Here is a 109,216-nt window from a genome sequence, read left to right as displayed (position 1 = left end):
GAATAGACCTCATCAGCGAGGGCCAGAGATCAAATCCTCACATTACTCGAAGCACAGTCACCTCTACGACCCCGCCAATATCGCACGCCTAACGCAATTATTTGCAATCAGCAAATGTGTGATTCATTATAAAAGATTTCTTACCCTGATATAATTTGCTATTGTTCACAGGGGGAAAAAGCCACACAAAGGGCCTTTTTAAGTGTTATTGTAGAGAGCAGAGCCCTTTGTTTAAGACACTTTCATATTGCGGCAGTTAAAGTCTGATTAAAGTCTGAAATGGAGAGATGAAAATGAGCTCGTGTAATGTAGCGAGTCTTGCTGGGAAGGAAATGGCTGGTGTTCTCTATTGAACTGATTTGTAAATAGACTTTTTGACAAAAATCCTACAATTTCTGTGTCACTTTTCCTGCCGGTATATTTTTCTCCTGATTGTAGGTGAGAGAACTGCTGGGATATAATCAGACGCCGTGTTTACCGGAAAGTTTGTCTCTCTAAACTGTGTCGGAGAGACTTGGGATATGCTGGATTATATTTAAGAACAGAAATATCAAACTCTCAGACTGTTGTTTCCAAACCTGTAATATTAAGTTTCCTTTATCAGCACATTTTCAGGGGAGTCACATGTCATTCATCCATTGCATTTACTTTGGCATTTGAAATCAGTACAGAGTAACAAAGGGTTCAAAGAAACACAAAGGTCCTGCGTGACTGAATGTGTAAATTTAATGATGCACGGACAGATTAATGGTGGTCTCGGATGTGTAAGATGAGCAGAGGTTAAACATATCTGTTGCTGTGCGTTTGAAACTCTGTCGTTCTGATTTTGCTTGTGTGGCTCATTAACGACGAACAAATATCTTCCCATTTGCATATTTCTCAACCTCTATCCATACGGTTTCTTTCTTTTTTCTTTTTTTTTTTTTTTTTTAAAAAACTGCAAAGACTATCTTCTGCATATCTCTACCTTCCAGACTTAATGCAATTATGCACACTTTTCAAGAAACTGCTTAATGCGATGCAATTAAGCCTGTTTAAAAAAAAAAATGAAAACCTGTTCATTTCAGGTTTTTAAGGGAACTGCTTATTTAACAGTCCCTATCATACATGGTTATCATTTGATGGAAAGTTAAATTTAACGCTCTGCTTTTCTATAAAAGAAGGAATTGCTTCTTACTTTTGATTTATTGCAATATAATCAGTGCAAAAAATGTGCCTTTACTTACATTTCTGCAAAACTCCAGAAATGTACCTGAATGCATACAGCTCACTTCAGTTTCCAGCTGAAATGCACACTAGTGGCAGTAAAACAAAGTTTTTCTTTGCATAATACTATGTTATGACCTCAAAACACATTTAAGATTATTTGTAAATGAATACATTTTGATGTTTTCTTCACATAATCAGCTGTGTGTTGCTTTTCTGATGTAGTAAACTTGCTCAGTAGCTCACCTGGTACAGCTTTGCACTTGCACTCGAGTACGAGTCCCATGAACAATTCATGATACTCAAAAACTCAAAGCAAGCAAACTGGAATAGTTGCTTCAGCAAATTAATTTGTATCTCACATTTGTTTTGTTAACACTATTGGTTGGGCTTATTTTCAAATGCGATTAACCTTGTAGTGCCATTTGCTGGACATTTAATTTCTGAACTACTATAATACAAACAACAACCAACAACTGTAATAAAGAGTTGCCACATTCATGTTCATCTGTGCATGCTTGTACCATCACATAATTTTAAACGTGCTGCAAAATATGAATAAGCAGTGTAATATCAATGTAATGAAATTTTACAGAAATGTCGCCTGGGTTCCAATGAGCCTGGATTGTTTAGCATTTAAATATGCTAAATTTACCTCTAATATTTTTTATTTTTTAGCATTTATTCTCATTGTTGTCATGTTTACAATACAGTTAATTAGAGATTTTTTAAAGAAATTAATAGTTTTATTCAGCAGTGATACATTAAATTGACCAAAAGTAACAGTAAAGACATGTATATTGTTACAAAATATCTTTTGAAAATTTATTTTGAACATTCTATTCATCAAAGAATCCTGAAAAAGCATAACTAAAGCATAAGAGACTTTTTTCAAAATCATTTTAAATCATTCACTGACCGCAGACCTTTATTTTCTTTCAAGATCTTAAACTGATTTTAGGAACATCTCATCATTTGGATCTTTAGGCAGCATTTTGATTTTAATCCAAAATAAAATGCTTTTTACACACACTCAGATGTACTCTGTGTAACTCTGAGATCTTGGTTTGGTAGATGTTAGTGGTGTCAACAATAATCAGTCACACTAAATAGCTCACAACAGTGGCGATGACTCTAATTAGCATGCTGTTCATGGCTCTGAATGAGTGTGTGTGGGAGAGAGAGAGAGGAAGGAAGCTGTCATCCGTCAGGAAGAAGAATTCACAGTCTTTGATAAACATGTGTGTATAGTAAACTAACTTCACCAACTTCTCTGTAACTCTGGCACTCAATCACATCTTCAGTTATAACAATATGAATTTGTTGCTGAAAACCAGGAAAGAAGTTTCCAGAAAGAAAATCACAACTGAATGTTTATCCAAGATAGCAATGAAATAAAATAGACAACCAACTGAGACTTTATCTCAAGTATTCCCTCCTCAGGTTTCTGTTAGTAAAAGTAATCTCATATGTATCTGCTCTGTTATTTCAAGAGATCTCAACAATGTTTTGAACTGTTCTCTGATTTACCAAGATACCAAAGGCTGCAATATTTTTTTTAAATTTTGAATATGGTTATTTTTCTTACAAAAACGCATAGATTCACTACAGGAGGCCTTTGTTCACCCCCTGGAGCCGTGTGAGACACTTTTTATTATGGATGGATGCGCTTTATTTCACTTCTTTTGGACTGATGCACTGCAACACCCGCTCAAAAATCAAAATTAAGAGATCAAAAGATCTTTAATCAAAGAGATCAAAATCACATCAAAATTAGTGTTATGTAAATGTAAAGTTTACTTTAAATTTACTTTAAAATAAAAAATTTAATTTTAAACTACAAAGTGCACCTTTTAAACGTGTACTTAAGTGTGTTAAGAAACAGTCATGAAAGTGAACATTCTTTAAATACACTTACACTTTGATTTCATTAAAAAAAATTTTTTCAAGTATTTTAAAAGATTTGAAGTACACTACAAATGCACATTCAATACAATAAAGCATGGTGCTAGCAATGCCATTGTTGATTGATAAAGTTATAGCATTGCTTTTGATAAAAGCGTCTGCCAAATGCATGACTAAGAACACCATTAAAGGAATAATTGACCCAAAAATGAACATTCAGTCATCATTTATTCATCCTCATGTTATTCCAAACCTGTATGAGTTTTTCTCTTCTGTTGAACACAAAAGAAGATATTTGGAAGAATGCTGGGAAACAAACAGTTGCCACTGACTATCCCACTGAAGTCAATGGCTACCGTCAACTGTTATCTTCTTTTGTGTTGTGCAGAATAAAGAAACTCAAACAGGTTTGAACAACATGACAGTGATTAAATGATGACTTTTTATGGAGTTCTTAGCCATGCATTTCGCAATGAAGTTTTCTTTTATCATATTATTATTACTTTTAATATGTCTGTTTGCATGACGTGATGGTAAATTCATGCAGCGCTTGGAAATGATGGTGTCATGTTGCTACCTGAAGGTAAAATGGCTGTGTGTGTGTTTAAGAGCAAGACAAAGAAGACGAGTGTGTTTTTGTGTGTGTGTGTGTGTGTGTCAGGGCCACAGTTTTGCGGGGATGTGTGTGGGAGGGGACCGCCTGTCAAGAGAGCTCACGGAAAGATAACAATAAATGTCTAATAATGACAGTTAATGAGCTTGATTAAGTTGATTTGTTATGGAAAAAAATGTGAGGGCAGAGGAGAGGCATGTAGGCACCGTAATAAGAGATTCATTTTAATAGATACAAATTCAGTGGGGTTTTGAAACACAATGGAGCTGCATGGAAAATTAGCTGGAAGTACAAAGGGACACTAGATTAATTCTGTCACAGACATATTTCTCATAATTGCACCAGCCATCTCATGTCTGAGTTCACCTGCCGCTTATGACTGTAAGATTTATATTATTTTATCCGCTTTTCCGAGAGACTGACATCAGGGGGCCAGAAACATCACGTCAAGTTTATACGTTTGTCTTTTATCTTTTATGCCATCCTCGAGCGAAGTTGTAGTTCGGTGACATTTGAAGCAATGTCACATCCAGCAGTGTAATTATGTTTTTTTCTCATGCACAGGGACTATTGTATACCTGTTCTTTTATACACTTTACCTGCCTGCCTTCCAACCAGATGAATGAAACCTGCACAAGACCGCCACAATGTCTTTGTAAACAGCTTTCTATCATTCTGCTCCCCGCGATTTCCTGAAACTTTCACTGAATGTGTTTGAATTTGATATTTTCCCAATCTGCGTGAGAGTGCATCACCTTTTGGGAGGTTTAATTAGGAGAAACCTGTTGAGAGAAATTTCCAATGAGGGTTTAAGATGGAGTGTATTGAGAGCATTCAGATCCTCATCATATTCCCCCATAGCAGCGTGTGAGTGTGTGTGTGTGTGTGTGCTCTTGTCTCCAGAGGGACTGGTTTAATTGAATACATTAAAGGGCAGGAGAGCTGCAGGCCGTATTTATTTGCTCGCTGTCTCAGGCTTGTTTAAATGAGACCCACTGCTGCTTGGGCTCTGAGCTCTGCTCCTCTGGGTGATGCTCTCTGGGTAAACACTCACTGTTTAGCTGCCATCAGTGTCGTGTTCCTGTTATCCAAAATGTTATTTATAAATATTGCACCCTTGAGTGGGAAAGACTCTCTGTCAGCCAGTAAAACAATCAAAGCCTAACCGATTGGAGATGTGCACTGCTTTATAGCAGTGATAGTCAGAATGAGAATGAAGAGTTTCATTCATATTCAAGACAAAAAATATGTTCTAATTTTACGAAATTAATTTATTTACTGACTGTAATGTTATCTCCTATCTTTATGGTTAAATATAAATGAATCCTGACAATCTGGATGTCTTTGAATGTACACAAGTGCGAATTTGAGAGATGCAAATGTTGGGCTTTTCCTCACACAAATATATCGTATGGCTTCAGGAGGCACATGAGCTGCTTTATGATGCTTTCGTGGCATTGTTTTGTCATTTTGGAGCTTGACAGCCCCAGTCACTGTACACTTTCATTGTATGGAAAAGAGCAGCTTGAACATTCCTCTGACATTTCCTTTTGTATTTCAATAACATTTCAATAATCACATGAGGGTCTGTAAATCTCTTGTGAAAAGACATACTTGAGCATACTTTTAAAAACTGTAATTACTACAGAAATAAAATGCTTTTATAAAAACAACATACACAATCGAAATAATATATAAAAATATTAAATATAAATAATACTTAAAAACTGAAAATGTAATGTTTTAGCACAATTAATTGCATGTTAATTGATTATATAATTAATTGAAAATGTATTATAGTTCTATAAGTCCTTACTGTAAGTGCATCTTTAAATGTTATTTTATAATTCTATTGTTTTATAAATGTGTAGTGTACTAAAATATGCTGTAATACATAACATATAATACATAATATATTTGTTATTACACATTGTTCATAATGAAGTTGCAATTTAAAATATATTAACTTTAAACATCATATGAAATATCACACTACAGTTAAAAAATAAGCAAGTGCTTTACATGTGCTATAGTATGTTAGTCAACACATCAAAATAAGTGTACTTCTTTAAAACATGTCCAAAGATTATTCAAACATAACGATTAAAAAAAATGCAGTTTAAAGTAAAATTTGTATTTTTTACATCATTACAAAGTGTACTTAAGTGTGCTGAAAAACAGTCATAAAATGTACTCTCTTTATGTACACTTAAATGGCTTATTTAATTAACATTATATTAGCTGCAAGTAAAGTTTTTAAAAATACTTTTAAGATTTTGAGCACACTACAAAGGCACGTTCAATACAATTAAGCGCACTTTTAAACAGTTTGTAAAGTGTTCTCTTTTTTTTCTAGCCAGTTAAGTGTCAGTGATTACTGATTTATCTGTTTATTCAATTATTGAAGATGACACAAATATAGTCTTCAAGAGCTAATTAAAAGTGCAAAATTGTAAAGTTTGCAGGAAAGTGTTGTGGTGTGGACTGGCTGATTTGTGTTTTATCATGAGGTCATAATTCACTGCTGTCCTCCTGGAGCCTGTCGCATTTATCACCCCTCAACACAAAACATATCCCCCACACGCATGCATATAAACACCCCAGCCACAATCTATCTTACCACAGCAAATTAATGCACATCGCAGCATGCTATGCCTCATTTTTGTCATTTTCTAGTCCACTGAATGTTTTGTACTTTTGTGAAACTCGCAGTCTCTTTGACAGGTAATCCACACACTGGATTCTAAGGGTTTGTGTGGGCTGCTGAAATGAAGCTAATCATGTCTTTATTTCTAGAGAAGGGGAGTGAGGACAGGGCTCTTCTCAGCCGTTCTTTACCTTGCAGACAGTGCATCCCAAATATCAACACAGAGCTCTAATCACAGACATAATATTGCATTTACCATAATAAAGTCACGTATTCAAGAGTGAATAATTTAAATGTAAAGCAGGACTTGATTTGATCCATCATGAGTAGTGAAATGTGGGCGTTCCATACCATAAAACCTTTGGGTTCCTGTGGCTTTTGCAGCTGATTGTGGAGTGGGAAATGTGTCCCAGGTGTCTCATCATATTCCTATGGTAATGCTATTTTTTTTTTTCAGTGTCTTTTATTATTTTTATGGTAGTTGTATTTTTTTTTTTGATTTTTATTTCTTCAAATCTCAAAAATAGTTTTTTAAAAAACTGTACTCTGATAATATAAATGTTTCTTAACATGCTTAAATACACTTTCAAAAAAGTGCACTTTGTAATAATGTCAAATTAAAAGTTTTACTTTTACAGTTCACTTTAAATTATTGTTTTAATAATCTTTTGTCATGCTTTAAAGTACACTTATTTTGATGTACTGACTAACAAACTAAAGCTCATGTGATTATTTTAACTGTAGTGTGTTATTCGATATTACATTTAAATGCAATATATTTTAAACTTCATCATTACTAATGTGTTATTACAAAAATGACATTTTAATTATAATAGTTTATTTATATTACAGTATATTTTAGTTTACCAGTAGGCGTTATATTTAAACATATACAACAGAATTATGAAATTAGATGTAAGGATGTACTTAAGCCCTACTGAAATGGGTTAAAAAAGAATCTAACTGGATTTAATCTATAATACATTTCAATATATTGTAAAGCACACACAATTTAGTGTCCAAAACATTACATTCAATTTGAATACTTAAGTATAAGTATATTCTTTTGATTTATTTTTTTCTGTATATATTGTTTATTATTTCTATGCAAAGTACTTTTTTCAGAAGTATGCTGGTAAACCTTTATTTAGCAAGAGTTAGTCTGGTAACTTTTTAGCAAGGCTGCATTATTTAGTTTTAAGCAGGCTAAAAACAATGCTAAAAAAAATAAATATTCAGAAACATTCAGTGACATTCAAAGACATTTCAGTGGTTAACCCTGAAGTGGTTAACCTTTTAATTTTATTTTATTTTATTTACTTATTTATTTATTCATTTCCATAAATAACAGTTAGTCTGAAACTACAGTTTTATTTTTTTCTGAAATCAATCTTGATTTTCTTACGTTTATATTTATGCATTTGGCAGATGCTTTTATCCAAAGAGACGTACATTTCATTCAAGGTACACATTTTATCAGTTCATATATTCTCTGGGTATCGTGCCCATGACCTTGCCATTTTCAACACCATGATTAACTGTTTAAGCTACTAACTTTTCCCAACATTCATAAGAAGTAAATTATAGTTTTAATTACCCTTGTGAAATAAGAGCGATACCTCACACATGGTCATGTTTACCATAACACTTAATGAAAACTCAAGATTCTTCCTGTTAAGACTAATTCAGAGTTTCCTTTCAGATGTGCAGGGGTTTATTCTGAGCTTGACTAAAAGTGTGATGGTGTGACAAACCTGCCTTATCTTCCCCATGAGAGGCCTTTAAACATCTACGCTAGTGTCCACACTTCCTGTGTGTGTGTGTGTGTGTATGTGTGTGTGTGTGTGTGTGTGTGTGTGTGTGTGTGTGTGTGTGTGTGTGTGAGTGTGTGTGTTTGTGTGTGTGTGTGTGTGTGTGTGTGTGTGTGTGTGTGTGTGTGTGTGTGTGTGTGTGTGTGTGTGTGTGTGTGTGTGTGTAAAGTAGCACAGTTTAAAGATCACATCCTTTCCAGTGTGGAAACAGTGGGCAGTTTCAGAATGAACTTGGTGATTAGGAGGAAAAGTGTGATGCATTTATACTGCGAGTGTGTTTGATAATGAATAAAGATTCGAGCTTTAGACCAGAATTTGAATTTTTTGTGCCGACTGTGGCTAATGTAGGCAGCGTTTAATCACCCTCAGTGACAGCAGCGAGTGCCTTCATTTAACCTTGAGTGAAGATCATGAATTCTAACGCTTTTAATTGGATACATCATTTAACTGAAGGAATGGAGCAAATTTTGTGCAATTCAAAGCGCTGTGATTGACAGGCAGGGGCAGTAAGGCCTGCCACAATTACAGAATATCTGTACGCACTGCCCTTGTCACCACACACACGTGATAGCGCTCTGTTTGATCATCCAAACACTGCAACACTACCAACCTCACCTTGTTTTGAAAGGTGCTGAGAGCTGAATGAGAACACAGGTGAAGGAGGGAACACACACACACACACACACACACACACTTGACATCTAAAAAGTACACAATAGAAGTCATAGACCACTGGTTTTGCTTCAATACCAAGATTTTACATTGACATTGTGTGTCAACCCAAAAAATACCAAGAGTGCTTGTCTTTAAGTAAACAAAAAATATCCTTAATATTAAAGATTGATATATATATATATATATATATATATTACCAAGAACTGCATAGGAATGGAAGTCTATTTTCACTTCAGTATAAAAATAAAATAAAAAAACATTTGAAACTTTATCCCGCACATTTGCAAAATTTATCATGATGCAAGCAACAAATATTGATCAAAAAGTGACTTAATGTCCCAGGGCTGCAGCTTTATATCTAACAATGTGAAAATATATCTTGAATTTGATTTTTCTTTTTTTCTTTGAATTTGTGAACTGCGTAGGAATGGAAGCCTGTTTCTGCCTCTTTATATCTCGCAATTGCAAAACTTATCATAACTGCAATGATAAACATCAATGTTGCAATGACCCACAAATGTGATTTTGTTTCTCATGATTTTGGCTTTATATATCAAAATGTGACTTTCTCGCATTTGCAGTTTTATTTATTTTCCACAATTTCTGAACTGTATAGGGATGGGTGCCTGTTTCTGCCTCAATCAATCAATCAAAATAAATAAATAAGGATTTGTAACTTTATATCTCATCATTGTAAAATTCATTGTAATGATAAATATCGATCTATTCCGTTTTTCTTTCTCGTAATGCAGCTATTTTTTTTCCCCACAGTCTGCAAAATGCATAGGAATGGAAGCCTGTTTCGGCATCTTTTTGCTGCAATTGCAAAATTTATTGTAATATCAACAATAAATATTAATCTTGCACTTAAAATCCCACAAATGTGATTTTGTTTATCATAATTACAGCTTTAGTTATATATCGCAATGTGACTACATATCTTGCATATGAAGCTATTTCTTTTTCTACAGTTTAGGAACTACAAAGGAATATATACAACCAACTAACTAACTAAATAAATAAGATTTGTAACTTTATCTCACAACTGTAAATTTTATTGTAATTTCAATGATAAATGTTGATCTTGTATTGTGATTTCATATCTCGCAATTTAAAATCTTGCAATTTTGCTTGCATTTTTTTTTTTTTTTTTTGTATAGTTTTGTTAATGGTTTTTGTTAATTTGGTATAGTTTTGTTAATCTCAATGGTTTTTGTTTATTTGTACAGTGTCTCACAAGTGACAAATGAATTTTTGTCTGGAGATTGTCTGGATTGGACACATGGTCTTTGATGTCAAATGTAAAATACACGGGAAGCATTTTCTCCTTCCTTCGAAAATTAAGTTCAATTATTTGGCTGTCCTAACAGTGAATGATTATGTGGTTTATTTGCATTGTTTCCCCTGCTGTCAGCGCAGACCTGGGTCACGATCCACAGCTTAAAAATCACAGCTTTAGACTATTAAGCATCACCCCTAATTGAAATGTTTTTAAATCGTGAGCTTTTCCTAGAAACCTGACTGTAATGACTTTGTCTCTCGCCCTTCCGCAGACAGTTGCCCCTGTGATAAGTCCAAAACTGTGTCAAGTGGCTGATGGTGAAATGCGTTTCCAGACACCTAATTGTTTTCTTGCCTCTGAGAGAGGAGAAATTAATGTGTGCGTGGCAGCCTGGTCCTCTGTGACAGAACCTAACCAGCCAGAGCATGTTTGGTTAAAGAATCAAGCTCCAGGGTGTAATTTGATATTTTGCAATTACATTTTTTTCCTGTGACAATTTTTTAATGTATTATTTAAATTATTTTAGCTCTGGGATATATTAGGGGTTTTTAAACAATGCATTACTTCTGGGATTTTGGGAGAATTCAGTCAACACGCTGCGGCCCTGTTTTGCAGAAACCAACTTGTGTTCTCAAAGCAGAAGCATTCGTTACATTCAGTTAGAATCATTATTATATCAAACGTACATAAAACATATATATATAGAGAGATGCTATTTAACATCACTGAACCAATCAGTTTACACCAACAAAGCTACTTTTTATATAAACCAGGCAGAAATAACTCTTTAAGGTAACAATTGCAGGTTTTTACACATAGATAGATCAATAGATGGATGGATGGATCCTGCAGAAACTCTTTCAGGCAAATGTCTGTAAATTAAGGAAAGCTGATATAACGAGCACATAAGCTTCACTTCAATAGTTCAGACTGAATCAAACAGAGAATATTGAAGGACAATGAAATCATTCAATTAATTGCCGAACATTCATTCCTTCATTTTAATGTCTCTGCATGAGTGTTTTAATGGGCTTGATTCATATGTAAGAACAGAAAAAAAGGTTTCCAACCTTCAAAAGACAACTCATAATAAATGAGAAATAATATTGGGATTCATGTGTCTGCTAAACACAGTTAGTGTTGTTATATTGTGTGTCACAGGTGTTTGGACACCACCTCCTTGCTGTATTACACACACACACACACACACACACACACACACACACACACACACACACACACACACACACACACACACACATATATATATATATATGCACTTACTTTCTTACAGATGCACACACCCATAATACCTAACAGTACTTTCCCTAAAAGAATTAAAAGAACCATTAATGCAGTTTTACTTGGTAATAAAATCAGGGTATGGAAAGATAATTTTATTGGATTGGTTTAAAAAAAAAAAAAAAAGAGCTATGAATGAGGCTGAAGAAAAAGAAAGGGGGAAAATAGTTTTTAAAGACAATTAATAAATAACATTTGTGAAATTTGGGGAAAAGATTTATTTGTGTATTATTCTGTCTGGGTATGTGATACAAAGAGAATAAAAAGGCATTAAGTGACTAGTTTGGCTAAATAAATTAATCAATATGTAATAATAAAATAAATTTAATATTTAATTGAATAAATGAACACAATGTTCAGTCAGAGGCTAATATATAGGCCTATATATACACACACACACACACACACACACACACACACATATAACAAAACTTTGTAATTTATAATTTATCTTATTTTAATATGGTTTTTGAGAGTGCATTAGAATATTGCCTAAAGCTTCATATCATTATTAGATCAATTTTGAATTATTTAATTATTTTACATTTTTAGGATAATTATTTTTAATTTTTAATTATTAAAATTTTACAAAATATCATTAAATACTCATAACAATTGAATTGAATAAAAATTAAATGAATTAAATTGACTTGTTTGTTTTCCAACAATCCTTATCAAATATATGTTTATATGAATCAAGTATATTTTTATATGAATGAAAGCCGTGTGGTGTAATGGACTGAGGTGAATTGTGTGTTACAGATTATGAGAGAGCAGATTAATGAAGTGCCTCACATCACAGCTGAGAGAGTAACGGATGAGCTCAATAAAACCTCTCTTACACTCCTGTATAACTCCACACACCTCCACACTGCTGTCCAGTCTCCGACACTCATGCACGGATCAAACACAAGACATTTCACTTATCATTTGCAAGAATCTTTCAGCCTTGCAGTTTGTTTTTTAGTTCGTTGTTGTTCAGAAGGTTAACTATTTTACTCTTGTTTAACCTCATTCACAATCTAAAAACTTCTTTGGCTTATAACATAGATCTGCAGTAGCACATCAGATTGATTAAAAATAATCATCTTCATTTCTGATGAATATTTTTTAATAATCGATTAATTAATGTGAAACCGATGATGATATTTAATGTAATTGAGCATCTGATATTCACAACTCCATAAGTATGTTTTGTCTTATATTTTTCATATAATGTATATTACATTTTTGCAAACCAAATAATTTAAATAATCACATTTTAGTGCATTAAAATACTTTGATTTCTTATTTATAAAATATATTATGTCCTTCCTTTTTAAGACAAAGTAAAGAAAATTTAAGATAACAATTTTCAATTAATCTCCAATTAATTCTTTCAATAAATAAATAAATAAATTGCCTAAAGCTTAATACGTCTGTTCCCAGCCAACAGAATATAGAAATAACCATAACTTTTACTGTACATGCAAAAAGTGATGTTCTTAAATGCTATATTTTTAACTTATATATTGTCTTGTATTACATAAAAGGTTTACCACTGTGGGTTTTCATTGACCAGCGAGCTGTCTAACCTAAAATATAATTTCCCCTTTAGTGGCCGAAACCCTCCTGGTTGATGATACAATTTTAGACCACAAATATGAAGCTTATATGCACTCAACACAATTCAGGCCCTGCTGGAAGAGCTGAAGTGTGCAGCTCTGTGTGACAGGTGTGAAGACTGGGTTCAGAAAGTGTGCTGTATCAGAGCTCCCCCTCCAGGAGCAACCCTGCACTGCACCTCCTCAGACTGGAATGAATCCACCTCATGATGCTCTCTCCGTATATTTATTTCTGTTTATGTAGAACTTGTAGTCAGTAATGTTTTAGCACTATATGATTGAGTATTGCTCCGTATATAATTGTGTTTAACATTTTAGATTCTGTTTTATTTTTCTGATTTTATTTCTAAATCTATACATCCTTCTGTGATTTCATTCAATATGTGAGGCACTTTTTCAAATCAGCCTTAATGTCACAGTAGAGAGGAGGGTGGGGGGGATGGGGGATGGGGGGTCCTATACATCCTTCTGTGATTTCATTCAATATGTGAGGCACTTTTTCGCACTGGGAGTGCACTTGTGCTTTGTTTAGTTAGGGTGAGTTAGCAATTTCCTGTGAGATGGGACCACTGCAGTCGGGCGTCTCTCTCTGATAACGTCTCTGACATGAGTTGCTGTTAGCGTCAGCACGCAGAGCTGGACTAGCACTGATGGGGACTTGTCATACTATCCCAGAAACCCCGGACGATCAGCGTGCAGTGCAGTCCAGAGAGCTGTGACCTGCTCGGCTCTCACTGCAGTCTCCATCATGCACACTGTGCATGCAGATAATATGTCAAGGGACTTAATGCACTGGCTAAAATGTGCAGAGAGCACACGTCATGGAACAGTGTATCCCACAATGCATCTGACCTTCCATTTCCAGTGTGACAAATGAACCTGAAGTAATATCAGTCATGATTTTTAACTTCATTTTCTTGACCCAGAGTAGACTAATACTTCAGAATGATCTACTTGCTTGCTGTTACTGGATACAGTAGCTACATGCTGCTTGTTATTTCAAATAATAATAATAATAAAAACCACCACCAACAATAACAGTAATAACAATAATCAATAATATCAAGTGAAACAATGTGCATTATTAAAATACAGGTTAAAATTGTGACTCTAAGTACTTTTTTTCATAATCACACTGCAAACGGAAAGTTGAGTTCATTGCATTATGGGATAGGTTTTATTTTTTTTTTATTTTTTTTTTTTTTTTTAAAGCACTTTTATGCATCCATACAGAAAATTAGCAAAATGTGCACAGTAAACACACTATATAGCCTACTGCATGAATACTAATAATATTAGGCTTGCTATTCCAAATAAATTTTGACATTTATCAGTGAAAGCAATCACATTATTATTATTTTTTATATTTTTTATGATGATGATTATTATTAACATGCACTTTTTACTTGTACCTTTGTACTTTATAAGAGGCAGTGCTCTTTGAATATAAGGCAGTATGTGTTCACTGTCAGTGCATCCTAATATATGTTAGTGCATTACGATTATTTAACTTCCTTATTAAAGTGAAATATATATCTTATTATACTCTGTGTTCTCGTGTAAACTAGCTAGAAATCTAATTTCAGCCCTTCTCTTTCAATCAGTGTTTAACCGCGTGAGATTCTTCTCAACAGAAGCACACATCTGAGCCACGCGCTCGTATTAAATACTCAATATTCCAAATATAATTATTAATCACGGATACAAGCACAGTCACGAGCGCTCCTGCCTCTGCTGGTCCGTGCTGCAGAGTTTGTGGGGCCATCACACATAATCACGCGCAGAGCTCCGTGATGCCCGCTGACCCCGCAGCGCGGGAAACAGGTAAGAAAAGCGCGCGCTCCCGTCTCTCCCGCGCTCATTTAGCGCTACGCTGCTTTTCATAATTAGCGCCGCGAGGCCTCATTAAGTTCGCTCTAATGAATAAATATTGTATTTCATAGCCTGATTACCAGATCAGCTCGACGCTCGAGCGTCGTAAACAATTATTTCCCTAAATATTCATCACCCTAAAGTGGATGATCATTGGTATTTAATACCAGTATTTTCGAGTGCATCTTTATTATGCAAATAAATACTTTTGAAGCGTTTGATTCCCGCAGATCCGAAAAGATTCACTCTCAGAATTAAAACCGTCGCATTCTGGGGACAAAAGAGACCCTGACATCAAATACCATAGTTATACAGCTGCTATTGTACTGTAACTTTGTTGCCTTGGTGAAAGACTTCCACTAGGATCAGAAAAAAATATAATAAAATAAAAATAAAGTAAACTTTGTAGCATCTACCATGGCTCCGGATGACCTGAGAAACTCTATTAGAATCTGGGTTGCCAGGTTTTCACAACAAAACCCGCCCAACTGTAACTAGCCCAAACGTTTTCGTGGGGGATTCACCGATACAAATCGCGTTCCGGGGGGTAAAATACATTTTTTTTGGCGGGGTTTCCTTGCTAAATGTCACGTTATTGCGGTCGCTTCATCCCGCGGACATAAAAGCATAAAATATAACATAAAAGCGACAACAGTTTTAAAGTAGTCCAATTCCGCGAGAAAACCACGGACCTGGCAACACCACTGAGGCTATTTCAGCAGGTTTCCCAAACATTCTGAATCGATTCTCACTGATTCATTGAATCATTCATCAATCATTCCTCTCAGTCATTGATATAACAAACAGCGCTGGATGAAGTGGACACCGAAACAAAGCTCATGTTTTTAGGTAACGTCGAGAAAATTCAGTTAGGCCTGCTTTTGAGTCATGTGAACAAGCGGCCATGACCTTATGAACGTAACGTTACTATGGGTGTCTTTGTCCATTTCGTTTCTTGTGTTTTAAAACCTTTAAATCATGTGTAGAGACAGTCATTCTGCTTATGTGTGCTGATACCTCTCAGTGGTCTGAAGTCTTACAGAAGAGCAAGTTACACGATTGCTAAACATAACAGTCAATGAAATTGAGTTCTCGAGAGTTGAATTTGTAAAATGAGCTTCTGCTCAACTTTTTAGTGTTAGGTTTTTTTCTCCACCAGATGAAATCCTGCCTGAATCCATTCAGGAAACCACTGTTCAGGATCTCATGATGTACTGTGGATATTTTGGGTACGAAAGCATCTATGACTGTCCACAGCTTCATACAGCACTCTCAAACTTACACTGGTGGTACCATGCTATGAATCTGAAAGCTGTACTGAGGGTTTTATTTCTGAAAGTTAGCAAGTCCCTGGCAATCTCAATGAGAGGCCCGGAAAAAAGCAAGGAACAAGTGAGCTGAGGGTTGTGAAAGAGCTTTAACAGAGAAAAATGATTCACAGGTATAAGATTTCCCATTAGAGTCTGCTAATTATTTCCACACCATTAGTGGCAGCTCTTTAATGAGGGATACGAGCAGACTGCAGTATATCACAGCGCTCTGTTCTCCTCTGCAGGGCTCTGGTGGGGGGTAATAGCCCCCCATCCCCTCCTTATGCCCTCTTAACCCACAGGGGCAAGAGCTGAGGGCATGTTCAGATCACCACAATATCCCTTCACGATTGAATTTCTGCTGAAATAGATGTCGAGGCGGACTCACTGATGTGATATTAAATGTTTGTCAGGGCAGTTCTGATGGTAGATGCAAGAGGAGCTTCTCCATTAATTTGGTAAATATGGGAACTCTAACTCCTGACGGTCATTTCTGTCAGTCTATAAACACCTTTTAATATAACATGATTTCATGAAGTGAAAAAGATCTCAAAATCAAATTTAAAACGGGCTTCATTTTAAGATTTTTTTTGAAAAACTGTCAGTAAAATCAAGACCAAGTCAGCATAATTTAACCATCATGTTGAAAGCCATTTTCCTTAGAAAAGAATGAAGATTAGGATTTTACAGTTCATGTCCAATAAAATATTAGTGCTTGGCATGACTAATATATACACACACATATATATACAGTACAGGTCAAAAGTTTGGAAACATTACTATTTTTAATGTTTTTGAAAGAAGTCTCTTCTGCTCATCAAGCCTGCATTTATTTGATAAAAAATACAGAAAAAACAGTAATATTGTGAAATATCATTACAACTTAAAATAATAGTTTTCTATTTGAATATACTTTAAAAAAATAATTTATTCCTGTGATGCAAAGCTGAATTTTCAGCATCATTACTCCAGCCTTCAGTGTCACATGTAACATCCAGTCTATCACATGATCATTTAGAAATCATTCTAATATTCTGATTTATTATGAGTGTTGGAAACAGTTCTGCTGTCTAATATATTTGATGAATAAAAGGTTAAAAAGAACTGCATTTATTCAAAATAAAAAAAAAAATTCTAATAATATGTATTCTAATAATATATTTTCTTTACTATCACTTTTTATCAATTTAACACATCCTTGCTGAATAAAAGTATTGATTTTATTTAAAAAGAAAAAAAAAAATACTGACCAGTAGTGTATATTGTTATTACAAAATATTTATATTTTAAAAAACATAGCTTTTTTTACTTTTTATTCAAAGTATCCTAAAAAGTATCACATGTTCTGAAAAAAATATTAAGCAGCAGAACTGTTTCCAACTTTGATAATGAATCATCATATTAGAATGATTTCTAAAGGATCATGTGATAATGATCCTAAAAATTCAGCTTTACATCAAAGAAATAAATGATAATTTAAAGTATAATAAATTTAAAAACAATTATTTTAAATTTTTATAATATATTACAATATTACATTTTTTTTTCTTTATTTTTGATCAAATAAATGCAGGCTTGATGAGCAGAAGAAACTTCTTTCAAAAACATTAAAAATAGTAATGTTGCCAAACTTTTGACCTGTACTGTATATGTATATGTACACACATACACACACGTATATATATACACACACAGTAAAATGGCACTTCATTAAATAGCTCAGTTTAGATTGTACGTATCTTTAATAACATCTATTGAAGATGTGAGGGAAAACATTAACATCACATCAAAACTTGTTAAAAATGGTGTAAGATTTTCAAAGAACAAAACATGAACATTTACCCACAGAGACAACAGAACTTAGAAAGCACAGTTTTTATTCGAGTACGACAGCAGTACATAGCGCAGTTATAACAGCGTCTGAAGAACCCACAGAGTGAAACAAATCATGGTACAAAACAGCAAAGACAAGTATTGCAGCCAACAATTGTAAAATTTACCAATACAGTAGAGATAAAAACACTCCCTTTGAAAAACAAAAACACAAAAAGGAGATACATTTAAAACAATGCAAACTTAAGGATTTCATGTAGACAACTCACAACAAGTCTACTCAGATTGAACCTGCAGCAAGTTTAAAGCTCAGTGAATCACACGTCAACGATTAAGACGCTTGAGGACGATGTCAGTTATGGTTGGACTCCGCCGAACACGGCAACCCTCTTATTCACTTTCCTCCAGTTCCTTCTTTAAACTGTGGAGAAAGGTCAGAGGTCACGGTTACGCTTTCACAGATTCACCCAGAAGCCACCAAGTGACCGACGCAACCACCAATAAGTGTGTGGTCTACAGACACAGCAACTATGATGCTTTAAAGTGCTGTCTAGATTGGCAGCCCATACAATTTTTGGAACACGGCTCCATACCTTTTGAGATAAGCGTGGACATTGTCGTAGCCGTGGTATTTGGCCAGGTACACGAGCACACCTGTGGCACAGCGGCCCTCTCTGGCACGGCAGAAGCTGCAGTTACAGATGCCCCTGCACGGTGGGCAAAGCCACTCCTAGAAGCAGAAAACAACGTGATGCAATCGTTTAGAAAAACGCTAGCGGTTCTGATCATAACGACACATATGCTGGTGCTAATGCTTTCACACAATATGCATAAAGACTAACCGGGTTCAGGAGGGCATCACGGACGTCTTCTCCGTATCTGTTCTTGAGACAAGGCCCGCAGAACTGCCCTCGAACACCCACGCATTCTGGGTTGCGGCAGTTGGTTTTGGTGTCGGTTGTTTTTTGTCGACACTGATGGCAGGTGGATCCCTGATGGACAAAAGCACAGCCCACACGCTCATCAAGAGTCTGCAGCGCCTCAACCAAGCGGAGGAATGAAGGCTTGGGTACCGAGCAGGTGTTGTGATAGTAGAAGCATTAGATTGGGAAGGGGGACTTACAGTGGCCCGGTTGTAAATCTTCTCTCTGACGTTGACACAGATGTTGTCCAGTTCAGCCCGAGTGATTTCCTCCACGGGCCTCACCACGTGAGGGATCGTCAGAGTGCTGTTGTAACTGCGCCGACGTGGCTCCTTCTGCTCACACACAAGGGGGAAAATAAAATAAGAAACAATACAGAGGCACTCGCATTAAAGTCGTCATATGATGCGATTTCAATTTTTCCTTTCTCTTTGGAGCGTTACAAGCTCTTGGTGCATGAAGAAGATCTGTAAAGTTGCAAAGACTAAAGCCTCAAATCCAAAGAGATATTCTTTATCAAAGTTAAGACTCTGCCACGCCCCCCTGAAACGGCTTGTTCTAACATGCTACCACATCTCTACGTCATTATGTTGAAATATTTGCGTAATGTTCAAATGTCCACGCAAAGGCGGGGTGTTTTCAGTAACCACAGTTAGTGTTGAAGCAGCTGTGTCAGGGAGATGCTGTGTGTATCTAGGCGAAAGCAAAAGCACTTTATTTGGTCTTCCGAAAGTAGATGCATTTGTTCCTGTGGCTCAGTGTGGCTCATGTTCCTGTGGCTCAGTGGTAGAGCATTGGGTTACCGGCGAAAAAGTTTGTGGGTTCGATTCCCAGGGCACACGTTAGGTAAAAAAAATAAATAAATAAATAAAAAATGTTAGCCTGAATGCACTTTGGATAAAAGCATCTGCTAAATGCATAAAAGTCAAAAATCAGATGCCTTTAGGAATCTTTAAGATTACTTACAACAGAACAGCAACACATTTTATGGACGACCGTTTTATGAACCTTGGAGAGGAGGTAATTCTGACTTTGCTACGACAATCTGGCATTTCTGAATCAGCTACTGTAATATGTTTTGTTATTAGTTAAAGTACTTGCTATTGACTGTTCAAATGTGGAGTTTTGCATGTCGTGTGAGTGTGTGTGTGTGTGTGTGTGTGTGTGTGAGTGAGTGAGTGAGAGTCACACACTGGAGTCAATCTTAACCGTCCGTGGCTTGTGTACTGCAAACACAAGCTTCATCACTGTGTCTGTCACGCGACTCTGTTCCACTTTCGGGCTTGAACTGATGGTAAAACTAAGGATACTATTAACTGTCTTTACATTTACTTTGAAAGATGAAGCTCGCAATTATGGAAAGGGGCGTTACATTTCTGACGAGTGCTTGCTTTATTTGGCCAATCACAATGCACTGGGTCAGTTGACCAATCAGAGCACACTATGGAGGGACTTTGTAGCAAATTATGCTTTTGAGAGAGGCGCAGCATGGAGGACCTACAATAATGTACAGTATTTGAAAAATAATGTGTTTTTTGAACATTAAAGCATGTCAACATATATTGTTACACCAAATACACAAAATAATGATCTTTAAAAAAAAAAAGACTGCATGTGCACTACTGTTCAAAAGCTCAGGCTGGGGACAGCAAGATCGTTCCTTTTCAAAGAAATTAAAACTTGATCAATTTAATGCATTCTTGCTGAAAAATGACAGTAAAGACATTATAATGTTCCTAAAATAAGTCTCAAGCACAACACTGATAAAAAAAAAAAAAAAAAACTTTCTTGATTAGCAAATCATAATGATTTTTGGAGGATCATGTGACACTGAAGATAAAGTAATGCATTAGTATCGCGCATTACTCCATAAAAAGTAACTATTTGTTACTTAAACATCTCTTGATATTAAAGGCTGAAACGCACCTCCTCTTCATCATCATCATCATCGTCGTTTCTGTTTCTGCGAATCAGGCTGTATTTGTCCTCGTTTTCTTCCTCTGGAGGGGGGGAGGGTGGTCCATCTACTAGTGACCGTGAACGTGTGTGAGGACGTGACGTCCGCTCCGGGTTTCGCCGGCGAGTGCCACTGAGGTCCAGAGAGCGGCGTGGAGCACGGCGAGGCTGTGCAGGGAGAGAAGGGGGAAAAGAAATTAAATCAAATCAAGTTAAACAACAAGAACTAATAAGAATCTAAACTAGTAACATTGTATTGTTCGTAATATTAGTATTCATTTACTTGCATTAAGTTATTCACAGTAATTGTTGTAGTTAAAAAGTTTATTAGTGTCAGTTTATCATCAGTAGTAGTAGTAATATTTAGTCTTTTTTTTACAGCAGCACTATAAAGTCTTACCGTATTGCCTTGTGACAAAGCAGCCTTCCTGGGAATGAGTCCAGGAACCTTATCCAGCTCTGCCATTAGCTTAGCAAGCTACAAGGAAGAGTTAAAACAAGATTCATACTCAAACTAATCAAAACTCACTTAAAAATAGTGATTATTATCATGAGAATTACATTCTAACTTTAAAAGAAAGGCATACTGATATCTAGGGCTGACTAAATAAATAAATAAATGAATTTGAAGGCACAAGGTGCGCATGTAGAAGTCGAGTTCCTCACCATCGCTTTGTTCTCTTTGATGTTCAGCGCTCTCTTCAGCATGAAGTTCTCGCCTTCAGAGTCTTTTGGTTCTGGTTTAGGTTTAGGTTTGGACTCGGGCTTTGATGGACTGGCTCGTTTGTTGGGGAACTTCATGGCTACTCTGAGTGTGAACGATTTGCGAGTTTTTCTGGGAGGTGAACAGGCCTCAGAATCAGAGTCCATGTTCTACAGAAAAACAACAACACTTGGTTATTTGAACTTATTCATCATTTCAAAAGCCGTTATGTGGCCTGCGGTAACGAACCATGTGCGTCATGTCGTCGTTCAGGTCCTTCTCAAAGCCGCTGCACGCATCCTCTTCCTCCGTCACAGGTAAAACGTTAAACACTTTCTCAATCGGAGCCGAGCGTCTCGTCTGTCTCAGCGGCCTCTTCTATAAAAAGAGAAGCAAAACATTCTTATCAAATGACGTTGAGAGGGAGGTATTAGTCGAGTATGGTCTCGGATCATTTTATGTATGAGTAAGTCCAAGTCATACCGAGGTCCCAAAACCATCAGATCCAAAACTGTCACAGCTGTCGTCGGAGGAAGAGGAGGAGGTTTCCATGGGGACCACAGCGGTGCTCCTGTAACTGCGCAGGTTCATTCTGGTGGAGGTGGGGGGGCTCACCTGCTGCCTCTGTGCACAACAACAACATACAACACATTATAAACCCGTCCAGATCAGACCGGTTCTCATTGGAGATCAGCTTCAGACACGCACCCTGAGAACATTTTCCTCATAATCCTCTACAAAGCAAGTAATGGCAATTTAATGTAGGTAAACACTGGAAATCATATTTAGATAAGAATATAAAATAAAAGAGTGCAGATGGGTGAGAGGTAAAAGTGAAGCTGACTTTCTTTAAATGTCTGGAGGCAATATTAGGCTAAAACATTTAACCACTTAACAACTAGGTAATTTAATTAAATTATTTTCCACACCAAGTTATTTTTGCAAGAACAAGTTACTTGTATAACGTTTATTTAAACTTTAGTGGGTCGACACTGATTAACTATACTTTACAAATATTGATTACATGTTTATCTAAAGTTTTCTCGACCCCTGGCCCCCTAAACATAAGCATACTCTTTCACTAAACCAGCAATATTATCCATACGTCCGATGAATTTATGTAGCATAACATGATCAGTCCTTCGAAAGGTTGATTTCACTCTTTTATAATGTTGAAACAAACTTTACACGCGCCACGCGAGCATTATTCATTCAGAAAACACAAACCCACACTGTACTTTCAGGTCAAGAGAAAACAAAAGCTGATATATTTTTGACTGTACCTTGGAGCGCATTGTGTTGAGCTCGTTGTGAAGTGTACACTGCGTCCGAGTCCTCTGTGATTGTGTGTGTGTCTGTCCCTTGGCGCGGGGTCTAGTCTGGAAGTTGGCGGGTAATTCTTGAAGAGGCGTGACTCTATTCCGCGCCACACGCGAGTCCTGGAAGCTCCGTAAAACTAATAAAGTAACACAACCGAACAGGCTGAAGATTCAAGAGCTGCTTTATCCATTTCATCATGAGTCGAGTATATACGTGTTTATATAGTCGTGTTAGAAGTCCTGGGTTATTTGAATACAAGTGAATAAAATCATGTCTATTTGGCTTTACACGCGCTTACAGGATCTTTAGCTGTGGCGCCAAACCTCAGAGCTCAAAGGGACACATAAAACGCGCGAAATGCTGGCTGGATCAAACGAGCAGAGTAACTGTAAGGTTTGCATTTTATTAAAATCTTATGAATTGACAAAAGTTTGAAATTCCACCAATATAATAAATACATCTTTAATATCATAAAAATGAAATAAACTTCCATAATTATAACAATATAACAACGTTTGCCCTGCAGACAGAAACAGTTTAATAGAAAAAGCCCTCAGTTATGATCATCACTGAAGTATTTAGCATAGTATTAAACACTTTAAAAAAAGAAACAGAAGAAAATCAGTGAGCACGAGAGAGGCAAATTCAAGTTCAAACCTGGAAAGGTATTCCCAACAATGAAACAGCAGAGACAATTTTTTTTTTTTTTTTTAAATACATAATTTGACATTTAAGATCAGTACATTCATTTCATGGTGAACTTTTACCCTTCATCAGTGTCAATTTAGAAGATGCTTTTATTGAAGTGTACTTATAATCCCCTAAAAACAGCTGGGGTTATGTGCTTTGGTTATAAACCAGCTCTCCGTACAGTAGATCAAACGTGATTCATTAGCAACAGCCTAACGCGTTATAAACGCTCAACTTCGTCCACGCCCACCGCCTCTCCCTCCTCTGCGCGGCCGGCCTCTGCCCTGCCTCACTTCCTGATGCTTATGATCCTGTTTATTATATTTCTTTCTTTCTACTTTAATCCAGTCCCCATCACCAGACCCGGCCTCCTTCTGCTTCACCCCTTCACTGACAGCTGACATCCCCGGGATTGGGCGTGGTTGGTGGTTAGACGGTGTTACGTAAGAGTTGTAGTTTCGGGGCCGTCCTGCATGTTGGAAGCCTCTGAATCCTCTCTGTGACATCCGTCTGGCTTCCGCTTCACCTCTTCCCCCTCCAGTGATTTTAAAGGTGTGGTCATACCATGTTTTTCTGTGGTAGTTGAGTTTAGCTCCGGCACTAGGGGGCCGCTCTCGCTCCGAGGTGCTCTCAGATGTCGTGCTGGACGGGCTGCTGCCCTTTGACCCCAGATGGATATTGGAGAGTTTGACGGAAAGGGTGGGAGAGGAGCTCCGCGAGTCTGTCCATGGAGTGAGAGGGCTGCGATTGGGCGATCTCCTCACAGCGGCCGCATACGACGATTGGCTCCCGATGGTGGACAGGAACTGAGGGAGGGTCATCTTGCCTGTGGACTCCGGGGCAGCTTGCTCTCTCCACTGCTTCATTCTCAGACTGTGAATCCATTTGGGATCAACACCTGATCGAGGAACCGGATGACATATTTTCCATGAATATCTCGGAATATGTCTCGGAAGGCCAAACTAAATATCAGTATTGTATTACCTGAGTTGGACCTGCTTCTGTTGTAACCTTCCCTGATGTTTGCTGCCGTCTCGATGAGCAGCTCTACAGGTCTGATCACGTCCCTCCCGCTGTCCGGTCTCCACTGCACTCTGTGCTCATGCCTCGTGCACTTAGGAGATCTCACGTTACTCTGGCAAGAGACAAGCTACCAGCTGAAACATGTCCCTCTATAACCGTATTGGCACATTTGAAAAATGCTGCGTTCAATCAACTATAAAATATCACAAATAATTACACACTAGTATTTTCCAAGTTGCACATAAGGAGTTTTATGAAGCGGGATATGCTATTATTGTACTATATCACAATGACACACATCTTGTCAGTTTACCACCTGAACGTACAATAAAAAAAACAAAGAAAGATCAATTTAATATTTAAAATGAAATTAAAATCAAACATTTACTTTCCTAATATATGCATTCCTACACTTGTGAAAAGTGAGCATAATTGCACTGAATATTGTCTCATCTCACAATATTTTTTCTTATAAAATATGCAGTTTCACTATAAAAAAAGGCACATTTTGGAAGTTTTGGTTGCACTTTATTTTAAAGTATATGCACTGTACTTTGGTGTACTTCCCCAAGAAAGTTGTGAGTAACTACATGGGCTGAACATGGGTTAAGGTTTTAGGTTTTGTTCATGGTTGAGTTGAGGGTTAGTACCTTTACTAATTACTATAGTAAGTACATGCAGAACAAGGCTGTAAAATGAAGTGCTATTTTATGTTGATTGTATGTGGTTATAGTCTTTTGTCTAGTGCTTACCTCATAGTTCACTGTGCAGTCAACGGTTTGTGTGCCAGATATTCCGACGATCCATTTATCCATCACAAATGGAGGCTGGAGAGTCATTAAGATTTGAACACAAAGAGTAAAGCACATCAACCTAAGGCTGAAAGCCATGACAGCATCCTAACAAAGCTTCTTTCTACTCACAACACATTTAAAACTTGTGTTGGTGGCGTAAACATAGTTGTGAGGACACATCATCTCAGCTATACGACCTCTGCTGCGTTCCTCAAAGCACAGTGCAAACATAATGGAGACGTAATTTACAGTGACACATGACATTTCCCACCTTGGTCATCTTTAGTATATCTACATCTGGTCTGTTGGCATTAAAGGTCACGTCTTTGATATATGCGATTGCCACCTCGTCCCCATCAAGCTCCATGTACATTTTCCATTTGCAGTCCTGCGGGGGTCAGAAAGACAGAGATACGGATGGTAGAATGAGGTTAAAGTGTAGCATCATGTGTAGGTAAATGTGCCCATAAACACGATGAATGTTTTCAACAAACAGAAATGTAGACCTGTATGATTTTAGCTGTTTGAGGGTGATATAACCCAACAGCACAACCAAGAGGACGATAATGAGTATTAAGAACACACTTGAGCTTTATTGGCTCTTTTTGCAAAGCACAAAGCAGGGGGAATCTGCCCTGTACTCTTTCATCTAAATAGAGTTGCACAATTCCAGTCAAAACTTTAAAACCGAATTACTTAGAAAAAAGTAAGGTGTTCTGGGTGTTTTTTTTTTTAGTGCATTGCTATATGGTTTCTAGGGTGTTCTGGCTACTCTCAAGTCATCTCCATGATATTATGGTCTTCTTACTCGCTCTTTCAGTGTAAATATACAGGATATTTCCAAGAATTTCTAAAAAAAAAATAAAAATAAACCTTCTGCTAGGTAAAAATGGTTAACAATCACAAATAGCAAAACCTCCCCTCAAATCAAAGTTTCATGATTTGAGGTGTCATTCAAAGTGAGTGATGCTTGCCTCTGCACACCTCACGTATTCGTGAGTATTTGGCATGCTGCTTTACAGCTCCAAACTAATTCTGGGTGTTTCTGGGGTGGACTCCCTCTCTTTTAAAGGAGACATCAGATGCCAATTTTCTACAGGCTGCTATGATTCTTTAGGGTCTTCGTGTAATGTCTGTGACATAAATGGTAAACAAGCTCTTCTTGGTTTACATTTTGAATATCTGCAGTTCTACTTCTGGTTTCCTTTTGACTGACAGACACAGTTTACTGCCACCTGCTGGTATGGAGAGTTATGTGCTAGCTGGCCACTGACTGTAATATTTGCGGTGTGTTCAAGCACATCTTTTTCGGCCAAGACACAGGCGACAATAAAAAAACAGAAACAAAGTCAGCTTTTTGTTGCTGCTAATTGTTTTATGATGGTTCGGTGTCTTTGGGCTTTGAATACGTACAATAGGACAACCGATGAATGCTTATGAATTGACACATTTAACAGCTCCTCATCGAGTGTTACAGATAATGTTGAACTTTGCTCTGTTGTTAAGCCATTGCGGCATTGAGGTGTGGCGTGTAAATGCAAACATATCCCGGAGGGAGCCAAGAACGTTTGAATGTCAGCGGGAGAGTATTCATTCACACACACGTGCTTCTGAGACAGAATGATGTTAAGACTGAAGAGTGCAGAGAAGCGTCCGTGTTCGTTTCTCAGGCATAACAAGAGCGAGAGACCTTAACATCCATTCTCATTCACATTAGCAATGGAGATGAGGCCCCTTACCGAGAGGCCATGCTAGACACGGCTGAGCCGAGCGCGCTGGGCAGAGCGGTAATGATCCGTCCAATCTGCCAGCCCTGCGCCGAGGTCAAAGGTGACCGCTTAAAGCACGTGGCCGTTCACATTTCCACAACATCTCGACAGAGCACGAGCGCTCTTCTTGGTGTGAGAGGCGAGGAAGCGTGAAAAGGCAATCGTGAACGTGTGCCTGTTTGTTTTGGACGGGGCTTAAAGGCGTCCAGTAACACGTCGGCCGAGCGCTGACCAAGCGTTTGCCAAACGTTAGCCCTGCCTAATAGCAGCGGCAGAAACAATGTGCGGTAATGACGGCCAGCGTGGTAAGCGTCTAATGACACCTCATGCATAATTCAGCACCTTTCCGGCGACTAAGCCCTGATATCCTCATTAACAGAAACACTCTGTGCTGTCAGATGGGCAAGGCACAATCGCAGGGTCTCATTTAGGCTTTGAGAAGTGCAGCTGGTACCACGACACCGCCAGGAAAGAGAGAGAGAGAGAGAGAGAGAGAGAGAGAGAGGGAGAAGGAGCGAGTGAAAAAGGCAGAAAAAAAAAAACATGAGCAGAGCGGGTTTGTTTTATTTAGTGCAAAAAACCTTGCAGTTTGTAAAAACAAGGCTGACACGGAGGCTGACACCAGGCAGGGGAAAATAATTAGCTCTCATTTTCTCAGACTCCTGTTTCCTTCTTCCCGCTGAGCTTCCTCCCAACCAAACCACCACATGTCAGGAGAAATGGGAGGCAATTAGCGGCCCCAGCTTCAGCCCCGCCGCACGCCTTGAAAGGGGACTATTTATGATGGGACAATGAACAGCTGAAAGATTAAATAACATTTGCCTTTTAAAAAGAAAATGACTTCTGGCTAAATTTTTGATTAAATTCAAACGGCAAGTGAAGACGCAGTCGCTCTCCTGTGTCAGGGGCCCAAACAAAGGCTCGCCGGCAAGAGGGGGTGGATGCTGCGTGGTGTCTCAGATGAAAAATTATTTATCTCTCACCGCCTTTTTTAAGAGAACGAAAAAAGAGGAACAAAAACAAGAGGCTTGGGAACCGAAAATGCGTTTAGCGCGACAGTAAAAGTTGCCGATAACAGGCATCTTTTACTTGAGAAAGACAACTTCAAATGAAGGAGCACTGCAATTGCGACAAAACATCTCAGTTATGACAAGACATCACATCTCCAACAAAAGCCCCCTGTTAACACAGGAGATGATACACAGACCGTGATGCAAAAATAATGACAGCAAATAACGAAGAAATCTTAAGGTCTTACATACATTAAAGACAACCAGGAAAAATGCAATGACTCTTTTAAAGTGATCAGACAAGAGTCGAGTTGACAAGAGAAGTCTTTTCTTTTTTGGAAATGTAATTATCTTTGTACCATTTCCAATTTGAAATGTTTTGTAAACATCAGTTTTCTCGAATGCATGCGGCAGTCCACATCTCAATCATTAATTTCCAAAAAGTTTTTTAAAATGTATTTCAAGTTATTTATTTATTTATTTTTTACAAATATAATTATTTATTTTAAAATTCAGAAACATTTTTGGGGAGTTGCACCGCATGACATTTTACAACCTGAATTAATGCTCCATTGTCATAAAATGTTTTAAGAGACTCACTGTCCTTGACAAAATCATGAGGGTCTGCATGGGTCCTCTCTATGATATCATTTTCTTTTATTTTTTCTCCATAACTCTGCATGTTAGTTGGACCGCATGACAATGATTCGACTTTTGACAAATTAAAAAATTAGAATTTTGAAGTTTTTCGAATATTTATATTAAGCCATGAATCAGTTTTGATAAGTATAAAAAAAACTTACATTAAAATATAAAACATTATATATATATATATATTTTAAAAAAGATTATGTCTTAGTAGTTAAATAAGGTTTTCTTAATAAGCTTTTTTTCATCATTATGAAATCAGAGCAGTTTTATCACCCTAACATTTTTGATTGTATGCTCCAAAAAATCAAAATATATTTTAATGCAAAAATTAAACAGCATTTCTAATGGATTTTGAATAATTTAATAGATATGACAAAAACTAAGCATTACATCACTGGTCCACATATGATTTTCACCAAACAACAACCTCGACATCCAGCCAACCACATAACAACAGCCTAGCAACCACCTAGTAACTCCTTGGTAACCACCCACAAAACACTCAACTGCATAACAGCATCCCAGCATATTTTATGGATTGAGTTTTGTATCATAGATTATTCAGGAACTATGACACACATGATATGTGGTGGTGTGATTTACCATTTGGCCTGTGCCTGCTTTCCAGTGATATCCAAACACCAACTCCAGATTCACAGTCTTCCTCCACTCTTCCTCTGCTTCCTCAGTGGCCAAGCCATCCTAAGAGTGGATGCACATGTAAATACATTGCAGGGCTCCAGACTGCCACCATTTTTTCTGCCGGTGCAACTAAATGTAGTGAGCGGTCACACTAGTCTCATAATCGCTGCCATAAGAGAAACATCAAAGGGCAAACAAAACAAAAGCATAACGAAACCGCGCTCTCGTTTGAGCTGCACAGCGCAGACCGTTTATCAGCTCTGATCAGTTCTAGGTTGCTTTGAGATCTAGAGAGAAGCACTCCAACTCTGAAACAGATCAAACCTGAAGTAGTAGCGATAACTATAACCATGCATGGTGTTGTGGCAGAAATAGTCGAATGATATTACATTATTAATTTCAGGGTTTGTACAACCTTTTGAGAGAGAAATTCAAGCACTTTTCAATGACTTTCAAGTATTTCACAAATGAAATAAATAGTCACTTCAAAGCTTCTAAAGGTTATTTTTAATGGGATGACGAAAATATACTTTGTGGTAAACAAACAATTATTTAAAATTAAAAAAAGACATCAAATTAACATTATAACCAGTAGAAGGCAACAGAGGAGCACTTATTGACTTACTAGCCATTCATTTCCACTTTTTTGCTTTATATTTTGATATTATAAAATCACAATTATAAAATATCAAAAAGTTTGGCTCTTTTTTGTGTGTGAAATAAGTAAAGTCTCAAAGTGACTTTTATAATCATTGAAGTTTTCGGTATCAGTTCAGTATAATACTAAAGAATTAGAATACATACATTTTCCATATAAAAATTAGATTTTGCACACGTTACTCTTTAATAAAAGTAACAGACGGCGAAGAATTCAGCTAAAGCACCGTAGAGATTATTCAAATGCAAAATCCCCTCAGCTCTGATGTAAAAAGCAATAAAACCAAAAGACCACATGCCTTTATCAACGGCGGAAAGTGGAACAGGTTCAGGTAGTCGTGGGTAAGTTTCTCGATTTCGGTCTGAAAAAGAAAGATTGGACATAATGTTTAAAACATCATGAGATGGATTTATGCAGCGCACTGACAATCAGCCAGTGGCCAGCTGTGTGTGAATGTAACATAATTATCACCTGTTAATGGCCTTTCAGCAGCAAAACAACAATTAATACCATTGTGTATCACTTATGACTCTGGCATATGTCATATACATCTAGAGTAATTCATTCAACAGATCAGGCTCTCTATGGATGGAGCACGCAGACCAATGCCTCACAGCACCAGACGCGTGATGTCAGCTTCCCAGAGGAAGACTAATTATTTCTCAGAGGTTGCTCTTTCAAAGCTGAGCAATATGACATAATGGAGTTTAATTTAAATATTAACACTGTCAGAGAAATTTCTAAAATTCCTTGGCCAGAAATGAAAAGAATTCCAAGACTATAAAATGTAGTATCATGCTCCAAAAAGAACGTGGCTTTCCTCAAATCATTCAGTCTTCATATTGTTCATACTGAGACCCTCTGAGCACAGTTTAAGTATTGTTGAGAAACTAGAGGTTCTTTATAATTCTTTCGCACTTTAATCAGTTTGAAACATTTGTTTACTTTATACATTTCTGCGTATTGATTTATTGTATTTAAACGTTCAGTTGTTTTTGTTATAAGGTGATAATATTTATAATACCGTGATAAACCCTTACGAAAAAGAAGTTTATTCAAGTGTGCTATTAGTATACTTCTTTTAAACTAAAAATAGGAAAGTATGCTTTTAGTTTACTTTTTATGTACTTCTCAGAAATGGGCTTTAAGAAATATACATAAAATGACATTTAAGTATACTTGACTTATACTTACAAAAAGTCTAAATATACTTGAACTATACTTAAGTATACTTAATAAAATAAATTGAAGTATACTACTTTTTGGTAAGGGAAAGCTTCAGCAATTATCGCAAAATGGAAATTTGATGCTGTCACATGCCTAGTTTGAAATAATCATCAGTCCCAATGTAACAATTAGTTATTTCAAAATAATTCAGCAACTCTTCAGTGTGCTAATACATTTACATGTGTGCCAATGAGCTGTTTAGTGCACTGGCAGCAGTGTTCTGGAGGAAGCAGCCTGGTACCTTCAGATGTATGATGTGTCCTTTAGACGTCACACCCAGGTCTCTCATGTCCGTCTCGGACAGCAGCAGCAGCCTCTGTCCTGTGATGTGGTTCTGCTTGAAGATGTTAGCGTACTGCTGCAGCTCTCCATCACCTACACAGCACACGCACACACACACACACACACACACACACACACAAACACAGCACATATACACACACACAGCACATGCACACACACACACACACACACACAGCACACGCACACACGGCACATGAACACAAACACAGAACACAGAACACACACACACAGAAAATGCACACACAACCGCACATGCACACACACACACAGAACACACACGCGTACACACACACACGCACACACATACACATACACAGACACACACACACACACCCACACGCGTGCACACACACACACACACACACAGAGATACACATGCACACACACACAGAACACACAGACACACACACGCACACAGACACACACACAGACACACACACAGAGGCACATGCACACACACACCCACACGCATGCACACACACACACAGAGATACACATGCACACACACACAGAACACACAGACACACACACGCACACACAGACACACACACAGAGGCACATGCACACACACACACACACACACACAGACACACACACAGAGGCACATGCACACACACACCCACACGCGTGCACACACACACACACACACACACACACACACACACACACATACACACAGAACACACACACAGAACACACACACAGAACACACACACACACACACACAGAGACACATGCACACACACACACACACACACACAGAGGCACATGCACACACACACCCACACGCGTGCACACACACACACACACACACAAACACAGAGACACACATGCACACACACACACACACACACACACACACAGAACACACGTGCACACACACACACACAGAGACACACACACACACATGCACACACACAGAACACACGTGCGCACACACACACACACACGCACTTATGTTTCTATCATAGCAGGGACTCTTTCAGTAAACTGCATCAGTTTTATTGTTTTTATCCTGACCTAATGATATTTTCTGTTCTCTAACCCTACACCTAAAACACTATTACTATTACAAATAAATATCTGAATATATGTTAAAATGTAATTTATTCCTGTGATCAAAGTCTTCAGTGTCACATGATCCTTCAGAAATCATTCTGATTTGCTGCTCAAGAATCATTTCTGATTATTATCAATGTTGAAAAGAGTTGTGCTGCTTGATATTTTCAGGCTTCTTTGATCGATAAAAAGTTCAAAAGAACAGCATTTATTTCAAATAGAAATCTTTGTAACAGTGTGAAAGTCTTTGCGGTCACTTAGAATCAATTTAATATGTCCTCGCGGAATACAAGTATTCATTTCTTTTTAAAAATAATCTTACTGAACCAATTACTGAATTTTTGAACAGCAGTGTATATGATGAAAAATCTCACCTTGAAAAATCTGCTCCATCCAGAATTGCTGTAAAGACAAGTTATGTTAAAAAAAAGAACAAAAAAATCTAGATCAGATCATCTGTACTGAGAAATATTCTACCCACCACATGTTCTTCTGTCCAGGAGTGGATGGCCAGGTTTGGGAGGAGCTGTCAAACACAAAACAGACTCACATTTGTATCTGTGTCATCATCTTCACCTAATAAATGACATTCAGCTAAATGTTCAGCCAGTGTTAATATGGAGTAGATTTATCAGTATTAACAACAAGAACCACTGAATACCCACCATCACTTTATCAACTTCTGATTCGGTCATAAAACAGTATATGATGCTCACTTGTGATCCAAAAAAAAAGATATTGGTATAATCCCTCAGTTGCATATGCATAAAAAATAATTTTAACAATAACTCTTGTTAGATGCTGTGAGGATGCTATTTTTGACATTCTCAGCCTGTGTTTCCAACGTCTACTTTTTTTTTTTAAATCAGCAAAAGTTGAAGCTTTTACAAAATAAAAGTCTTTATTATTTTGTTTCTGAATTACATTACATAAACTATTAATAAAAGGGTGTGAAACTGTATCACAGGTTATGTGATGACATCATATTTTACCCTTTAAAGTAATGAATTATTCCATAAAATGTCAATTTTTCTTCTTAACAGAACAGACAGACAGATTGATGCACAATATATCTCAGTCAAGATTGATCGTGAATCACACAGCACAATACTTATGCATGTACTGAGTGCTGTCAGTAAATCAGATCTTTAGACATCAGTACAGGAAGATATTACAGTCTCAGACGTTACCTGAATTCATATTAGCGATAAATCTAGTGAACGGTGCTGTCTTTTCTTTCTGACAGGATTTCAGGTTTCCTAGTCAGAGGGAAGTCTGATTAGAGGAACAGATGTAATGCATTTCAGTTCCACTGGAAGAAATATTGAAATACTCTCTCTTGCCCATGTCTTTCATTCTCTCTCTCTCTCTTTCTTTCTTGATGGCGTGCGAGTTCCTCACAGTCTTCACACTGCTCAAATTGGCCAATCTTAATGTCAGTGAAATGTCAGTTGTTCGTAAGTGTGCGCTGTCCTCGCCACGCTGACATGCTGTTCTCTCTCGCTCTCCTCAGCATGTGGCTATACATCCACTTCATTTGCCATAAATAACATCCATAAGGACCCGGTGGGCGTCTAGCAGCCTCACCTAATACAGCCTTTACTGGGAATCAAGGGAAGTGACTGCTCTAACCTCCACAGCACACGACAGACCACTTACTTCCACTTAAAACTATTCTAAAAAACACGCATATTTTATCCAGCAAACAAATACTGTTCCTGATAGAACAAAAGATTAAGAAACACACTCAGTCTAAATCCTAATCAATCTTAATTTTGATAAGACCACTACCATTTAAATCTTTGGGCTGAGTCTATTTTAAGTTATTTTTAAGTTTCAAGACGTCTGCTTAAATGATCAAATTAGCAAATTAGCGACAAAAATAAACTGTGCGGTTCTTTACGAACACTAAAATGTTCTTTTATATAACTGAATGAATACAGGAAGCATAAAAGCAGTTTGTGTTTTGATTAATTTGCTTATGATTAGTAAAAAATTAGTAGGTGTGTCCAAAATGTATTAGTGTATATTTAATTTAATTTAATTTAATAGTGTATATTTTTTAGGTTTACCTGTTAGTGCCCATGGTACACTGCGTGTTTTAGGCTAATATTGTTTAGTTCTAAATAAAGAGCTATCCTTATTAAGACCAGAATTGCTCATTAATCATACTGAAATAATATCTGACAATAAAATACTGCGTGGAAATTAATTTGAACCACACTATCCATATTTTTCTTTTGACCCATGATGCTTTGCGCAAATAATGGTAGTAACTTCCGCTAAACTGTAAACAATCAGCAAAAGGTTTGCTCTATGAATGCAATTATAAACATTTTCAAACTGGGTACATTCCAGTAAACACAGCTAACAGGGAAGAAGTGAAAAGACAGAAGCATCTGTGTGAAAACAAACCTGCAAAGCGAGGTGAGGATTTGGGGAGATAAACAAGGGATAGTGCATTCCAGTTCATTATTCATGGGATATATCATAAACTAAATCAGGAGAGCAGACCACAGATGTACACTGTAAAAAATGATTGTGAATTTAACAGTAAAAAACTGTAAAAATGCTACAGTAAAAACATATTAAATGGTTAAAGGTAAGTTCCCCTACTTTATACGGTGAAAACTGTATTGGACATTACATGTAATTTTACGGTAGCACCGTTTTTGGAAGTGAAAAAGTATGTATAATTTACAGTGAATAACCGTAAATTGACATTCCCAGAATTCCCTGCATTACATTTCAAATTTGATGGTTTTTGTTGTTGTTGTTGTTGTTGGAATAGCTTTGTTTCTTCTTTGTTATTTCTTATCAGTTTTGTAAATTAGGGTTGCATGTTACATCTAATGTTGTTAAAATAATGTTTATTGCATTATTTCAGTTTCATGTGTGTTACCGTGATGGTGTTTAGTGTTTGTTTGAATGATACGGTGCACCTTCTACATATGTTATTATTTAAAAGCTGCTTGTGATGGGCTTTGGTCCATCATGTGACTTTCATCACCACCTGCTTTTGATGGTTATCAGTGTATTACAAAGGTACAAAACAGATTTCAGTACTTCAGTAGGTTGGTATATTAACAGTATATCAGTTAATGAAATTACGGTATTTAACTGTAAATTTAAGTTAAAGCAGTAAAACCTAAAATGTTGCTACCGTAATTTTTTTACAGTAGAATTCTGGCAACCACAGCTGCCGTTTTTTACCGTAAATTTTATGGAATTTGTTTTACAGTGTGTAGTATATGTTGTCTTTTGTTATATACTTACAGCGGAATACAAAGGAAAAATGAAAATAATCATATCACGCCACAGATATTTTTTTCATATCACGTCACATTAAAATACCATGTTTGTCGTTATTCTTCTGAGGTCTGAAAACGTAAAGTGCACAACTTAATCAGTCAAACTGACAGATAAGGATTATTTATAGTGCAACCTTATGATTTGAAATTATTTGTTTTGGTCAGTTTGACCGAAAAACAAACCGGAAGCGCCTCCCACTATCTAAAACGCAGTAGGCTCGCTAGGAAATAAAGTGGACAGGGTAGGCAAGATTAACGGACACCCCAAACCAGTATCTTGGGGTCCTAATCACTGTCATCAGATGAGTCAAACACAGCTAAGCTCAAAGGCATGGGGATCTTGTGTCCCTGTGTAAGCGAGTTCAGATTGACCGACGGGAACTCCAGAGGAAACATCTGATCAAACTCCCTCATGATGGCCTGCAGCTCTCCATCACACGACGCCTCTGAACTCAGTTCCTCCTCCACACTCGAGTCAACGAACAACTCTGAGCTTAACGCTGCCGCCACAGGAAGAAAGAACTGAGAGGACAGATGACAACAGAACACAGAAAGAGTCAAAAGGACAAAGACAGGGAAAGAAGAAATGAAGGAAAGGAAATCAGTAACGTGAGATGTGAACGGTGATTCAGAAGATAGTGATGAGGGCAAAAAGCGTACAGCTGAAGACACGCAAGCGATGAAAAGATTGCACTTCCTTTTTTGCAACACTTTAAATAGTCATGAAACAAGCTAATAATGTTTCTGCTTCATGTGTTTATTCATACATTGTTCCTGTAGCTCAAACAGTAAAGCACAGCACTCGCACGCCAAGGGTGTGGGTTTGATCCACATGGAATATGTGATCTGACAAAATATATGCCTTGAACGCGATATAAGTTGATTTGCATGAAAGCGAGCGACTGCACAAATGCATAGCTATAAAGGATCTGCGGAGGCTGTAGTCTGGTTTAGCTGTGCACTGAAACACTGCATCCCATGATGCTCAGGTGAGCCGCAGGTAACATACGTGAGTGGCTTGTTTTAATGTGTGTTAGAGACCTCTTAAAGGAACAGTTCACTCAAAATGTCACAATTAACTCACAGAACAACACAATTTGTACGGACTACTTTTTCCTTGTGTGCTTAATTGTTTTAAATGTGTACTTGTAGTGTACTTAAAAATCTTCTAGAAAAAAAAACTGGATTAGACTTTATTTTAAGGTGTCTTTGTTACAGTGTAATAATATATTTAAGTACTGAGTAATATTAATTAACTACATGTACTTACTATATGGTTAGGGTTTGGCTTAGGGTTACTTGCATGTAATTATGCATAATTAATTCTTATTATAATTGTAAGTACATGTAACAGTAGTAACAAGGACACCTTAAAATAAAGTGTTACCAAAAACTGTAATTGCAGATAATGTAATATGAATGTAAATGTCAAATGTTAATGTCAAATTAAATGATTTATTTTAAAGTACATTTTAAATCATTATGTTTTAATAACAAAATTTTAATATACACCTATTTTGTTGTGTTGACTAAGATACTAAAGCACATGTGTAGACTCACCGGTATGTTGGACTGCTCGATGAGCTTTCTCTCCCACATCTTTAACCGTCTCTCTCTTTCTTTCAGCACTTGTTCTTTGGTGCTCAGATCTCTCTCCAGCCGCTTCAGACGCTCTAGAGTCGCCTCGATCTCACACCTGCTCACACAGTACACTTCATATTCATCAGCACATGACCACTGTTCATTAACAGAGCAATCAGTGATTAGCTTGTTTGCCACTGACAACATACCTATTTTTACTTTTATTTTTTTGCATAATGTGGCATACATTGATGTACATAAAAAAAAAAAAATATGGAGATATACATATATTATATATTTAGGATTAGGTGACATTTTATTTTATTTTTTTTTACATTACATTTTTACAGTTTCTTATAATTATTTATTATTTTGTAACACTTTATGACAACACTCACACTTTTGGATTGCACTGACAATTTTAGCAATATAATTATAAATTTCGCTGGACTTTGAGGCCAGAGCAACTGAAAAAAAAAGAAAACACATAAAAAAAAATATATATATTAAGAAATTTGTGTTTAAATATGTTACAGTAACTGAAAAAATAAATAAATAAATACTTTTTGGGTCTAATAGTGCTCATAGTTTTTGTTAAACCTGTATACAAATGTCCCATTTTAGACACACATGGTGTCTGTACTGTTACTCACAGGTATGTATTTTGTATTAAAATATGTTTCCACATGCTCTAACAAATGGCTATATGGTGTTTTGAAGAAATTGATGTTTTTGTATGCTGATTTCATTGGGTTGGCCATCTGTCACAGCATACACAGCTCTGCAATTTGATGGAAGAATAATGGCTGAATGCTGTCTTTATTCTCTAGACAGCATAAATGCTGCTAAAGGTGAGACATTTTCTCAGCTGATCGGCAACATTTAGTGCAGAATCGTCCAGCGGTGTTTCTTTAATTATAGGTTTGCACAGTCAAGCCTGAGTCATTGTCCTTTTGTAATATTCTATGTAACCAGCAGATGGAGCTACACACTCTCTCCAGACAACAGTTATTTATAAATGAACAGCAACTAGAACTCAACTCCTCAAACTCCTCCCCTCTCGTTTAGCCCCGCCCCCTGCGTTCTCCCCTCCAACCCCAAACTTCCCGTGTGATTGATTTCCTTCTCAGTTTCTTTTCAAACAAACGCTGTTGAAATTTCTCATTCACATGCCCTCAGTTTGCTCTTTTTGGCCCATCACACTTCTTGTCTTCTCTCCCTGTTTCTGTGGCTCTGTGTGGCTGTAGGGAGGGACAGGAACCTCTTGTCCCTGTATTGTGGCCCACTTCCAGTCTTAATATAGCATCAAACACCCAGAACTTTCTAGACCAACAGTGCACGAAATGAGTGAAGAGACACACATGGTAGTGTGTTTATTATATTATATTATTACTTATTTAATTTTACTTAAAACTTTGCAGTATTTAAACTTTAGTTGAATTTTGTGTTGCATTTTTGTGTAATGTAGTAACGCAAAAAAACATCATCAACTGGCAGGAATATGATATTGATATTTGTGCAGGATGTGAGTCAGTGTACCTCCACTCTGCTTTATTGTGCAGGAAGGTGTTGCACTCCTCAGGTAAGTGACTGTCGCTCCACATGGACTCCAGCGTGGACAGGATGTGTTTGAACAGCGGCCTGTCCTACAACACCATCACAACATCTTCATTAAACCAGCAGCATTTCACTCAGAGACACGTCAAATCACCTTCTGAAATACTGAGCTCAAGACTCTGAACATTTATACACCAGTGGTTGGCGCAAAAAATTACCTGGCCAGTAAAAGCACACTCTAATCCTCATCTTATCAATAAGATGTACCTCTACGTCTCAGACTGGCTCCATCACTAGGTTATTTTTAATGAAAGTTGAAAGTGCATTTACTTGAATTAGCGTTTGGCACTGCAGACTAATTAGCAAGAGGCTTTTTTAATAACATTTGTTGTTGTTGGTCATTGTTTGTCAGAAAGTTAATACTGTGTAATTTCTATTTAGAGATTGTACAGCACATTGGTCAAAGTTACGTTGTTTTAACTGTGCTTTATAAATAAATAAAAGAAAGAAAGAATAAACAACACTACACCAAAATGCAGCCTAGTGAAAAAAAAGGTGAAAAAAAAAAAAGAGTACTTATTACGGTAATAATATACTTAAGTGCAAGCTGAATGTAATGTTTTTGGACACCATGATAGTTGCAATTAAATAAAAATGTATTATAGTTTAAATTTGTGTTGAATGCAATTAGCTGAATTAGCTGAAGTTGCAATTTAGTACTTTTAAAATATATTAACTTTAAATGTAATATCAAAAAGTACTTTACATGTACTTTAGAATTATTTAAAATGTAATTTAAAGTAAAACTTTTACTTAGACTTTATTACTTAAGTGCACTTTTTAAAAGTCTGCTTAAGTGTGTTAAGAAACATAGTCATAAACAGTGTTGGCCAGGTAATCCAAGTTACGTAATCAGATTACTTTTATCAAGTAACTAGTAAAGTAACACATTACTTTTAAATTTAAAGTAATATTTTTTAAATAAGTAACGTTTTACCATGTATTCACTTTCACCTCTCCTGTGTTGAGAGAAATCGGGAGTGAGGCCTTTACAGTAGCCAGAAATATAACTTCGGTTTTTTTTTGTTAAAAAAAAAATTAAAATAAATAAGCAAGCCCAGCTCTGGTGACAAAAAGTAACAATGCATTACCTTCCATAAAAAGTAACACAATTAGTTACTTTTTTATGGAGTAATGCATTATTTCTAAAACTTACTTTCCACAAAACTGGTCATAAAAGTGTGTCTCTCTAAGAATACTTAAGTAGCTCTTTATTTCATTAATATATAATATCTGAAAGTACTTTTTAAAGTGGAAGTACACGTTCAATACAACTTTGCACTTCTTTTTCACAAGGGCTTGTGAGGTTGAAGCGGTTCATAAAACAATTAGACTGTGACACGTTAACAGCATTTTCAATGAAACATGAAATCATGAAGCTCACTAGAAAGAGTGTGAGTGTTCAGAGGAGTGTGCCACCTGACAGACTGAAACTGAGAGGGGGAAAAAAGCCCTGACATGAACTTTGATTGGATGAATTAAAAATGTCAGGATAAGAGACAGTCATATATTAATAAAGACAGCGGTTATTAATCTCCTGACCAAACAGCATGTCTTATCTATTATTCATGCATTAATGCTTTTCACTTTAACGTGGAGTAAATACCAATCTACTTAAGCACTGCATAATTACTGTATTGGGTATACTGCAACATATTGCTACTGCTCTGCAATGCATGTAATTATCTAAAGTTTATTGTATGTTTGCATTCAATTTATACTGTATTTGCTAAATATGATCTCATCGGATAATCATACAGTAAAAGAGTTGATTCACTTGACGTTTGCACGAAGCCTAGATTTATGCTTTCGGTTTGAATGGAAATCTTATGCAGTTTTAGAGTTAATGCAGTATGTGAGCACATAGAGTAGGAGAGAAGCAAATAAATATAAAAGGCTGACACTAGATCTGGGCAGAATGTATGCGACTGTATGTAATTAGTGTATGACTTTATCTAGAGACATTTAGCAACTTTTCAAGCAGGCCTTATCTGCTTTCCACTGAATGAATTTGGAAGCAGTGGTTTATTCTGTGGTCATAATCTGTGACATGACCTCATTTACACATCAAGTTAAACATGTATTTGTTGTCTTACTTTCGGTTCCGTCACCCAGCAGCTTCTCATCAGACAGGCAAAACTGGCCGGGCAGCTACTGGGAATCGTCAGCCTCTGCAAAACACACATGAAACATGTCATAAATAATCAGAGTCTGAGCTGCTGAAGACACTTCCTCAGTCACACGGCCTTCACCTCGTTCTTCTCCACCACCAGCCAGGCCACCTGCAGCCCCTCCAGACCTTTGAAGGGAACTTCACGAGTCAGCATCTCCCACAGGACCTGAAAGAAACCCACTTAATATTCACAGCTGTATGATCAAGAGAGACTCAGTGCATCAAACAACTGACTACACAGTGCAGCCACACTGAAAAAAATTACAGTTTGGACCCAAAAAAATAAATAAATGTGAAGCTAAATTTATTAGTTTTTCTCAAATTATATTGATATTTTTTTATGTAATATTAATCCAAACATAATTTTTCTAAAAAAAAAAAAATTAAAAAAAACATTCTCAAAAAAAGGGTAATTTATTGTAAAGACCGTAAATCATATTTATAGCCATAAGCCTTTAATGTACAGTAGGACAATGTAATATTTTTTGCCTTTTTACACCTTTTACAACCATAAAAAGGCTAAATTATATATTATCACTTAAGATAAAACTAAAAACGTGTTGTTAGCCAATGTTTCATTTAGTTCATTAAATAAGCAAAGACAACTTTGAAAGTCCTTAATGTTTATCGAGATTTTATTCAAATATGCATCAGATTTTATGTAATATGGACTATCTAATAATAATATTAATGATAATAATAAAATTAAAAGGTCACATCAACACTGGTGTCAAGCAAAAATACTATTTAAACAACTACAACAATAAAAAACAGGTGTAAATGAAAAACCAAGAGCTTCACTTGAAATACAGTATATAAATGAGACGGTTGTTTCACGTTTTTGACGCTCGCGCACTCACCACTCCGTACGAGTACGTGTCACAGGTCTCAGACACAGGGAGGCTCTGGATGACTTCAGGGGCCATCCAGGGAAACGTGCCCACCAGAGACATGTGGGTGGTGTGGGAATGAAACTTGGACGCCCCGAAATCACAGATCTGAGGACATGGAGAGCACAATTAATGAGCAGATTGTGCAACAAGGGTTGATTTTTCATCTTTAACTAATAAAGCTTGGTTCTGTGTGTATGAACAGACAGTCATCATGTACCTTGGGTACTGCATCTGCCGTCAACACAACTGGAATGAAAACACACAGAGGTGGTCAGGACACAGAAAATATAGCAGCAAATATTTAGAGAGAACTGTTATACCATTTCGGGACTTGAGGTCTCTGTGAATGACCGTAAACGGGGCCTCGGCGTGCAGATAATGCATGCCTATGAGAGGAAACACAAACTGAGAGTTTGATTTTGAAATAGTGATTATTTTACTGAAGGAATGGAACATATGTTGCTTCTCCTGCTTCTCAGTTTTTAGAAACACACAGGAGATGTGTTTACAGTAGTGTGCTTACAGGCATGTTTAAACGCTGAAATGTCAAGCTTTTGTTCTTGTCAGTGTGCTTCTATAATGTCCTTTTCTAGGCAGACAAACATGTGGTTAAACATCATGCTTTCAGTTTTTGTCTGGTGTTGTTTGCTCCATGTAAACAGTGATTTATGTATACAGATTGAAAGCAAACGGGTCCCTTACTTGCAGATTTGAAAGATCAGATATAACTTTGCACAGACAAGATTGGTCACTGTTTATATCACACCAGTGTCATATTGCCGTGTGTAATTTTAACCCAAACAAGGCAACCTATTTCACTCGAGTATGTGAAGGCAAATGTCAGAGGTGGGGCACATCCCTAGTCCAGTATAAAACAGTATAAGCATTTCTGCTAGACTTCCAGTGCAAGTGTGTTTTGTTGTGCATTTAATCTCTTTTCCTTTTTATTATTTTTTTTCTCTTGATTTAAGTGTGTGAGAGTGTGTATAATACCTTTAGCGATGTCCATTGCCCAGGTCATAATCTGCTTCATACTGATGTCTTCACTCTCGGCACTGGACAGATAGTCGAACAGAGATCCACCGCTGGCGTACTCTACCATAACACAAACACACACATACACAGAATGTCAATTAAAATGCCACAGAATGTCACACCCCTGTTCTCATTATGTTGTGTTTTCCCTCCACATGTGTTCCATGTCCCTGTTAATTAGTTATTCCATGCACCTGTGTTTCCCCTATTATCCTGTCTTTATAAGCCCTAGTCCTTTCAGTTTGTGTTTGTCGGTTCTTCCATGTGCGTCTGCCATGTGCTCTGTGCTCCCCATTTGGATTATTAAAGACTCTCGTTTCGTGAATTCCTCGTCTCCTCGTTCCTGGCTTCCTTGACTCCTTGCATAGTGTGACAGAAGAACCGACTGAAACAGTTTATTGCATGTTTCCCCTCCATTCACCGCCTTTGTGGAGTGGACACTGGTGAGAAATGGATTTAATTGCCAGTGCCACTCCCGACCCAGAGCCCAGCCCGCTGTGTGGAGCTTAAGCCCGAGCCCACCGATGACAGGGAGCCAATTCCCGCCGCTATCTGCGAGCCAGCGTAATACTGAGCGACTGAGTGTAGGATCGCCCTGGACGGAGTGCCCAAGCTGTCAGACCAGGTGCGAGAGCCAGCTACAGAGCCCACCACAATGGAGAAAGCCGCGGACGGTGTAGAGCGGAGAGGAGCTCCACCCCCTGCATCACGGTTGAGAGTGAGCAGGGTATGGACCAGTGTTGGTGCCAAAACTGGGAGGGGATCTAAGAGGGAGATCAAACTGTCCCCTCTCCTCTCCGTCGTCTCCGCTGTTCCTGTCCAGCCCTCCTTTGTCCTTGGTTCCTCCGTCCAGCCCTAAGGGGGCTTCCGGTCCTCAAGTGCCTGCTCCTCAAAACTACCCGTCCTCCCATCCGCTTCAGCCTCCTCCACCGCTGTCGTCTGGCAGCCCCTCTGCTCGCCCTCAGCCCACCATCAGTGCGGTGCGAGCCCTGCGGGACTGCCATCCTCCAGCGTCACCGGGGTCGGAGTATCTCTCACCTCCGCCTCCAGCCTCTGAGGTCCGGACTCCGCCTCAGCCCATAGACCCAGCGGCTCCACCTCGGCTCCTAGCTCCCTCGCCTCCACCATCATCCGTCAATCCATCAGGCTCCCTCGTCTCTCCGGCTCCTCCTTGGTTGGGCATCGACCTGCCATTGCCTCTGGACCCCTCTCCTCTGGCTGCGCCTCATCACTCCGTCCTACCAGCTCCATTGGGCTCCTTCCTCCCGCCAGCTCCACCTTGGTCCTCAGTCACTCTGGCTCCACCGCGGATCTCCGCCCCCACCGCCAGAGCCCTTGGCTCCACCCTGGCCCCCCAGTTCCTCGCCGTCCCCCTGGCTTGTTGGCTCTCCGTCCCCGCCTCAGGCTCCTCCACCTACTCCGCTGCCGTTGGTCGGCCCCCTGGAGTCAGCGGCCATTCCTCCTTCATGGCTCCTCCCTCCCTTGGCTCCACCATGGGTCGACATCATAGCTGTGGCCTGGGTCCTGCTGGACTCCTCCTGCTCCAAGCTCTTCCTCCCCGGCTCCTCCCTCCATCATCTCCTCTCTGGACTTTGTCTGCTGGCCCGTCCTCTTGAGCCTCCTCCCTAGTTCCCACCCACTCCCCTCCCCATGTTGTTCCTACAGTGCGAGGACGCACCTTCTGGGAAGGGGTAGTAATGTCACGGCCCTGTTCTCATTATGTTGTGTTTTCCCTCCACATGTGTTCCATGTCCCTGTTAATTAGTTATTCCATGCACCTGTGTTTCCCCAATTATCCTGTCTTTATAAGCCCTAGTCCTTTCAGTTTGTGTTTGTCGGTTCTTGAACGTCTTCCATGTGCTGTGTTCCCCATTTAGATCATTAAAGACTCTCGTTTCGTGAATTCCTCATTCCTGGCTTCCTTGACTCTTTGCATAGTGACAATATATACACACATATATAAATTATAGCCCTGTTACAAATTGATTTATAACAAGTCTCTAATATTTATAAATTATTTATTTAATAAAATACTGTTTTATATTAAAAATTAAAGTAAAAGCATGTTACACTACACAACGTTTTCCCAAAAGAATGCAAACTACTCAAATATAGAGAAATACCACTAATGTATGACTTAGTATTAATAAGTTTAGCTTTGCTTTAGGTCACTATGAGCACACATCAGATAATATAATGGTCAGGTAATCAGGCTCAAACAGGGACACACACACACACACACACACACACACACACAGAGGGGAAATTAATAACCTCACGGACAAAGCTGAGCTGGTCATAAACAGCACCTTCATTTGCTCTTATTACATTTACTTTTCATAAAGAGAGACTCGACGCTCTCTCAGTACTGCAGACCAAAGACTCTTTACAAAGCACTTTATGATCTTTAACAATCACTGCAGCTTCACACTCGCTCAGCACAGCAGGATCTGGACCGAAAGGGAACTTTAACCGGCCTTAGATAAACTGAGAAATTTGCATTTCCTGAAGGAAGTCCCATTGCTTGCAAGTCGGCAAAAATAATTAGATAGAGACAGATATGACACTGACATGTAATATCAAGAATAGATATACAAAAGAATTTATTATGCAAATGACAACAATGACACAATTTTCCAACTTTAATCTTCATTTTCTTAAAGTAGAGTATTTAGAATAAAGACAAAAGAATGATTTTTATTAAAAAGACTGAAATTATCTAACAAACAAAGTCTGCATGGAGTCTGTATGTTAATCCTTCCAGCTGAATTAATTGCAGAAGATTGTTTGTGGAATATCACTACAGCCGTGCCCTGCAAACAGTGTAATAAATGCTGCGTTTCAGAGTGATGAGTCATGTTCGACTGACCTGTAACAATCCCATAGTTGGGCGCTTCCAGAATCGCTCCATAAAACTGGATGATGTTTCGATGACTGAGAACACTTAAAATCTCTGCCTGGAAATACAGCCAACACAAAGATTACAACAACATCAAAACGAGGAACTATTCAATATATCTTTGTTCTTTCCTAATTGAATGCAATAATGTTTCATTAAAAAAAAAATGGTATAGTCAGCATAACAATTAACCCTTTAAAGCCTACTGTGTCATGTTTGATACACACATTTCTAAATGATCACCATTATCAAAACTTTGTCGTACACAATTCACTACTTGCCTTCTGTCATCTGATTGATAGTTTATACTTTATTAACAAGTAAAAGAGTTTGCAATATAATTGTAGTGGTCCGCATGTCTTCTTGCTATGAAATCTTTATTGATTTTTTTATGAAGTATATGTAAGAATAACTTTTATATGGTTAGTAATGAACAACTACTGGACTGAAGCGACTTAGGTTTACTTGATTATCCATACACAATTTTTTCTTTTAGAAAAATCATGTTTGAATGTGACACAGCAGGCTTTTGAGAGGAATGTTTATTTGTTCATCTCTCATCATCATCGCACTGCATTAAATGTTTAGCCCCAAGAATAAAAACTACAGCGCTTTGATCATAAAACTAAGCATTTAGATATCATCTAAAGACATCTAAGACATATTACTGGAAAATATAGAATAACTACTGATATTTATATGCATTTTATGTAGCTAAGTAAACTGTTATAAAGACCATTGAGTTACATTACAAGCTGTCAGAATTTCATCTTACTTTTTATGTTTTTCTGCTCCTCCATATTCTCCTATAGCATACTATATGAACCATAAACACCTGATGTAATGTCAAATATGACCATATTAGATTTGAACAAATTTAGCAATCATTTTTGGAAGAGCTCCACTTATATGAAGTGAATCATACTTTTGTGTGATTTTACTAACTTTTTAGGCAGTATTTTAATCTAATTTTTTTTCGCCCAAATGCATCCAAAGTCATTATGCTCTAAAATCACCATGTGAAGAACAAAGACAACAATGAATCTAGCACTTAAAAGTAAATACACTTCACCCCAAAGACAAACACTGCACTCAGCTAAAACTAATATGACTTAATTATGTGACAATTTTCTCTTAAAGACATAGTCTATGAATTTCCCTTCACAAAAGCCGCAGTGAGAGTGCGCGACTCTCTGCGTAATCGCGCCGCTCGGACTGGAGTCGTCACACAGAGAGGCAATTAAAATGATTATCACACTGACAATTAAAGCATGTGAGCATAAAAGCTGGGGCGACTCTCACTCCCACCTCTTTTTCAATCTTCAGAAGCTTTTTCACCGCCACCTCTTTGTCCTGCGAGAGCCAGCGGGCGCGATACACGCTCCCGAAACTCCCGCCGCCGCAGTTCTCGTAGAAGAGGATGTCATCGAATCTGATTTGCACAAAGGAGGCGCCCAGAGATGCCATGGCATAATGGCACTTCGAAACACGCTTCTCCCTAAAGAATGAAGAAAAGAGGAGAGGATGAGAAGAGAACGAGCGACGAGGCTCCTCAGAGGACAGATGTTGTGATTTGATCTGCCACTGAGAGATCTGCTCACTTTTACTCCAGTGAACACACACACACACACACACACAAACACACACACACACAAACACACATGAGCAGATGTGTTCTGAAACACACACACACACACACACACGTGAGCTGTCAGACAGAATCCACTCACTTACTCTAACAAGTTTGCACAAGTGTCACAGGCTGGTGTGAACGTAATGTGTGAATGCGGTGTGTGTGTGTAGGCCTATGTGTTTTTGTGACAGCACGCATGCCTGTCCTGCTGGATAAGTTGAACACAGGTTATATTTAAAGGAATAGTTCATCCAAACATGAAAATGTCCTCACTCTCAGGCCATCCAAGATGTAGAGAGTTTGTTTCTTCGTCAGATTTGGAGAAATGTAGCACTGATTCACTTGCTCACCAACGGATGCTCTGCAGTGAATGGGTGCCGTCAGAATGAGAGTCCAAACAGCTGATAAAAACATCACGATAATCCACAAGTAATCCATAATGCAACATTTCTACCCCCATAAGTAATTAATATCAGAATTTTTATTTTTGGGTGAACTATCCATTTAATAATGGATTCTTTTATTATTATTATTATTTACAAACATACATCTGCTTCACAAGACATGAATTGCTGGACTCGACATGACCTGAAGTGTGAGTAGCCGAAATTTTTAGCAAATTTTCTTTTTTGTGTGAACTCTTGTTTAAATCAGCAGAACTCCTAACAACAAGGTTCAAGGTTTGGCGTATGATCAACAAACGGACAGTCCCTCCCTGCTGCCTGCCTCTCTGAAGATGTATGAGGCTGATATTTCTCTCGCTTGTCAATGTTTTAGAGGGAATTCCTCATATCTGCAATCAGAGCACATGACACGAGCTCATCCACACACTCATACTTATCTGAGATCAGCTGACAGCAGAGTACTACTACTAGCGTAGATCATATCAGCAGCCGGCACCTCTTGTGAAACCAAAGTTATAACACAAATTATAAATGCATTAAAGCAGACAACGAGGAGAGAAAGACAGAGCAAATTGCTGCTGGTGTATTGTTCGTTTTTTCAGTGCAGTAATTATGGATTCTGGAGGGCTGTGCTGGGCTGCTGGGGCGCGCAGCAGGTTTGAGCTCCACTCTCACAGAGGGACGCCGCGGCTCTTCCGGAGTTTGGGCCGATTTATGTTATATTTAGCAATGCAGGAAGCAGAACGACTCACTGGTGCCTTACATCCACACACACACTCACAGAAGAGAAAGAGACTCTAGTGGATATATAAACCTACAGAGTAACACTGCCACATCTTTATAAATACAGTGGCTCCAAAACTGTTTGGAATGTCATTGAATCAGGTACAAAATATTAATGCAAGCTGCAGGAGATTTCTCCCATAGCAAAAAAAGAAGTAGACTTTAGCATACTTTAAAAAAGAGCACCTATACTTCAAATGAATAATCTGAATTACATGATAGATACATTGTCTGATTGTGTCATCTTTCTTTCAAATAAATTACATTTGCTTTGATGTTTTTTATCTAATGCAATGACATGCATGCAGTTTTAAGTATGTCTTAAGCGTCCAGACACTTTCTTATATCATGCTCTCTGCACTCTCTTGTACAGTATTTCCTCACTGAATTATGAGCCAATAAGATGACAGCGGCTTTCCTCCAATCATATCTCAGCACATGGTCTCTGCACTGGAACAGAAAGTAAAAGTGGCAGAATAACTGGGATTTTTCTCATCACAAGTGAGTGAAGGCCTGTGTGTTCATACACAGACTAGCCCAGTGTTTCCCAACGTCAGGCGTGCCGTGAAAATTATCAAAGCTTTCTATCTCTATTATATTTCGTTATTATTATTATTATTATTTTAAAGCAATCCTAGTCATATTTATGTCTTTTTGTAGGTTTTTACAAATTTTTAACCGATGAACAGCATTCAGAAGATCTTTTGACGAAACCTATTAACGCCATCAGATCCTCAAACTGTCCGTGAAGCCTCATAACCTCATAAGATTCAGAGAGAAGTGCTGCTCAGTCTGGAGACAGATCTCTCTTGTTCACAGTGCAAGAGTAAATAAAGAACTGATAGAAAGAACTGAACTCTCTTTGCCCTATAGAAACACGGTCTATAAAGGCTAATGTTTTTGTGAGTTTAAAGAGCAGAGAAGAGTCTTAGCATCTGGAGTCTAGGTGTAGGCCTAGCTAATATATTGCAAAACACAGATCAAATATTAATATTATAATGGCACATGCAAGTGTCTGATCATATACAAAGCCACAATTCCAACTCAGACGACAGTGTTTAATTATAAAAAAGAAAAAAATAGCCTAAATGTTTTCCGTTCCCTGCTGAAACAAACAAACACACAAAAAAACAGCTTAGAACAGCCTGAGCTGATTGGCTGGTTATAGCTGTTTTTTTTTGTTGTTGTTTGTTTCAGCAGGGTTTCCTGAGAATGGTAGTGGTCTTGGACATACAAGGTTTCTGCACGATAGCGACGATATGTCAATTATCTATGACCTTGCTCAAGTTTCACATTATATGTGAGTACTAATTTTAATATATCATCCAGTTTAAATATGCTATTTGTTGCAACGTTTGTGCGATTTTGCTATATTTCAGTGCCTTGTGGTGTGCCTGGGATTTTTTTTTTTTTTTTTTTTTGATCAAAGCTGTGCCGTGGCTAAAAAAAGGTTGGGACGTCGACTAATCGCGGGTCCTATAGAGGGCGCAACAGGACAAGAAATCTTTGAACTCCATTTACGCTCAGTTTCCACACAGTTAAAATAACAAATAAATGCATGCTCCGAAAGCGCTCCACAAGACACATGTGATTATAGCCCCGGGATGCTGGAAACTGAACAGGAGAATGCACGATTCACCGCTGCATTGTAATTCAGTAGCACGGTCAACACTGTTCTGTGATTTCTCAGCTTAGAAACTGAAAGGTTCTTGCATATATTTCTTTGTAACTAAAACCCACAGCTTCACTGTAATGCATAAATCTTTACAGTGCTTCTTAATCTGGATCTGATTCAGAACGAGCACAAATCTGTGAGAAATATAACAAAGACAAGAGAACTGATAAATGAGCTGTTATGGGAGCAGTATCTGTGTTCAGGCTTGTTTGTTCATCAATGACGCCATCAGCGATTATAGACTTTCATCACATAAATGTCGAAATCTGGAGCAATGCAGCGGACAGCAGAATGATTTCAATACAATTCATCAACTAAACCTCATCTTTAATTTACTGAAACTATATAAAGTGATGTAGGAAGGCTATTCCCTTTCTTACAAATCATAAACGCATTATTACATTATAACTACCATGTAAGAACACACAGAAGAACCTTGACGTAAAACATGAAGAATATCAGAGTACCATCTGATACATCACTGCACATGATACCATTCTAGTTCTGTAAATGATACAACAGACTAGAACTGCTGCAAACACTAAAAGTTATATGAACAGCTATATTAACTCTTTTCTATATTACGCTACACCTGGCTCTTAAAAGAAAAGCATGCTTACAACTGTATCATTGTTCCTTATTAATAATAAGTGATAATTTCCGGAGTATTTCATCAGAAACTCTCCCTGCCCTGCAGACAGACCCCTACAGCTTCCTGATCCACATCCCACTGTCATCCCAGACACACACACACACACACACACACACACACACACACACACACACACACACACACACACACACACACACACACACACACACACACACACACTTACCCGCACTCCTGTACTCTGCTGTCAGTCTTCCCGGGAAGATCTTGCTTCTACTTGTGACTCGGGCTGATATTTCCAGCGTCCGGTCACTTCGGTGACTTCACGTGTAACAACTTCTTCCTGATCAGAGCCGTCGACATCAGCGCTGGGCGCAGTGACGCAGCAGACCCGGAGAGAAACAGCGACACCCGGCGGACACAACACACCGGCGCGACTGTAGCGAGTGATCCTGCACACCTTTTAGGATGCGATTCAAGACTTCTTATAATATAATAAATAGCGTTTTAAAAATATATAATAATTAGCGTTTTAAAACAGATTTATTATGGTCACTGTTTTCAAAGTTAAATATAAAATATCAATTACACATAATAGAATTTATAAATATGTATTCATTTGAATAAAATAAAAAGAAACCCTATTTTTAAATATGTATTTACAGTTATTTAAGTTATTTATTTTAACATATAATCATATATTAAAATCAGTTTGAATCTATTATGAAAATGGGATCAAGATACGATGGAGATGTATCAGTTATATTCTGAACATGTGATAACAGTTTTTGTGACCTGCTTACTAAAGAGAATCTCTTCTTGTGCTGTAAGCTAAATTAACTGAAAGCAATACATAATTATGAATAAAAAAAATATAAAAAGACATGGCATGTCTGTAATGTGTCGTCTTATGACAGTTTTATTTACACAATACACACAGAGGTATAAAGTTTGCAGACAAGCCACCAGGCTTTTGAAATGTGGTCATATTTCATCATTTCACCATTTCAGTTTTTTTTTTCTTCATGCATGAGATGATATAAATATCTTAATAAAATTTACATTTAAAAAAAATGTAGAAATGAAATTCTAAATGTTTTTAGATGATTGATATACACTAACACTCAAAAGTTTGGGGTTGGTAATATTATAATATTAAATGTTTTTGTAAGAACTCTCCAAAGCTGCAATTATTTGATCAAAAAATACAGTAGAAACATTATAACATAATATATATATAATATATATTTTCCACAAAATATTATCAATAATAATAATAATAATAATAATAATAATAATATATATATATTTTATTGATAATATTTTGTGGAAACCGTGATATATATTTTTTAGGATTATTTGATGTTTTTGTTGTCAATGCGGTAATTTTTTTTTTTTTTTTCTTTGTTTTTTTATTATAAGATTTGATGGTTTTTAAGTTTTTTTTTTTTTTTTGTTGTTATTGATGTAAAAATAAAAAAAAAAAAATATGACCCCAAATTTTTGAACTGCATTTTTAAGATCAACATAAACTCAACAAGCTCAGAATGTCCTTCGAATGATGAAAAAAAAAAAAAAATTCTCCAAAAGCTCCCACAGGACAAACTCTTTGAAAGAAACTTTTCAATAAGCTCATGATTACAAACTCTACAACACCATGGTGTCCAACTGTTGCAAACAAAACCCGAAAGAGAGGGGAACACCTCATCCGTGGCAGAATATAGGAAGGTGATAAACAGAGGTCTGCACTGAAATGAAGCCACGCTTTCAGACCAGCAGCCAAAGAAAGGGAAAGCCCTTGTGTGTGCATCAGCTGCAGCGGAGGAAGGCTTCTGTTCACGGACAGCTCGAGCTTATCGACTGGCAGAGGTGCAGCGGCACTCATCAGGTCCGGCGCGGCTCCAGTCTGTGGGACAGCTGGGACAGGGTACGCTGGTTATCAATCACGCTGATGTGACGCACGTAGCTCCGCACGTCCTGATGGCTTTTACCAGTCGCCTGCGGTGCTTCTTGATCTACAGTGATGAAATCGAGAGAGCTTTGCTGAATCAGATGAACTCAGACATGATTCTGATGTTAAGTTTCTACTGTTGTCTTACTGAACGGCTGACTCCGGCAGTATCTCATGATTCTGACTGTGCTCGCAATCATTCTCTGGAAAACACACAGGAAACATTGAACAAATCTAATTTAAGACCATCTCAGAGACGGTGAGAAAGATCCCACACAAACGTACCATTTTCTCAAAGTTCACCAGTCTGTCAGTAAACGTCTTGTTACCTTCATGCGTGAAAGTCATGTCTGAAATGCAAAGATTGACCAATCAGAATCAAGTATTCCACAGCGCCGTGTAATAAGCACTAATAACCTTTTTTTGTATTATAAGACTGAACAGTTCTTCACAACGTTTTGTGGTTTCCGTTAAATGAGTATTTTGACGCTTGACTTCATCAGAATATTGCAGTTACTGTAACCTGTTATTAGTTTCTCATTGTTTTGATTGCACACATAATGTACTGCGTGTGTGAATTATTATGTGTGAATAAATATCCAAATGTACAGTATGGTAAAAGTATAACTGTGCTATTGAATTTATTGTGTCTAATTTTGTTGTATACTCAATATGACATTTTATAATAATTATTGTTATGATGACGATGATGAATCACTGTTGTCTTAAATTAACATACATATTTAAATAGAGACAATATTTATTATACATAATATTTTATTACATATAGGGGTATTATTTATAAACATTTATTTGAATAATTATTCAAATAAACCTAACAAAATTACATTTTCAAAAAAAAATATTTACAGTCATTATAGCATTATTTGAAATTAAATTTACATTTTGACCACAAATAAAATTTAACAATAAATTAATAAAACACGTTTTTATTAATGAATGCATTTATGAAAAAAAAAAGAAATGAGTTAAAAATGTGGAAAATGCTACTAATAGGACCATATAGATGTGTCACACTTAATTAATAAAACACATATTTTATTAATTAATTTAAAAATAATTAAAAGCTTGGAGAATGCTTCTAATAAAGCTGTGCCACACATTGTACTAATTCATTAAACATTTTTGTGGACAAATATATTGGGTGCCTCTATGTCTTCAACTTTTAATTTGAAATACACAGTATACAGGAGGAATTCCCATATTTCTATTTATGACATTTTCTGTTTTGCTGACTTTGCTAAAATGCCACAACCATGTTGACTGGTGTGTGTGTGTGTGTGTGTGTGTGTGTGTGTGTGTGTGGGTGTGTGTGTGTGTGTGATTGCAGTGTAAAGCTCACCTTTAATTAATAAAGGCATGAAGGGAATGATAGGCGGCTCTAACTTAGCCATCGTAAGTCGATACGCTCGGTGATTCCTGGAGGGATCCTGCAATGAGAAATGAAATCCTCTTTAAGCAGCTTTGATGTCAGGTGACACGTTTAGGTCACTAGCAGATGAACTACAGTACCATGTTGAACTCACCATCAGGTTTTCAAACTCTCCATAAGACTTCTTGAACTTGCTGGGCAGCTTCTGTGAGAAAGCACATCAGAGAATCAGCGTTAAACATGGCACCAAGTGTGTGTGTGTGTGTGTGTGTGTGTGTGTGTGTGTGTGTGTGTGTGTGTGTGTGTGTTGATGCTCACCTCCCATGTCTGACTGAGCCGACAGACCGCCGGGTTTCCCAGACCCATGATAATGGCAAAGAATGAGTTCAAATTCCTAAACTCTTTACAGCTTAAAAAAGTGAACACACACCATTTAGAGTAGAGCAGACTCTGTACTGATTCACACACATCACACAATCTTTACTATGATACACATCTATCTATCTATCTATCTATCTATCTATCTATCTATCTATCTATCTGTCTATCTGTCTATCTATCTGCATGCACTTACTATTATAATAACAATTACTTATGCATAATTACATGCAAGTAACCCTAACCACATAGTAAGTACATGTAGTTTAAGGTATACTCCACCCCAAAATGAAAATTTTGTCATTAATCACTTACCCCCATGTTGTTCCAAACCTGTAAAAGATTTGTTCTTCTTCGGAACACAATTTAAGATATTTTGGATGAAAACCGGGAGGCTTGTGACTGTCCCATAGACTGCCAAATAAATAACAGTGTAAAGGTCCATAAAAGTATGAAAGACTTCATCAGAATAGTCCATCTGCCATCAGTGATTCAACCGTAACATTATGAAGTGACGAGAATACTTTTTGTACATGAAAAAAACAAAAATAACGACTTCATTCAACAATTCCTCTCCTCTGTGTCTCTCCAAACCAGCGTAGCACCATTTTGGCAAATCTGAGCAATACGCAGGCAGCGTACACTCTTCTGTGTCAGCTGCGCTGCGTCGATGCGCTGTTTGCTTTCAAACCAAAGCATAAATACACGTAAATAATGTATCCTTGTGGCGCGGCTGACACAAAAGACACAGAATCTGACACTGCTCAGATTTGTCAAAATGGCGCTACGCTGGTTTGGAGAGACACAGAGGAGAGGAATTGTTGAATAAAGTCGTTTTTTTTTTGTTTGTTTTGTTAGTGTTTGTAAAGTATTCTCGTCGCTTCATAACGTTACGGTTGAATCACTGATGACAGATGAAGTATTCTTTTCATACTTTCCTGGACCTTGACACTGTTATTAACTTGTCAGTCTATGGGACAGTCACAAGCCTCCCGGTTTTCATCCAAAATATCTTAAATTGTGTTCCGAAGATGAATGAAGCTTTTACAGGTTTGCAACGACATGGGGGTAAGTGATTAATGACAAAATTTTCATTCTGGGATGGAGTAACCCTTTAATTAATATTACTCAGTACTTAAATGCATAATTACACTGCAACAAGGACACCTTAAAATAAAGTGTAACCACTTTTTTATCTAGTTGTAATTAACATGCAATTAGACGTCCAAAATCATTACATTCAGTTTGCACTCAAGTATATTATTTTACAGTATTATTTCTGTAAAAAACACTTAAAAGTGTACTTTTTTTCACAAGGGAGGAGATGTGCACATACAGTACATTAATATCATTAACACACACATACACATGAGTAAAGACTCACTGCGCAGCGATCTTGATGAACTTCTTGAGCAGCTGGACGCGTTTGCTGAGCGTGGGACACAAACAAACCTCTGTGACCACCCACAGCTGAACCTCATTAAAGCGCCGCAGGAACAGATCCAGATTAGCCGTGGTCTTCTTGAAGTGCTGACGGCCAAACGTGTGGTAGATCAGCTCATGCTAAAACACAAATACACAGACACTTACTATAACTCTACTGGAAATGGTGATTAATTAAATACACACATACTAATACAGATTCTTTTAGAACTCCTGTGAAACAGAGGGACACATTATCATACTTTTAAAAAGAGTACTTATTGCAGAATTAATATACTTTAAAATAATATACTTAAGTGTGCTTTGAATTTAATGTTTTCAGACAATTAATTGAGTGCATTTAAATCAAAATGTATTGTATGCATATATAATGTACGGCAATTAAATTATAATTTAATTCATATTAAATGCTATTAGCTGAAAGTACATTTTATATTCAAAAATATATATATATAATTAGTACTTTTTTATATGCAATTTCATAATCAATTTCATAAGCACCTCTATTGTCTCTTTGAAATATGGTTAAAGTGTACTGTTGAATGCACAATGACAAGCTTTACGGTAAACTAAAATATATTTTGTTTGTATATTATGTCATTTCTATTGCAACTTGTCATGTATTTAATGGATTTATTTTATTCAATATATATATATCATGTATTTAAATATACAATAATACCTTTACATTTAATACTGAATAGCACACTACCAGTTAAAATAAAAAAAAAACATTAAGATGTATTTAAAAGTAAAACTTTTAATTTGAGATTATTACAAAGTGCACTTTTAATTTTTTATTACTGATTGTATTTAAGTGTGTTCTTGGAAGTGTGCGCTATTTGAGTATACATAAGTGGCCTTTTATTTCATTAATATTATATTATCTGAAAGTTCAGTTTTTAAGAGATTAGATCTGAATACTGTTTGAGGTTGTTGTACACAATATGTGCACATTGAATGAAATTAAGCACACTTATTTTTCACAAGAGTATGTATGAGCCTTGATCAATGTTTATATTTAAAAAAAGAGGCTAAATTAAATCTGTTTAAAGTATAAAGTGTATAAAGTGATTGTGTCTCTTTAAACTGGGATCAAACTGCTTTATTCATATGGATTACTTTTACAATGTCTTCATGAACTTTTAGAAATTTTGGACAGAATCGATGAACAGATATTCCTCAGGTTTCATTCAAAATATCTTAACTTGTGTTTTGAAGATGAATTAGTCTTGTGGGTTTGGAACGACATGGGGGTAAGTGATTAATGACTAAATTTTCATTTTTGGGTGAACTAACCCTTTAAATGAGAGTCATTTTAAGACAGAATGACAGAAGCAGAACTGTGTGTACCTCATGAACGCAGTCGAAGAGCTCCCAGTCATAGAGAGTCATCTGATGAGCCAGATCTTTAGAGCTCATGAGCTCAAACGTGGACATGGAGCCTGCAGACGGACCTTCCTGCTCCGGCAGCGGGGTCTACATGCACAAGACAATCGCTCGATCAGTTAATCAGCCAGTCAGTGAATATATGTTTGGTCCTGTGTGTTTTAAATGCAGTCTCCGGGGGCTCTTACACACCAAAGAGTCGATCTGGTCCCTCGGGCAGACAAACAGACGGCCATTAATACTCAGTGATGAGAAGATGGACACATCTGATGGCTTTAGAAGCTCTTTATCTGAGAAACACAAACACAAAGTCATCAGAATTACTGCTTTTAAAGACGTCAGTTATCAGCTGCTTCTCAAAGTACTTTATGCAATATTGACGTCAAAAAGCAAAACATAAGATTTACAACTGATGAGTAGTTTACACTTTAGAATAGGGGATGCAGAAAGCTTTGTAAATGATGTATTCATGCATTTACAAAACATACTCTGAATACTCTGTAGTGTGTACTGCAGTGTAAGTGCTGACTGCTGAGGGTTAGACAGATGTCTTCTCTGACACACCTGGAGTATTTTAACGCTGTGAGATAATAGTACAATGTTGACATGTCAATGATTTACAAGTGATTAATAATATATTAACTAGTAACTTATTAACCATCTACTAAGTATCTATTTGATTATCTCATGATTTGCTATTTTTTTAAGATAACTTATGACAGATTTGTAAATCGTTGGCATATTACTTAATAATCATTTTTGTGGTGTGGGTGTGTCCATGTGTTTGTGTGTGTGTGTGTGTGTGTGTGTGTGTGTGTGTGTGTGTGTGTGTGTGTGTGTGTTTGTGTGTGTGCGCGAGTGTGTGTGTGTGTGTGTCTCCATGTGTTTGTGTGTGTGTGTGTGTGTGTGTGTGTGTGTGTCCATGTGTGTGTGTGTGTGTGTGTGTGTGTGTGTGTGTGTGTGTGTGTGTGTGTGTGTGTGTGTGTGTGTGTGTGTGTGTGTGTGTGTGTGTGTTGTGTGTGTGTGTGTGTGTGTGTGTGTTGTGTGTGTGTGTGTGGTGTGTGTGTGTGTGTGTGTGTGTGTGTGTGTGTGTGTGTGTGTGTGTGTGTGTGTGTGTGTGTGTGTGTGTGTTCTAATATACAATATACAATTGTGTGTGTGTGTGTGTTTGTGTGTGTGTGTGTGTGTGTGTGTGTGTGTGTGTGTGTGTGTGTGTGTGTGTGTGTGTGTGTGTGTGTGTGTGTGTGTGTGTGTGTGTGTGTGTGTGTGTGTGTGTGTTTGTGTGTGTGTGTTTTTTTTTTGTGTGTTTGTGTGTGTGTGTGTGTGCTAAAATATAATTTTTTTTGTGTTTGTGTATGTGTGTGTGTGTGTGTGTGTGTGTGTGTGTGTGTGTGTGTGTGTGTGTTTGTGTGTGTGTGTGTGTGCGTGTGTGTGTGTGTGTGCGTGTGCGTGTGTGTGTGCGTGTGCGTGTGTGTTCGTGTGTGTCCGTGTGTCCGTGTGTGTGTGTGTGTGTGTGTGTGTGTGTGTGTGTGTGTGTGTGTGTGTGTGTGTGTGTGTGTGTGTGTGTGTGTGTGCAGTGTGTCAGCACAAGGTCACAGTGTAGCAGATGTAACTGGAGTGATGTGTGTGCAGTGTGTCAGCACAAGGTCACAGTGTAGCAGATGTAACTGGAGTGAGATTAGAGTATCTGTCTCAGGGAGCAGCAGCACTGGGTTAAAAATTTGTGCGTATACACAGAAACGTGTCTCCGTGTGGACGGGGCCTGGTAGAGGAGAAGCACTGAGATGCAGTGTATAAGTAAGTTCTGCAGAAATGTATTTAATAAATGTGATTTTAATCAATCAACATTGAATTAATAATAGGAAATGGCTGTCAATACAGCGATAAGAAATGGAAAATAGCAATTAATTGAGAGTGTGTGTGTGGTCATAAAGATTAATGTGTGTGTGTGCCTACTTAACCATATTTTGGGGACAAATTTGCACCAAAAAGTGAGCTAAACCTGACAAAATCTCCAAAAACCTCCCTTTGGGGACATCTTCATTTGTAAAACTGGTATAAAAACAAAGTAAACAAAGTTTTCTTTAAATGGTAAAAATGCAGAAAGTTTTCTGTTAGGGGTAGGGTTAGGTGTAGTGTTGGTGTAGGGTGATAGAATATACAGTTTGTACAGTATAAAAACCATTACACCTATGGAATGTCCTCATTTAGATAGCTAAGTAAACGTGTGTGTGTGTGTGTGTGTGTGTGTGTGTGTGTGTGTGGTGTGTGTGTCCGGTGTGAGTTGAGGTGGATGAGCAGAAGATCATCTCCTGACCCCAGTTTATCGGTAACGGCGGCGATGACCTCTCTGACAGACGCAGCGACAGGCACTCGGATAGTGGAGTACGTATGATCACTGCAGTACACCTTAAAGAGGACCAACACACACACACACACACAACACACACACACACACACACACACATTTGAAAAGAACACTGACATTGAAACATTCTTCTGTTCTATGATGGATCTCTCTCTTACATTATTGATCCCACTCAAAATAAATAAATCAATAATAATGTCGGATACAGACTCACTCTCGTCTGTGCTTCTGATTGGCTGTTTCTTCTGCAGTCGGTCGTTCCCCGTGCTGAACTGACGCAGCAGGACTTTGTGCTGAAATGAGAGAGAAGGACTATCACATGACACTTATTCAGCACCGAAGAGAATACTACAGAAACTCTGTTTGTTTTTACTGTCCCCTCACCTTTTTCTGAGAGGGCCGGCCCTCCTCACAGCTGTGAATAAATGTTATGAGTTTTTATTTATATGCATTTAAGTAAGTTTGTCATACTGTTATAAGGATCTCAATGATTTACAATACAAGCTATCTGAATATCATCTTAATATTTGGTCTTATAAATTGACTAAATTGCATAATTTTTTCTCAGGGCCTCTGAATAAAACATATGTGTTTTTTCCATCTTGAGTATCAGCTTCATATTAGCACTTTAACATAGTATATGAGCAGCAAAAGCTGGATTTATCAAATATAATACCCAACAAAAACACAAATGCAAAAAGCTAAAAAGAAGGTGTTTCTGGCTATGACTTCATATGTCTAAACAGGGTTGAAAATCTCTGATCTGTAAGACTGTGCTCTTACTTCTGTCTGATGATCTTCTCTAGTTCAGGCAGCTGGTCTTTCAGAGCTGGAATGAGTCTGGACTCTTCACACACGGTCTCATTAAACTCCTGCGACAAACAACACGCTCAGACTGACAATGAAACACACACTAAATCACAGCGGGACCAGAAGGCTCCCGAAGCTGCTGACCTGGAGGAAGTTGAACGAGCTGTCCTCCTCCTGCAGGTGGTCTGTGTTGATGGCGGCCCACTGTAAGACCAGACGAATCACCCTGCGCTTGTTATTGAGCGCGTACTCCACCCGCTCCTGTTCACTGCCCTGAGACGGCTGAGCGTGATAGGTGAACGAGAGCTAAGGACTTCAAAGCCACACACAAGTACAATCTGAGAGTTCAGTAACCATCTCATTTGTTGAATACAGTTATGTATTCCTTCAATCAGTCAGTAGAGCTGGAAAGGATATTGGGCCATGAGCAGAGGACACAGCTGACTGTTTGGGACAAAAACACAGTGCATAAGCAAAAAGTCATCCAGAGCGGGATCTACAGAGACAGAGAAAAAGAAAAATGATTGACTTCTTCAGTAAATGCATGTTATGTATGTTTCATTTATACACTGTATAATGTATATGTACAGAGTTGCCACTCTTGATTTTCCCTGGACATTTCCATTAAAATGTTTACTGTGTAATAATTTTGTGAAATATTATTAAAATTCAAATTAACGATTTTATATTGTAATATATGTTAAAATGTAATTTATTTCTGTGACGTAAAGCTGATTTTTCAGCATCATTGTTCCAGTCTTCAGTGTCACATGATGCTTCGAATTTGCTGATCTGCTGCTCAAGAAACATTTCTGATTATTATCAATGTTGAAAACGTTTTTGATGAATGCAAAGTTCAAAAGAACAGCATTTATTTGCAGTAGAATTTTTTTTGTAACATTATAAATGTTTTCACTGTCACATTCAACAATTTAATGCATCTTTGCTGAATAAAAGTTTTTTTTTTTAAGAAAAAGAAAAAGAAAGGAAGAAATTGTAAACAGTAGTGAATATGATGACATTTTAGAGATCAGCATACAGTAACATTAAATATGTTCATTATATGAATCTTTTAAAAATCCATCATATTTACAGGTTTTCAATTAGTGTGGGAAACAGTGCATTGTTTATTAATTGAAAGCTTGTGTCATCTCAGTGACGAACAAAACTTGCATTTAGCCACTTCCTGCAGCATATTATTTTTCTGGCTGACTAAACGCACTGCAAAGCACCTGACTCTGTGAACTGGGAGTCCAGCTTCAGTGTCTCCAGAAGATGTTCCAGAATCTTCTCTGGAGTTCCTGACATCACAGTGTACCTGAAGAACAGGTGCACAGGGCTCACGCACTGACATGTAGTTTGAGCTCTTAATGTTAAAACTGACAGAAGAATAGAAATGTAGGCTACTTGAGAGGAGAGGAACCGGAGCTCCTGTTGTTAGTTTTCTCCAAAACTAACACATCCTCCTCATGTTCCTTCAGACGGACCGTGTTTGCCTCCACATCCTGAAGACACACACAGATGAAACTGAATTAGATTTAATCATGACAAATCAAATGTAATGCACTGAGATCTGAAGTGACTGGTTAGGTCCCTCAACAGACAGCACTGATGTGCACAGCTAATGCTGGATTAGTGCTGCTGTGATAGTGTTTGGACGGCAGCAGTTTCGCAGCAATACACACTAAACTCACTATTACAGCAATGAACCGAGAGCTCAGGTCATACAGCTGAATTATGAATGATCGAATGGAGGTGTTCGTCACTTAAAGCAACACTGTGTAACTTTTTCTGTGTTCAAAATTTGCAAAATGTATATAATGAGTGAGTACATCATAAATTCATCTACCAAACCGCCTTTTTATCTTATCCCAAATCACTACGGTTAAATGTCACTTAGGTCTTAGGTAATGTACTGTTGTAGTCCAGCATCGTTACCAGTAGAGGGAGACTAATACTCAAGTTACAAGCAGGGGTTCTCAACCTAAGGCCTGTAAGAAATGACTACTATTTACTTTACTTGTAAAAAGTACACTTGAGATTTTAATTAATGTTCTAATCTTTCAATTTATATAAGAAATAATACATTTACTGACTAATTGTTGCATAGGGAAGACAGAGGCATGTTGTCATTGCATTAACATACGCAGCTATATTTTATCAGCTGTTTGTTTTTCCTGAGTAATAATGTTCAGTAGTTTGTATTCAAGAATTTAAGGTTTATACAGAAACTGACTGTAAAAAATAAATCTACTCTGTGAAATAAGGAAGAAGTGTGACACCTAGCCCCGGTTTCCCTATAAGATCTGAAACTTATGTTAAATATTGTATCTTTTAAGACTTTTTCTTCCAATTTCTATCAGTTGCATTCATCATACATCCTCCTAAGTGATGCAGTGAATACTGATTGTTTTTGGTCCAGTTGCATGATCATGTGCAACAAATAAACCTCTAATGTGAAATCTCACTAAATCTCCCTATATTTGTTTAGACAGTATTTAGACGCTGCTTTCCTGAGCTCAGCTTTCTATTGTCAGAGCGCTGGGAGAGAGATTCTCTTGTGCTGCTGATGGACAGACCATTATACAACACACACACACACACACACACACACACACACACACACACACACACACACACACACACACACACACACACACACATGCAGACAGAGAAAACAATTACATGATAATTAATAGTCATTAGGCTAACAGTACACAATCAAGAACTGAATTATGGGAAATATGTAATTAAGGGAATTATGTAGTGATAAAATGTTAATCATAACTCTCGTATTTAAGCTTCTTCTTTGTCTAGATTCTGGACAGTCACTTTGTGAGATGCATCCTGGGAAGTTTTACAGAGTTGTTTGACAGTACTGAAGGAGTTCAAATGTTTACAGCTTATAAGCTTCACACTATTTTTAATTAAAAGTTTAGGTTTGTAACGAAATTCATATGTTGGTACCAGAGTTATTATCGTTGGCTAAAACTAAAACTTAAACCATAAAAACAATGAACAACAAAATTACTAAAACTATAAAATTAAAGTCAAAACAGAAAATATAAAATAAAATCAGTCAAAATATATATATATAAAAAAAAAAAACATAAAAGTATAAATTATACTAAAATACCAAAGCTAGATGCAGGTTGTTATACATTTAAAATCATTTTTGGTGAATAAAGCTGAAACAGAATATAAATACTATATGGAAAAACTTCTTAAAACTTAAAAAAAACTTTTTACGTTTTTACATTTATTTATTTTTTTTACAACTAATACATATGTTGATTTGGCAACTACCCGGAATAAAATAGGTTGAAGTACTGAAATTACTTAAATGAAAACTAAAACTGCAATAAAATAAAATAAATTAAAGCTAAATAAAACTATTTTAAAAATAATAATAATAAAAATGACAAAATAAAATAAAAAACATTTCAAAATAACTAAAACTTGAACTAATATTAAAATAGAGACTGAAAATCTAAAAATAAAAGTTATTATATATAAATCATACTACTAACACTGGTACCATTTAGATTTGTCGATGAATTAATTTTAAACATTTCAGCATAACTGGTAGTGTATGCATCTGTGTACCATGGCATTACACTATAAATCTGTCATATATCTTAAAAAAAAAAATACTTAATTTAAATCTAACAACATCCAAATTACGCACATTTTTATTTTATTCTATTTTATTTTCCAAAATATTATTTAGAATTACTGAATGAACTAAAATATTGCACCAACAAAACAAAATTTATAGGGCAAAAATTGCAGGTTAGCACTTTTTACAGTTTAGGGCATTTGTTTTGTTGTGAACAATGAGCCCTGACCCTGAGGATTCTGTTGAAGTCTTCTTTATCCACTCTCAGGAAGTGGCAGTTGTCCTCTCTCAGTACGATAGACGCTGCCCGAGGTGCGTCATTGACCAGAGCCAGCTTCCCGAAGTCATCTCCCTCATGTAACGTGCAAACTACACCCTGAAACGAGACATGACATCTAAACAGCCCGACAAACCAGCAGAGAGCACAGACAGTTATGAAAACATATCCAGCTGCACTATACACTTTCCTGGCACAGTCTGCATGTACTAGAATTGGCTTGAGAGTGATGAGAGAGAGCTGGTCCGCATTATCACACATGAAACGCTTAATTAGTCTGTTGAATGTGGAGCATTAGTCTGACCTTTCCATAGATCACCACGTTAACGGAGCCCTTCAGGATGATGTACCATGACGTGCCCTCCTCCCCTTGATTAAACACTAGGCACAAAAGAGATCGATAATGAACATCAAACTCATATTAGACAAACAATAATCACATCCTGAAATCCAGCCCTCATTTAAAGCTGTTTGGTGTGGTATAATGATTTTGACACTTACACACTGTGCCTGCTTTGGCGTGGGACTCAAATATCAGAACACCAGCCAGTTCCCTCTTCACCTGAGGAGAAAACACAACAGAGTCTATTCTAGTGATGAAATAATCACCATGTAATTATGAAAAAGATGATAATTTTTTTTAAAACAATACACATAATCAGGCTCGGCTTGTTATTCAGGAATAGTTCACCCCGAAGTTTTTGTATACACCTGTATGTGATTCCAAACCCATATAACCTGTCTGAATGTGAAAAACAGACCAACATTTGGTATTTACTGAAAATCTTACATCTCCAAAGGTGTTAAATGACTCACACATATCTCACTGTGGAAGTCAAACCCTTTCCAGTGAATAATGACTTATATTTTTGTCTGTTTCTTCACAAAAGCTACTGACTGGAGAATATAGTGCACACTTGTAAAAATACCTATTACAGTACACCTTTGAGAAGTGTTACTAACAACTTATTAATGTTGTTTTGGATGATTTTAAAATGAATGATGTGTTTTATTAGACTTTATTGAATTCTTTTTGTAATTAAATTTTGATATATTAGTGTTTTAGATACTGAATGCAATTAGCTGAACTTTAAAGTCTTTTTTATGACCCACTTAAGTAGGACTTCTCTTCTCTTTGAAATATGGTTAAAGTACTGCTGAATGTACTGACAAGCATTTATGGCAAACTATGTTAATGAGATAGTATGGCATGTATTTAAATACATTTGTAATTACACATTTGAACAGATGAAGTTGCAGTTAGTGCATTTAAAAATATATTAACTTTAAATGTAATATTGACAATTATATATATCATATATAATCGAGTGCTTTAAGTGTGTTAGTTAACACATCAAAATAAGCGCAGTTCTGCCTTTATGTGGCACAGAATTTTCATTTTTGTCTCTTTTAGTGAAATGTGTGTGCTTACAGTGGTGGACAGATGTGACAAGGCTTTAATATGCAGCAGCTCCTCATAAATGATCTCCAGGTCATCTACTGTCCTCTGGCCAGGCCTGCAGAGAAGAGCAGGAAGGACAGTCATGACTTTGAAACTTATTCTGACATTTGAAAAAGTTCTGTCCTAGTGCAGACATTACATCCTCCAGGACCTTTAAAAGGTCTCTCTTTCAGTTACAGCAAGTCTAATCTGCCTTTAGAGACTTTCAGACGATCAGAATTGTGGGAAGGTTCATAGGAAAGCAGCCAAACGGTAGCAGATAGAGATCAGATCACTCGGAGGCACTTCTCTTAATAACCCAGAGTCCTCTGCTGCTGCTTCTGAGGGTGAACCTACTGTTTACTCAGGATCATTCGCAGATGGGCGTCAGGTCCGATCTGAGAGAGGAGCAGGAGGGTGTCCTGTAGTTCTTCATCGCTCTCTTTCTTCTCCTCCTCAGTGGGGAGGGGTGCGTCCTCGATCTCATCGTCCAGGAAGCGATAAAACAGATACTTATCTTGGAAACTCAGCTCCTGGTCCACTGCAGACAAACACAGTAATGAAGACCCACATCACATCTGTAGTGTGAACACTGAGCTCTTGCGTGGCTCATTCTACACTCTCTGAGAAAAAGGGGACAAAAGCTGTCTCTGGGGTGGGACTTTTTCAAAAGGTACAAATATGTACCTTCATGATACTAATATGCACAGCTGTAGTTGTACCTTTTGAAAGGTACCGCCCCAGTGGCAACTATTGTCCTCTTTTTCTAAGAGTGTGAGGAGAAGTGATCATCTGCATTATAGATCTTAATTAAGAGCTCCCACAAACTGTGCTCATGTGTTTATATAGTATTTACTGTATATAGCGCTTTATACAGTACGGATTGATTCAAAGCAGCTTCACAATAATAAACAGGAAAATAACAATGTTGTCAAATGCATCAGTTATGAAAATACTTCAATTTCAACTGTAAAGCAGCTCTACGGAAGGCAACGGTGTCATTATTCAGTTAATTATTTGGTTCAGTATTGTTTTAATTAAGATCAGTAATTGTTCTGTGGTTTACTGCATTAATCAGTGACTGACCTGCATGTAATGGGTGATTATTCATGTACACTATACCCTTGAGCTTGGTAAGATTTTTTTTTAATGTTGTTGAAAAAGCATAAAAAATTATGCTCACCAAGACTGCATTTATTTGATTTAAAATACAGTAAAAAGCAATAATACTGTAAAAAAAATACAAAAATTAAAAACTTTTTAATTTGAATATATAGTAAATGTATCTCCAGTCTTCAGTGTTTTATTTGATTTGCTTCAGAAATCATTCCAATATGATGATTTGGTGTTCATTAAAATTTTTTGGTTTTTGTTGTTGTTGAACAATTTCTGATTATTATCAGTGTTGAAAATGATGCTTTTGGAAAAAAGAAAATTCAAAAGGACTACATTGAAATAGATTTTTTTTTTCGTAACATTATCAGTGTCTTATCTGTAACTTTTGATTAGCTTAATTACCTTAATGTGTCCTTACTGAATAAAAGTATTTTTAAAAAAGTCTTTTGACTGTTAGTGTATGAGTATGGCACACTCACCGTGGTTTAGGACGCCCTCCTCCAGCAGCACCTGCCACATCCCTACAGCCTGAACACGAGAGTGAACACAGGAAGTGTGCTGCATCAGCCAATCAACGAGCTCCGTGCCCATACAGCACTGCCTACACACACACACACACACACAGAGAATACAGGTAATCCACTGAACCACTCAACACAGAGATCAGTCTTTAATGACTATTATTATATCTTATTATACACTTCCTACACTCACCTGTATGTTTTAAGGTGGTACTTCCTGTCTCTGATCATGTGAGGTGCTCTGGACAGGATGTTGTTTCGTAACACTTTACCTGCCCGTAGGATCTTTTCTGACGGCACCTGAGAGACAAACAGAGAGAGACAGGCATAAACCACTCTACACACAACACATGATGTACTCAGCACTGTGACTGACAGCTGTCTGAGTGATAACAGCATGGCTGGAATACCTGAGCAATGGATTCGGGGTGACGTTTGGTGGGACTCTGAATGAATGATTTCTGGAAAACATTCACGGAAAAGGATGGGGGTGAGATGGATGCGGGACCATTACAGTAGGTTTATTCTTTAGTCTGTTGTTAACTTTAATACAACACAATGTAGAAACTTGAATCTTCTGTAAAGCTGCTTTGCAACGTTTTGCATCGTGAAAAGCGCTATACAAATAAACTTGAATTAAAAATTGAATTGAACAGGGAAATATTGGCAGACAGTTTTACTGTATATTGCTTCTGGGTGACAGAGTAAACTGTAAGACTGCTTTCTGTGAAGCATTCAGCCAGACTGACTCATATATAAGGTAAAATGCCAAGTGAGCAATATCATGACATCTCATTTGCTGAGGCATGACTTTTCTATAAAGAATTTACAATATCAGGACTCACATAAAACTAGCTTTGAATGATAACTGGTGCAGGAGATTCAATAATTAAATGTCACCCTCTATTTAAAAAAATTAAACATGACATAAAATTGTGATACTTGGAAAGCAAGGTTTGCACATTTTCTACAGCATGGGGAAAAGAAAAATAAATAATCTCCGTGTTTACCCTTTTTTTCTATTTCCATTCATTCGTTCATTCATTCATTCATTTAATCATTCATTCATTCACTTGAACCTTTATACCTTTATGATTTGATTAATATATTCATTTAATTACTGTTTCATACTGCAGTGTTTCTCAGCACTTCGAGCAGTAGCTGACGCTGGTCCAGGGCCAGTGTGCTGCATTTTTAACCAAACCGTTTACATTATTCATGACCATCTTCAACCAGACTGTACATCTACAGCAACACATGACCCACAATCAAACTCCAGAGTGATTATTACTAGACACACTTCACACCGCTTCTATCAATAAATGTGTTTCTGCGATGTATGAGTCTTAGGTGCGCGTCTTGCCAGCAAAAATGGTTTTGCTCATCTTTGCTGAGTTGTTCTCAGTTCTAAAATATCAGAAATATTTCAAATATATCATCATATTGCACACTTTGTTGCTTTCCAAGTAGCCATGTGAGATCATAAGTGTTCATACACCTTGCATCTGACAAATGTTAATACTTAAAAAAAAAATCATAAGACATAGAGGAATGATAAAAATGTATTTTTTTTCAGAACTCCCCTGAATAAGATATTTCACATACAGTAGCTGAATTTACACACGAGTGATATGCTTAGGACACCCATTTGGCCAGAATTAAGCAGCCCTGTGCATCTGCAGATTTAATTACAGTTCAAAGACCCTTTTCTCAAAATGAGTTTTTTCTCCAGCACTGATCCAGAAATCTTCACTTCAGTACATTTAACTCACATATATTAAACTTTCCAGCTCTACTCCTATTGATATTCTGAAAGTTTGTACAGAGGGGCTTCCTAATATATAATTTGTGTTATTTATGTTATATTTTATTTCAAAAAATTTAAATATTTTGTTTAACTATTATTGTTTATAATGTGATAAAAAATATATCCAAAATCTCTTTTGTAACAACCTTTAACATGTTAACAAAAGGAAGCAAGAATTTTGATCCTGGCTTTGTCCAATGTTCAGATTTCTGATTTCTGAAGAAGTAAAAATATCTCAAAATGATTTCTGTTCCAGACAAACAAATTCTGTCTGCAGTCCAGCCAAGCTTCTTTAATGCAGAGCTTAACTCACACAGAACAGACTGTGAGCAGTCTTAACTGTGAACTCATCCAAGTTTGAATCAATTTAAGCTCTTCGGCATCTTACAGCATGATTTACACACCTCCTTCATTACATAACGATTCTGTACATCCTGCGAGACGGATTCGGCCTTCTGTTAACCAAAGCCACAAACACACTTAAGTGAATAAAACAACACCATTATGCAAATCACAGAGACTCTGCTGTGGCCGATATTGATCGCCTGCTTATTTGGATGCATCTACAGAGAATAAAAAAAAAGAAAATTGAAGAACTTGTGGCAGTAAAATTGACAGACGTGCTGTCTGTCTGAGCAGTGGACGGGAAATGACCCGAGAGGTCAGAGGAACAGGAACACGTACACAGAAATGAGAAATAGAGGATGGCAGAGCTGCCAAGTTGGTTTTACATTTCAAACAAATGTATTCTTGTTCTTTCGAGGAAATGGTGGGAAGGAAGGATGCAGTTATATCGGAACTGACGCAAACAGGAGAAATAACAAGAATCAAACTCTGCTCTTTGCTCATTAGGCGAGTCAAGCACTGTCTAAGATGGACCTCAAGGAACCTCTCATGAACAGACTAGGAGAAGTTCATTTTCTGTGCACATTTCTGGACATGCTGAAGTTCTTTCATTATTAGTTTTGTCTCCTGGTGTCAGGCATGAAGACAGTTTGTATCAGATTTCACAGTACATTCTTAAAATTAAAGGTTCCATAAGGGGGGTTTCACAGCAATGCCAAGGAAAAAAAGAACCAATCTTAAAAAGAACCATTACTTCTTAATGTGAAGAGCTACAGAACTTTCCACTATAAAGAATCGTTTGTGGAATGGAAAGGTTCTATGGATGTTAAAGGTTCTTCATGGAACCATAGATGCCAAAAAATAAGCTTTATTTTTAAGAGCACTAGATTATTCACAAACCACTTCAAAATAAGGGCAAACAGGATATCTTATGTTGTCAAAAATAGTTTTTATGCAGATAAAATTGAGCATGCAAAGTCCTACACAGCGATAATGTCATATATACTGTAGTCAGTGTAGCACCATATTTAGGCCCCGTCCACACAGAGACGAGTTTCGCTGTAAATGCATAAATTTTGTATCGTATAGGCGTTATGTCCGCACGGATCCGGCATTTTGGGAGAGTGAAACTGATATTTTTTGAAACCGGGTCCCGGAGTGGATAAATCTGAAAAGGCCGCCCTTACGTTTTCGTGTGGACAGCGAATCCGTATATTTTCAAACAATGATGTCATCAGTCCACGTCTCGCCCCTAGTCAGACACCGATACGTCACGTAACGGCAACAAAAACATGAACAAACACTGAACGATTGTCTTTTTATTAACTAACATTAACACATAATAATAAATGTATTGTTCCATATTCGTTTGTATACCACACACAAGGTTTATGCGCATAGTCCAAGTCTTCTTCTCCATTTCTAGTGTATCTCTGTGGCAGAATTACAGTGTCACATGCTGATTTGGCATGTATACTACATCGTTTTGTGTCGGTTTTGTGGTTTCGTGTGGAAGCAGATATTTCTTGAGATGAGAAAAAAAAAAAAGATTGGACAGGGAAAGCTCTGGCTTGGTGTGGACGTAGCCTTAATTTTTGACAGGAATGAAAACAAGGATGTGAGGGATAGATGTGCAGTGTCTTGTATGCTAATAAGCAACTAGTTAATAGTGAAAAGTGTTCCCTACACTTAAGTGTTACCCATAATTTATTGTCCTTTTATTGTGGTTTCTGGAGCTCAACAGCACTCAAGACATGAGGGTGAGTGAGTGATGATGACAGATACTGGACTCAGATGGTCATGATTTTGGAAAAAAGAGTGAACATGTGGCATGACTGAAGAGATGAAAGAGACAGAAGATTAAAACAAACCTTATTTAAGTGTTTGGATGATGATCCGGGAGAACTGGTGTTCAGATTGTCTTTGTCAGGCATTCCTTGTAAACAAATGAAAGAAAAAAAAATATGTATGATAAATATTGAGCAGCATCATTTAGTCAAGGCATGAGTAAAATGTATCGAAGATCAGCAGGTTCAGCAGAAGTGATAGTTAAGTAAGAAGATTAAATATAGTGTGTAAAGTCATCATGGGGTGCCGGATGTGTGTAATCTGAGCACTGAGCACTGCACAACCTACAAAAGCTTTCTCCTTCAGGAACAATAACTCCAGCCCTGGACAACAGCACATCACTCTTATATACATAGAGAACATCTGACACTAACTAAACTACACACATCAGCAATAAAACTTTAAAACATGCTAGTTTACTTAAAATTATTTATACAGCACCTAATCAGCAAAAAAAAAAAAAAAAAAAAAAAAAAAACACTCTTCTTATCAAAAGCTGATCGCAATGTGCCAGGTTTGATCATGCACAAGCACAAACGAAGATTAAGAGTTACAGCAGAGGGGAATGAAGGACATACAGTGCACTACTAGTCAAAACTTCAGGGTCAGTACGTTTTTTTTTTTTTTTTTTTTTTTTTATAAATTGATAGTTTTATTAAGCAAAACATGCATTAAATTGATTAATGTGACTGTAAAGAAACGTACAATGTTGCAAAAGACTTCTATTTCAAATAAATGCTGTTCTTTTCAACTTTCCACTTATCAAAGAATCCTGAAATGTACTGTATCCACAAAAATCTTAAGCAGCACAACTGTTTTCAACATTGATAGTACTCAGAAATATTTCTTGAGCCGCAAATCAGTATAATATTATCATTTCTGAAGGATCGTGTGAATGGAGTACTGATGCTGAAAATCCAGCTTAGATCACAGGAATAAATTACATTTTAAGATATATTGAGTTATTTAAATTGGATGAATATTTCACAATATTACAGTTTTTTTTTCTGTATTTAAAAGACATGAAAACATCAGAAAATTTTACAGACACCAAACTTTTGGTCTATGTTTTGCCATTTTTCTCACAAAAAGCAATTGTATGACTTCAGAGGACATTTAACAAGCACATACGTTGCACTACTTACTGTATATGATACTTTCAATGTAATTTTTGCTTGATTTCTCAAAACTTATCTTCTGTGCTTCACGGTGTGGAACAAAAAATGACAGCAGAATTATCATTGTTGGGTGAACAAAGCCAAGTGTTTGTACTTACTGTCAGCATTTGGGCCACTCTCCATTACACCATAGGGAGGGACCAGCAGACCAGCCATACACTGACGATAATTCTGAAAGATACAACACTACAGTCACATATGAGACGTGGCACAAAGACACTGAAAAGAAACAGAGAAATTAATAAATTACTTAAAATAAAATAAAATACAAATACATTTGACCCCAATTACTTAGTACGTACTCCTGGTCTTTACGTGCAAGCTTCGTCAGTTATTCCAAACCAGTTATTCCAAAAAATGTTTGTCTTCTCAGTCTTTCAGCAAAACTTTACTTCTTTTCTTGCCTCTCAAATTTTACTTTTTTAGCCCTTCTCTGCTAATCACTTGCTATATAGAGACATTTATTATGATCCAATCAACTCCTGATGGATTTTTGGTTGGATATCCCATGTCATTTCAGAAAGTGGAGGTAAATGGATTGTGAAAAACATTTCTTATTGGTAAAAGAATTGGTCATATATGAATAATATATGCAGACATGCACGAACACACACACACACACACACACACACACACACACACGCACGCACACACACACACGCACGCACACACACACACACACACACACATTTTCTCAGTGATGTAAAAGCTTTAAGAGACATCACTAACATGAGCTTTGAGTAATGGTATACATAGTACACACATGAAAAACACCATAAACCTCATCCCCCAGCTGAGTCTGTTTCCTCTCAAAGTTTTTCTCTTTAGTGCCTAAACATCCAATGAAATTTCTTGCCATTGCCACCTAAAATCTAGTTTAGCTTTAGAGTTGCAGCCCAGAACGATGGATCCTCTGATCACAAATAAGAAAAGCAGTTCCAGAGGAAGAGTTTGGAGTGCCGTTTGTAATCTCTTTAATCAGGTCTGACTGCAGATCAGAAAGGATTACGCTGGATTAAATGAATATTTCTGAATCAAAGATCAGACGGCACACACAGAGCTTATGATATACACACAATTAAAACATTTCAAATACTATCACAGTTAGCACCTCTTATAGTATACAGTTCACCGGTAGTCTTTCAGACTAAATGCAGTGCATTTTTATACCTTCATCACTCATGTCTTAATTAATATAAAAATGATAACTTCGCAATGTTAAAGATAATAGACTTTAAAAGACTTTAAAAAGAGTGCTTATTACAGAAATAACAACTTAAAAGAATTTACTAAAGTGTGAACTTAATGTAGCATTTTAGGACACTTAATTACATGATAATTCAAGTTGATATTGATATTTAATTATATTGTCTTTGAAAGATGGATACTAGGTGTAATGCGTGTAGAACTGAATACAGACGAGCATTTATAGATTTATAAATTAAAATGTATAAATTGTATCAAGTAAAATTTACTTTTATGTAATTTCTATTGAAAATTGTATTTAAGTATATTTGTAATTACACATTTCAAATAAAGATGCAATTTAGTACATTTAGTATAAATATAAACTATAAATGTAACTTTAAATAACAATCTAATTCTAATAAAGTATTTTACATGTGCTTTAGTATATTACTGTGCACTTCTTTAAAGCATGTCAACAGATCTGTAACAATGAGTCAGAGTTGGGATCCCTGTGCAGCTTTATTAATAAGTACTCAAAAACTAATAGGCAGAGTTCAATCACCGGTGAAAAGGTAATGGTAATGTGACCCATGGAATTAGGGAGGTCAGTGATGAAATCTATGGCAATGTGTGACCAAGGGCAATGTGGGGCCGGGAATGGTTGTAGCAGTCCAGCAATTAGTTGTCGGGAAGATTTAGAGATATTACAGGTAGGGCAGTCATGAATGAAGGTGATAGTATCTAAATGTAAAGTGGGCCACCAGAAGCGTCTGGAAAGAAGTTGGATGGTGTCTGTGATACCGGGATGGCCGGAGCTGGGGGAAGAATGGACACATTGAATGAGCTGTTGAATTAATAATCCTTCAGATGTTGAAAGGCCTTTAAAGCTGCCGGAGACCAGGATAAGTGTTGCGTGCCCCCCACCCCCAAAGCTGCAATAGTGCTGAAATTCTTGATAAAGAGTCTGCAGAATTTAGCGAACCCTCATAGTTCCTTGATTGAGGAGGGCTGAGGCCACTTCAGTACTGCCTGAACCTTTCTATCATCCATGACGACTCCCTCTGAGCTGATGATGTAGCTGAGGAAGGAGACAACAGACTGATGAAATTGACACTTTGCTTTGGTGTACAATTGATTTGATATCAGACATTGCAGTAAATGTTGGACATGAGCATCAAAGGAATATAAAGCAATATAAACTATGACCCATCGATTTAACACGTTGTTGATGAAGGCTTGGAAAACTGAAGGACTACTGACCAGCCCGAATGGCATAACCAAGTATTTATAGTGCCTTGATGTGGTGGAGAATGCCGTTTTCCATTCATCACCCTCACAGATTCAAATGAGATTGTATGCACTGAGGAGGTTGAGCTTGGTGAAATACTTTGCAGTGTTGAGCTGTTCAAAGAGAAGCAGAGGCAACGGGTAACGGAACTTGACAGTAATTTTGTTCAGGCCTCAATGCAAGTGACGAAGTCCCCCATCCTTCTTGCTTATGAAGAAAAACCCGGCATAAGGCGGAGAGGTAGAAGGTCGGATGAAACCCTTGGCCAGCTCCTCTTCAATGTAAGATTTAATAGCCTCTGACTCCAGTTGTGATAATAGAAAGACTCTGCCCTTAGGAGGTGTTGTGCCAGCTAGGAGATCAATGGTGCAGTCACTAAAGCAATGAGGTGGAAGTTGAGAAGCCTTATTCTTACTAAAAACGCCTCGGCCAGGTCATTATATTCTGGTGGGAGATTGGGAATAGAAGAGGGTTCCAATAGGGGAATAGTTTGAACACACTGTTGGAGACAGATGTCAGACCACTAGGTTATCTGTTTCTCGTTCCATGAAATTTGTGGATCATGCAATCGCGGGGTTCTGAGGTGACTGAACGAGGAATAGATGAATGGACTCTGCACTTAGGAGAGCCACCAAATTTCTCAGGAAAAGCCAGGTGAGGCCTGCAGTGGCGGAGGTTGACGTGGAAGTAGTCGGTAAAGGGTGAGGAGACGGCGTGCTCGTGTCAGATGAGGGGAGATGGAAGGATTGCAGTAAAATTAAATGTTAGCCACAGCAAAACAAGACTCCACAATGAGAGAGAGATTTAAAGCTGCTTAAATAGTCCTGCGAATGAGGTGCAGGTAATCAGTCCCACGCACAGCATTGTGGGAATTGAAGTCTGGAGAATGCTCAGTACTCAGGTGACGGGGCCCTCTGGTGGTGATCGGAGGAAGCCACGGAGGCTTGATTTGTGACAAGATCATTAAAACATAATGATTTAAAATGTACTTTAAGTAAAACTTTTTGACATTATTACAAAGTGCACTATAAAAAGTGCACCTATAGTTTATTTAATGAAATAAAAGGCCACTAAAGTGTACTTAAAGAGGTTTTCATTAATTTTATATTTGCAAGTATTTTTTATGTACTTTTAAAATATGATAGGTACATTGAAAGTGCACATTCAACACAATTAATCACACCTTCTCCACCTATCCTTTTCCACAAAGGATAAAACATTTCACAAAATTTTGGTTTGAAAGGATCTAATTTTGACATGTTTCCAGTGTTCTACACTAGGAAGTTATTAAGAAATATTACTGTATTTGTTTTTTTTCTTTAAAAAAATATGTTGCAGAAAAAAGGATGATAATAAGAGAGCACACAGTCAAGGTACCACAACATTTCAATTAGCATCTATAACTGACTTCAAATTCTACAGACAGATGGACAGATAGGGCCGTTGGGCGAAGCACTTAACCTTGGATTTCTCTGGAGGAGAACACTCGTATACTTTATGCTGCTTTGGACAAAAGCACTAGCTAATTATAAAGACACAAGAGAGATTAGTGCCCAATTAGTGTTTGGCAAAAGAGCAGAAAGTCCAGCGCATCCATAATGTATTTGAGATCCCACCACATGCAGAGGTTTCACACATCCCCAAAGGCCATATTCAATATGTCAATAAATTTAATTAATATCTGTTTTGATACATCAAACCTAATACAGAACTTAAGATGTTATACATCACTGTCGCTTTATAAAGGATTCAGAATTGACAACATGCAATAAAACACAGTTGATGAATATCATTATATAGACAGAACGTGACAGAAGAAGCTGATTTTATTACTCTCAAAGCTTAAAGTTTTAGTTACGGGAGGTGCCAATAAATGAAGCTCAGTGACTAATGACATAGAGGCGGCCTGAGCCATTAACCAGGACACCTGGGACAGTTAATGTGGCCTTTCTGTGCCACAGATGTGAGTGTCTGGCTCTCTGGGGAGTGGACATCTCTCTGAGAGAGGAAAAGTAATTATCTCTGACTGATGCATCCCATAAATCACACAAACCAAACCTTATATGTCATTATGTTTCAAAAAATAACACAACACTAAACACAGCAGTCAGATGGTGAGTGTGCACAATCAACCCCAAAATCTGTATGGACACTTAAAGGGATAGTTCGCCCAAAAATGAAATTTCCATCACCATTTTCTCAGAATATATCTCACGGACTGATATAAGGAATAAATGTCAAATGTCAAATTGTGCCTTCAGAGTCCAAATTCTTCTTGAGGCCATGTTCTGAAATATTATGCCCTGTATTAGCAATCTCATGTGTCAAACCCCAATCACAATCAGCAATCCCTTGTGAAAAAGAAGTGCACATAATTTTTTTGTGGAAAGTACACTTGTTGTTTTCTTCTCATCTTGATATTACATTTTTACAAAAACTGTACTTGCAGATAATGTAATATGGATTAAACAAAATGCCACTTAAAAAGTGTACTTGAAAACAGCACACTTTCATGATTGATTCTTAAAAAGTGCATTTTCTTATAATGTCAAATTAAAAGTTAAACTTTAAAGTACATTTTACATTCATCATAAATGCTTGTCAGTACATTCAGCAGTATTTTAACCATATTTCACGGGCAATATAAATAACTATTAACTAATTATGTACTTTAGTCATACTTAAGTGGGTCCGGATAAGTGCATTAAACATAATTTATACAATAATACATTTTCATTTAATTGCAATTAACATGCAGTTAAGTGTGTGAAAACATTCCATTCAGTTTGCACTTAACTTTTCATAAGGGATAACATGGTGAAATGACTCTAGCGTTAAAATAAATGTATTTTCCAGTCATCTAACAGGCATTTCTTTATCTCTAGAAAGGAACCGCTCACGTAATAAAGCTCCAGTACATCTGAGTTCAGTGCAGAGCGCTAATTGGAAATGACTGCCTCTGTCATGTTTCTATTGTATTTGTACTGATTTATCTTTGTATGGTAATCATTCGAATGGCACAAAGCTCTCCTGAGGAGAATTATATTTAATGATGATAAAGAGAGCTGACAGTATGTTAAGCTCATTATTCCACTGATCATCAAATGGGCTCCTGAATAGTTGTGTGAAAGCAGCAGTGTTGACAGGCCCACAAAAAAATGTCACATTTCTGTACCAATTTTATGGAATATATGAAGAATTTTCTATACTGTACTTTAAACCTGGTTAAATGGAACTGAGAGTACTATATGCTTATCAAATTAGCCAAAATATTCAGCAGTATAAATACACAAGTGGTGAGAAAGATGTGTATAGAATTGTGAATGACTGTAAAATTCCAGTGTTTTTTGCAGATACAGATTGTGTGTGGGTGTGCTGAAGTACACAAGCACTGGCACAAGGTCAGAGGTTACAATTCCAGCAAGTACAGACTCTTCAAAACCACAACAGACTGTCTTTTAGGTCAGAGGCATAGACTAGTGGGTGTCGCTCCTTTGTGTGGTACAACAAGTGTCTCTTCTGCTACTGTCCTGTGCTTTAAGGGTGAAAAAGCCCAAAAATGCGATTACAATGTCTTTTAGAACTGATGAGCTGAACATGGGCCGCTATTATGATTTTAGCAGTTTCCATGGTGATTTTTTGGAGAAAAAATGTGTTAAGTTCTGTATGAGGCGGTTGATAAATTTATTAGAGTGTTGTGTCTTGCAGAGTCAACTATAAGTAATATTTTCAAAGGATTCGTTTTTAAAGAATGTAACTTTTTTCTAAATTTGATTAGTCACTCGAAATACGAAATGTGCTGTGATTGGTTAGCTGGACCAGTGTGTGTTGTGATTGGCTTCACTCAGTGCCTGGTCGGGAAATGTCTGTTCCGTTACCATAAGTGAAAAAAAAAAAAAAAAAAATTGTGAAAGTGACGTGACATACAGCCAAGTATGGTGACCCATACTCAGAATTCGTGCTCTGCATTTAACCCATCCAAAGTGCACACACACAGCAGTGAACATACATTGTTTGGCAATGTGAACACACACCCGGAGCAGTGGGCAGCCATTTATGCTGCGGCGCCCGGGGAGCAGTTGGGGGTTCAGTGCCTCGAACCCACAACCCCAGAAAATATGCGTTGTAGTCCAAACAAGTCATTCATTGTAGTTTTTTAAAATTGATTTCTTTTAAATAAAATATCTCCTTTTGAAGTGGACTTTGAGCTTTGTAACTTTGCAGATCTTTTTTATGGTCAAACAGCAACATTACAGACTAACTAAAGTTGAAAAAGTAAAAAAGCATAATAGAACCCCTTTAAATCCTTATGGATGTTTTAATATATATGAACGTACTGTATAGTAAAATATTGTAGGCTATAAAGACTTTATGAGTGCAGAATGAAAGTTCAACTCCGTTGAGGGTAAGTCGTGGCCTAGTGGTTAGAGAGTTTAACTCCTAACCCTAAGGTTGTGGGTTCGAGTCTCAGGCCGGCAATACCACGACTGAGGTACCCTTGAGCAAGGCACCGAACCCCCAACTGCTCCCCGGGCGCCGCAGCATAAATGGCTGCCCACTGCTCCGGGTGTGTGTTCACGGGGTGTGTGTGTGTGTTCACTGCTGTGTGTGTGCACTTTGGATGGGTTAAATGCAGAGCATGAATTCTGAGTATGCGTCACCATTCTTGGCTGTATGTCACGTTCACTAATTTTTAGCTTAATGCATTACACATCACAATTAAGAAACACAAACATTTAACATCATGTTTTTGAACCTGGTCACTTTAATTAATGTTAATATATGGATTATTCATGGATTATCATCTTCTTGGATTCTATTAAACTCTTGTGTAGATGACCTTCGTCGTTTGTATCCCCGTTTATTTTCCGTTTTTGTAAGTAATTCTTTTGGTTTTTGTATGGATCACCCTGAATTCCTCTTCCTCTTCCAGGGGGAACTTGTCCTTGAGGACCACACCAGATGATTCCTGTACATTTCCAACGAAACCAGCTACCAAGATGACGCGAGCATCAATATTGCATGCAGAGCGCAGATGTCCAGAGATGGTCCTCGCTGCCTTCGTGGAGTGATTCGGCAATACCCAGAACTCAGCCAATCATTGCCCCACTGCATGGAGCATCAGCCAGAGCGCACTGCAGATGGAGAACCAAAGCCCACCGTAACCAGAGAGCAATCACAAGAAAGAGCGACAGATCTGAGGATCTCCCTGGAGCCTCACCAATCATCTGATCAGGTATGAGATCTGGCAACAACACATGCAACGGTGGATGAAACAGTGGAAAGCTAAAGCGCAGAGGAAAGCCTCTCCCACTGTTCCACCTCTGAGGGTGAGCTGAGGCAGGACTCTTATCATTTAATAGACCTTTATTCAGTAATCTCCAGTCTTCCATCTTCTTTTGAAATATCTGCCTGTCCTGTTACAGATCACTGAGGCTATTTATGAACTCCCTGTATATCCTGAAACGACCATGAAGGTCTGTTTTGAACTGTTTGTCAGCCTGGAACTATCTGCCTGTCCTGTCACGACCATGGAGGTCATTCCCCTTTCTGTGACACTCCCTGTCATGGGTGTCACCATTTGGTGTGTGTGGGCAGCACACACCATCACTGAAACCCTCAGACTGCTCAAAATTCCCTCCCACCCTCCCTTCAGCTCCACCTCCTTACCAGTCTTCACCATCCCCTCTGCTGTCTCCTGTCAGCCCCTCAGCTGTGAGTTCACCGCGGGTCTGCCAGTTTCCATTGGCATTGTGGGTGGAGGATCCCTTGTCTCCACCTCCAGCCACCGAGACCCAGTGGCTTCAACATGATTCCTAGCTCCCTTCTCTCCGGCGTGGCCCGTCAGTCCACCCGCTCCGTTGGTCTCCATCGTCCCTCCAGCTCCGCCTTGGTCAGTCGTCAACCTGCCATCGCCTCAGGACTCCACTCCTCCGGCTGTGCCTCGTCGATCTGTCCCACCGGCTCCACTGGGCTCCTCCTTCCCTCCAGCTCCGCTTTGTTCCTCTGTCACTCCGGCTCCACTGCAGCCTTCTGGATTCCCGCCTACGCCTTGGTCACCTGAGCCATCTGCTCCGCCTTGGCCCTCCGGATCCTCCCCATCACCCTGGCACTATGGCTCTATGTCTCCGCCCTGGGCTCCTCTCCTACCTGCTCCGCTGCTGTAGGGGATGATGGGTTTATGATTTGTCTTTCCTCTGGGAAGTGGTATTTCTTGCTATAGGTCTTCTACATTGATTCAGTTTCTCAAGAATTCTGTTCTCCACTCACACAAAAAATACTGAGGTTAGTTTTGGGAGTGTAATCAAACCTCACATTTGACAATCTCCTCATAAGTGCTTTCACTAAAAACTCAAGCTGATTATATCTGTAGCAATGCAGAAAGCCAATATATTAACAGGAAATGAAAGCACTTCTCACTGAAGTAAGCCATTGTGGAGGTGGTCTGCGCAACTGTTATGCAAAAAAGAAAAGAAAAAGTTTATGAAAGACCATCTGTGAGATATTTACCACCCTGACAATAACCTACATAACTAATAAGAGTGTCCATCGCCATGACAACAGTAGCCTGCTTCATGCACTGAAATAATTAGAGTTTGTCTTTGGAGTTTTTTTGACTGTAAAGATGAAGGAGTGTTTCCAGCATCAGCGGGGCATCAGACCATTAACAGACAGTGTGCTTGCTGGAAAATAACAATGAACTGTATTCAGAAGCCCAACTCTTTCATTTTCATATATCTTATCATTGCAACCAACGAATAATTAAAATATCTGTTGAATTTTTTTTTAATTTTTTTTGAATAAACAATATAGTTACTGATCATTAGGATCATTATTCGGGACAGAGCACAGGTATGAAGTCAAACTAATGCCTCAATTAGGAAGAAGGTACAAATGTTAGGAGATGAAAGCCACATCAACCATCCAGGCACCTCAGACACCAGCAAAGTTCAGAAGCTGAGAAAGATACATCAATCAACCAGAAGATAGATGCCATTACTTAGAAAGATCCATGTCTGGGGCAAAAAAAGCTCAATAATGACGCAACTGAGACATGTGGAAAGACGTCGTGTCAGATGAGAGCAAATGAAGCTGTGTGGACGGGCAATCTTCAAAGCCGTATCTGTGGACCAAATCTAACACTGCCCACATCCACATACTGTACCTTGAGTGAAGCATGGAGGAGGAAGCTGAGTGCGTGCATATGCTCTTCATGCACAAAGATGCAGGAAAACATGCAAAAGAATCTCAATTCCTTCCAGCAGCACAGTCATTTAAAACAGAAGGCTAATTAACACTGGCTCAAAAAAACAGACAGGTGAATGTCCTGTGATGGCTAACCTGAATATCTGGCATTATTTCAAAACTGCAGTGCACAGATGTCACCCAAACCTGAACGACCTGGAGCAAATGTGCTGAGATAATGGTCTACAGTCACACACCCACAGTGTGCAAAACGTAGTTACCACAAAAGTCTGAAAGCTGTCAAAATGTGGCTAAGTGGTGCACTGAATTCTTAACGTTTGTCGATACTGAAATTCACTTTCAGAAATGACTTTTAGACTTCCCTTGAGAAATATTCACTGGAATATACTTTCTACCCTGTAGAAATGCTTGGTTTTAGGTTTTGCCCCACTGAATTTAGCTGATTTTTAGCTGACTTTTTAAAGATTTTTTGGTGAATGACTTTCACTTTGTGTTGCTTAATAAAATATCAAAATGTGGCTGCTATATGCAAAACAATTATTATTTTTATATTTTTTTATAATATTTTAATATATATATGTGTGTATATATATATATAATTATTATATTTAAATAAATACAAATAGTTTGTGTTTAAGCTGCTATGTTATTTCTGTGCCTCTAGCAATGCCAAAGGAAATTCTCAAAATAAATGTACTTTTTGAACGAGAAAACATTAAAATTCATTTAGACTTTGAAGGTCTGCACTAAAGGTCTGCGCTTTACTGCAGTATATGTATGGAAGCAGATTAGTCTCAAATATAATTCACGCAAAAAACACGATTCACATATGCGTAGACGATTTCACATACATGAAACGTAATTCACGTACACACAAAAAAAATTCACGTGCGTAAAAAAAAAATATATTCACAAAAAGCAATTCACATGCGCCAAATAAAATTATATATTCATAAAATACATTTCACAAATGCAAAACACAATTCGTAGATATACAACTGTGCACAAAAACCTTTGAATGTTTAAAATGTACGAGTGTCTGAATGTACAAATCGTCATTTACTAGGAATCCACTCGGATTTGTGTGTGTGTGATTTTGAGACTTTCCTGGCAGAGCTCTCTTCCCACGTGGGTCTGTCGTACTCTTTAGCCAATCAGATGCGAGCTTACCATTCAACCAATCACATCATAAGCCACTGAGAGTACATTCAAGGAGCACGATTCTGCGCACCTTTTATGGATTAATTAGAACGGAAATTAAGCCTTTACATCAGTAATCCCATAGACAGTAAAAGAAATGGACACAGCGACCCAATTGGAACTCAATTGAGACAAGTGAAGCCCATTTTTAGCGATTTTTAGCACTTCCGTTTCTGACTCGCAGACACAAACTAAGCTTGATGACTTCAGCAACCTGTCTGGCAGATGTAAATCTTCTAGTAGCTGTGCGTGCAAACTGCCATCGTTAATCTTGCAGATACGGCGAGCTTGAGCGGGGAGTTCTTTGGCGTGAGTGAGCAGGAGTAAGTATTCTGATTAATTATTTTGTATAGTATTTTAAAATGTAACGCCAGGGCTTCTATGGGATTCTCTCTTGACGTCTCCCCGATTGCCTGCGAGCTTCTGAATGCACTCTCAGTGGCTTATGATATGATTGGTTGAATGGTAAGCTCGCATCTGATTGGCTAAAGAGTACGACAGACCCACGTGGGAAGAGAGCTCTGCCAGGAAAGTCTCAAAAACACACACACAATCCGAGTGGATTCGTAGTAAATGACGATTTGTACATTCAGACACTCGTACATTTTAAACATTCAAAGGTTTTTGTGCACAGTTGTATATCTACGAATTGTGTTTTGCATTTGTGAAATGTATTTTATGAATATATAATTTTATTTTGCGCATGTGAATTGCTTTTTGTGAATATATATTTTTTTTCACGCACGTGAATTTTTTTTGTGTGTATGTGAATTAGGTTTCATGCATGTGAAACGCTACGTCTACGCATGTGTGAATCGTGTTTTTTGGGTGAATTATATTTGAGACTAATCTGCTTCCATATATATGCTGCCATATCTGAACATAAATAGGTTTGCAATATACACGACAGAGACAGAGTGAAATTATGTTCAAACTTAAGTATTTCATTTAAAAAACCATGGAAGTATCAAACACATACAAAATGAGTGCTTCATTTGTGCTAACATCTTTGCAAAAACATGCAATGAGTTTCTATCAAATATTGTTCGCCAGAAGATTTCCAATGTTTGGCATTGGAGGCCAAACATTGAGCTGATTTAAAGGGGTCATATGATGTTGCTAAAAAGAACATTATTTTGTGTATTTGGTGTTATGAAATGTGTTTATGTGGTTTAAGGTTCAAAAAACACATTATTTTCCACATACTGTACATTATTGTTTTTCCTCTATTCCCCCTACTTTCTGAAACTCGTTCTTTTTTTACAAAGCTCATCGGTCTGAAAAGCGAGGTGTGCTCTGATTGGCCAGCTATCCATTGCGTTGTGATTGGCTGAATGCCTCAAGCATGTGACAGAAATCTGCATATCATATGCACGGCAACAAATTTTGTATCATATGCACGCGAAAACTGTGTATTATATGCACGCCAACAAATTTTGTATCATATGCACACAAAAACTGCATATTATATGCACACAAACAAATTACATATCATATGCACACAAAAACTGCATATTATATGCACGCCAAACACATGCGTATCATGTACACACCAGAGTCCATTTTTGCGTATCAATACCACGAGTTTTCAATTTTATTTGGCGTACTATTTATACGCATTTTCATGAGGCTCCTTGATTTATACAAATCTTGCGTATTTATTTAAAATGTAATATGTGCACAACAGAAATTAAAACCCTTATCTGAATGTGAAGATCTTGTGGCAATTTTGCAGCAACGTTCACTAGAACGTTAATTAACAGGGGTTTGGCAGAAAACTATACAGTACTTTTGTAGGGCAATTCCCATAGTAAGACATCGGTAGCACTTTAGAATCTGAGACACATATTCACTATTTACAATTAAGAGTTTTCCCTGAACAAACTCCTATTTTGCTGTTTATAAATAGTTAATAAGTTGTTAAGTTTAGATGTGGGGTAGGATACATTAATATGTGTTTTATAAGTGGAAATAAACCGCTGATATGTTATTAATATGCAGGCTAATAAGCAACTAGTTAATAGTGAGTATTGGTCCTTAATATAAAGTTTTAACTAAACATCATATGTAAAAATAGGGTCCAGTGTTCTGAATTAATAGAGAATCTTCTGTATTGATTTTTTCACAGGTGTTTTACCCATGTTTTGCATCTCATCTAACAGGGAACATTCTCAGAACAGTTTTGAAATAATGCCAGATATTCAGGTTAGCCATCACAGGACATTCACCTGTCTGTTTTTTGGAGCCAGTGTTAATTAGCCTTCTGTTTTAAATGACTGTGCTGCTGGAAGGAATTGAGATTCTTTTGCATGTTTCCCTGCAGTCCAGTGTTAATTAGCCTGTCAAAGTTATGAACAAACGTTCTTCCAGTAACGTTAAGAGAATGTTCATTCAAAGTTATCTGCTCTTTAATAACGTTCTCAAAACGGTTGCACAAAAATTTCATTTATGCATCATTCATGGGACATTTCACTCTGCAATGTTTTAGTTGGACATTCATATAACGTTTTTAAATGATACTATTTTTTTTGTTTCTGAACATTCAGGGAACATCCAAAACAATGTTTGATTAATGATAAAATAGAATGTTCCCTTACTTTCCTCAAATAACCAATATATATATATATTTTTTTAACACATTTTAAAAACTGGATGTTTTGAACGTTCAGAGAATTTTCAGAAATAGCATTTTCATAATTTTAGCAAAATGTTGTTATTATAAAAAAAAAATTGTACGCTGGGATTGTGTTTTAGGGTTAATGGAAACATATGCATAATATCCTGTCAGAAAATTATTAGTGGCTTTTCCGTGTTCCTACTATTTTTCTTTCTTATAGTATAGAAAGCAGTATGAAAGAACCGTGTTACATTGTCTCTTTTTCATGCTTGACATACAAATGCATCTCATAATTGCGCTTCACTGCACTTTTTTTTCGCTGAACACATTCATTACATAATACACATACAGACATTCTCAGCATAACCTACTCTCCTCTAACAAGACCTCACCTCATTGAAAGCAAACACACACTTCAAACCTCAGTATCACACACACACACCTCCACACGTGCACATGCATGCAGTCCAATGTCCTAAACCTGTAAGTGCAGAAAGTTACACAAGGCGTCCTGAGATAAAAACATAGAAAAATCAAGCATTCATCAGAGTCACCGAATAAAAACCACAAATAAAGAAAAGCAGATCAACTGAGCGCTCAGACACTTACCTACAGTAGTGAGCGATCCATGAGGGACAGACTGAAGCAGTCAGTGAGACACTATCTTTCTTTTCTCACTTAAGCTATGAGTGTCTAATACAGAGAGCTCTATATGACAGCTCAAGCATGCTGTAGTGTGTGTGTGTGTGTGTGTGTGTGTGTGGTCCGAGCGGCAGTCAGAACAGAGTGCTGATGTAGTGAGTGTGTGTGTAGGGCTGTACGGGCAGCTGACCCCCTCCCTTTGAGAGCAGAGTGGTTGCTAGGTGATTCGAGTACACCAATCATCATGCTCTGATGACTACTGACTGCACATGCACACATACACACAAACATACATGTGTAAAATCTGTTTTTTGTTCAAAAGGGTTTAAGGTCTATTAATAATAATAAGTATGAATTTATTCTAATACTTTATTTGTTAGGACGAACCTGCACACAACGGAACACTTAAAAACAAATATATTCGCAGCCTAACGTGCTTAAAATTGTGTTTGTTTCTTCAGGCATGTTAAAGGTAACATGACTTCATTTAATAATTCAGTATTTTCAAGAAGATGGACACATAAAGTGAGTGTACTCTACCATCTGGACTGATGTATAATATATGAGACCCTAACTCAATCAGAAAAATATCAATAAAATCTTTTTTTTTAAATAATCTCAAAATAAACTATAGATCAAAATCAATCCAGTGGCGTAAAACCTGTAACCAAACACTTCTACAGGGGAGACTGGGGCTAGTTGTAATCTGAATGTAATGTTTTTATGCATTTTCTTGTTAATTGCAATGAAATGAAAATGTTTTAATTTAAAAGTTTATTAAATGTAATCAGCTGATCTTTAGAGTGCTTTTTGACCCACTCAAGTAGAACTGAAGTACATCTTTATTTGTAATTTCATAATCACTTCTATTGTCATTGAAATATGCCTAATGTACTGCTGAATGTCCTGACAAGCATTTATGGTAAACTAAACTATACTTTAATGTCATTTTTAATTAAACTTGTTCATCATGTATTTAAATATGTGTAATTACACATTTGTAATGATGAAGTTGCAATTAAGTACATTAAAAATACATTAACTTTTAATGTAATATCAAATAACTCACTACAGTTAAAACTACTTAATTTTTTAAAGGTATACTTAAGTGTGTTAAGAAACAGTCATGAAAATGTCTCTCTTAAAATACACTTAAGTATCCTTTTTATCTGCAAGAATTTGTTTTAAGTATACTTTTAAATTTGAAGTAAACTTATTTTGAAGTGCACATTATGTGCACTTCTTTTTTCACATACACTGACCACGGCATTTATCACTCTGTAAAACATTACAACATACAATCATTGCTGCTAATAGTGTTCAAGGTTTGTTTGAATACATGTCATTGCATAATTTTTACTGTACATTTCTCCCATATGGACATGGGAGAAATAATCACCACTGATAAGCTACTCCTAAATATAATGTTGAAACTTTAATTTTCTGTGAAGCTGCTTTGCAACAATTTGTACTGTGAAAAGTACTATACAAATAAATGTAAAATGAAGTGAAACTGAATTAAAACAGACCTCTACAATATGCCTGTATCATGTTATCATGTGTTTGGCGATCTGCTTTCTGTCTTCAGCAGAACTGTGATTATTAGACTGAATGAGAGACAAAGAGATGCTCTTTCACACTGAGACTGAACATTCAGCAGCATCATTACAGTAAGAGGAGATGTTTCCAATTATGGCAAGTCGTCACAGCACCTGTTAGCGTCGCTCTGGACGACAGCAATTGCCTGGCCATGTCCGCTGATGATACAGTGGAATCAGACACACCTGCTCTCCATCACTGACAATCAAAGGACTAGACAAATGTACCATCCGTGATCCAGTGAGTCATTCATCCTGGACATTCATTACCGTTCACAAGTTTCATCTTCTTCCGCTCTGGAAGTCTATGGCAGCACACAGAACCGCTTGAGGTAAAGTTATGAAATTTGGCACACTGATAGAGGACAGTTTCAACATTATCCACAGCAAATTTGAAGCGTCTACCTCAAACTCTCTACTCTCAATATATATATTGTGTTTGACCATAAATCAGACTGGTCTGGTTCGTTGTGTTGCATACCAAGTTGAAAGATTTTCCAATTTTCCCATGTTAGTCATTTTGGTTGTCAGTCATTTTTAATTTTGTAGCTGTATAATTACGAATGGATTGGTGTATCACAAAGAACCTTGATATATGTCTTTGGCACGATGCCCTGAAGCAACCTATGAAGTTTTGGGCTGGCACAATATATAACAACATTTACACAATCCAAATTTACATAATTTTACAGAATCCAACAGCATGTGTGGTTAAGGATACTATGCTTAAACCGTCAAACTGATGTCATCAGAGAAGAAAACCCATTTCAGAGTGGAAGCAAACTGTTACGAATTTGATTAAAGATTACCAAGGCAAACAATGTTTTTTCAGTGTATTAACCTGCATGGATTAATTGAACGAGTTGTGTTCAACCAAGTCTCTGCCTTTTTCTCACACGGAACAACCTCCTGGACAGCAACCAATCTGGCTTCAGAAGTGGACATTCGACCGACACTGTCTTGCTCTCAGCTGTTGAAGCCCTAAGACTTGCAAAAGCGGCTTCCAAATCTTCTATACTTATCTTGCTGGATCTGTCCGCTGCTTTTGATACAGTGAACCACCAGATTCTCCTGTCAACCCTACTGGAAAATGCAACTTGAAATGTTCAAAATGTATATCTACAAATTAAGATGAACCTAGATAAAATCAAGCTATAAAAGTAGTGTTCATTGTTATTTAATGACACCCAATGCATTTGCCCAATTCCTGGGTTTAATCTTATTGTATTTCTGTAAAATGTTCTTCTTCACCAGTCCTGGGTCACAGCAGCCCTTCCAGACACTTTCAACAATGTCAACTGACAACAAAACGCTGACAGACAAACTGCTTTATTTGGATCTCAAAAGTTTCAGGAGGATATTTTGGGGTGAAATAACCCACCTCCAACCAGTCAAAGACCTTGGATAGAAATAGTATAGCAGCAAAGCCACAACTGTTTTTGATCAGTTCCTACAGACACGCTGTGTCTGCAGTTGGGTTTAATTCAGAGACAGGCAGAGCTCTGTGCTGTGATAGGATCTGTGTTTGTCTCAGATTAAAGGCCAGCTGTCCCTCTATAAAGGCACAGAGACATGCTGCTTCAAAAGAGACAACAGTCATTCAAGCAAACATCACAATTACCCAGCACAGAGCTTCAGGCTTTGAAATAGAAATGAGTTACTTACAGGTGCTGCTGCTTTCTGCCAAAGCTGTCTTTTATCTATGAATATAGTTTCCTCGAAATACCAATGAGCAGCCAAAACAGAAACACCAGGTTCTATTTATAACTTCATTATATTGGTAATTAATGATAATTATAAACAGAAATAAATAATTTGCAGATGCATTTGGTATTCGTGGATTATGTTATACTGGGCATCATATTGGTTGTCATAATAAATTATTTATTCTATAATTAGTATCAGGCAACATATCAAAATATATGTACCTTTATAATATACTGACATCCACATTAAAAACACAGGTGGTCAAGCAAAAGTCAGATGATAAATCGAAGTTCATCACAAGCAGCTTTTCCACAAGCTGAGGTAAATGCTAATATACTGTATAGAAAGTGCACACAGTGTCATTCACACAAATACAAAACACCACCATGTTAACGCACATGGCACTAAAATAATGCAATAAACAATAATTTAACAACATAAGATGTAACATAAAAGCCTAATGTACAGTACATAACTGATAAGAAAAAAAAATAAGAAGAAACAGTTATTTCAATAAAAAAAAACGTCAAATGTAAAGTCTGGCAATTTAAATGTTTGGTTTCTCATTGTAAATTATAAGATGGCCTTTTTATTTCCAAATACTTTTAGTAGTAGTAGTAGTAGTAGTAGTATTTAGTAGTATTTTACTGTAAAAATTCATGAAATGTCCCATTAGACCTATTATAGTTTTTCACCATATACTGTACAGAGTAAAGGATTTTTTTCATAAGAATAAGGTTTTTACCGTAGAATTTTTACAGTATTTTACCATTACAAAGTGCGATTCACCATTGAAACATAATTTTAACAGTAAAATATACTGGCTGTAGCTTTGTCTTTCAGAGAACCCAGTATTTAAACACAGTATGTTTCCTAAATCTCTGAGAATTTTATGCTTTAGTGCAGTATATTGCTCCTCTAACCTTCTTAATGGGACAGTTCATCCAAAAATGTAAAAAAAATAAATAAAAAAAAAAATCAAGATCAATCATCATTTACTCACCTCATGTCATTCTTACCCTGTACAACAAAAGAAGATATTTTGAAGAATGCTGTAACAACACAGTTTCGCATTTGACTGCCACTGTATGGACAACAGAAGTCAATGGAAACTAAACTTTTTGGTTAGTGACATTCTTCAAAATACCTTCTTTTTAGTTTCACAGAAGAAAGAAACTCTGACAGGTTTGGGTGAGTAACAGGGTGAGTAAATAATGACAGAATTTTCATTCCTGGGTGAACTATCCCTTTAAGTGCTTCTGGTGAAATTACACAATTAGAGTGTTTTAGAAACCAAATCTGTTCCACTTGCCATACCAGTATAATAATAACAGCAATAATATTAATAATAAATAAGTATCTATTTTACATTTAGATTAAGTTCGATGAAGATGTAATGATAATGCAACATGCTGGTGGCATGTACAGCTTACGATTTAAAAATTTCAAAAGCTCAAAATCACATTCCAGAACCTTTTTTCTCATATGTTTGCATATATGTGGTTATAATGGTTGTGTGTAAGCTGGTGCTGCTGGGATGGGAACATGTTCATCCTGCCCCTCCCAAAATCCCCTAAACACACACACAAGTGCGCAGACAGACACGGACACCAGAGTGTCTCTCTGGTTTCCTGTTAGTCAGCTCTCTGTGCAACCCACCTAGTGACCCAGCATTACACTACAAACCCATACACAAACACATGTCTCTTTCCCAGCAGAGTTATGAATAAGTCTATAATTGTAAAACGGAAAGGAGTCAGAAAGCATTTGAGCAGTCATTTGCTATTTTGGTTAAAGTAAGCTGACTCTACACAACTGTAAAACAACTTAAAGTCTGCAAGAAATTAAACAAGAAAGCACTACTTTGTAAACGCACATTGCTAGTCTTGAGGTGAAGAATTAATCCTTATAAATTAATCCACAGAATTAACTAAGTATACTTTCCAATCATCCTACAACCTGTCCACTTGATCCTATCCCCACTCCTTATCCTTATCAAGACGGTGCAGATGATGGCGGCCTATGTGGCATGATCCGCAGTTGTTTTTGTTAGTTTGTCCTGTCTTTAGTTATATTCCTGCAATCAGTTTTCACCAGATACGCGGATTTCGAACACCGTTCCCTAGCATCCATCTGGCGAACCTCTGCTCTCTACCCAACAAAACGGACAAACTCCTGCTCTCCCGGACAAATTAGGATTTCTCACACTCTGCTGCTGTGTGTTTCATGGAAACCAGGCTGAATGACGCCATACCGGACAGCGCACTTCATCTGCTGGGCTTTCAGCTGTTCAGAGCGGACCGCGACGAAGAATCAACGGGGAAAACGCACAGCAGAGGGACATGCATTTACATCAAAGAAAGGTGGTATACACTAAATGACTACAGGCCTGTGGCTCTAACGTCTGTGGTCATAAAGTCATTTGAAAAACTGCTGCTGGCCCACCTGAAGGACATTACTAGACCCATGCTGGATCCTCTTCAGTTTGCCTACAGAACAAACAGGTCTGTGGATGATGCAGTCAACATGGGACTGCATTATGTTCTGCAACATCTAGACAGACCAGGGACTTATGTGAGGATCCTGTTTGTGGATTTCAGCTCAGCTTTCAACACTATCATCCCAAACCTCCTCCTGCCCAAACTAACTCAGCTCTCTGTGCCCACCTCCGTCTGTCAGTGGATCACCAGCTTCCTGACAGACAGGCAGCAGCTAGTGGGGCTGGGAAAACTCACATCCAGCACCCGTATAATCTGCACCGGATCTCCTTAGGGTTGTGTTTTCTCCCCACTGCTCTTCTCCCTCTACACCAACGACTGCACACCTAAAGACCCCTCTGTCAAGTTCCTGAATTTTGTAGACGACACCACACTCACTGGCCTCACTCGGGATGGTGACGAGTCTGCCTACAGACAGGAGGTTAAAGGGCTGGCTGTTTGGTGCAGACTCAACAACCTGGAGCTCAACATGCTCAAAACTGTGGAGATGATGAGTGGGGGGATGAGTGGACTTCAGAAGGAACCCCCTGCACTCCCCCAACTCACCACCATGGACAGCACTGTGACTGCAGTGGAGTCATTCAGGTTCCTGGGCACCACAATCTCTCAGGACCTAAAATGGGACACTCACATTGACATTGTGAAAAAGGCCCAGCAGAGATTGTACTTCCATCGCCAGCTGAGGAAGTTCAATCTGCCACAGGAGCTGCTGGAACAGTTCTACTCCACCATCATGCCCACCTCCGTCTGTCAGTTGATCACCAGCTTCCTGACAGACAGGCAAGAGCTAGTGAGGTTGAATCCATCCTCTGCACTTTTGTATGCTGAGCAAATCACTGGTGCAACCCTCCCTACTCTTCAAGAATTGTACTCATCCAGAGTGAGTAAAAGGGCTAGCAAAATCACTCTGGACCCCTCACATCCAGCACACTCCTCTTTGAACTGTTGCCATCTGGTCGACTCGCTACAGAGCTCTGAGCACCAGAATGGCCAGACACAGGAACAGTTTCTTCCCTCAGGCAATCCATCTCATGAACACTTGACAATATCTATGGAACACATAACACTATTTATACACTCATCCACTTATTTATCTAACACATACTTTGTCTAAACTTCAAATTTGCACATAATATACCTGTACATAAAAAAAAAACTGTCTATTGTAATATACCTGCACATACAATTGTCAATTTGTAAACTGTTAATCCTTATTTACTTGTTCTATTTTGTATTCTTTTATTATCTGTGTTTTTGTTCTGTTGCTGTCATTCTGTTGCACTGCGGAAGCTTCTGTCATGAAAACAAATTTGTCGGTTGTGTAAACATACCTGCCAATTAAGCTCATTCTGAGCCTGATTTAAGCAGGCTAGGTTAACCCCACTGCTTAAGAAAACCTCTCTAAATTCAGCACTTTAGAAAACTACAGACCAGTATCCCTTCTTCCATTTATTGCCAAAACATTTGAGTGAGTTTTGTTCAACCTTCTCTCTATGTTTCTTGTACAGAACAACCTCCTGGACATCAACCAATCTGGCTTCAAAAGTGGCCACTCAACTGAGACTGCCCTGAGACTGGCAAGAGCAGCTTTCAAATCCTCAGTACTAATCTTGCTGGATCTGTCTGCTGCTTTTAACATAGTTTACCACCAGATCCTCCTGTGCACCCTCATGGAGATGGGGTTCTTAGGAACTGTGCTCCAGTGGTTCAAGTCTTAACTCTCAAGTTGTTCCTTCAGGGTATCTTGGAGGGGTGAGGTTTCCAAGTCACAACTTTTTGCTACTGGGGTTCCTCAGGGCTCAGTGCTTTGACCACCTCTCTTCTCTGTCTACATGTCATCATTAGGATCTGTCATTCAGAAAAACATGGCTTTTCCTATCACTGCTATGCTGGTGACACTCAATGTCATAAGCCCAGGCACGGCTCCTACTTCTCATTCCAACCAGATGATCCAACGGTAGCTGTTCACATTGCCCCTTGCGGGGGGGTACACCACGAGACTGCGCTTACTCCCCCCCCCCCTTTTTTTGCATCCACGGGTGGAGCTGTTCACATTGCAGCCTGTCTGACAGATATTTCTGGCTGGATAAAGGACCATCTTGTTAAGATTGAACTTGTTATGGTATAAGTGATCTTGGTCTGAGCTAGATTGGGGTTTTTTCTGGTTGGGTTTTTTTTGTTCATTTTACTTGCTAAGACAGAACTGCTCCGGCAGCGCCCCTCCCCCATCGCGGGCGGCCGGTTTTAAGCGCAAAGCGCACGTTTATTAATAAACCATGTAAATCATTATAATGAGCCTTTAATTGCCTACAAAGCCTAATAAGTGCTTAAGCACACGCATAAAGCTTGTCATAGCGCACCGCAAAAGCCACGATTATGAATGTGTCAGGGAAAAACAGTAAGGAGACTGCATTAACATTTTAATAACTCACTGATAAACAAGTGCTATCTTTGTTTTGTTTTTGTGTATTGAATAGACGGTAAGGAGTTGTCATCTCCACAGTAGTAATGTGACTGTATTCAAGTTCCTCATGGATAACATAATCTGAGAATATCTGTTTTCCATTTGAATTGGTTCATTTGAAAGTAGACATTTCACTCTCTCTATATATATTTTAATGTCTGTAAGGCAAAGATAAACATAGAGTTTCACACTCAAGTTCACAGACTAAGACGGCAGAAAGCGCATCCTGTTTCCTTTCATTATTTTACAAAAGCGCATTTTGTTGTTATTGTGAGTGCACACAAATAAACAGATTTGAAAGATGTATTACTCTTATCTGTATGACCAGAAATTACAGAGTATTTAAAGAGCAAGTGAGGGCACCAGCGCCTCCTGCAGTGAGCGCGCTGCTGTTCAGCTTCCACACAGACACTTGTATAGCAGACATTTCTCTAGCTTAACATTAGATTGAGCGGCCATGTAAAGTTGCTAATACTTACATATTTCAGATGGTAAGCTATATTTGTGGTGGATGATTGATAGGCGAGTGTTTGGATGTCCTGCCGGATGTACTGTATTACCATAGATCAGCCGTTAACGATCTGTGTGACTTTGCCAATGTGGATTTTTTTTTCTGCGACTAAGCGACTAAACAAATTTTGGCCGACCAAGCCTCTTCTGGTCGACTAACAATTAGTCGACTATTAGAGGGCAGCCCTACAGCCAACCCAGCACTTCATCACAACTTTTCTATACAGCTAGGTTTGTCAAGCATAACTCCTTCCCGGACAGCCATGAATGTTGGAGTTGTGATTGATGATTAGTTAAGCTTCACAGACTATATTACTACAACGGCCCGGTCCTGCAGATTTGCCTTACACAACATTAGGAAGATTAGACCCTTCCTATCAGAGCAGTCCACACAACTCCTTGTCCAAGCTCTTGTTCTCTTTGTAGCAGACTATTGTAATGCTCTCTCGGCTGTCCTTCCGGCATTTACTATCAAACCTCGGCAACTGATCCAGAATGCAGCAGCGAGAGTGCTCTTCAATGAGCTGAAGAAAGCCCACGTCACACCTCTCTTCATCAGTTTACACTGGCTGCCAATAGCATCAAATTCAAGGTACTGATGTTTGCTTACAAGACAACCAATGGCGCTTGTGGTGGCATCCCAAAGAGGCACAAAATCACTCTCACCGACCTTTTCCTGGACTGTTCCCAGCTGATGGAACAACCTGCCTACAGTATCTCAATTCAAGCAGCTGAGTCTATTTTCAAAAAAATGTCTAAAGACACATCTTTTTCGCCAACACCAGACCAGCACTTACCTATTCTATTCTATTCTATTCTATTCTATTCTATTCTATTCTATTCTATTCTATTCACTCTAATTTATTTAAAATAAAAAACACCTTTCTATGTGTACTTTGCTAGACTAACTGACACTTGTCACATTATTTGTATACTGTTACTCTCTTGTTTGTCTGATTGCTTCTATTGTTCTCCTCATTTTTAAGTCGCTTTGGATAAAAACGTCTGCTAAATGATTAAATGTTAGTAAGGTAGTTGTTAAGTTTAAGTATTGGGTAGGATTAGGAATGTAGAATATGGTCATGTAGAATAAATGCTTTATATGTAATAATAAACAGCCAACATGTTAATTATAGGCATGCAAATAAGCAACTAGTTAATAGTGAGAACTGCTCCCTTTACTAAAGCGTTACTGTGATCAAATCATGGACAAAGGTTTTTTTCTTGTTAATTTGTAAAACTAGTTTTATGTATACAAGTGTGTTTTAGGCCTTAAAGTATGTGTTTGTATGTTTTGATAATGGTGTCATTAGGATAATAATAAACTACAGTATTAGTTCTGTAGGGATCTGGTGCCAGAGCTACAGTGACCATACAGTGACCTCTCTATATGACACAACACCATGACGCTTCACTCCAGCAGAGGCAGTCAGACAGCAATTGAACATCACTGATCTGTTCAAGATCTGTTCACACATACAAGTATTCAGTCAAATCAACATTAACACATCAGCACAGCACAACATGACTGACACACAGTGATGATTCAGTTAACAAAAACCTTCACTTTTACAAGTTAGATGAATATGTGTGACTGCGAGTGTATATATCAACTGTACTCAAATGGAACCTGGACCACAAAACCAGTCATAAGGGTCAATTTTTCTAAATCATCTGAATATCATCTGAAAGCTGAATAAATAAGCTTTTCATTGATGTATGGTTTGTTAAGATGGGACAATATTTGGCCGAGATACAACTATTTGAAAATCTGGAATCTGAGGGTGCAAAAAAATCTAAATATTGAGAAAATCACGTTTAAAGTTGTCCAAATGAAGTTCTTAGCAATGCATATAACTAATCAAAAATTAAAGTTTACAAAATATCTTCATGGAACATGACCTTTACTTAAAGGGGTCATATGATGCGATTTCAAATTTTCCTTTCTCTTTGGAGTGTTACAAGCTCTTGGTGAATAAAGAAGATCTGTGAAGTTGCAAAGACTACAGTCTTATATCCAAAGAGATATTCTTTATAAAAGTTAACACTCGTCCACGCCCCCTGACACTCATTCTAACACGCCCCCACATCTCTACGTCAGTATGTGGTAAGATTTGCATAACGCCACACAGATGTTCACGCAAAGACAGAAGGTGTACCTTTTATTCTCGTTGTAGTATTGTTATTGCAGCCGCCCATGTTGTATAGACGCTGTGTGTTTCACTGTGAAGGCGAAACTACTTTGTTTGGCCTTCCAAAAGAGGACGATATCCGCTTCGTCATGCCTGGAGCTGATCCGTGCTGGTCGCTGAAGAAATACATAAACTTTGCACTGGGGATCACTGAATCGGCTTTCACCGTGGAGGAACGGCGTCCAGCCTGGGGTCGTCACATGTGGTTGCTGCAAGACCAAGGTACGCTCCTTCATAGAATCTGCCTGCTGCACCGTTCTCAAGCAGCCCGCCTCAGCTCATTCAACCTGGCCGCGGCTCATTCTAGATTCCATCTCATAGCTGGCCAATCACAGCAAACCTTGCTTTTCAGAGATATGAGCCCAAGCCCATTTTCGATTATCTGGGAGAGTGACATGGTGACGCGCTGCTAAGATGGCGACGGCCCACTCCGCCCACTTTGCGCTTCAAAAACGCTCTTCAGGAATCTACGGGTGACGTCACGGACACTACGTGTTTTTATACAGTCTATGGATGAGTCTTGTGAAAATCTACGCATTTCAGAAGGCGAGCCATAGAGGAGAAACAATAATGTACAGGATGTGGAAAATGTGTTTTTTAACCTTAAACCGCATAAACACCAAATACACAAAATAATGTTCTTTTTAACAGCATCATATGACCCCTTTTATATCCTAATGATTTTTGGCACAAAAGAAAAATTAGTAATTTTGACCCATACAATGTATTTTTGGCTATTGCTACAAATATACCCCAGTGGCTTAAGACTGGTTTTGTGGTCCAGGGTCACAAAATACTATTCAAACCACATTACCACCTTTTATTTTGTTACATTCAGTAATGATGTTTTTAAAGGTACACTGCTGCAAAAATCTCAATACAGAGCAGAATAGTGTCCAACACAAATAAAATCAATATAAAGAAACTGAGACTGACCTGTGGCATGTTCACAAAACCTGTCTATTTTGGGTAACACATTAGTTTAGGGACTAATTCTCACTGTTAACTAGTTGCTTATTAGTATGCATTTTACTAGCATATTGGCTGTTTAATTAGTACTTATAAAGCACACATTAATGCATTGTTTTGCATAATCATATTTTAGATCCCTTAATCCTACCCAATACCTAAATTTAACAACTACCTTACTAACTATTAATAAACAGCAAATTAGGAGTTTACAAAGGCAAAGTTAATAGAAAGTTGATACTGAGAATTGGACCTTATAAAATGTGACCCTATTTTGTCTTTCAGATAAACAAATGCACACAAACTTTACACTACACTAACTTGTTCTGGACTAATTCACCTATAACCACTACTCACCACATCAAAACAACCATAAATACTTTCTTTATAACAGAAAATTAGCACTAGACTATGAATGCAGCCATCCAGAAACAGAAATGATAAGATAAGACATCACCTTAGAGTTATATCAGATAACAGCAGAGAACTTCTGCTAGTCCTCTCAGTTCCCCAGCGTGCTTCTCACTCACACACACACACACACACACACACACACACACACACACACACACACACACACACACACACACACACATACTCTCAGCGGAGGCACAGCCCCTCTCAGGGGAAACTCTGTGTCTCTGTCTTGATATCTTTCCTCAGCCTTCTCCTTCCTTTCCTCTATTTTTGTTCCTCTCCTGTTTTCACTGTATTCCTCTCATTCTGGTGTAGCTCTGGGCTGCTTTGTCCTTCTCTGACCTGCTCCAGTAAAAGCTTCCCATCAGGCCCAGAATTTCTGATTGCCCAAGGGCCAGAAAGTACAAAACGAGAGAATGAAAGACTAAGATGGAAATAAACTCATGGCCCTAAAGAGCAGAAGTACTGCTGTCTTTTCTGCCAAAGATAAAAAAGGACAAAAAGAGCATTTTCAACTATTGTGTTTGTGAAGAAATAAGTGATAGAAAATTCCTTCAGTATGAGTGCTGGGAGTGCTGGGTGCCTAAAATCCCCCAACTCTCTACATGAACGATACAGAAAATATGTATTTATAGCCTCACACTAAAGCTGTGTTTTTCAACCTTTTTGACAGCACTGCCATCCATTATTGAAGACATTTAAAGATATTCATCATTCAAAGCCATGTACCCTCAAATATTTTTGGTAATGCTGCAGTAATGATAAATCTTCATATTTATACAAACAAGCAGTATAATAAAACAGTTAAGTAAATTCACTTAATAAAAGTCTATTTAAATAATAACATCCTGTAATGTTCTTCAGAGTTCTTTATGGCCTAGGAATTTACATTGTCCAATGGCTCGTGAGGATGGATATTTGTGTTTTTTTTTTTTAGCTTTTTTTTATTGTTTTTTTGGTTTTTTTTGTGAACTTTTGCCCCCTTGGAAGTGGGGTGGGTGATTGCTTCTGGCCCCTAGCTGAGAAGCACTGAACTAGAGGATGATGACAATTTTAAGAGCACAGAACAGAAACATTTCTTATACCTCCACCGCCTCCTGCTGGCTACAGATGATAAAGCAGCTAAAGTAAAATAAAAAGTTGTGGCAGTCTGGCAATTATGGTTGAACCAGTGTGGATTCAGACCCCTCCAACTGGCACAGTGTACAATTTTGTATGAAGTGAGACATCTGACATCACAATGCCATCCCACTTTTTTAACCTCTTTGCTTAAACTAAATGTTACATTCTAGTGTTTAAAATGGATTTGTTATTGTTTTTATATGGCTGCCCTTGTAGGAAAAAAAAGATGTGCTAAATTGTTTTGAAAGTGAACTTGTACTTCAAAATGAAGAAGTTTATTATTATTATTATTATTATTATTATTGTACTTGCAGACAATATAATATTAATGAAATAAAAGGCCACTTAAGTGTACTTAAGGAAAGTACATTTTTCTAACTGTGTCTTAACACACTTAAGTGTAACACTGTAATACTTTTAACTATATTTTAAATAATTGTTTGGATAATCATAAGTCATGTTTCAAAGAAGTACACTTATGTTGATGAGTTGACTAACATACTAAAACATGTGCAAAGTACTTGATTATAGTTTTAACTGTAGTGTGTTATTTGATATTAAATTTAAGGTTATATATATATATATATATATATATATATATATATATATATATATATATATATATACATATTGGCATATATATATAAGTTAAGCACTTAAGTATATTCTTTTAAAGTGTATTAAAGTATAATAAGTACTTTTTTCAAAAGTATGCTGAAGTCTACTTTTTTAAGGGTTGAATATCTGATAGTATTAATAATTCTAGTTTATTTCAGCATAACTCCAGCCTATTTTACACAATACACTCACAAAGCAGATACTGTACCTAAAACTTCAAACATGATTATTCATATAGGTGTCACACTGGTATATTCTCAGTATATTCTTAAAAGAAACATCATACCTCCCACAGGGTCCTAAAGTCCTTCTGCTCAATCCGCAGTAGTTCACTGAACTCTCGGGTGACAATGGTGGCGTGTCGCGGCGTGTTGTCCAGAATAGACTCTCCGAAAGCTGTGCCGATGCCCAGTGTACAGATGGTGACAGCATCCTTAACATGAAGAGGAACACAGGTCAGAGCACACTCTTTCAAACAGGCAGAGATAAGATGAGCCGAGTTATATAAGCCATCCGAGATGTTTCTGATTGAGAGACTGCCGTGCTTCCACTTAGATCCAGGCCTTTCTCAAGGACATAGACAATTTCACTCAACACACACAGGGAAAGAGAGAGGTCAGCTCATTTGTCCCAAAGGTTTGTAATGTAAGACGCGGCTCTGATCGGAGTTGCTCTACTTTTCTGCTGCGGTCTATAATAAGCAACTGCACTCAAAATAAAACGTCCACTGTGAGCATCCAAATGTATGATCATAAGCAGTTAAGTGATTCTGGTTCCAGTTCAGACTGATTAATCCTTTTTTTTTTTTTTTTTTTTTTTTTTTTTCTTCGCTCACAACACAAGCACAGAGAACAAAAAGCAAGTGCTAAAGAACAGAGAGACACAACAAATGAGGGACATTCAGCAACCTGAACAGAATTTAGCCAGCTATTGCAGTGACACTAAATGTTTGAAACTGTATAGATTTGAGTGCTCAGTCTCCTCTCATAATTGTCTTGTACCTAAATATAACTCCTTTTAGGTGAGACCTGTTAATGTGATGCAATAACGGATATGCAAATGATAATTTACATAACTGTTTGTCCCTGATGAACTATAGCGAATGTGTGAGTATGTGTATGTTCTATTATCAAGTCAGATTTATTTATATAGTGCTTTACACAATACACATTAACTATTTTCACATAAAGTTGAAATGTGCTATATGGTATAATTAGCTCTTTATGGGAATATACTGTGTGCAGATAACGTTGGACATTATCTAACCTTATAATAATAATTTTGCAATGATACAAATGAACAAGCAGTTGAGATTTGCTACTGTGTATAGCATATATACACTACATATGCTATATAGCGCTGTATATGCCACTTTACATGAGTATATACTACAGGGCTAGTTCTGATACAGGGTGAGCTCTGTTCTCTAGTATTTAAAAACATGACTAAAATGATGACGTACCTGATGGTTTGCTGTTTCTGAGACTTTGACATCTAGAGAACCGGACAGGACGGTGTACCAGTTAGTCCCGATGTCACCCTGCCTGTACACTAACACACACACACACACACACAGTAGCGCTCTATTTAAAAACTCATAATATAACACCAAACTCAGTCACAATGCAACCTTGTGTAAGGAAATTCTGTCAACAAACAATGTTTTCATACTATAAGTGTGTGAACATGAGTACATGTGTGTGTGTGTGTGTGTGTGTGTGTGTGTGTGTGTGTGTGTGTGTGTGTGTGTGTGTGTGTGTGTGTGTGTGTGTGTGTTTGACTCACATTTTGTGTGTTTGTCCAGACACTCGTAGAAGCCACACAGACAGATCTGCTGAAGTAGAGCAGGGTGGAACTTCTCAAAGGCCTTCACACTTTTCAGACGGGCCAAGATAATGTCCACATCCTCCCCCGAACGCTCCTCCGGTCTGCATACACACATACAAAACTAATTACAGCAATAGCTGTCTCAAAAATGAAAATGTCATTATTTGCTCATTCTCATGCCTTTTTATTTATTTATTTGTTTATTGACTTTTGCACTATGGTGGAACTAGTCTGTCCACATCTTAGAAGTCTGATAATAAACCAGAGCACAATGGAACAGAGCTAAAAGCATGCCTTAATGAAAATGTGCTTTTTTTACTATTCCCTTTGTGTATGATTGCAGAAAATATATATAGCTTTTTAGTGGAAATTAATAGAGCAACACATTTTGTGGGGGAAAATTTGTTTTGTTTTGTTTGTTTTTTTGTTTGTTTTTTAAAAAGAAAATAAATAAATAAAATTAATATAGATCTATGGCCTTTTACCCAACACTCAGAGCAAAAGCCACTCAGTATCTATGTAACTATTTGTAGATAAATAAAGTAATGTGTTTTGCATAATATCTAAGTTAATACTTGTTCAAAACTTCAGTTTGTACTATTTTCTGTTCATTTTCATAAATAAATGCATTTTTGTTCATAAAATACACTGCCATTGAAATATGTTCATTTTATGAATACATATTTTTTTTAAAGGCTTGAAGGACATCCCATAATAATTTAACATGGCTTTACAGTAATAACAATAAATATAATCTAATTACATGATCATATGATGGTTTCATTATATCCCGATATATTACCTCAAATATATATATATATTTACTTCAGTTGAAACAAAACGGAAACCATTAACAAGACATTTGTCTCAGAATATATTCAGAAATTTTATCAATTTTATCAATTCCCATTTGCTATTTATTGCATTATTTTAAATGCATTAAATATTAGATCAAATTAGGCCTACGATCACCTTTGAGTAACTGCCCACAATCGTGTCAAAGATCAGCCAAATTGAGTTTTTGTGCCAACGGCTGAAAAATAAAGAAAAATCAAATCAAATGCATCTTTAGCTGTGTTCAAACCTATTTTAATCTGCATGCTATACTGTGCCGATATACAGAGCTGAAAGAACCCAGCCAGACTTGAGACTGGGTTTATAAATGTTTAAGGGACCCTTGACTGCTGCTGTCACTTGAAGCAGTTCAATATAGCAAGTCTGATTTATTCAACACCACCCCAGAGAAAGAATGCTCATCATCAGGAATCAGTAAGGAAACACAATATTATATACATATTATATACGTGACATGGTAAAACAATACAGGATTGTGATGCTGATATCTAGAGAGCAGGTTGAACAATGACCAATACAATGCAGATACTGTAAGTACTCTCTAATGGCCAAGCAGAATGACACTGAGATCGATCACACATGAATCTTTAAGGTTTAAGCAGTGTGGAGTAATGGGATATTGACAGTAACAGCTAATTAACACCTTACACACACACAGAGCAAGTCAAGCAAAACACTGCAGTCTTAACATGTCTTGCAAACTAAAGAGGCACAAGTTTGTGACCGTATCTCTAGGTTTCACTCAGAAAATTATAACAGCATGATCAGTCGTGCATAGCCAGAACGTTTACTATCGACATAAAATAAATATCTGGCAAATGCTTTTAAATTAGTTCTATTGGACGTTCAGCATATCAACCTAGCAAAAGCAATTTTATTTCCAATGATAAAGATTAAGATTACAACGTGTGCCCTTCCTTTTTCTGCTTTGTGTGCAATATGCATCCAACAGCCTGTGATTTAATTTAGAACCTAACTTTTTTAAATTTAACGTTAGTCTAAGCTGAACATTTAGAGTTCAGGTTTAAAAAGGTGTCTTCCTTCTTAGCTGCACGTGTCCACTTAAAGGTCAGACACACCTGTGCAAACAACATGTGATCATCTGAGGGTGTTTAACAGGGACTAGAAACCCATTTACTATGCAAACAGTTCTACATCAAAACCTAAAAAACACTGTCAAGGTGACAAACATGTTTAACCCAAAGGTTTTCATCAAAATTCTCTCCATAGCGAGTACTAAAGGGTTAATGATATGAACAATGTCCTAACTTCAGGTGTTAAACTTGGAGCATTTACATCAATTACATCAATAAGATTTGCATTTTGAAACAGTACAAAACTAGAAACTACTTTCAACCTCAATTGTTAAATTTATGACGTTCATATGATTCAAGCAGCAATCAATATGTTGTTGTACGAGCCAGAGGGGAAACCATCAAATACAGCTCCACTCAAGACATCTGGACATTGCTGTTATGCATCTATCTCTCCATCAAAACAATGTCAGGTGAAATTAAATAAAGACAGGAACTAGGAGGGAAGAGTACTGGCACATTTACTCTTTTCAACAGACCTGTGCCCATCTGCTTTAGGTGTGTAAATATTGATCTACGGTGAGATGGAGACATTCACTGCAGGAAGAGCAAGTCGGAGCCCATTAGAGTGTGTCATAAACACATTACACACAAATCTCTGCTCCATGTTTGATAATGAGCCTGTAATGTTTGTTAACTGCTTTAAAATGCTGGATATGTCCTAGGTGTCCTGTATCTAGGCTATAATGGGCAGAGTCCACAGACTCACAGTGCTGCTATTACTACAAATGAAAAGTGTTTCTTAGAGAGATTGTTCACCCAAAAATGTTCTGTCATCTGTCTGTCATCATTAACCCTTGTGTCATTACAAATCTGTATGAGTTCCTTCCATGAAATCAAAAGACCAGCAGCTGCTATAAAAATTGAAATTAGCGCCATAAATGTATCATTAAAGTAGTCTACACAAGCCATGTCTGGATTTTCAAGCAGTGCACAAATGGTATAAAATTCACCCAAAAAATTAAAATTCTGTCATTAAAGGGATACTCCATCGCAAAATGAAAATTTTGTCATTAATCACTTACCCCATAGACTGTCCCATAGACTGCCAAATAAATAACTGTATTCTGACGATGCTTTTCATATCTTTTATGGACCTTGACACTCTTATTTACTTGGCAGTCTATGGGACAGTCACAAGCCTCCCGGTTTTCATCCAAAATATCTTAAATTGTGTTCTGAAGACGAACGAAGCTTTTATGGGTTTGGAACGACATGGGGGTAAGTGATTAATGACAAAATTTTCATTTTGCAGTGGAGTAATCCTTTAATTACTCACCCTCACGTCTTTCGTTCATCTTTGGAACATGAATGAAGATATTTTTAATATTTTCTTTTCATTTTTGAGCATCCATTGTACGTCCATGCAACCAAGATTTCAAGCTTCGAAAAGTACATAAATACATTGTCAACGTAATGCATATAGATGAAGCGGTTTATAGCGCTTGATGTGTGATAAAGAACTTCATTGGTTCCCACACGTCAAGCAAGCATATTTGAGTTTCCTTTTATTGTTTGAGATGTGCTCAGTAAGTCAGAGCGAATCAATATTTAAATGGCAATAAAAGTCTAAATTAAACCTGTTCCTCAAATAAAGCGATCGTGTCTCTTCAGAAGACATGGAGTATTTAGCTTTATTCTCATGGATTACTTTTACAATGTCTTTATGTACTTTTTGAGGTTTGAAAATTTTGTTTGCGTGGACTTTTAATGGATTGGGGGAAAAGAACATTAAAAAATATCTTTATTTGTGTTCTGAAGATTAATGGAAGTCTTGTGGGTTTTGGAACGATGATTTTGAATTTGCATTTTTGGATAAACTAACCCTTTAATGCATATGCTTTTGTTGAGCCACCAGCCTGCATTATTTTAACTTGTTTTTAAAAGGGGATACTCCATCCCAAAATGAAAATTTTGTCATTAATCACTTACCCCCATGTCGTTCCAAACCCGTAAAAGCTCCGTTCATCTTCAGAACACAATTTAAGATATTTTGGATGAAAATCTTGAAGCACTGTCCCATAGACTGCCAAGTAAATAACAGTGTCAAGGTCCAGAAAAGATATGAAAGTCATCATCAGAATACTCCATCTGTCATCAGACGTGCAATCTGGGTTATATGAAGCGACGGGAACACTTTTTATAAGCAAAGAAAACAGAAAACAAAAATATCGACTATATTCAAAAATTCCTTTTGTCAACAGTCTCCTCTGTGTCTGTCCATGTCACCGTATGCTGAGTATGCTCTTCTGTGTCATCCGTGCCACAAGGATGTGCTGTTTCTGCGTGTATTTAGCTTTGATTTGAAATAAAACAGCGCATCCTTGTGGCACGGATGACACAGAAGAGCATACACAGCATACGGTGACATGGAGAGACACACAAAAATAAAGTGGTTATTTTTGTTTTCTTCGCTTACAAAAAGTGTTCCCGTTGCTTCACATAACCCAGATTGCACGTCTGATGGCAGATGGAGTATTCTGACGATGACTTTCATACCTTTCCTGGACCTTGACACTGTTATTTATTTGACAGTCAATGGTACAGTCACAGGCCTCCCTGTTTTCATCCAAAATATCTTAATATAGCTTTTACAGGTTTGGAACGACATGTGGGTAAGTGATTAATGACAAAATTTTCATTTTGGGGTGGAGTATCCCTTTAAGTTATGTCTAGTACCTTTGTATTCACATTTAATTTTTGCTTCAATTCAAAGTTTCTAAATAATAAAAGTTATAATCATCAAAAACAAAAGAAAATTACATTGATTTCATTATTTTTCTGCCTTTTTCCTTTAACCGTCTAGTCTACATTCAATTAACTGTATGAAAAAGCACCCTGGACATTCTGCTAAACTTCTTTTGTGATCCACTGAAGAAGCATGCATGAGGGGTTGGTATGACCTGAGGGTGACTGAAGAATGGATTCTCATTTTGGGGTGAACTATTCCTTTAAGTTTGGTCTGGGTTACTGAAGCCCTTCATCGCAGAAAGTGTCTCTTCATGCGTCTGCAGTAAGCACTGCAGCACTGGTGACCTCCTCCAGGTGACAAACAACCCTTTACAAGCTTCAGTTCACCAGCTACTACATGCACAACGAAAGCAGCGAAAGACGTCAAGCTTGCAATGAATCTGTCATCTGAAATCTGTCGCGCTGTGAATATAATTCTGCATCTGAACACATACATCAATCACTCTGACGATTGCATTTGACATGTATGACATGAAACTTATATTCTGATAGAGTTTAACAAATCAAGTGTGCTTGGAATGTCTTTTCCATGAGACACTGATGTGTAAAAGATTGCTGAAGGTTGAGCAGAACAACAGCATCAGGACAGACGAATGAAGTTTGAGCAGGGTAATGATGGTACCTCTTATCCAGACAGATGATCCACTCAGAAGAGGTGGACGGGTGGCTGGAGGTGTGTGCCGCGACCATCTTCGGTGAAATCATGGAGTAAAATTACAGTTCGCATCGTCCGCATGCACCTGATAATGAGCAGATGTGACTTTACTGAGAGCGAGCGAGTTTGAGTCTGACTCTGAGATGCTGCTGCCGCCCACACAGCTGACACAGCGCGGAAACACACCGGGGCTAGTTGTCACGAGCGCTGGAGTCAAGGGTAGGCTGCACTTTCAATACGTAGAGCAAAACCATCCTTTTTTGTCTAAATTTCCAATATCATATAATTAGCATAATAACCCCCAGTAACATATACATTCAGACAAGAATCAACAACATTTAATGGACAGGTCACTTAAAAATGAAAACGCTGTCATCGTTTCCTCATCGGAGTCGTCCCAAACCCTTTTGATCATCTTCGTAACACAGTTAAGATATTTCTAATGAAACCTAATATATTTCTGCCCCTCCACTCAAAGTCTGCAGCAAAAAACTTTGACGATTCAAAAAATT

At 37.5% G+C, this 109,216-nt stretch overlaps 3 protein-coding genes across 5 annotated transcripts; all 3 read right to left on the bottom strand.

Annotated features, from left to right (window-relative positions):
• Window positions 1-18,087: 18,087 nt before the first annotated feature.
• Window positions 18,088-23,082, bottom strand: LOC109105103 (cell division cycle-associated protein 7-like). Of its 2 annotated transcripts, none has more exons than XM_042763164.1 (10): window positions 22,926-23,082; window positions 22,126-22,266; window positions 21,892-22,020; window positions 21,606-21,812; window positions 21,340-21,417; window positions 20,910-21,107; window positions 19,184-19,321; window positions 18,903-19,052; window positions 18,654-18,790; window positions 18,088-18,481 (listed from the first exon to the last, which is right to left on the bottom strand). In XM_042763164.1, exons 1-10 carry the CDS (start codon window positions 22,935-22,937, stop codon window positions 18,451-18,453), a joined length of 1,221 nt encoding a protein of 406 aa, XP_042619098.1. In that variant the 5' UTR covers window positions 22,938-23,082; the 3' UTR covers window positions 18,088-18,450. The 2 variants fall into 2 exon arrangements, with proteins under 2 accessions (XP_042619098.1, XP_018973996.2); XM_019118451.2 differs by having other exon boundaries at window positions 19,184-19,318.
• Window positions 23,083-23,345: 263 nt separating this feature from the next.
• On the bottom strand, window positions 23,346-51,780 carry LOC109105479 (mitogen-activated protein kinase kinase kinase 20-like). 2 transcript variants are annotated; one of them, XM_042763162.1, is made up of 20 exons: window positions 51,629-51,780; window positions 47,606-47,795; window positions 46,268-46,355; window positions 43,357-43,458; window positions 42,684-42,749; window positions 42,581-42,609; window positions 42,331-42,468; window positions 41,550-41,636; window positions 41,394-41,468; window positions 39,220-39,326; window positions 37,660-37,795; window positions 33,270-33,314; window positions 33,163-33,190; window positions 31,668-31,801; window positions 30,498-30,560; window positions 29,503-29,601; window positions 25,741-25,857; window positions 25,428-25,502; window positions 24,637-24,787; window positions 23,346-24,550 (listed from the first exon to the last, which is right to left on the bottom strand). In XM_042763162.1, the coding sequence occupies exons 2-20, from the start codon at window positions 47,762-47,764 to the stop codon at window positions 23,883-23,885; spliced, it is 2,367 nt and encodes a 788-aa protein (XP_042619096.1). In that variant the 5' UTR covers window positions 47,765-47,795; window positions 51,629-51,780; the 3' UTR covers window positions 23,346-23,882. The 2 variants fall into 2 exon arrangements, with proteins under 2 accessions (XP_042619096.1, XP_042619097.1); XM_042763163.1 differs by lacking the exons at window positions 23,346-24,550; window positions 24,637-24,787; window positions 25,428-25,502; ... (4 more) ...; window positions 33,163-33,190; window positions 33,270-33,314 and adding an exon at window positions 35,880-36,621.
• Window positions 51,781-52,868: 1,088 nt separating this feature from the next.
• Window positions 52,869-108,865, bottom strand: LOC109105477 (rap guanine nucleotide exchange factor 4-like). The gene is made up of 31 exons (XM_042763161.1): window positions 108,672-108,865; window positions 103,308-103,450; window positions 102,985-103,073; window positions 101,809-101,955; window positions 73,385-73,457; window positions 72,132-72,196; window positions 68,519-68,569; window positions 68,302-68,408; window positions 68,067-68,188; window positions 66,829-67,012; window positions 66,463-66,547; window positions 65,532-65,592; window positions 65,335-65,411; window positions 64,983-65,129; window positions 62,542-62,639; window positions 62,367-62,452; window positions 61,552-61,630; window positions 61,279-61,429; window positions 61,108-61,196; window positions 60,709-60,739; window positions 60,539-60,617; window positions 60,236-60,376; window positions 58,149-58,252; window positions 57,921-58,046; window positions 56,509-56,687; window positions 55,065-55,155; window positions 54,901-54,951; window positions 54,717-54,804; window positions 53,639-53,703; window positions 53,502-53,556; window positions 52,869-53,417 (listed from the first exon to the last, which is right to left on the bottom strand). Exons 1-31 carry the CDS (start codon window positions 108,752-108,754, stop codon window positions 53,287-53,289), a joined length of 3,078 nt encoding a protein of 1,025 aa, XP_042619095.1. The 5' UTR covers window positions 108,755-108,865; the 3' UTR covers window positions 52,869-53,286.
• Between the last annotated feature and the right edge of the window lie 351 nt (window positions 108,866-109,216).

Source organism: Cyprinus carpio, chromosome A9 (genome assembly GCF_018340385.1).
Source record: "Cyprinus carpio isolate SPL01 chromosome A9, ASM1834038v1, whole genome shotgun sequence".
Taxonomy (NCBI): domain Eukaryota; kingdom Metazoa; phylum Chordata; class Actinopteri; order Cypriniformes; family Cyprinidae; genus Cyprinus; species Cyprinus carpio.
Note: the sequence above shows the minus strand (reverse complement) of the source record. Positions and strands in the feature narration are given on the sequence as shown.

Bases quoted from the DNA above. Each gene is read 5' to 3' on its own strand.
- LOC109105103 (XM_042763164.1), bottom strand. The intron at 21,108-21,339 runs GTAAGACTTTAT...CTCCCTGCACAG, and splicing joins CTTTGTCACAAGGCAATACG to CCTCGCCGTGCTCCACGCCG. The intron at 18,482-18,653 runs GTATGGAGCCGT...CTTTCTCCACAG, and splicing joins GTCCACGCTTATCTCAAAAG to TTTAAAGAAGGAACTGGAGG.
- LOC109105479 (XM_042763162.1), bottom strand. From the start codon at position 47,764: ATGGCATCTCTGGGCGCCTCCTTTGTGCAAATCAGATTCGATGACATC. The intron at 41,469-41,549 runs GTGAAGGCCGTG...TGTGTTTTGCAG, and splicing joins TGGTGGTGGAGAAGAACGAG to AGGCTGACGATTCCCAGTAG. The intron at 25,858-29,502 runs GTAAATCACACC...TGACCCCCGCAG, and splicing joins AAGCAGGCACAGGCCAAATG to GACTGCAAATGGAAAATGTA.
- LOC109105477 (XM_042763161.1), bottom strand. From the start codon at position 108,754: ATGATTTCACCGAAGATGGTCGCGGCACACACCTCCAGCCACCCGTCC. The intron at 60,618-60,708 runs GTGAGGGGACAG...CTCTCATTTCAG, and splicing joins GCCGGCCCTCTCAGAAAAAG to CACAAAGTCCTGCTGCGTCA. The intron at 58,047-58,148 runs GTGTGTAAGAGC...TTGTGCATGTAG, and splicing joins GGGACCAGATCGACTCTTTG to ACCCCGCTGCCGGAGCAGGA.